We start from the raw sequence: 136,128 nt of genomic DNA, 5'->3' as shown, positions 1-136,128 counted from the left end.
GACCCAAGAGTTGCCCTCCCTCACAAACAATGAAAAGCGGCTTTTACTGTACCATTGCATGTTTGGTCATGCTGGACTACGAGTGATTCGGAGACTAATCAAAGAGAAAGTGGGTTTAGGCCTACCCGAAGAGCTTCCGCCGGGTGCAATTCACTGCCCAACGTGTATGATCAACAAGTCCACTAAGCTGAACCCTCTGGGCAAAGGCAATCGAACTGCGAACAAGATGGAGATATGGGCCGCTGATCTAGTAGGACCGTTTCAAGTCCCTGCGGTAGATGGAGGGAACTATATCCTCACCATGCGGGATGTGGCTACAGGCTACAATTTCGTCAAGGTGCTTAAAGCCAAATCGGAGGCAAACAACGCTATCATCGACACCATCAAGCGGCTCGAGAATGCGACGAATCTGTCTGTAAAGATCCTCCGCAGTGACAACGGGGGCGAATTCGCCAACAAGGCATTGGAGGAATTTCTTCTCAGTAAAGGAATAAACACTGAAAGAGCGCTCCCGTACCATCACTACCAAAACGGTATGATTGAGCGTTTCAATCGAACTATACAGGCCATGGCAAGGACGGTTCTATCCGACAGCTGTCTCCCTCAGAATTTCTGGAATTACGCGTTCTTGTGGGCAAGCCATATCCTCAATCGCATTCCCAATAATGCGAGTGGCAAAATCACTCCGTTTGAAGCACTATTTGGTACCAAGCCGCATTTCGACAGGTTCAGAGCTTTTGGATCCTTTGCTTATGTCCATATCCCACCCGAAAAACGGCAGAAACTGGACGCCAGGGCCTACAAGGGTCAGGTAATAGGACACTTAGACTCGAGCAAAGGATGGCTTTTTTGGCTACCTGATGAAAAGAAATTTCTCGCGTCAGCTATGGCACGTTTTGTTGATGATGACAAGACCCATTTCTTGGATGTTCCCGTAACTGGGGAAGTGTCCTCAGAACCTGCGAAAGAAGCGGCAAAGAAGATATCTTTAGACTACGTCATGAACTTGATTGAGTTGGGTGATTTCTCCAGGGAAATTTAATTCCACGACCAGGAGCTTATTGTGGACAAGATAATAGAGTTATGCCAATTTTACTCTATCTCCGTACCAGGGACTTTCAAGCAAGCTATGAAATCGCCAGAAAAGGACGCCTGGTCTAAAGCCATTGCTGTGGAACTCAGCAACCTAGAACAGATGAAGGTCTGGAGTCTGGGTTTGCGGCCGAGTGACAAAAAAGTGTTAAATGGCCGGTGGGTTTTTGCAGTAAAACCTGATGTAGATGGGTCAGGGGTGCGTTTCAAAGCGCGTTTTGTAGCGAAGGGTTTCACTCAAGTTGCTGGGACTGATTTCCTGGAAACCTTCGCACCTACGGCCACTTTTGTAGCGCTGCGTTTGTTACTGACGGTAGCAGCAGCCTACAACTGGCCGGTGCACAGTTTCGATTTTGTTGCAGCGTATTTGAACTCTCCCATCGACAAGGAAGTTTGGATTGAGCCGCCGGAAGGGATGGTGGTCCCCCCTGGGCATGCCCTTTTGCTTAAAAAGGCGCTCTATGGTACGCGCCAAGCCGCGCGTTGCTGGTGGCTTCACCTGAAACAGACCCTGGACAACCTCGGATATGTGCCTTCTCAATATGATAATTCTTTATATATCTTGCGGCATCCAACTCTACATGGAGTGATCTGGCTTCATGTAGATGATGGTGTAGTAACTGCCTCTAGTGTGGAGCTTCTAAAGAAGCTAGAACAGGATCTGAGCGCAATTCTTAAGATAAAATGGAGTGATAAACTCAATTCAATCGTTGGTCTCAATGTCAAGCGAGACGGTCGAGGTTTCACGCTCTGTCAGAAGAACCTGGTGAAAGGTCTTCTAGACTCGGAATGGGATGGTGTATCAATCTTCAAGACACCTCTTCCGCCGGGTTACAACGGTGTGACTGACCCCGACGGCGATCCGTCTCAATCTGGAAAATATCTTTCCGTTATTGGGACGCTCAGCTATCTCGCCGTTGGGACGAGACCGGACATTTGTTTTGCTGTTAATTACCTGGCGCGTTTTGCGGCCAAACCTGGCACGGCTCACTGGAAAGGTTTGAAACATCTTATAGGGTACGTCGCCGGGACAGCGGAAAAGGAGCTGTGTCTATTCCCGACGACCGACGATCGACCCCTCAAGACCTTTTGCGACGCATCCTGGGGGGGAGAATTTGGACGCTCGGCCTATGGTGTGTATATTTCCTTTTTGAATTGTCCGGTTCTGTGGGTCGCCAGAAGACAGGCAGCCGTTGCCTCGTCAACCTGCCATGCGGAATACATGGCTCTTGGCGTGGCTACGCGGCAGACACTTTGGGTAAGACATTTATTACGCGATGTCCTTCGCGTAGATTTTCTTGGACATCTACATTGTGACAACCAGTCTGCGATAAAGGTGTCTACTGATGATGCTTCTAACAAAAGGACAAGACATTCTGAAAGAGATTTTTACATAACTAACGAAGCTCTATTTCAAAAGAAAACAGTTTTGCACTGGGTAAGTACAAAAGATCAAATAGCAGATATATACACAAAAAGCTTAGGTCCGGAACTTTTCACAAAATTGCGCGGCCTAGTTCTATGCAATGAATGATGTTTGGTGTTCAGCTTTTGTTATTCTTTCTTCCTTCCTTTCTCTAGATCTTTTGTCTTCTCCAATTTTTTTTTTCTTTCCTTTCTTCTTTCTCGTAGGCTTGTACGTATGTTAGCGTCTGCGGCGAGAGGGGGGGTGTTGTGACATAGATGTCACAGGCATCTCCGTGACTCGCCGCAGCACAAACCATACTCCTCTTCCCGGGACAATCCCGGGCGTAGGAGAGTTCTCTACGGAATCTACAGAGTTTGTGTCTCATCGTCTCAATAGTATAGACTATATACAAGATTGCTAGTGTTATGTTTGAAGCATACTGTATAATGAATATAAGCATAATTCAACAGAAGGGAGCGACGCTGGTGCGGAGCCTACTACCAGTGGAGCAAAAGCGTGGGACGCAACCAATTTGGTTTCCGTGGCTTCAAGGGGACTGTTGAGTTGGGCCATGGTCAATGCCGCTTGCTGAAGCCTCCTTTGTTTGGCTCGTGCCCGCCGTAGGATATCCTTGGGATTGGTCAAGGGGAGGAGTTGATCGGACAAAATCATTTGTCTAGTGGACATGAGCTGTCCACCGTTGAGTGAGGGGAAGTTGTATCTCAGCGACTTTTGACTGGGGCCGAGAGGGAGGGTTAGGAGAAGTCGATGAGTCCAGGAGTTTGTGAGTTTGGGAAAAAAAATGCGGGCAGCTCGGTAGTTTGTGTAGTTCGTGTAGTCCACACAACGGAGTAGTGAAGATCCCGTTGTCAGTCAAGCAGGTCCGTTGTGATCAAGTTTGGAGAGATGTCGCAACAAGAAAAGAGTTCCTTCGTCGGGATCAGAAAAGAAAAGTGTAAGAGCGGGACGCTCTTCACTGGGCTAGGGGCCGGAACACCTGAGGAGACAATGGTCTCGAGATTCTGATACCAATGCAGGGTCTTTTATTGCACTAGCTCAGGAGAGATGAGTAGTCAGTTGGGATCTCTGCTCTATATACAACTAAAGGGAAGGGAAGATGGAAGAATGAAATGGGAGGCTCACCTAGCTCAGGAGAGATGAGTAGTCAGTTGGGATCTCTGCTGAGCTAGGATGAGACCGGGGAACAGGCTATATCGGGTCGAAGTGGAGTCTTGTGAAAGACTTGTGAAATCCGCGGCGCCTCCGGCGCGGGGGTTTTACATAGGGTGACAAATCATATTCCATCAGGGAAGTTACAGATAAATCTTCCTTAATTTTACCCTCATTTACTTGTCACAAATTCCCCTCTGGGATAAAAGTGCCTGATTTGTCACCCTATTGTACGCATGTACAATAGGGTGACAAATCACACAGTTTTCAGAGCAGATGTTATTTTTTCCCAAGTAAACAAGGGTGTCACAGTTTGGAAATAATTCAGCTGGAAATTACCCTCTGGTCTGGAAAGTTTGAAACTTGTGTGTGATTTGTCCCTCAATTGTACTAGGGTGAAAAATCACACACTTTTCAGATCAGAGGGACATGTCCAGCTGAATATTTTCCAAACTGTGTCACCTTAATTTACTTGGCAGAAATTCCCCTCTGGTCTGAAAAGTATGTGATTTGTCACCCTATTGTACGCGCGTACAATGGGGTGACAAATCACACACTTTTCATACCAGAGGGGAATTTCTGCCAAGTAAATGAGGGTAAAATTTAAGAAATATTTAGCTGTAACTGCCCTGAATGGACTATGATTTGTCACCCTATTGTACGTGCGTACAATAGGGTGACAAATCAGACACAAATCACACATTCTTCAGACCAGAGGAGCATTTGCGTCTGAGTGATTTATGAACTGTGTCACCCTCATGTACCCAGACGGCATAAATTTCATTTGCACTTGTGCAAATACTAAACATTTTTGCACTTCTGATATTTTCTTTATCCAAATCTAGGCAATTGTGTTTCAGGCATGATATATATTTGATGAAGGCAGTTTGCCCCAATGTAAAAAAAATTCAGATGCAAGAGCTACCTGATTTTCAAATGTAGAACTTAAGTTGTGATTGACATGAACTTTACTTCAAGATGAATTAAACATATTTGAATGGTAGTTCATGTTGAATAATTACATATCACTCCAAATTAGATTGGTCTATATTTCTTACCCAGTAATTAAACAATTTAACATCACATTGTAAGCAATTCCACCCCAGTTCAGACAAACACTAACATCAAATTAAGCCAAGTGGAGCCTCATTTGGTCTTTTGAAAAGGTCAACAGATTGTGATAGAAAAAATCTTAGTAGACCAAATTGTAGAGAAATAAAAGTAGCTTAGGTTACAGATAGGGCATATTGGTGGAGAGGCGGGGGCAGGAGCTATAAAAATTTTAAAAACCTCTCAGCCAAATGAACTTTCTGCTCCCGCGTAAAATTTGGGATAATGCGCAAGTCCCTCCCTGCGGGAGGGGCGGCTTTGCCGCCAGCCACAGCAAGCCTCCCACCAGGGGGGACTTGTGTTAAGTTAGAGATTGACCCATGTGATAAATGGGCAAATTTATCATGCGTGACCAAAAGTTTGCCCCCCGTCTCCACCAAAATTTTGGAACCCCCGGGCGTATAACGCGGCGTCGAAACGGGGCCTGAGTGTAAATGTACATGGTGACTACAAAAAGACAGCAACGTACAGGGACCTTAGCACAAAAAGGCAAGGATTTTGGGCATTGTACATTGCTAGAGCCCACATGAAAGCTGACCCCTATCTAAGAACTGACAAGCTAGGGTCACACTTAAGTGAATCCTTTACCCTTTATAGCTATCCGATACTAGTATGTATGGAAAGACAACAAGAGGGGAAGTGTTATCTCACTTGGACAAAAGCTCAATGAATGATACATATCGGATAATTTTTTATTATCCATGTACTGAAAAACTGGGTATTTCATTCTTTGTTTGTTTGTTTTCTTTTTGGAAAGGGTTTATTATTTTTAGATTTGCAGGTTTTCTTCAAGTTCATGGAGGGGGGATGGATGAGTTTTCAGCTTTAATAATCCAACAAACAAGTTTCTCTGTGGTCCAAAGAAACTCTTCTGTGAAGAAGATTAGGAGAAACGGAAGACGCTTCAAGATTCGAAAGTCAAGCTAGCGCCGACCTTGTGAGCGTTAAGTCCGCCAGATTTTTCGTCGTTGATGGCTGCGCCGCTGACTTGCTGGGTGTCGAGGGCTAGACCAAAGCTAACTTTGACGCCGGGTCGGAGTGCTTGGGTGTATCCTAAGCCCAAGATACCGGTGTTGTTGATCTTGGCCTTGATGAAGGAGGCGTTGTCAAGGTAGGCACGTGTGCCGACCTCGAGGGAGATGTTCTTGCTGCTCGATTTTGAATCGTAAATCCTACAGGTGTCACCATGTCAATATCGGCTCTCTCTGAGACACATGACCCTGCGTGAAACTCACGCCTTGGCACCAGCTTCAACGTCTCGGTTTACTTTGTGGTAGTAAGAGGCGTGGAAGGTGGACAGGTTGGAAAGACCATGTAAGGTGATGGCGTATTCGGGAGCAGAGTATCCAACGATGGCATTGTATTTCTGAGAGGAAGACATGAAGATCAGCGTCTTGAACAAGGAGAAGCAAGGTGATCCTAGGGCAAGCTCACGCTGATCGCAGCCTTTTGCACATCGTAGGTAGCGTCTCCTCCGACTAAGAATCCATCTCGGCCGATGACAGCATCAAGAGTGAATGACGGACCCTAATGTAGAAAATTCAGAGGAGAGTGAGCACATATACTGCACATTAAAGGAAGTGGCGAAATGTGGCTCACCCGGAACAAGTCAACCAATGTCCGGGTATGTAGACCGGGTTGCTTGTAAGTAGCTGTCAAGGCAGCATTCTTCGCATTTGACACAGGGTTCATGCTGGTGGCCAAGTCCAATTTGAGACCTAAAAAACAGATTCCGATCATGGGGAGAAAAGTGAGAGAAAGAAAAGCGATCGACCGAAAACATGTGCGTCAGCCGGTCTGATACTGTGGGGGAATTTGGTAGCTTTTTATCGAAAGATTGAGTGAAGGACATACCTTTTGCGATCTTGTTTTCGAGTTCGAATTGGGCTTTGACCAGGTTGGAGGTACTCCAGGTAGGAGTAAACGTAAGTCCATACTTAGGCAACAGATACTTCGCCTCAAGATCACCAGCAATGACACCGGATTTGCCATCTCGTAGACCGGCAACCTATGGAAGCAAAACGAACAGAAGATTCATAGCAAGATAAAAAAATCGTAACACATCGGGACGAAGGATGATAGACGTTTGAATGTTTGCGTATGATATAAGTTTTTTTTTTTTTTTTTTTGAAAAAAAGAAAATCATCGTGGATATTGGTCCGATGATTCATATTTGTGGTTGAACGATTGAAACCAACAGTAGGTGGTGAATGCGACAGGCTAGACCTGATAGTGAAGTGACTCGATGGACGGAAAAGAATAGAGGCAGAAGATCGGCAGAGATCCATTTTCTTGACACGCACTTTGAAAACCACGTTGTTGGGTGCTTTGGTCTTGACCTCGAGGTTGGTACCGGAGATTGGGTAGTCCTTTCCGAGGAGGTCATTGGCTGCCTTGCCAAGGTCCTTGAAGCTGGGTGGGACGGGTTGAGTGGACATTGTGCTGGAGAGAGGGACTAGGTCAGGGAACAACGCATGGTGAATATCGAGAAGCCGAGCTACATCGTTGCATGAATCAGGAGAGGGCCGGCTTACTTTGTGGTGGGTTTTCCTTTGAAAAAAGTGGAGGATACTTGGAGCGAGCTAGTGGTTGGTGGTCTGACCTCAAACCTGCCGCTTTGCCCGAGCCATGACGACTGGGGCCTCGGAGGAGGGCAGCTGTCTGCTGCGCACGGCGGAGCAAGCGGCAGAGCCCGCCGCAGTCACTGGCTAAGTCTCGATCGTTTTATCCCAACTTGCCAATAGTCGCAGGTAGTGTAAAGGATATTTACAATGATGCTCTTTTATTTTAGATGTTCCGATGTCAACCATGTACTACCTGCCTCACAAGGCTTCCCTGAGTAAATGCACCACAGAACCCAACTTCTCTTAGCCCGTTCCTGTGGGCGCGAAGCGTCACGACAGACCAGAGAAGACCTCATGTCTCAGAACACTTGTCGGAAAACCTGCCAACAATTTGACCAAGTGATGTCACAAGATAAGTGGAGGCCTGTTGAGATGGGTGAAGATACCCCACGTGTTGATGACGAGGCTTTTAACGCCCACTGATTTTACGCACGAGTGCCAAAAAGATGCCCCGCTCTCTCGATCAGGGCAAGGACACACAGACTGAAGGATTAATATATATTGTGGTATGTTGAGTAGAGTGAATTTAGATGGCTCCTTTAGTTCTGTAATGGTTTCTAACAACCTTGGGTGAATAAGATAATTCACACCCCTTCAACATCGTCATCGGCGCCGTCATCATCTTCAGCTGAAAAGGAGTTCTCCTCATCGCCGATCACTTCCGCATGCTCCTCCTTTTGCAAGACTTCGCTATCATATCTAACTAGGTTTCCAAACGCTTCGATTTGCTTCTGGAGCCGTTCAGGTTCGTTCAGCCGTTCATCCAATCCTGGTACTGTCCTTTCCAGTTCCATCGCAAATCGTTCCGCAAGTTCCTTCACGCTTATTGATCGACTGATCAACTTTTCTCTTGATGCCTTGCTCCCAATACCTTTCTCTACGCCCGCTGCAAACTTGTTCAGTTTTCTATAGATAACTGATATTAGTCCCAAATGCTGACAGTATGGATGAATCAAGTGTAAGACTTACTGGTCACTGACACCATAAGCCTCTTTCAAAAGATCCCGCAAGACGAATGCGATTCCCAAGACTATTGAGCTATTGAAGCCGAATCGAATCGAGCGAGACTTGGAGCCATCGTCTTCACAGTCCTTTTGCCGACTAGTCGAACTCAACAAAGCTTTCAACGGATCATCGTCAAGGAGCTGCAGAGTTTGATAGGCCGCTTGCCCAACACTACAATTCAAACTTTCAATAAGCACCATGGCTTCTTCCTCGGTTTTCAACTCCAAAGTCAACAGGGCTTCGGCGAGATACTGCTGAAAAGCGATAGCTCTCTGATCGAACTTGTCAGACTGAGGATCAATCGAAAATGACTTGATAAGCGCCTTGAGGAAGGCCAGTCTCCAAACCCGTTTCTCGCTCAAAAGGGTGTACCAGGATGCTAGCACCGATCGGGTCGGACTGCTCACATACCCTGACCACCAAAATGGAGATTCGACAAGAGCTGATGTCAGCTCAAGAGGTTCTGGGCGTGATGTTGAGCAGGTTACGTACCGTTTGTAAACGGACTGGTTTCAGATGTCCTGGTGTGGCAGTCGAATACCTTGTTGACCGTCTCAAGAAAGCGACAATGTACCAGGTTCCCACGCTGCACGTGGAGTAGCGTGTGCAAGGCGAAGACCTGTGAAGCAATGGCCATGTCCTTCGAGCTTTCCAGCGCAACCAGCACAGGCACGCATTCCAAGGGATGTGTTAATCCTTGCTTGATGGTAAAAGAGACAATCTCAACTGCCGTTTTTTGAACGTGCGGGTTGGTCGATTGGGCGAGAGTTGTGATTTGTGGAAGATACCGCTGCACGATTGCTGAGATAACACTAAGATGAATCGAGAGGTGGGTCATGTTCATAGCCTATGCCCCTTCTACTACCACAAGACCAAGTTCAACTAACCCTGAATCGGGAAAGGCGTCGACATTACCAATCAACTGATTTACGTCCACTTCCTTCGCATCGACTATCACGCAAAAATGGTGTCCGCATTTTAGCATTTAGTACATGTTCACAGTTGGTTTTGGTCCATCTTACCGGGTTCAGCCTCGCCCTGTCCTTGCTCGATCTGATTTGAGATGGATTCTACTATTAGTTTCAGCAGTCGCTGCTGCAAATCGCTGTCGTCATAGTTGTTAAACACATGATCCATCAGAGTTATTGATTCGCGGCGCGTCATCAGAGACGGAAAAGCTCGGTACAAAAGACCTGTGATCCAATGTATACGTCCACAATCAGCGTGCGACGTGGGTCAGAAAGCGACAATGATACGTACCCAAACAGGATAAAGTCATGGTTTTAATTTTCTGCGCTGGTTTAGCATCATAGACACGAAGTAGAAGATTGTAGGCGTGTAAGTGGATTGCGGAATCCTGTGTTTCGTGTAAAACCGCGCTTTCAGCATTTGTGGTAATATCACCAGCTGGTCAATAACTTAAGTAAAATTGACCTGGGAGATAGTCTTCAAGGCTTCTCGGATGTCTATCGATAGCAATTCAGGAGGGGTAAATGATCAGCAGTGCAATAGTTTGCGCGGAATTCCCCGGTTTGTGGATGGCATCAAAATCAGTCTCATTGGTACACTCACGCTCTTGTCCCGCGGGGAGCTGGTCTAATTTCCCATATGCCACTAACGTACTGACTAAATACATTAACACTGGTAGCGATTTTGTATTGGAAATCGCCGAGCTATCATCTAGTTGCTCTATTTCATTCCTGAGCCGATGTTCGCAAGCCTTGAACACATTTAGTAACTGGTCATAGTCCCGTGTTTGATGGATCACCACCGCGCAAAAGCAGGCAATTAGTTCTTGTAAGACCTGGTACAAATCATTACAATTACTCTGTTAGTTTCCTTTCGAGAATATCAAGTTTATGAAGGATCACTAACGGCTCCTCCGCCGCTGAGGTTGGGTTTATTGACCAGGACCAACAAAGCCCGCTGCAATTGTTCTCCAAAGGTGCTTGACGATCTGGGAATCAATGTCACACAGACCCGGAAGATTTGAAGCAAGTACTGAACTATCAGAATTTCACTAGGCTGGTTATCGGAATAAAAATGTCTTCAGTTTGGATTCCACAACAACCGTCTACGGTATGACTTACTGTAGTCGCACCCTTCAGATAGGGCAGCAGCATGAGCGCTTTGTTCGGCTCTAGCAGTTTCGGAGAAGCAAATGTTAAGATGCAAATCGTTTGGATGCACCCTACTTCGCTCTGGAAATGACAAACTGAGTAAGATGAGAGCGGGGGAAGCGGGAATAAAGCCAGACTGTTTGGCGTACAAACGCTTGATCGCGAGCGGGCGCAACGTCCATTAATTGATCGATCAAGTGTTCCACAATTTGTTTACATCGTTGATCGAATTGCTGACGAGATGTTTTACTTTGTTTCAAGTATTGTTTGATGATCTAACAGGAAGGGTTTCGTGCGGTAAGTCGCATCGCACTGGTGCAGACATTCAAAACACTGATACTCAACAAATTTCATGACACACTCGACAGGGGATGGCAGTTCTTTGTAGGCGGCCGTGACTTTCATGAGAATTGAACTGGTGAAGCTGACATTGAAATCATCACCATTTGTTTCGTTGAACCACAGCTCATTAAGGGCATTCATTGCCAAGAGCTAGGACTCGTAGAGTGTCAGCAGGATAAATAAACGACCTTTTTGAAGTCATTTAAAACTTACTTTTATGGAAGTTTCTTCATCGTAGATTCTTGATATCAGACGATGCGAAATATCAACCTTCAAATCGACCCACTCCTCCTGATTAAGGATGAGATAAATCGCCTTCAAAAGCTTGACTACCCTCTTGCGCACCGAAACGCCCTTGTCCGCAATTCGCGCCGATATCTGTGGCAGGAATGCTACTGCCAGATCGGGACGATCAACCACGTATTTTCCTACCAACTCAACAGTGGCATCCCTCACTGCTGGGGAGCTATCGTGCATTCGGTTTTCTATGGCCCTTCGAACCGATTCCTGTAATTTAAGACAGAAATACAGGGGTGAGCAACTTGAACTTCAACTGCCGTCATGGAGAAACACACCTGAAAAAACACTGTTTCATCCTTCGCGACAACCAGAGCAAGAGCCTTGATGGCCTTACTCCGAAACGTGACAGAAGGGGAGGCAGAGGTAGCCATGATACGTTCCAGAAAGAAATCAGCCAGGCCCTTCAGGCCTTGGACCTTGGAGATCGCTTCATTCAGTGGCCCAGTTCCTATTTCTGCGCTAGATTCATCACTGACGCAACTCCGGGAGTACACTGTTAGTTTGCATCAAGTCATCCGAGTATTCTGAAACATCATATACCTGCAATGTCGACTGACTGTAGATGCGGTGCGAGCAAGCTGCATGGTTCCCAATTCGCGAATGTATGAATTCATATGCTGAAGAAACGCATGTCGCTTGGCGTTATCTTGTTTCTCCTCCTCGTCAATTTCTTGTCCTTTCTCCGAATCTGCTTGGAGTTGATCTTCTAGGCTTTGCAAGCTCTTCGAGGCATTGATCATTTCGCAGGTCCACTGGGCGTGTGCGAAATCGGCGGCGGTCTGAAGATAGATAGTCGACCATTTGTCAGAACATAAACCAACTCCAAAACAAGGCATACACACGTTGCTGAAGTCACTCGATGTGTTCTTCACATCCAGGCTAGTTAAAACAGTTGTCTGAAGACGGGATAGGTGAGAAAATGCCTTCTGGTCCAAGTTCTTAATGATGGCCTGAAACATGAGCCCTTGAGATCAGTAATCAATCAATGTGAGTTCTGAAGATAATTACCTTAAATGACAGTGATGGAATCATTTGATTTGATGATTGCTCAAGCCGCTGCGCGATGGGCTCCATCAGCTTAGCAGTGATTGGACCAAGGTAATCAAGACACATGCTCTTGACAGCGTTCGAATCGGCGGAGACCTTAGTCGACTCGAGCAAACCAATCTAAAACAATTACAAGAATGGCGGAGAGAATTAGTCAAAAAGAGAAAAGGTTTATGAGGTGGCAAGGACGAAAAGGAATCTGTTATTGTTTTGATTTCGGTGCATGGCTACCATGGAACCCTTAGCGCTTACCATCGTCTTACAGAACAGCCCCAATATGAATTCAGCGACGGGCCAATCCGGCAAGAAAAGAACACTGAGCAAGTCTTCGACTAATTTATCGAACAAGATTCTGTAATGCGCTTCATGACTGGATTTTGTACTCTTCCCGGTTCTAGTCACGAAAGTCAGCCAAAAAAGGACGTCAGGGAAAACATTACAATGTCTGAAACAAGGCATGCGACTGACTTCTGCAGCAAAAAGGACATGATTTTTTTAGAAAGCTTGGTCGCTGCCGATATTTCAGGTTCGATGAATTCTTTGACGGCACCAAAAGCTGACGCGCTATCTGATGGTTGGGGTCCAGTTGACGGCGAAGGAGCTTTATCTTCGATTTCCGTAGTAGATGGATCCAGAGAGCCTGGGGCTGATGAGCTAAGTATTGCACCAACGCGTGACCTTGCCCCAGAAAGACAACATTGCACGATATGTAGCAAAAGGGCTGAAAACGTCTGGATTGATTTGCCGTTTGTTAAGCTGGAGAGTGTACAAAGGAAATTGTCGTAAATTATGAACTGTTCGTAGATTCTTTTCGAGGTTGGATGGGAGGTGAATATGATTCCGACGCGACGAAGCGCAAAAACCTACTGGTAAACTGCCTTGCTACCCCGGGCAGATTGTTCTGGAAGATTGATGATAGAGTTCAAAATTTCTTCGATGATCCAGCTTCTCTGATCGGGGTATTTCGATGAAACCTGTGATGACCAATGAAGCAATTAGCCAGGCTGGATTCCAGAGGGTCTAGTAAATGGATTTTACATTACGAAGGAGTTTCAAACATTCTAAGCGCATAGCTTTCATCGAGCCATTGTCTTGCAAAGTCTTTCTCGATTTTGTGCTTGAGCTCGGCAGAATGAAGGTTGGTCCGCAATCGACGAAGAATGGCGCAATTGTTATGTAGGAGACACTCGCAATAATTGATTCTGAAAGATCGATTCGCCTCACAAGAACATCCACCTTGGGCAAGATGGATGTCGAGAAAAATGAGAAGTTTTGTGAAAGATAACTAGAAATGACCTTCGATGCACACATGACTCGACGAAGCTTCTGTGAGTAGGCTTCGAGCAAGTTAAACCACGGCACTTGAGCTCAGAGTCAAATGAAGCTGATTAGAATCGACAAGTAGAAATAACCAACCGTCTAGAGTTCCTTTCTGATTATTTGCTTCGACAAAAGGAAAGATTACAGTATTGAGCTGGTCTTTTGCACCTTTTACGAGGGATCTGATCAATTCTTCAGAATAAAACTGTTTTGGCAGATGTTTATCGTAAGCCAGAATAGCCAGGGTCGCATCAGTTGAATTCAGTGCGATGAGAAGATCCTTTAGGCCCTGCTCGATCGTATTTATGTGCGCTCCCTCGTTTTCAGACTCGGTATTCAAGTTTTCATGTGGTACTTGTCCGCCCATCGAGTCTTCAACTAATGCCTTGAGCCGTCTCTTGGATGAGGGCTTGGGTACACGACTACCGGACGGAGATGATTTCTTAGACGACATCTGTTTGGAAGACGGAGGGCGATCGGGAAACGAACCAGAGTTCGAAAATTTCGTCTGCTTTTGCTTCATCTCAGCTGGTATGATGTTCAAGTCTTCCACAATCTTCACTCCTCGCTCCAAAATTTTGATTAACCGAGTTAGATCCGTGATTGGCACTCTTTCAATTGCCTCTCCATTGGTCTGTTCCAAAAAGGCCTTAATGTTTGACAAACATGCCGGCGAAAGGATGGATTGCGATTCGAGTTGGCAGAAATACTGGGCAGGCACTGCCATATCATCTGCCTCTAAAACATCTTCAACTAAACTTACAAATTTCTGCGAAGGATCTAAGGTCATCATCAAGAGTGATAGGAAATTCACGTCAATTTATCAGGGAATCGCTAGTCTTGTTGGAGTAAAGGTGAGGACGAGACACAAACCTTGATTCGGAACGGGGGTACTTGAGGCCTCTGATCGATGATGGGGCTTGGTTGTGCTGGGTGGTTGGGAGGAGGGGACGTGAGTGGATGATGGCTTGATTAGAGATGAACTGGAGACGGTAGTAGGTGGTTTGTTCGTTGCTGGCGGGAGTGACCTTGGGGCCTCGGCTGGTAGGTGAGCAGTACGTTTGGCTTCCTTGTTAGTGCGCCTCTTTTTCAGAAGGTGCGGGGACGGCGTAGAATTTTCTTCCAAGGGGTGGGGTTTTGGGCGAGAGCGCTGCGCAGAACGAGTGGCCAGATTCATGGCTAGTGGATCCGGTGATTCGGCTCGTTGACAGTCTTGGGATGGTTGCCTTGATGGAACGGTATTGAAGGAAAATGATGAATGAGGTAAGGGAGTAGAGTGAGGCTTTGCTTGAGAAGTATGCTGCTGGACTTGCTGTCGCTGACCATGTAGCTGCTGTAGCTGTGGTTGATGATGCTGCTGTTGCTGTTGCTGCTGTTGGTGATGGCTGGCTTGATCGAGTTGTTGCTGAAGGGTTTGAGTGACAAATCGTCTGTAGAACGACTTGATTTCGTCTGGGTCGGTAGTTTCTTTGAGAGGGTTGTCGGCGGCTGGCAATGAATCTGATAGAGGCGACGGTGCTGATACTTTGATTGTACTGGCATGAGCGCCGGCCGGTCCGGGTAGGTTTGGGATGGCCGATGGCGGGTCTAGGCCGAGGGAAGGAAGGGGAGTGTAGGGAAGGTCCTTGAAGAGCCTGGAGGGGGTCGATGAGCCATTCCGGATTGGATGGTCAGGAGGGATGCGCGGGCCAGTTGGGCTTCTTAAATAGTCCGGCTACTCACAAGGCTTGGCTGGCATGCTGCTCAATCAGCCGGTTGACTGGCCCGAGCTGCCGGTGCACCCAGTCGAGCTGGGCGGGCGAAAGCGGCGGGGAGGCCATCGAGGATGCCGGGCTGGGCGCATTCATCGACTGGACTAAGCCACGATCGACCAGCGAGAGGGCTTCGCGGAACGGCGCGAGTGGATCGGATCCAACGGTCGGATGAGGATCGCCGATCGAGAGATTGCCAATCAACTGGCTGACTGTAAGCCATCAATCGAAACTCAGTCCCGCGCCTTACCAAAGCCAAGCACAGGACTATCAACTCACAGTCTGGCCGCAGGAGACTCGTCCCAATCGGATACCGACTCAGCATCTCTCGGGCTGCTCGTGCAATATCAGCTTGCACCCCACCTGCACTAGGCTCCGTTACGATTGGAGAGCTGCTCTGCGGGTTCGGATCAGATCGTCTGCCAACTGGGCCCGGATAATCAGCAGGCGGTCGGTTCTCCTCGTCGTTCGACCAAGCGGCTCGATCCATCTTCGTAAGTATTTATGTATATTGAGCAGAGTGATTCGTGAAATTCAGGTCTTGAGTGGTCGAGGTGGATGGTGGATGTTCATTTTATTCGGAGACCGTCTGCATCGTTTGGCCGCTTCAATCCAGAGTTCAGCCAATTTCGTCGACTTCAAAAAAGGGTGCTTGCTGGGAAAGTGGCCTTCAAAGCATGATCATCAAAGTTAATCTATAATTGAATGTGCATATACATATGTATTTACAAATTACATACAAGACGCGTCTTCTGTGAGAATCGGAAATTACGTGTTATAACTAAGGGAAGATTAGTAAGGTTGACTAAGAAGGATACGCGTATTTACGCATAAAACTAACTTAATTAGTCTGTTAAAGTTTTCAGGTTACCGTTGGATTTCCGACACCCGATACGGCTAACCTCGAGAATAGGAAATACGAGTTTCCTCTTATCAGTTGACTGTAGGACTAAGATCCGAAAACAAGCGCGCATTTACTTTTGTAAAGGGATATAAAAGAAGCCTCTTTGTGATTGTACATTTCCCCATCGTAATATTTTTGTTCTTTTCGTATCATTAGCATCAGCGCAAATACAAACATTATCATATCAAACCATCTTTTAAGAGAAGTTTCAACGAAATCTTTCCTTTATCTGTCTGAAGTGTGCCTGTCGTTGTCATTAGCTCGTCTGTAGACATTCGTGAAAGAAATCCTTTCTGGCCTGTCCGACCCTTCATCGTAGTAACCTAGTCATTACATCTTCTCCACGGACGGGCTACATATTGTGTTTTGTAGAATGCTTGGACAGATGGTCCTGTTGCTGTGCACAAATCATGGCATTCCATAATTCCATTTTTTTTGTTTTTGCCTTGCATCGTGAAATAAAGATCATCATGATCATTTTCACTTCGGTACAGGCGGGCTCCGTATGGCAGAATGATGGAGATTAAACTGGGGCTGTGCCAGACAACCCCATAACTATAGCACTCAACTTCACTCTTGAAGTCCAACCATTAAGCAAAACACAATATTTATACCAAAAGAAACCCTTCAGCTCATGAAATTGTGGAAGCTGAATTGAAGAAGCAAAAACCTAAACCAGTCAAGAGGTGATTGGCCAAAGAAACAGGACAACCAGAAAGAAAATTGAAGCAAATCCACAAAATGAACAAAAAACAAACATTGGATGAAAAATCAGACAGCAAAGAATATGAAAAGGAAGACCCAATTTTGATCTTGATCAATCTAACAATGATAGAAATGGCTCATCATGTGGTGAAGATCTAGACATTGGGGCGCTTTTAGCTCTGTTGCGTGAGAGGATTAAAACAGTTAGTAGTTCCCTGTTCAACTTGTAAACAGTTCACATACTCATTTTTTGTTTTAGTCTGGAGTGAACCAACATGCACTCCAATCAATCCCTCTTGAGAAAATTTAGTTCTTGGAATTATTTTAGAGTGCACACTAGTGGAGCACTCCAAACTTTCTCTCAACTTGGCTTTCTTGGTTTTCATCAATGAGCACTCCAAAAAGCTTGGAGTGCATAACAATGCACACCAAAGATGGTGTCCATTTGGTGTGCACATTGAATGAAAGATTTCAAAGGACTAAGATGTGTATTTCTCTTTATCAGTCTTTGTACTTCAGCTATCTACAGCTAGTTTGATAAAGCCAAAACATGATTTTACCTAAGAGCAGGCAAGAGATCACCTTCTACTGAGAAAGAATAAGATGAAAAGATAGGATGAAGTATAACCTATTTTGGTCCTAAATCAATGATTTGATTGGTCCTGTATCAGGTTAAATGACATTAGTATTCCTGACTTGCTACAGTTCTCAGACTGTTGAAGGTCCTTACTTGGATAGAGTACTGTGCCTCTTTTTATCCTATATCTATTTTGCTTTGGCAAAATGGCTTAGAATTGTTGCTACACTATCTGGACAGTATAACACGACACCCTGTCGACCTCTGTTTCTCTTGCCTTGCTGCTTGTTCTCACTCACTAAACATTTCTCCAACTCTTTGAGCGGATTTGGCGGTGCTGGTTCTAACTCCTTTTACGTTGCATAGAGAGGAAGGATACACCAGGGGAGATATTTTCCCACTCCCCAGGGAGTGCCCTACCGTAACTTTTTTCCATAACTGTGCTGGAGGCCTTTGGTAAATGAAAATTGGATAGGTATGAAAAAGAATGGAAGTCAGCTGTGGAAATCAGTTGTAAATCAGCCTGAAATAAACCATAAATTGCCAAGAAATAATCCAGAACTCCTTTAGAATTCATCCAGAACTCATCCAGAATATAGGCCTTTCTTGGCTCCATGACCAGTGTGTCCTTTTCATGGAGATGTGAAAGGCCCAGCCTGTGATATTGTCCCCCTCATGTACTCGCGTACATCAGGGGGACAATTGGTGTCTCAACACAAAGGTTTTACTTTTCATGTGGCCGTGAAAGGCCCATCCTGTGATATTTCCACATCAATGTACGCGCGTACAGCAGGGTGACTATTAACAAAGTGCAAAAAAGTTCACTTGCAGGTGCACATGTGAATTTTGAAAAGCAGAATTCACCAGATCATTTTTGTGAGGAGGCAAGGATATCTGGCTAAACTGGAGTGGCACCGCAGTCCAACCTTGACTTAACTCAGAGTTTCACCCTATTAAGAAGGTTTTTCATCATTTTTTTTTAGCCAAATTCAAATTAATTCCCGCATTTCCAAGAAAATGGGTTTCACTAATTTAACTGCAACATTACCACATTCCTAAATTCTAAACCCAATAGTGCCAAGTTGAATTTTGCTTTAATTATGTACATGAGGGCATATAATGTGAATTACAAGAAACCCATTTTTTCAGAGGAATTACATTTGAGAATGTCAATTTTGCTTTGCTATCCTTCAACATCAGTAAACAGGAGCAATTGATGAGTTGGATTTGGGTGAAATATCATTTCATCATATTTTTTCCTACAGTTGTACCTAGAAAACAAGAGAATTCTACACAACATTGTGTTGAGTCCCAAATCAATTATGACTGACTTTTGAATTGCTTCTCCATCCACTTTACAATTCATTTAGGGGTGATTTACTAATCCACATCAGGCCCACATCCGACCAAAACTCACATAAAATTCAGCTCTGGCACTCCCTGGGGAGTGGGAATATTCCTCCCCTGGTGATAGGGCTTTGGTTGGCTTACCTTTGGCGCTTGTGGTGATTCTCTTAGAGACTCGCAGTTGGGATTTTCCGCAACCTTGTTTTTTCTGCTTGCAAATTTTGGGCCTGTATGCACCACAAAGGATGTTATCATTTTTCACAACTTCTGCCGCGCTGTGCTTTGGACTGGGGAAAAGGTTCCCTTTTGCTTAGCATTTACCGCAGCATCCTTCTCAATTTATGAGAAGAGTGCTGGTCACCTGAGCTGATAATATCACAATAGAGGCTGTCCCAAGTAAATACTCAGCTATACTGAGCATGCTCAACAAAAACAGGCTTACTTGACCTGAGAATCTAGCAAACAATTTTGAATTCTCTAAGTGGATTGTACCAGATCCAATGTGAGAAGAAAACTTGAAATTTTTCTTAAAAAAGAGAACATATAAGGTGTAACAAAACAAAAAAAATATGAAAAAAGATGAAACAGAATAGTTTCATAAAATAAAGAGGAATAACAATGATTGGGTGTGGTGAAACCAGGTATGTACTTATAGATATCCTAATTAGGATGAGTTCAAGGGAGTTCATGATAATTGGGTAGTTTTTTGTTCAATGCAACTTCTCCACACCAAACTTCGAATAGTGTGAATGCAATATCATATCCATTATTCCTTGACAAAACTCCTGATTCATTCAATTTTATTGATAAATACTTTTGTAGATTGCTAAACATATTTTCTACAGGATAGGGAGGTGGAAAGGGAATCTTCACCCAGCCAAAAAGGGGTAATCTACTTGGTGTTTGATTGAAAAAAAGATCCAGAAACCAATGATATAATTCATCTGCAGTTTTTTCCATTGAATTTCCTTGATTTTTTTCTGTCATGTTGTGCAGGATATACAGTGAATTGGTTACCTGAAGGATTCTATTTTCAAGGCAAACAATTTTGGCGAACTTCCTCATTGTTGCTTCTTCAATCCCTCTCAATCCAACTAAGAACTCCTGATGGCTAGATTTATTTTGACCGTGAAAGACTGGAACAATGAAAATAGGTAGACCATTAAGACTGATTGTCTCTTCATGAGATAAATCAAATCTGCTTCTGGACAAGAAATCAGAAACTTTGTTCCGGATATGTGTTTTGATTTCAGGTGAGATGACAGATCCCCTATTTTGAAAAGTTGTTTTCATAGAATATAAGATTTGATCTCTGTATTGATCATCTGAATTTGGCCCTGAAAAAGAAATAAATTCACTTGGATGTTTGAACATAGTATTACTTTTGACCTGATTCCCATTGGAATGCTTTTTAACTTGACTTATTTCAGCCATTGCATTCCAGTAAATTTCAGGGTGATTGCTGAGGTCTGTTGGACCTATTTTACTTTTTGAATTGATTCTATACCAGTAAAACAATAATGAAAGTGACAATTCAGCTATGTCATGAGATGTAGTTAATCTCCAGTTCCAGTCATTCAAAACAATTGCCATTGCTTTCTTGAGGCTTCCAAATTTCTCCCAAGGACTTTTGACTGCTTCCCACGTACCCTGAAACAAACCAAAAAGTGGAAGGCCTTCTTTATTTTCTTCAATCAAGATACTCCAAAACCACTTCACCACATTTTTCAAATTGTTTCCGGGATGATCACCCAAGATCTTCTTTCCCACTCCATATGAAAGGGAAAGTCCATGAAAAAATACCAAAGCTTCCAGAACATCTGAAATTTTAACTTTGGCTCTTTGTAGCCCTCTTTGAAAGTGTCTGTTATTTCCTCTAATGTTTTTTGGTTGTATCAGAAATTCACAGCCTCCTGCTGGATGTGGATCAGGATTACCAGTCAGAATAAACTTGATTGGTGGGTTGGTGAATTCAATTTTCTTAAAAGGCCTTAAAAATTTTAAATTTTGATTCATTTTCTCTAATTCTTTGTCAAATCTTGACAAAAAATCACTCATGAGTGCTGACTGCCCAGTTTTTCCAAGTGATGCCTTTGAAAAATCAAACAGTCCAACCCATTTTTCATCCAATTTTACAATTTCAAATTCCTCAGGTTTGTAGATTGGCAACTGGAACTCATCTATAGGCTGGATGGCCTCCTTGTTTTGATTTTCAGCTGTATGGAGTTGATCTCCAATCAACTCTTCATCATTTTCAAGCTTGATTTTTTTCCCCTTAGATTTGCCCTTGGATTTTTTTTCAAGGTTAATTTTGAGATTGTCAGTCTTAGCTTCCCTCAAGTGCTTCTTCACCATTTCAGAGTCTTTTCTCTGCAACAAATGAGTTTGAAAATTTTCATTAACCACTGAAATTTCAGATTTAAAATGCTCCAGTGTTTCATTTCCTGTTGCACTCAGCCAAACCATCTTATATGTCAGTGAATGAGACATGAAGCTCAGTTGGATGGAGTGTTATGATCTATAATGATTCACCTTCAATTTCCTGCTTCACATGGCCAGGTAAGAGTTTACTGATTTTTTTTCCCAGGTGGAGTTTGGGGTCTTCAATCTCATGGGCTTCTCTCAAGCGCTTCATGGAAACTGGGTAATTTTCAACCTTTGAAGCCTCATCAATTTGGACACCATTGAACACCACTAATGGCTCAGATTTAATGTGATGACAATTTCCCTTTCCTGTTGATCCTAACCAAACATATAAATCAGAAATTTTCTTGGGAAGTGCATTCATGTAAGGTGGGTATAGGATAACTTATGATGACTCACCTTCATGCTTCAGTTGAATGGGTTCAATGGGGCTAAATTCTTTTTCCAGGTGATTTTTGAGTTTTTCAGTCTGGATTCTATTCAAGGGCTCCTTTGAATCCAGGGAATCTTTGATCTGACATAATTGAGTTTGGCCATCCTCAGCAACTGGCAGTCCAAACTCAACATGATCCAACTTTTCATTGACTGTTAACCACAAAGAAATCACCTATTTCAGTACAGGGCACAGGAAATTAAAATTGGGTGCTATAAACTCATATGAACATTCACCTTCTTGCTTGACTTGGCTGTGTATGGTTGACTTGAGTGAATCATGTTTGGTCCTATCACTTGAAAGTTGCCCAATTGCTTCCAACAGGCCATCATGAACCAGCCCATGGTCTGTGTTTCAAGATGCAGAAACATCAGCCACATAATCATTGCAACACTATGATTTCTGTTTACTATGTATGTGGATACAAACCTTTTTGATTTTTATAGTCTACCAAGTTACAAGGGATGGTGGGTGCAATCCCCTTACCTGGACTTGAAAGCTGGAAGTTTTTTGTTTCAAGATACTCATATTCATGAAGGCTGACATTGGATCCCTGATCACCAAGGGCAGTGTTACCCAATGGCAATGGTGCTATATGGTGAATTGGTTTGGGTGGGGTGCTGATTGTCACACTTGAGAAGAAGATTAGAATGATGTTTGTTCCAAGCAACCAGGGATGATGAGTTTTGGACATATTGATTGTGCAACTTAACTTGATGGGTTGATGCTGCAAACTGAAGGGTTTTTTTTTCAATTTGTAAAAGTGAGTTGGCTTCTTCTTATCCACTGTTTTAGAAAACATATACCTGTACAACATTTTTAGTACAACATTTTTTTTTCTAAACATCTCAAACATGTTCCTTCCCATGTATCATTGACATTCCAAGTCATGTTTGTTGTGATTGTTGCATGGCTTGCTGTTTTCAAAAGCTTATTTTGCAAAATATGACCCTATCGGGGCCAGGTGGTTATTACAGCTTTCCACCACTGGAAAGAGTTTTAACTATATAAGACCATGGCTAACGTCCCCAATAGGAAATTGGGGGGGGGGGGGTCAAACTGTTTTATTTCTCATTTTCTAATCATGTTGGCCCTTTCCTTCCTTTGAAGTTTGTTCTGCAGACACCCAGCTCTGGAATTTTGACAAATATTGGTGCACCAAAATTCTTCAAACATTTTTGAAAACTGACAGGCAATGTTAGCTATCTTACCCCCTGGCTAGACTTGGCGTCATGTGGCCCGGGCAAATCGGGTCAGTTGTAGTACTGATAATGTGGTTCAGTCAAAGTGGCCTTTCACTGTGGTTGTCTTGCGTAAATGCAAGGTTATTAGCAATTCAATTTCAATGTTTCCTTCAATCAGAACGTTGAGTGGTCATTGTGGCACCGTTGGTGTCGATTGCCAGCCATGACTTTAACTAAGCTTAAGTGAACCCTTAATTCTCACAAAAGATCCCTAATTACAGAGTTGAGTTGGCTAATATCCCCCCCCAAAAAGGTGGACAGCTCATAAGATGAAAAGATATCGGAGCCCTCTGATGTGTTGTGGTCTGTATGGCTCGTTCGAGCTCCCCTGTTGAATAGCGGGGCTGGTGCCTTCGCTGGTGCAATCGATCGGATAAGGCAGGATCAAGCCAAGGGGGGGCAGCATTCGGACTATAGGGGTTTGGGCTGTGGGCCCGGATCGGCAAATTGCCGGTTATATCGATCAACAGGGTTTTAACCTCTTCCTGGGCATAATTCCATCGATCGGCATTACCAGCTCCAGCCAGCAGCCCCCACTCCCAGCACCCGCCCAGCCTGCTGCAGGCCGAGTCTTGGCGACAGTCTGCCCCCACTTCCCGCCCCCCTCGCCTCGCCTCGCCCTCGCCCGCCCACAGCCTGCCCGCAACCAGCCTCGCCCAGCCGAACCCAGCGGATGCGTCTCGTCAGCCAGCAGTAAGATCATCGATGTAAGTCAGCCGATCACCCGCCAGGCCCTGCTCAGCCGATCCGCTGACAGTCCATCTTCCCCTGCCCCAGCCTCACCTGGCTCATCGTCCTCTGCCCGGCCCACCCAGCTCTCATCCCTGCCCCAGATCAGCCGTCGACCCGACCCGGAACCGGAACCGGAACCGGAACGACACACACGCACTCCATGTCCGCCTCAATCTCCGCCAGTCCGAAGAGGAATTCCACCACAACGAACACCACTCCCCCCTCGACCCCTACCCCTACCTCGGGTAACCCGGGGTACCAGTCCCAACTCAACCAGCAGCAGCAATACCACCACCACCACCACCACCACCACCCACACCCACACCCACACCCACACCATCCTCAGTCTGAACACCAACAACTATTCCATCAGCAACAGCAACAGCAGCAGCAGCAACAGATCAAGCAGGAACAACTCTCCCTACATCTCAACCCTAACCAGCCCAACAACAGCAACAGCAACAGCAACAGCAGCAACAGCAGCAGCAGCACTGCCCAACTCATCAACCTCAACCTGAACAGCACTAACAACTCCTTCGCCATCCAATCATCCTCTCAATCCATCCAGAACCACTCCCCAGCAACTCAGCCCCTCGCTTCATCCCACCAGCCACCACCGCCATCAGCCCCGTCGAACCCAGCCTCCAGCTCAGTCACAAACGGATCAGCAGCAGCCAACACCTCCGCAGCAGCCAACCCCAACCCACCTGCGCCCTCGACCTCAGCCGAGCGCGGCAGTAATCCTGCGAACTGCAGCAACGTCTGCCAGGTCAAGCGAAAGTTCAATGCGACGCTCGAACAAAAGATCTTCATCCTCGACTGGCACCATGCCAACGGTAAGAAGCAGACCAAGACGGCCGCCTACTTCACCGCGCTGAAGGGCTGGCCGACGATCACCCAACCCCTGATCTCCAACTGGCTCAAGGACGAGGAAAAGATCAGGGCCAACCTCAAACTGGCCACCCCAGACACCAAACGGCTCAGGATCGTCAGGCATCCCGAGGTCGAAAAGGCACTCTCAGTCTGGTGCAACCAATCGATCGCCGAAAACTTCCAGCTGGGGTGCGACCTCATCAAAATCAAAGCGCTCGAATTCGCTATCGGATTCGGCTTGGATCAAGCCGAATTCTCAAAATCATCGACCTGTTGGATCGATCGGTTCCTTGATCGGTAAGTGTTTGGTATTTATTTATATCGAGTCGACACTTCTCCCTAATCAGATGCCTTCCTCTCAGCCAAGGAGCTCGGACGATCAAAAGTCACAAGGCCGAGACCTTTACCCAGGCTGGTATCGAAGTAGAAAGACAACGAATCAAAGGCGCCATAGCGTATTATGCACCCCAGGACGTTTGGACACTCGATGAAACCAGTCTATACTATACCATGCCTCCCGATCGGAGCGTCCCCTCAGACAGATGGAGATCTGATCAACGTCTCTTGACCTTCGGACTCTGTGTCAATTCTAATGGCTCCCAACGACGGCCCCCGTGGATTATCGGGAAGAACTTTAACCACAAGTCATTCAAACTTAAATCCACCGATTCCTTAGGCTTCGACTACAGCGCCAATCCCAAGGCTTCTCTGACCGCAGAAGTGTTTATTAAGTGGATGACCACTTGGCAGAAGGAACTCAACAAACAAAATCGCAAAATCCTTTTGATCATCGATAACAATCCTGGTCATATCGTCGAAGCAGATCTCTATCCCAACATACGCGTCGAGTTTTTCTCTTCCAACATTTCCACCCTGCTCCAGCCACTCGATCAAGGCATTGTACGCGTCTGGAAAGCTCATTATCGACGGCTGTCAGTCTGGTTCCTTCGTCATACTTCACTATTCCGATTCATCCATGTATCATGAAAAGAAAAGAAAAAACTTTCCGTAACTAACTCGTCCTTCGTCTTACTCCTACCATGTCTAATTGACCCGCAGTTTTCTCGAAAGGGCCATCAGCCTATATGAGGCAAAGAGTCCAAATATTTATCAAATCGATCTAATTCAAGCCATGCAACTGGCTACCACGGCTTGGACAAGTTTCGTCCCATCCGAGAGTATCGCCAACTGCTGGCGTCATCCCCTCCTCACGCAGGATTCACCGTCCGGGTTTAATAGTTTTGTAGCAGCTCATCATCGAGACAAAGGTGTTGCACAAGCTGAATCGGATCTATCGAAAGTAATCGATACCCTCGTCGAACTAGGTTTGCTGAATACAAACAATAGGATTGCGATTGAAGAGTATACCGACCCCCCATTCGAAAGAGTGACCACCATGCAAAAATATACCGATCCGGAGATCATTTCCTTTGTACGCAATGAAGATTCTAGCCGAGATGAAGACGAAATGCCAGAAGAAGCGAAAGATGAAAAGCCTAGTATCCCGGTGCCCGCGAACCTCGCCCCGATCAATGGCCACAACCGTTCTCAAGCTGCTCAGAATCGAGCTCCTCAACAGATCAATCATCCGAATCCAAACTTGATCGACGGTCCTCACCATCCAATGTTCAATCATCACCTACAGCATTATCCGCATCCTTCCCACCCCAACCTTATGCTTCACCACAATCATACCATGCATCCTCACAATCCTGCTCACATGAACGCCGGAGCTATGCCCTATATACCCAACAGCCAAGCCGGCTTACAAAAGACGAATGACGACCCGATAGCGCGAAACGGGGAGGTGTGGAGTATCCCCCAAGTCTTGGAGGCTTTGGAGGAGATCGGAAGGTTTAGTATGCACAGACGAGAGCCTGAATGGAAAGAGGTCCCTCACATGCTGGCGAGAATGGCACGAGCACTGAAGAATGAAGTCGGCAATCCTACTAGCGGCCCAAGCGGGAGCCCATTCAACGGCTACCCCCACCTTCAGAGTCCCCTCCTTTCTCGGGCCCACCCACAAGCCATCGGCCATTCGACAGCGTCGCAAGCCCATCCGATGACCAATTCGCATTCGTTATCGAATCCGCATTCTTCTTCGCAGAGCCCCCTCTCTCATCATCCCCCCACATCTGGATCGCCTCATCCACATCAGCATCCTCATTCCCATCCTCACCCGCACCCCCACTCTTCCAACCCTCGACCTCAATCCCAACCTCTCACCCACTCCCAGTCACACCCTCCCTCCCACTCCCAACAATCCTCGCAGTCTCAGCTCCATCCATCCCACCCTTCCAACCAAAGCCAAGCCCAGGCTCAAGCACAAGCACAAGCGCAAGCCCAGCATCTGTCCCAGCTCCATCAGCAAGCCATAACGCCCCGCCCGAAGCCGAACCAAGGACTCAATACGTCCCGGCCTCAATCAGCCCACTCGTCCTGTGCAACCGGCCAGTCTACCAATGGCCCCTCCAACTTGAACGCTCATTCTACGCCCTCGCGTCCGGATCATCTCTCTTCACACTCGCTTGCCTCCTCCCTCACCCCCTCTCAATCCAATAACAACACCCCTCATACTCACTCCCAGTTATCTATTGACGCTATCACCCATCCTGTCGACGTCAACTCGAATTGAATTCATCTCTTATCACACCATCATTACCCCCCCCCCCCCCCCTCCCCCCCCAAAAAAAAGCGCACAAACATCCCAAAAAAATCCAAATCAAACATTGCGATCAATCAAATCAAACAATGAAATCTGCTCGAGTCTTCTTTGAGCTATTCCACTTCTTTTCCCATCTCTTATATTCTTGTTCTTTTCTTTGATCTAAGTGGGACTATATATATGTACATACATTCATCATTTGTCTGGCTCCCCTCGACCCTCGCCCCACCACCCACCCTCGTCCAGCCCCTCCGCTTTTTTTCTTTGAATATCTTTATACATGCATGTGTGGGTGTGTACGTGTGTGTGTATGGTAGTGCATGTGTAGAGAAAGAGAGAAAGAGAGAGAGAGAGAGAGAGAGAGAGGGAGGGAAGACTGCACGGATCTACATATACATGACCACTGCAAAAACCAAATCATAAAAAATTTCTCTTGTTTGTTATCTTTTCTTGTTTCTGCAGTTGTTATTCTCTATGCAACTGTATCCACTATAAATGGGCGTGTATTGGAGTTTTCCGCGGTGCATTTATTTACTGTGTGTGTGTGTGGACTTCTTATGTTGTGGAACAGGTCAATCAAAATATATTTACATACATAGATTACAAACATAGAGACTTGGTTTTCTTTCCATTTGCTGTGCACCATTGAGGTCTCTTTGTTTGGACTTGAAAAGGAAGGCCTGTGTGTGTTTTGGCAGATGGTTGAGTCTGAGAGATGTAGTCCGGGCCTGCCGATGAGAATAGCTCTTCGGGAGCCGACAGACAGGACAGTGCCGGTTTGCCGGCCGGGAGCAGCCGTGTGCCTCTGGCAAGGGTCAGCGGCCTCCCAAAGCTGACGGTGCGCCAAGACATCCCGGCAAGGCCAGGCAAGGCCTCAGGGGTTCTCACCGGCCGGCGGCCTGCCAGTTCCAATGGGATCGATCACCCCTTGCGGATCAGGCTCACCGAAGTCTCGTCGAAAACCCAGGATGGCCGATCTTACATGTTTCTCCTGTTTTATACAATTTACATCATGCCGAAACCCGAGTATGACTCTGAGCTGATCCTGGCTGGTTCCTGCGGATCCCGGCTGTGTACAGCTTTGGGAGAGTTGCTGCAGCTTGATATGCAGTCTGAGTGGGTCCGGAGAGACCGCGGAGATGCAGGGAGCCCAATAAGAAGGAGCACACCATCCAGCGGGAGCATGCGCGCCCGGCAAGGAAACAGATCGGCGATGTCTTCCAAGCGGATAGTCTGCCTCGCAGCCGTCGCCAGCCTCATCATCCAGGGCCAGCCGAGCAGCCAGCAACCGGGCGCATTCCCGCCGAGCGACCAGCTGGGCTATCTGGGCAACACCCAATGTAAGTATCATGTACGCTGTTTCGCTTTCGAAATAATATAACAGAAAAGTAAACATGTACTCCATCCAGTTGGCGACCAGCCAGACCTCATCAACTCCCCTCGCCAGCCGACCCTCCAAAACCATTTCCCAGTCCTCGAACCCAATCGGACTGCCGCACACCCATCCGATGAGCCCGACTTCATCGTCTCTCGCCACTGGGGCAACCTCTCTCCGATGTTCTCACTCCCCACAGACACCTTTGGCATCCAATCTGGCCCCGAGATCCCCGCAGGCTGCCAGATCAATCAGGTACATCATAAGCCCATTTCGCCACATCGGCACTCAAACTTACCCAGCCCCTCTCTATCCCAAACAGCTCCACCTGGTACACCGTCACGGCGCTAGATATCCTACTTCGGGCACCCTCCTGCCCCAATTTGGCCAAATGATTCGTGCGGCCCAGGTCAGTCGAAATTGAATCCCTCCTTGAGTGGTCATCTCACTCCACGTCTTGGTATATGACTCACAAAAATGAAGCCCTTTTAGGATAATGGAACGTTTCAAGCCACAGGAGATTTGGCTTTCTTGAACCAGTGGAAGTTCAAAGTAAGCATCACGTTTTCTCCCGATCATCTCACCAAACGAGCAATAGTTCTTTATTTGCCTCTGTCCCCGTTCGCTTACAATCTTCCTATATAGTTAGGCAGCGAAGTCCTCACACCATTCGGGCGTTCGCAAATGTTTCAACTGGGGGTTTCATACCGACAAAAGTATGGATTCCTACTACCATCCGATCCGGACAAACCGCACCAGCAAGATAAAGCCCAAGCCTTGCCCGTCTTCCGGACCACCTCCCAGCATCGGATGTACCACTCAGCGCTGAACTTTGCCGCCGGTTTCTTCGGCCTACCCCTCGAAGGAAAATACCACCAATCGATCATCATCGAGAACAAAGGCTTCAATAACTCATTGGCGCCCTACCTCAGCTGCCCCAATTCACAGTTACCCGAACGAGCTGATGCTGGCACTCGTGCCGCCCAGGTCTGGAAAGAGGTATCGTTGAAAGAAACCCAGCAGCGACTCAACCAACTGGTCTCCGGTATTCAATTCTCAATTTCAGACATGTTAGCCATTCCGTGTCCTTCGTCGCCGCATCATCATCTCGGCGCTGATCTTTTCTTTTTTTTTTTTTCTGGATTTGAACTTGAACCTAGTAACACCATGCAAGCACTATGCGCCTACGAATCTGTGGCGCTTGGCACCAGTGAATTTTGCAACCTGTTTACCCCTGGGGAATGGAAAGATTTCACATACGCAAACGATCTCGGTAAGTGGTATACACCGCGGCTTGAATTCTCTCTTTTATATCAATTCACTCAAACCTCCTCCCCCTAGAATTTTGGTACTCGGCGAGCTTTGGGAACCCTGACTCGGCTGCACTCGGCGCTGGCTGGACCGAAGAACTAGTTGAGTCGAACTCAGTCCATAAATCTATAGAGCTGATGATCATGTGAGATGCTCATGACTACGCTTCTGATTATGCACGCCTTGGCCAATCTCAGCTGGCTCGCTTGACCCAGATCTCGCCGACCGCGGGCACGTCCTCGATCAATGTGACCCTTGACGCGGACCCAGTGACCTTCCCTCTGGACCAATCCATCTACGTCGATGCCACCCACGACACCGTCCTGACCGCCATCGTCGTTGCCCTCAACCTCACCAGCCTGGCCCAATCTGGTCCACTACCCACCGACAGACGACTTGAGCCCAGATCATTCACCAGCACTCACATCTCTCCGTAAGCCATATCAGCTCGGCGTGTAAGAGAAGATGGATATTCTAACCATGTGATGATACGCTTGTCCTTTCTTCAAGCTTTGGCGCTCAACTGGCTGCACAAGTCTTGACCTGTCCAACCGCACCAGGCTCCAGCTCGACTAGCAAATTGATCAGGTGAGTGGATGGCTTATGATGTTTTTATATATCCAAAACAAAAGTGCTAAACAGACAATGCTCCGGGTGGAATCTCTCTCCCCCCCCTAAAAAAAGGTTTATCCTTAACGACGCTGTCGTCCCCTTAGATGGCTTGCAGGGATGTGCACCCAACAACAGCACTGGGCTCTGTGACTTGGACAACTTCATCACTGGCCTCGAGAGTCGACTGTCGGAGATTGACTACCAGAAGACTTGTTTTGGTCCATGATTGACTTCACATGCATAGTCCTCTCGCTTTCTTGTACTTTTCCTTCTTCCCTCTCGTCTCCCTTTAACTCCCATCTTGGGGAACAATATTTACTCTGCTCATTATAATACGCTCTAAAGATTATTGGCAATATCCAGCTTTTTTTCTTCTTGCAGAAAAAGAGGGAATAAAAGGTTTAATTCTTGTATAGCTTGACTACTTATATGGCATCTCATTATTCTTTATTTAGACGCTAATAATGCCAAAAAAAACAAGATAATGGTGCTTTCAATGGCTTCAATTACTATTGAAGAGCTTTTGGACCAGAACAGCTGGGGATGAGGGGCTGATCACATTTAGAGAGAATTTGGTAGAACTATTACTAACCGTGATCTGGGTACTCAAAACTATCATTTTTTGTGGCAGGCTAACTACGTAGTTACATGTATGTACAGTGGGTAGACAATTGTGTCCGCCACACTGTTTTGGACTCTAGAATCTCCCCCCACCAACTTCAAGTCATTCCTTTTGGTGAGATTGTTCCAAATAGGCTTTCAAAGATGAATATGAAAAAAACCAAGTAGTGATTCTTCAATTTTTTTTTTTGGAAAAAAGCAAGTTTTTCTTGCAAGCTTAATTCTTTTTTCAGAGAAAGGTGAATAGACAGAAAGCAAGGATGGAACATAGGGTTGTCAACACCACCTTTTCAAAAGGTGCGCGCCTAGGGACGCCAGCTGAGCGCCCAAAGGATGGCGCCTTTCGCTGGCAGCGCCCCGGCGAGCTCAGCGCCACCTAGTTTTAACTTTTTTTGAGTCACATCACATATTGGAGGACTTCCTGTCAATCTGCAGCCCCCTGCAGAGTCAGATCTGCAGCCAGAAAACCTTAATTTTTGTGGGGAAATGCTGTCCCAGGGGCTGCAGATCTGGCTCTGCAGGGTCTGTAGATCTCAACGGGAAGTCCTCCATTTAATTTTCATGTATGTTAAATTTCATTACATTTGGCAGCTCAAGAAGGAAAAAAAAATGAGAGACTGAATTGAGATTCAAACCAAAAGATTGTTTGCATCCCAGTTGAACTTGGAACCACCCGGGTTTTCTTGGATGCTTTTGAGGTTTATCACTTCTTCAGATGGTTGAGGTACGTTTTACCACACGTCAAAATCAAAGATGGTGTCCACAAAAGCATCATCTTGTGCAGCAAATACCTGCATTTGCTCTTCAGTAAATACCACGGATTCAAATTCATCTAATTCTGCCGGAGTGAGAAATGCATCATAGGCCTTCATGTTTTCAAATTCAGAAACTCTTGTACCGTTCTTTTGATTCTTTTTTTTTCTAGGTGCTAGTGATTGATTGCTATTCATGAGCAGTTGAAGCTTAAGTTGTGCCATCATCTTCAAGGTGATGGGTGACATCCAATTTCAAGATTTAGGCCCTGTTTGGCACCAATATAATCAGTGAAATAATCTGTGACATGCTGATTATTACACCCAAAATAAAAATTAAATTAATATATTGCTAGTGTTTGTCAGTACATGCGGAATAATTATTATGTACACTTCACCCCGGTCCAACGCAGATTGTACACCTTTGGGATGACCATTCCAAAAAGTCATCCCTGCCAGGAACTTTTCCCTCTCAATGACCGCTCAACCGGTCGTCAAAAAAAAAAAAACAGGAAACTTGACCTCTTCAAACTGGTCTCTGGTGGATTTCACCCTTTCAATGACCGGTCAACCGGTCATCAAAACGTTGAAGTCCTCTTGATCGATCTCGATGACCGGTCAACAAGATCAACCGGTCGATCTCTGTGACCGGTCAAACAAGCCATCAAGAGGCTTTGGGATGGCCTGTTCAAACGGTCATCCAGAGGAACCCAACCTCTTGATGACCGGTTGACTGGTCATCAAGAAGGAATATAAAACACCTGGATGACTTGTGTGACCCGTCATCTATTAGAAGGTGTATGTATCCTCCTTCTCAATGACCGGTCGACTGGTCATCAAGATCATCACTAGAGGTGGTGTACACATTGAGCATCGGTCAATCCTCTCCATGACCGGTGGAGAGGGTGTATGATATGTATGTGTGTGCCGGGTCTGAGCTGCTGATATATTGAGGGGTAGTAATGTAATTACAGGAAATTGGATATATCGCTCCACCAAACACCATTGGTATTTCACCAATATAATTTGTGAAATATATTGCTGATTATATCGGTGCCAAACAGGGCCTTAGTTTTAATTTCACTCATGAATATAATTTCCCCAAGTTTTCACATTCCCACGGCATGCCTGTTGCAAAATTCTCTCAAAAAGTAGGGTAAAGTCAGGTGCGCGCCGACCCCCATTTTTGAGATTTCCGGGGCCCCAGGTGCGCGCCTCACCCCATGGCGCTGACAACCCTAATTAATGGAACATGAAAAGAATGATAACAAATGAAAAAAATGTGAACCAAAAAAGTTTGAACTTGGGTGGGTGGACAATCTGCAGTCAAAATGGGTGCATTACAGTGCCAGAATGTCAGGTATGCGGGTGAATGACTCACTCCACACATCTTTTAAACCACATGGAATCCATTTTTTTCTAAATTTTTACGTATCATTATTCATTTCTATCATTCCTCAACCTCCAGGTGCGTACACAGAAAAGGGGGTACAAAAAAACCAGGTATGTTTATTGAGATTACCCGGTACATTTATTAACACCCTTAATTTTGGTAAATTACATAATTTTTGTTTCTATGTTTGTTTTTTCATATTTGTGCTTTGAAGACTGTTTTGAACCATCTCAACAAAACTAGTGACTTGAAGCTGATTGGTTGAGTTTCTATGGCCCAAATTGGTGTGGTGTATACCATTGTCTGCTCTCTGGTGCGGGAGGGGGCGCTGCTTCACGGCCAGCCACAGTGAGCCTCCCACCAGGGGGAATTGTGTTAAGTTATGGTCTGCCCAAGCAAACCACAATCTTTGGTGCTCACTGGTTCAGTAAGATCCAAACCAAAGATCCTAGGCAGTCACTCCACCCCACCTCACCCTTGAATGCCCAGCCGTGCAATAGATTCCACGGATAACGGTTGGGTTGCCTCCAAAGAGTCAAGATACAGGCTACAGCTAGGAGCTTGGGGGCTAGGATACTGCCCTGGGGAATGATCCCAAAGTCATGCCCCGAACCCTGCTTTTGGGGCACAACCTTAGATTGTACAGCTAGGCGTTCCAAGCTTAACTAAGCCTCTCTGAGGAGGCGCAAAGCATCTCCAAAGGAGAGGCTTAGGACTAAAGTCACATTCTTTGCCTGAGGCTGACAGGCTTTTATGTAGAAAATCACAACTTTTGTATTCACATCCATATTGCATCTATCTCTCAAATTTAAATTTAAAGCCCCATGTAGCAGGTTTTTGAAAAGTTTCAGACGACTAAGATAATTTTATTTCTTATTAAGAGTTTGTAAAGCTTATTACAACTTAGTCTTGATAAGAGAATGAAATGGAGATGAGGATTTACCTAAGAGCAGGCAATAGGCCGCTCTCTTAGGGTGAAGTTGGTAAGAAGGGGATGTGTAGATGGATGGCGGTCCTAGTGTTTAACCTGTGTCGGTCTAGGCAACAAGCGCCGTTAGCTCATCTGTTCTCCTTTGTCAGCTGGCTACTATGTCAGAGCCACTGTGACATAATATCAAAAGCAAACATGAAATATCATTACATAAGAAAGAGACATTATTACTAACATTACTTATACTTCCACATATAAAACCTGGAATATTATTTCATATTCTTAATCTAAGCCTAATTTAACCTAGAGTACCTCACTTCAAGGTACCCTTAATTGTTATTCCTTCCTTGTGTAAATTGACTTCAAAGTTTAACAGGTGCACCACGTCCCGTGTGAATGCACCTGTATGCTTATATACATATGTACATATGCTTATAACACTTCAATAACCATGAAACTGAAGTGTTATGTTTAGTTTAGAAGATAGCCCAACTTAGGTTGAGTTAAAACTAAACCCGCGTGCTGCGCACTTGGCCCAAAGACGGCACAGAGCTCCAAAAATGAATGAAACCCCAAAAGGGCTACCTGTACATTACAGCACGCCCACCAGGGAAGTAATGACATCAAGTCTGCCCTTCCACCACCACGTGAAACACTACACACATTACATAATCTGTACATATGTAATGATGTCACATGGATGTAAACAGAATATTCCTGACACAGCAGAAGGACTTGCACAGTACACTAGATTGGGAAATACTGTGGCCCATTCTGGAACAAATGGCCACACGTCTCAGCCCCTTCTGTACCACACATGTAGCAAGGTTGAACTGGGTATCAAAATACTGATTTAGTCTCCCTTGGCACACTCTCAAAGGGTTTCAAGCCTCTATGGCGCCATCAACACGGCAAAAAACCTGTTTGCAGGCGCCCACAAGTTGGCCAGTGCCCCTGAGGCTCCCCTGGGCGCCTCAGAGGGCTGCAAAAGGTATTTAAAGAGCCCTCTGTCCTCCCAAAAAGCCCTTTCCTCATGCTATTACACCCACTTTGATTATTACCCGCTTCCAACATGTGCTCAACACTTGTTCTCTGCCTGGTAAGATCCATAGTTGCTGATTTTAGCCACATTCCTTCGTCTGAATCTGCTCAGATTCACCCCAGAAGAACCTCAAGACTTTAAGGGCTTAATTCTAGTAAGTTTTGTAAGATTTGATAAAACTGAAGATATATTTCTTATTGTAAGTAAAATAATCCAAGTTTATTAAAGACACAGTTTTATCTGAATTGTAAAAAACAAGATCAAGGGTTCCCCCTATAAAATAACAAAAGAGCAAAAAAAAAATCAAGGGTTTCCCCTTATGTAAAAATTCCAAAAAATGACCGCAATAATCTCCATACAACAATCATTCAAAAAATAAAATCTCGACCTAGCCCCCCAACAACAGCAGAGCTGTGTACTCAGGCTCACCCCCCAGCCCGCGTCTAGCGCGCGGGTCAAAAGGGATGGACATGAAGGCCCCCGGCCAGCAGCTAAGGCTACGGACCAGTGGGGGGCCCACTCTTTGCCCCTCAGACTGCGCATGTGCAACAGCGGAGGGGTTGAGGGCAATGGATAGCTGGAAGTGCAGCATTTCCAATTGCCCTGGGGAATCAATAATCTCAAACGCTGCCTCTCTTTTAAGCAGTTTGTCCTTTGCTGCGTTGCTGGACTCGCCGCCGCCGTTCTCTCAGCTCGCGCTGAATCAAATTCACCGTTACCCTCGCCACGACGTTGTACATATCCACCGTTGCTATCTGCAACCTACCGCCACACCACCCTATCATTGCTGTGCACTAACAAACCACCGTGGCGCAACCTGACTCTAGGGGTGAGGGTAATTTGTGCGAGCTGTTATCGCTGCTATCAATGCCCATCTAGCATAACATACGTGTCGCCTTATTACCATCCTCAAAGAAAACATCGCCCATCTTTGCACCAGAAATAAATCCAGGACGTGGGGAAAAGACGGCTGGAAGAAAGTGGTGGTCTGCATCGTTGCGGATGGGCAGAAGGTCATTCATCCACGAGTTCTCGACTGGTAAGCTCTCCTGGTCACCGTACATACATAGTCCTGTCAGCGCTAATACAGGGTTTCTTGGGGGGTAGTCTTTCCGCATTAGGTGTTTATCAAGCTGGTGTAGGATCCAACATGTTTCAAGACCAACCCGTGACAGCACACATTTACGAGTTCACCACCCAACTTTTGGTAGACAGTGACCTGAAGTTCAAGGGATTAGAGAAGGGAATTGTGCCCACACAGATCATCTTCTGCATGAAAGAGCGCAACCAGAAGAAGATCAACTCTCACTGGTGGATGTTCAATGCCTTCTGTCCACTTCTTCAGCCCAACGTCTGCGTGCTTCTCGAGGTGGGCACCAAACCGGGCCCGCGTAGCTTGTACCATCTCTGGAAATGAATGGATCTCAACTCAAACGTCGGTGGCGCGTGTGGTGAGATTTGTGCAATGAAAGGCAAAGGCTGGCTCGGACTACTCAACCCCATAGTGGCCGCTCAAAACTTCGAATATAAAATGTCAAGTGAGCACGTTATTAGGCACTCACACCTGCGCTATGCCTTGTGAGATACTGATGATGAGAATGTTGGTTGGTCTTCTAGACATCTTGGATAAACGAACGGAATCCGTATTCGGCTATATATCTGTTCTACCCGGCGCATTCTCAGCCTATTGATACATTGCACTCAAGAACGATGAGATCGGGCGAGGACCGCTAGCGTCGTACTTCAAGGGCGAAACGCTTGCCGGTCGGGATGCGGATGTGTTTACGTCGAACATGTATCTGGCCGAGGACCGGATCCTGTGCTGGGAGCTGGTGGCCAAACGCGGGCACAACTGGGTGCTCAAGTACGTCAAGAGCGCCTGGGGCGAGACCGATGTGCCCAACGAGGTCCCAGAATTCATCAGTCAGCGCCGTCGTTGGCTCAACGGAAGCTTCTTCGCCGCTATTTATTCCTTGGCACATATAGGCCAGATGTCTCGCACCGAACACTCCCGAAAGCAGGCTCTTGCACTCTACTTCGAAGGACTCTACAACTTTTTGAATCTTTTATTTGCTTGGTATGGATTGGCAAACTACGTGAGCATGATCCCTCCCCCCCCCTCTCGGCTTTTCTCAGTTATTCCAGCGTGAGCTAACATGCTGCTGTCCTACATCAGTACATTTTTTTTGTACTACTATCATCCTCACTCGAAGACCCATCTCTGAAAATGCCCAAGGCAATCACAATCATCAATACTTCATTACACGTAAGATTACTTGCTCGCTTTAGTCGCATACGAGAGTAAGATGATTAACATGTGTAGAATGCTATTGCTTAGTATCTCTATACTGGAACTTTGATAGGGTGCTTTTTGCTATCCATGGGAAACCGGCCACAAGGGTCAGTGAGGTGACTTTCAGTTACTAGCCTGAAAACAAATAGTTGACTTTCATTCTATCCTTCCCAGGGCCAAGTGGAAATATATTTCTGCTATGATAATTTTTGGATGCCTTGCACTCTACATGTTGGTCGCGTGTGTGTTGATTTTAGTCAAAGCTGTCAAGGGTGGAGCCAATGCCACCCTGTATGCGCAAATCGTCATTTCATTGATTGCTACTTTGGGTAAGATCGAGCAATCTGGCTCTTATCCGATTATCCTTGACCCGCTCGCTGACTGATCTGGCATTTTGCTCGACTCGGGTTCTTGGATCACGTCAAGTGTCCTGGCGCTAGATCCGTGGCATTTGCTAACCTGCATGTTGCAGTATTTGTGAGTAACCACTCAGCCAATCTATCAGAATTTGAACCAAACATCACTCATCATTGAGTGTTTATTCCTCTCAGGTTATTGGCCCCAGCATATATCAACGTACTCAACGTCTATACATTCGCAAACCTTGTAAGCCAGCAATTTGGTGCCACACAACTGTGTGATTCTTTGACGATTCTCAGACTGAATTTCGTGTGCGTACCCTTTTGACACGGCGTAGCATGAGTTTTCTTGGGGAACGAAGTACCAGAACATCATATAAACCGACCTGGGAGTGGCAGTCTTTGCTGGCGATTCGAAAGTAGAGATCACATGCCCGCTGGAGCAGAAAGCTCTTGACCAGACTTATGACGAAGCGCTGATGAACCTGAAAACTCGGCCGAAATTGGTCGAAAAGAACCGGTCGGACAAGGAGAAAGAAGCTCTAAAGCAAGACTATTACAAAAGCGTCCGAACAAACGTTGTCCTGCTCTGGACGCTCGCCAACGTAAGTCTCCTCCCGATCCGCCTTGATCGATTCTTATAGGTACACTCGCTGAGCGCTGGGTTATCTAGGGTATCGTGGTCGCTTGCATATTGGATGGCGATGTGAGAAGCTCCTTTGCTTTGGGAAAAGCCAGCTTGAAGGTCCGGCTATACATGATCATCATTCTTGGCTTTGTAGCCTTCAGTAAGTCTCCGCCCTGGTGTCAATCATCAGACCGTCCTTCTGACCAATCCTCCAACTTCTCCCCTCCCTTTTTGTTCCACAGTGGCGCTGATCCGTCTCGGCGGATCAACAATCTACCTCGGCATCCGGCTGTTTGCCGGCTGATTTCATACTGTCAACTGTTTGGCTGTTTAAAACATTTTGACTGTGGCATCCATTATGTGTAGCAACAACCAGTTCCACACGTGTTTATTTATATTGCGCACCAATGTTGTACTTGCATGTAATTTTTGGCTTTCTTTGAGGGGCTTGACTATTTGACTCCCAAAACTTACATTCTGACTCCCAAAACATAATTTTTGGGAGTTGGAATGTAATTTCCCCGCATAGATTGGGAGTCGGAAATGTAATTTTATAAGAAATTACAGAAAAAATACCTTCTCACTGGGGTACCCAAAGCCCATCAAAATTTTACAGCGGGCAGAAGCCCTCTCAAGAGCACATGCTGCGTGCACTGTGGGTCTAATTTGGTGGATTTGCTAATCTTCAAGTATGTATGTACAGTGGGTCATCTAATGTTTTTGGAACTGCATTTTTCATTGCAGAAGCTCAAGCAACAGACCCAAAGTCATGGGATTGGCTGCAGGGGTGTAAAATAAGTTCCCAAGAATGATTATGACAGAAAAAAAATGAAAGTGAAAATTTTCCAATTTTGCGCAAATTTCTCAGAATCCAAGTTTATTAAAGACACAGTTTTGTAAAAAGTTGAAAAAAAATCAAGGGGTTCCCCTTACATTTTGTCAAAATAGGGAAAAAAACATCAAGGGTTTCCCCTTATTATAAAACACAAAAAAAAAAAACAAGGTTTCATACACATACAACAGAACTGAAAAAAAAGAAATCTCAAATGCCCCCAAACAACACCAAAGGTGTTGTGAACAGCAATGGCTGTTGCGTCTGGGCCAACCTCCAGCCTGCGTCAAGCGCAAAGGTCAAAAAGGAAGGGTGTTGAAGGCCCCCATCCCGCAGCAAAGGCTGCAGAACCCGGGGGCCAACTCTTTAGCCCCTCAAACTGTGCAAGTGCAACAGCGGAGGGGGTTGAGCACAAACCGCACGCTGGAAGTACAGCGGCAGAGGACGCCCTGGGGGAAACAAACAAACAAGTCAAAGCCTGTTTTATAGAAGATCCAGCACTACGGCTCTCAAGATCCACCCACTCAAGTGCCACATTAATCAAGCCCTAACAGCTACGCCACCGCCATGCCCCTCCTGTTGGTGTTTTGACCGGCTAGGTGTTGAAAGTGTGACAATGACGACGACCATGGTACCTGGTACTTCCTTCATTATGACGAAGTTGTCACTAATTCACTCTCAGTTGCTCAGCAGACCATCCGGAGCCAAAATGGATCCTAATGATATCTGAAAACTGCGCAATCTGCGAGCAACTCAAGCCCCATCACCAGCCCCCAATATTTGCACTCAAATCTACGCCACTGCGGCGGCCGTCCCATCAACTCACAACACCTTCTGCTTGTGGCTCTTGGGCATGGCAAAATCCATCTCATCTGCGACTGCCCGTTCAACCTCCGCCCTACCAGAAGCACCGTCAACTCCCCTTATGAGAGATTTCTTCTGGCGTTCAGAGGCCCCATCCACACCTTTGACAAACACTCTCAACCACAACGCCAGCCGTTGACCATTAGCAACCTCACCCTCAACTCAACTCAATGTCAATCCTGGCAATGTAAGTGTCCTCCTCACTCCTTGGCCCAACCATCCACCCCTCCCTAAGACAAATAAACCTACCTGTACCTTCTGTGGACCTAATTATCAGACTTCATCTAGCTTGATGGATCCACCTGGTTGCTCTACATATTCCAAGAAGGAGCAGAACCACCAGGAAGCAATATACGATCTGATCTGGACGGAGGTGGTCTTTGTTGAGATCTACTAGATCTTCTCGTAGGTGTTTTACGGGGAGCTTGAGCTGCTGATTGGCGTGCGGGGGGTGCCAATCATCTTTGCAAACGTTGGGGAGATTGTGCTGTTCCGGAAGCCGTTTGTGAGCGCGCTGGAGGGCCGCCAGGCCCAGACGCCCGGCGCCCAGGCACTCCCTCGCCAACTTGAGACTCCAAAACTCCGTCTTTGACCCGCTCAATGGTCTCAAATTTAAGGGCCTCAAATTCAAGCATTAATTTCTCCAGCCTATGTAGAGGAGAATTGCACACTACCCGCTGCTGATTGACCGGGTAAGCAATGCCTTACTCTTCCATCCGCCTCCTCACCATCTAATACTCAGAGGAATCCCTTTCTCCTTGTGTCCATCCAGGTCACAAAATGGATGGATGAAGGATTGTCAGAATAAAATTGTCTGGATCTGACTCTTCCCCGCTGCCGTTCCTCAATCGGTCCTCCATCAGACTCATCACATAGCCCCCCCTTCCTCCCTCCAAAAAACAACACCATCTTGTGCCAAATGCTATACACAGCCAGTGTTTTCTGTGATCTCTGCATCCCTACCCTCATATGTATTTTTATGTGGTTTTTTTCTCTGTTACTTTGCTGGTTGTATGTCCCTTTGGTGGATCATGGCGCCTGCACAAAGGTAGATTCCTCTTGTTTTATCTCTGAGCAGAAGTAACGAACACATTTTAGGCTGCCACAAGCCCTCCATTCCCAAAAATTCATTATGGATCTAACCATATTGACGCGGCTACTGATCAAATTTTGAATGCTTCACTGCAGCACAAGACTGAGTACCCAAAAAAAGCCTTGTATCTGCACAAGACTGTGAATGAATATGATTAATAAAATGGTGTTGGAAGCAATCTGTTGAATGTGATAAATCCATGCAGTTAGTTGAAGAAACTATTTGACAGGTTAAGTCTACCTTAAATTCAGGGTTCTTCAAAGTTTTGACATACCAGCACATTTCAAAAAAAAAAAAATCTTCTTTTCAGCAACTGTAAACTATCTGCTTATTTAATCTGTTTACTTTCCTGAAGAGAAAGTGATTACATTAGGATTATGCCACAATGTGAGAAGTTTATATGTTTTCAACTTTGAGAATCCAAAGTGACAACACCAACACATTCAGATTAATTCATTTTCCATGTATTTTTTGTTTGACAGATCAGGAGTAGAAATTGAGTTGTTTCAAACAACAACATACAATAATTTATCTAGCTAAAATAAAAATCAAACTGTGAAAGCATGCTCTGGGGGGTTGCAGCGGCGCAGCCGCCTTGGACTCTAGTAATAAATACAATAGAGCATATAATTGAGTTCTAGATCTAAAGCTATTTTACCTGAAGGCAGTAGTTTAATCTGCACACGAATATCAATCCAATGCACTGTCTTTTAGACTTTTATAGATAAATTATATCTGTTCTGGAAAAGAGAAGATCAATCGATCGATTCAATTAGTTCATGTTTAACAGCCTTTTAAAGATGTTATTAAGAAAGAAGAACAAAATTACTTGAGAGTAATTGTTCCTAGTTTTGTTTCTTAAAGATTATCTTTGTCGGTGATCGACGAGCTGATACGGTTGATAAGACTCGTAGGGCTGTTTGTTAGAAAGAGAACGAAGTCAGTTCTCTGTTCTGCTTGTATTGGTTCAATCAAAGTGTCACGCTACTCACGATAAGATAGTGAGCAGTTGACTTCTTTGATGGTTTGGTTTGGGTTGAACTTCAACAAGTTCCGATCTGTAGAGGGAAGGAAAGCGGTTAGCTTTCCAACCAACTAAGTTTGTGAAGTGAGGATTAAACTCACAACAAGCTTGACGATTGATGATCGTCGGAGTTTTGTGCAAGATGGTTGCTTGCGTAACTGCTTGTCACAAGAGTGCGTGACTTCTTGTGAGTGGAGTCATCTGATTGACCTGTTACAGGTTTAGAACATAATGAATAAGCTTATTCATTATGAGCCTTTTGTGGTGAGTGTACAAAAGTACTACTCACCGGGGGTACTCCTCTTATGAGGGTTGTCTGTATTCCAACAAGTTTAACCCCTTCTCTTGAGATTCTCCACCATTCCTTACTGGGATTTAAACCACCCCTGTTCACAGGCCCCAGTGTGTACTTTTGAGGGATTAAACACCCCTGATTTTATCAGGCCCCTCTTTATTTAATTATATTAATTTTATTAATATAATTACACCATTTTTCTCATATATTTTTTTCGCCATAATTACCAACATATCATTGGAATTATCCCTAGGACTTTTGTTCCAGAGTGTGGTACTCTTTTATACTAGTTTTGCACCACGTGTAGCTAGAAGGAGTATTCCTTGGCATCACGGAGGCTGACATCCTTTGCTATACTTCAAGACTCAAGCGTCCTTACCCAATTTGGGTTTCTGGCCCTTGGGGTCCACTTGGTTGTACTAGGCAAAACGGCTGAGTAACAACGCTGCCCTGTCTGAGTGGAGCGTTTCTCATTAGCCTTTTTGTTTCTGTTGTGCCAGTCTGGAAATCGTCCACTCACCGTGTCTCTCTACTTCTCTTTGATAATAGACGGTGCTGTTGGTCTTGTCCTCCTCAACAATGTCTAAAGGATTTAGGAGTTTTATGGAAGAGGCATTAGATTTCCATTTTGCTTTCAAAGTTTTGAGTTGTCAGTCGCTCACCTTTGGTGTTGACTCATATTCTAGCTCTTAGTTGCTGGGAGCCGGGATTATCCACGAGCCTGATTTGCTCGCTGGTGTTGGGCCTGCATACATCAAATTTGATGTGTCAGTTTTACAACGCCTTGCGGCTGGTTTGGACTGCAGAAGATGTGTCAGCTGGCTACTATGTCAGAGCCACCATGACATAATATCAAAAGCAAACATGAAATATTATTACGTAAGAAAGATACACTAGTACTTCTATTACTTATAATTAGACATATAAAACCTGGAATATTATTCCATATTCTGAATCTAAGCCTAATTTAACCTAGGGTACCTCACTTCAAGGTACCCTTAATTGTTATTCCTTCCTTGTGTAAATTGACTTCAAAAAATTTAACAGGTGCACCACGTCCCGTGTGAATGCACCTGTATGCTTATAAACATAACCATATATGCTTTTACCCCAGTTTCAGTGACGAAACTGAGGTGTTATGTTTAGTTTAGAAGATAGCCCAACTTAGGTTGAGTTAAATCTAAACCCGCGTGCTGCGCACTACGCCCAAAGACGGCACAGAGCTCCAAACATGAATGAAACCCCAAAAGGGCTACCTGTACATTACAGCACGACCACCAGGGAAGTAATGACATCAAGTCTGCCCCTCCACGTGAAACAATACATACATTACATAAGCTGTACATATGTAATGATGTCACATGGATGTAAACAGAATATTCCTGACACAGCAGAAGGACTAGTACATGCTCATTACACTAGATTGGGAAATACTGTGGCCTATTCTGGAACAAATGGCCACATGTCTCAGCCCCTTCTGTACCACACATGTAGCAAGGTTGAACTGTGGTATCAAAATACTGATTTAGTCTCCCTTGGCACACCCCCAAAGGGTTTCAAGCCTCTATGGCGCCATCAACACGGCAAAAAACCTGTTTGCAGGCGCCCACAAGTTGGCCAGTGCCCCTGAGGCTCCCCTGGGCGCCTCAGAGGGCTGCAAAAGGTATTTAAAGAGCCCTCTGTCCGCCCAAATAGCCCTTTCCTCACGCTTTTACATACCTACTTGAATTTACCCGCCTTCAACACGTGCTCAATAGCCTGTTTCTAGCCTGGTAAGTCCCTTAGTAGTTGTTTTTAGCCTCATTTTGTCGCCAGAAACTGCCCAGTGTCCACCAAGCCTTCAGAATCAACCTCTTCAAGCGCTTTCAACTGCCCAGTTTCTACCCTGAAGAACCTCAAGACTTTAAGGGCTTTTTACTAGTAAGTTCAAACCCCTTTCTCTTGAGATTCTTCGCCATTCCTTGCTGGGATTTAAACCACACCTGTTTACAGGCCCCAGTGTTTGCTTTTGAGGGATTAAACACCCCTGATTTTATCAGGCCCCTCTTTATTTAATTATATTAATTTTATTAATATAATTACGCCATTTTTTCATATATTTTACGCCATAATTACCAATATATCATTGGAATTATCCCTTGGATTTTTTGTCCCAGAGTTTTATACTCTTTTATACTAGTTTTGCACCACGTGTAGCTAGAAGGAGTAGTCCTTGGCATCACGGAGGCTGACAAGATGGTTTGCTTTGCTTACCAAGTTCCGCAGCTGATTCAGCTCCGGACCGCTCTCTCAATTTATGAGCGCTAAGCCTTTTGCCTTGGTGAGAAATCTCACAGTTTTAGCCCTCAATCTGAGCTATCTTGTACATATTTTTGTAAGTAAATCCCTCAAAAACTGGCCGCTCAGCTGTCATTCTTGTGAGGGCTATTCCTGGGCAATACAAAGAAGCCATCGGATCATCCAAAGGACAAGGTCAGACACACTCTCACGTTTTTTTTTCAGTATTAACTTGAGAATGGCAGGTCTCTTGAGTGCATAGGCTGGAGTCCCACAGGGTTTTGACATATGACATCTTACCTTATTTTCATGTGTTTAGGCCGGACTGGCTATCCGGCTTACATCAGGCCGGATAGGCTCTCAGGTGGAATTTTTACATCAATTTATTTTTCAGCGGATGGTGGTAGGTGTTGGTTTGAATAGATGAGAATATGTAGAAATGAAAGAAGATTCTAATGGTACCAGTGTGGTGTGCTGTGCCTGTTGCAATGCCAAAAGGACATATGAAAAGGTATTATGATAGTACAGTTACATACAGGTGGAACCCATTACAAGAGGAGGAGATAATCTGACACAACAGTTACAACATTTTACATACATACACCCTTTGGTGGCCATGGCTGATTGGACGGAAGAATACACGATGTGGATACAAGGACAAGGGAGGAGGACCAGAGAGAGGCTTTGACCCCCAAATCCTGGAAAGGGGGAGTATTCTAGTTGGGTGCAGAGTGCATGGAAGGTGGCTTGGTTACATAGCAACACATTCTGAAGGATATGGAAGGTGGCTTGGGTACATAGCAAAAACAACATCAGGCAGTGCAATATATGCAGGCATATAAGGTGTACAAAGAGTGTCACTGCAGCATAATTCCCTCATTGCTTGTGTGGCTGTGCAGTACAGGTGTACATCTGTGCAACTGAGATCCCCTGCAGCTAAATTTTCTCACACACACTAAAAAAAACTGTGTCAACTGTGAGCAGTTGACATGTAGTAACTCTGAGGAAGCTTGTGGTGTTACACCAGCCTTACTCAAGGTTTGACTCAACCCAAGCTTTAATTCACAGTCACTTTGCACCTTGCACAGTGACTGTGCCAACAAAGACACTTGTGCATTCAGGTGGAGTTACAATGGCAGCTTGGCTTGAGTATCCTGCATGTCAACTGAAAGCAGTTGACCAAGTTTTTTTTGCAGTGAAAGGTTTCCCTGGAGCTAGAATCCCTCACTCTTCAATATAAAAGGAGCTCTTCTCCCCCCCATAATTTCTCTTTTTTGACCATCAGCCTACAGAGGTTTGGTCACAGTAGTAGCTAGTAGTAGTAGTTAGCAGTAGTAGTATTGAGTAGCATAGAGTCAGTCAGTCATAGTGCAGTAGTAGAACCAACAATCAACAACCAACCAACCAACAATCAACAATCAACCAACCAACAACCCATTCTCCTTATTAGCATATTAGTAGTAGTAGTAGTAGTAGTAGTAGTAGTAGAAGTAGTAGTACAAATTATAACAGCAACAACAGTAGAGGAACTTCACCATAACAAACCACGTTATCCTTAGTTATAACCGGTATAAAAAGACATTGAATTAGATATTTAGGTCTGATAGAGATTACTATATGAAAGTAAGAGCTATCTTGGAATCTGCCACATTTGAATATTGATTACAAGACTCTTGGTTATTTGCATAGTACTATTAGAGTAGCAGGTCTTTCAAACCACCCATAGATTGTAATAGCCTTTCAACCTATCATACAATTTATTTCCCCCTCAGAGGAACTTCAATTACCCATCCATCCCTGGAGACTGGAGTCCTACACCGGAGGCTGTGAAGGAATCAGAGGGGTATGCGGTGATATGTGGGTTAGAAGGCATTTTTCAACATTTGGCTGGGCAGCCTTAAGCCAAATGTTGGACATTAGGCACAAGTCCTCCTGCAAGCAGGAGGGTGCTTGCGCACCAGGGAGGATGAATACAGGGAAGTTTGAAGTGGGGGAAAATAAGCTAAGAAGCTGGTGATTAATGGTGCCAAAAGCAAGGAGAGAATTGGAAGTCTAAAGGGTGATATTGAGGAAGATGGGGGAGTGTGGCATCCTCCCTGCCATTTGTCTTGATCCTTTAGGGCCAGAAATGCAACTTTAGAGGCAAGTCCCTCCTTTGCCTCCTTCGGAGGTTGCTCAAAATTGACAAAGTCCCTTGAGACTTTGGGGGCGAACTCGCAAAGCAAGCCTCCGTCAGGAGGGACTTACCCCTTAGCTCCCCGAACTCGCGCACCAAGAATGAATTTTCAAGGTATTTTGTTTATTTTTTCTACAGCTCACCCACCACATCCACTCCTTGTTTATTAGATCAATTTCATTGGAACATGCTGGAGAAAAGAGTACCGATGTGTACATCTCCCATGATCCCCTCTACATTCTTGTGGAGAGCAAACTGTGGAAAGTGTGTTGGTGAGCACAGACCCTTTCCGTGCAAAACCCTCATTTTGTGTATATTTCAAGATTGTTTTTGGACCAGAAGTAATGTCGAAAAGTTACCCAAATTCTATAGGTTGGACAGGCACAAGCTAATCTTTCACCTAAGCAACTTTATAGGGTCTTGGAAAAACAACTTCCATACGTCCGCACAACTATTTTTTGACCAGCGCTTGATGTCAACCTAGACCCTTTTTTTGGGTACGGCTTTTTTGGGAGTCGTTGACCCAAAATAATTTTATTTTGGGGGTTGTCCCCACTAATTTGTAATAATATTTTTATGGGTTTACTTTGTGCATGGAGGGAAACTTGTTGCGCACAGGAACTTCCGTTGACTCAATGTCACGTGATATTGGGCTCCCCTCTGTGCTCGCCACCAGCTCCCCTCAAAAAAACATCCGCACACAGGGGTGCTGTGCGGTGACAGGTGGCCGGGTTGAGACACTCCGGCCATCTGGAGGAAACAAAACCCTTGATGACCGGCACAGACCGGTCATCAAGAGACTACATCCCTCTCAATGACTGGAATAGACCGGTCATTGGGAGTTTACATCTCTCCCGATGACCGGCACAGACCGGTCATTGAGAGGCTACATCCCTCTCGATGACCGGAATAGACCGGTCATTGAGAGGGTATATCACATCTCTCTCAATGACCGGCATCCCCGTCATCAAGAGGACACTTCCCCCTCAATGACCGGTACAGACCGGTCATTGGGAGGCTACATCCCTCTTGATGACCGTACAGACCGGTCATTGGGAGGCTAAAATCCTCTCAATGACCGGAATAGACCGGTCACCGGTCATTGGGAGGCTACATCCCTCTTGATGACCGGCATAGACCGGTCATTGGGAGGCTAGATCCCTCTTGATGACTGGAATAGACCAGTCATCGGGAGGCTACATCCCTCTCAATGACCGGAATAGACCGGTCATCAGGAGGTTACATCCCTCCCGATGACCTGAGTAGACCGGTCACCAAGAGGATACATCTCTCTCAATGACCGGTGTGGTGTTCAAACCAGTACAGGCCCTCCAGATCATCAAAATCATCAAGTCAGCAAGATCAGCAATCTCACCAGCAAGACCCTGCAGCCTCAAGATTCATCCTCAAGATGATCCCTTCCCTCACTTTCTCACTTCCTCAAGATTTTCAATCCCTCCCAGATTCTTTCTTTTCCTTTCTTGGTCCTAACACATGAGTAATGTGGGTTTTGTTCTGTCTTGTTTTGTTTTCTGTTTAGATTCTTTATCATTTGATTGTTGTGGTGTTTTCTTGTGTTTCTTCTTTTGTTCCTCTTTTCCTGTTTGATGTTTGTAGTTAGGGATGTGATGACATGTCCTGTGACATGTCACTCCCCAGAGTCCAAGTTTGAGTTCGAACTTGGAGGATGGGATGGCAGGGGACTTGCTCTGATCCAAGAGAAATTCCATCACCCTTTTCTGATCTGCTGGCAGTATCCCCAGCTCTATTCCTGATCCTTATCCCCCTTATCACCATCACCTGATCCTCCTCAAACCAACCACTGCCAACGGTATTCCATCCCCGTCGTCTCTCAAAAATCCCCCCCCCCCCCCCCCCCCAACGCTATCACTCTTTTTGATCCTCATCTCATTTCTTGGACCACCCACGAGGGCAGCTCACACAGCACCCATCCCCTCAAATCTCTGCCTACCGCCTGGCACGGTAGGAGTTCCACACCGGCATTCCGGTCATCAAGAGAACACATCTCTTTCAATGACCGGCATTCTGGTCATCGAGAGAACACATCTCTCTCAATGACCAGCATTCTGGTCATCAAGAGAACACATCTCTCTCAATTACCGGAATTCCGGTCATCCATTGGGAGGGATGTAACCTCCCAATGACCAGTCTATTCTGGTCATTGAGAGGGATGTAGCCTCTTGATGACCGGTCTATGCTGGTCATCAAGAGGGATGTAGCCTCCCAATGACTGATCTATTCCAGTCATTGAGAGGGATGTAGCCTCTCAATGACCGGTCTATGCCTGTCATCGAGAGGGATGTAGCCGCCAGATGACAGGTCTGTGCTGGTCAGCAAGAGGATTGTTTCCTCTGGATGGCCGGAGTGCTTCACCCCGGCCACCTGTCACCGCACGGCACCCCCGTGTGCGGATAGTTTTTTGAGGGGAGCTGATGGCGCGCACGGAGGGGGGCCCAATGTCACGTGACGTCGAGTCAACGGAAATTCCTGTGCGCAACAAGTTTCCCTCCGTGCGCGAAGTAAACCTGTATTTTTATTATTCATGAACAACCATAACTTCTTTCTCCCATCTACCACATGCTTAAAAATTTGAGAGCACAGAGAAATATACATAAAAAGACAAGACTGAAAGTTTTAGCAGTATTGTCCCATTGGAAAATGAGATATAAGGGATGTGCGCCAAAATTAGTAGGAAAATAACTGCTGAATGTGTAACTTTTGCGTTACACACCCAAAATGTCCACAGATTCCAGGGATATCTTAAGACTGCATAAACTCTGTGATATAAATTTTTTGGCATTATTGTTCCATCAGAACATGACACATAAGGGGCGTGCTGAATGCTTAGTAGGAAATGACTGCTAACTGTGTAACCTTTGTGTTACACACCCAAACAGTCTAAAATTTCCAGGGATATTTCAAGACTGTAAATACTCTGCGCTATAAGGTTTGTGGCATTAGTGTGCCATCAGAACATGAGATATGAGGGGTGCAGCTCCACAATAGACATGCTCCCTACCAGCACACAATTTGTGCCTCATGTTTGATGTCACAAACTCTCAGAGCTGCCAGATATAATAAGGACAAGAAAATAAAAACAGTATTTATTCAAAAAATACTAGAGAGAAATAAACACAATATTTATTCAAAAAAGACTAGGACAACCACCAATACATGAAAATTACAAATGGGAATACTAGTAATATTTACCATTCTTATCAGGAAAGAGGAGCTTTCTTCCACCTATTTGAGCAAAACAATCAGAGTATCTTGCCTCCCAATTGACCTAGTGCCTCTGGGTTGGCATTTAGCTTCCAGCTCTTTTGTAGGGAAGGGGCATGGAAGACGTCAGGGGAGGATAGTTCTAGGGCCACAAACTGATCAATCCGCCGGATAAAAGCCAAGAAGATTGGGGGGTTTCTGTTAGGAGGGCAGAAGGAGAGAAGGAAAGTTTGAGACCACTCTTCAGTGAAATAAAAAACTGGCCGTTGGAAAGTGTTGGCCAGTGCTTCGCCGGAAGAGGGAATCACCATCCAATGAGCCATGCTGCAACCTTTGGTACTGGAAATGTTTATTCTGGCCAGAGTCGACTTGACGTTGTGGAAATGTCCCAATTTCACGTACCACTTGCTTTGTTTGCTGATTTCGTTGGCTAGAGCTTCTCGGACTGCACCCCAAGCGCCCTGACCATTCCCCAAGCACCATGCCACCGCGCGAAATCCACAATGGCCATCTGACTCAACATCAAGGATACGCTTGACCAAGGTTCTGATGATGACTGGGAGTTGATTGAGCCAATTTGGTTGGTTGACTGGTTCTTCGGATGGTTGGGGGGGACTGGAGCTGTTGGTGATGGAGAGACTGGAGCTGTTGGCGGTGGAGGGACTCGCATGGCTTGCGGAGGAGGTACCTGGCTCAATTTCCGCGGAGGGGCGGGGGCAGACGAGGTTGATTGAGCAGGAGGGGAAGGGGAAGGTGGAGCTGGCTTCTTAGCGGTGGCGCGGGTCAAAAGTTGCAGCAGAGGTGCAGGGGCAGACGAGGTTGATTGCACAGGAGGGGAAGGGGAAGGTGGAGCTTGAAACTTCCCAGCGACACGGGACGGACGTTGCTGCAGAGGGGCGGCGGCAGACAAGGCTGATTTCACAGGAGGGAAAGGGGAAGGTGGATCTGGCTTCTTAGGCGCGACACGGACCGGTTTGAAGCGCTTTGTCGGGGCTTGGGCTTTTGGCGGCGGAGGAGGAGGAAGAGCAGGTGAGGAGGGTGATGGTGATGGAAACAGCAACATGAAAGGAGTTGGAGAAGGAGACAGAGCGACGTTCTTGGTGGTCTTTGACTTTTGAGCCGGGAGTTTCCTCTTCTTGGGCGCTGGTTCCTTCTTCTTCTCTTCTTGCTCTTTATTTTCCTCTTCTTTCTTCCTTTTTTGTTGCTCCTTCTCTTCTTTCTTCATTTGTTTCATTTCTTCCTTCTCCGCTTTTCTGGTTTCCGCTAGCTTCTGTTTCTTGGACTTCATCATTGCTCCTTCTTCATTCTTCCTTTTATTTTCAATGTGTTCAAAGGCGGAGGGGTCCCTTTTTGTAGATTTTGGTTTGTTTGGCGCGCCTTTTGGACGTTCACGGGTGGCCTGAGCTTGTGTTGGTTCTTGGATTGTCACAACGGTTCCAGAGCCTTCCAATAGGCTGTTTGTTAGATTATGAATCTGGCAACTCAGGCTTCGTAGCTTAGTGGTAAAGCAGGCACCTAGAGATAGCCCAACCCGGGTTCAAGTCCTGGTGGAGCCATTTCTTTTCTGACACTGTTGATAGCCTGTAACTGGGCCACCATCCGCGCGGGATTCATCTGCAGGAGCCTTTTGCGGATCCGGCTGACTTGCTCTATTTGGGTGAGATCAGCGTTGGTGTCAAGTGCATGAAGATCCTGGGGGGAATGAAAAGACTCCAGTTAGTAAGTGAACAACACAGGGGAGGTTAAAAATTGGAGGGAGGGGTGGCAGAGGGGCGGTGGCAATGACCAGACAAATGGGAGTCAACAGGAGTCGTTCTTCCAATTGAGGCTCCGCGGTTGGGTGATTTGGGAGTTGTTGGGAGTTGTTATCCTAATTCGCATTCCGCATGGACAGAAAATGGGAGTTGTTCCTGTCCCTGGGGCGCGCGGGGGTAAACAGGAGTCGTTGGAGAAAAATGGGAGTCGTCCATGGAAAAACAGGATTTGTCAAAGCAAAAACGGGAGTCGTCCACAAAAACCGGCCATCCAAGGCCCCCCCACATGACAAAAAGATAAAAGAAGCCCAGATCTTACCTTCATGTGCCACTGGACATGAAAATCCTTGGGGAGTATCTTCTCGCCATCCATTGCGCGCTGTCGGAGTGTATGCTTAAAAGGAATTCCCATCTGGTTTTTGTAACACCTGTTGCACCTGTGCCAATTCTCCAGGTCAACACTTGCTCTCAGATTATCCTGCGCCTTCCGGAGAGCAAAGTGGGTGATCCGGCTGTGACAGAGCAAGAAAATCTTCCCTATTGATTGAAGGCTTCTAATCTTCTCCTTGTGATGCACCACAGAGATTTTGTGGGATTGAGCTTCAAGCGCATTTGTGATTAACTTGATGACGGCGGCAAAAGAATTGTTGGGGCCCAGGGCATAAGATTTAATGAAAGCATGCAATGATTCAATTTGAGACGTTGGCCGATGCTTGAAAAGAGGTATGGTGTATCAAGCCTGTCTGGGCACTTGGCCCAGTCCCGCTGGGCACTCGGCCACGCGAGCTTGGGAGTGTGCACAGCGGGCTGGATCGGGCGGGTTCCGCGGGGCCCAATTCTTGGCACAGAGCCAAGCCCCGGGTGAGCCTACACAACCGCTGGGCCAATCCAATCCATCGGCTTCGAGCTCCTCCGGCCACCCTCTAACCTCACGAACACAAAACGACCACCAGCACAACTAGCAGGCCGCTCGAGTCAGGTGAGCAGACGTGTTGCATCCATCTATACACACTTTTTTTACAACTTTTTTCTACATTTTTTTCTTCTGTTGACCGTCATTTTTCTTCTTTTTAATTTGTTGTTCCAGAGTCCGTTCAGCAATCCCACCAAGTCGCCACTGAAGATTCAGGCAGACGTGGGGAGGACTCTGCATTTCAGAGTGATACACCCCTGAACTTTGGGGTGCATCACTCATCGTACAAGCCCACAGTGATACATCGCTCGGCGTGCGTGGCACACTTTCTTGGGTATTGGCCCAGCGGGACTTGTCTCTGGACCCCCCAAACTTGGCTATGTGCCAAGTGGGAATTGTGTCTTGGCCACGCGCGCTTGGGGCTTGGCCCAGCGGGCTTTGGCCTGGGCACGCGAACTTGTTGATTTACATCCGGAACTTGGGCAAGTGCCCAGACGGGCTTGATGCACCATATATCCTTATTCCAAGCGTTAGCATACTTTTCACACATCAGAAGCCATGTCTCAATCATATAATCTCCAAAACCTTTGCCCTATTTCGCGCAAAACCAACTGAGGCTTGAATGAAAATCGCCTGGACTAGTCATCTTGATTAAGTTGCTCCAGTGTTGCAGCATTTTGAACTCCTTTGCCTTGTTCTTGATGTGTTTCGCGCCATTGGAGACCAAGTTCTTCTGTATGTGCCAAGTGCAAAGCATGTGGGTCAAATCCGGAAAATTGGACTGGAGAGAGGAGATGAGAGCTTCTGAGAGCTTCTTCTTGGTCGGTCAGAACAACAGCAGGAAGGGGAATCTTGTTGGAGGTGAAAACTGTCAGGAGGGATTTGAGGGCCCAGTTGTAATAATCTTGTGTCTCTTTGGCAAGGAAGCAGAATGCCAAACTGGAAGACTTGTTGGCTCCAGTGAACCAGTGATGTGGAGGAGAGGCATCCAATACTTATTTGTCTTGTACATACAGTCAAGGAAAAGGATCACATGGTACTGATGGAGAAGCTTAACAGAGAGGGAATGACAGAAAAAAAGGCCTTTGAGCTTGCCAGATTTGTCAACCTTTGTCATTGTCGTGAAATTGGTTCCAGCCAGAATTTCATTCAGGTGAATGATGGGACTGATTCCTTGCAACATCTCTTGCGCAGCCCGCTTTTGTGCCAAGTAAATTGTATCAATTGTGGCCAGGATTGTATCTTCAGGGTGCATCTTCTTGAGGAATTCAAGTATTTGTGCCGGTCACAATCCGGCCTTGCCGAGTCTTTTCATTTCTTCTTAGAGATTGTCGCTGAGCTTACGGTGAACAGTGTGGGCAATGGCGGCGGTGGGGCGGTGATTATGATTCAAGTTGGAGACTGTGAATTTCCAGTGGCCCTTCTTCTTCTGGTTGTATACGGCCACGGCAAACGGACAGCCAATCAATTGAGATGATATATTTTCACAAGTATCACCTTTACGTTTGTTTTTTGCAGGATCACCTCCTCTGTATCATTTCAATGTGGATTTAATGTCAGTATGGGGAATTCAAATAGTAGCAGAAGAATGAAAAAGAAGTGGGAAATAACAGACCTGACACATTTAAAATGGACACTCTTTCCAGGAACAGAGTGTTTGACCAATATCCCAAAGCCATGCGCACAAGCAAATTCTTGGATGGCCTCCTTAACCAATTCCACGTCGTCGTAAACTCCAGCTGGCGGCGCAGGAATGTTGTTGTATATTGTCTTTACTCCTTCTTCATTTACTGAGTCATCATCATCCGGTTGATTCTTGTTCTCAAGTTCCATTTCTTTGAGCTACTTCTCAGTTCTCTCTTCAGCAATTTTCTCAAGTATTTTTTTAATTTCTTCTGGGTTTTTTTCAGTTGGAACAGTTTCAGAGTTTGGATCATTGTTAGTATCATCTCCATCTAATTCTAAACTACTATACAATCTTCAATGGTTTTCTCTTCTCTAGCTAGCTCTACATATTCCTCAAGCGTCTTCTTGTCTGGATTATCTAAGCTATAATCTTCAAGTTCCTCCTCATTTTCTTCATGGATTTGGTTTTCTAGTTTTTTTTTGGAAATTTATTGAGTAATTTGCAGGAGGAGGGGGTCTAGGGTGACGTCTTGAAGGGCTTCAGTGGTCTGAATGCAGGCTTCGACAGCGGCAATGGCCTGGGAGTCAGCGGCTGAATGGGAGTTGGCGTCTGCTGTTTGGGAGTCGGCAGCTGCGGGAGGTTGGGAGTCGGCGGCTGCAGGAGTATGGGAGTCAATGGGGTCACGGGAGTTGGCAGCATAGGCAGGGGCTAGACATTGAGCACCGCTGGCTAGGACGGCTCCTTGGGGGTCTAGAATGGCTGGTCCTGGGGAGTCGGTGGCTGCGTGGGACCCAATGCCTGCAAAGGATTCTGGGGCTACCTCCTGGGCCGCGATCGCAAGGGAGTCGGCGTCAATTCCAGACCCGTTCGCGGGGCCTTTGGCAGCTGGATCAAGGGCAGCAACAAGGGTGTTGGGGGCTCGGTGCCTCCATTTTGGATGGGAGGGAGTCGGCAGGGGAGGGGGCTTACCTGGCCCTGCGGCTGGGGTTTCCTTGGCGTGCTCGCCAGCCACTGGGGGCTTGGTGTGCTCGCCAGCCACTGGGGGATCGGTGTGCTCGCCAGCCACTGGGGGCTCGGTGTGCTCGCCAGGCACTGGGGCCTTGGCGTACTTGATGGCGGCGACAGGGGGCTCGGCGTGCTTGACGTGCTCGATGGCGGCGACAGGGGCCAGGAAGTCCTGGTCCTGGACGGCGGCGGGGGCGGCTGGGTTGATCATTTTGTTTGATTGATCGGGCGGTTGGGGTGGACGGGTGGACGGTGATCGGGCGGTTGTGGTGTTTCATTGATTGATCGGGCGGTTGGGGTGGACGGGTGGACGGTGATCGGGCGGTTGTGGTGTGTGATGGGTGGGGGGTTTGAAGGGGAGCCGTCACGACTCCCTGGGGGTTTCCGTGGCCCCGCGGCCAGCTCCCAAATTAACGCAGGGGGCACTTGTTTTGGGTGAACGACTCCCAAACCCTCCGAGAAAAAAATATTAAAAATAGGGGGTTAATAAACGTACCCGGGTATTTCCGCGTTTGTACCCGGTTTTTGCGTACCCTCTTTTCCGCGTATGTACCCGTTTTATTTTGATTCATTTCTACGCGACGCAAATAGGCTTAAAATTCATCTGAAATCCCAAAAAGAATTATGATGCATTCAAAATTTCAAAAAAGCAACTTTAAATGATTTAATTAATTTTTTGCATACCCCCTTTTCCCAAGTGTGTACTAAGGGAATATCTTTTTTGTTACATGTACCAGGGTTCCAAAAACTTGAGGGAACATTTAAACATGCATTTGAAGCTTCCTTTGAAATTTTTGAGAGAAAAAAATAGGTACATGGCGGGTACGTGGTGTGCTTAGTAGAAAAATGATTGTTACATGTATAACTTTTTTGTTACACATTTAAAGAGTCTAAAAATTTTAGAAATGTTTCTATGGTATATAATCTGTCTGCCATTGAATTTATAGCAATGGGGTAAACACCAAACATGAGATATAGGAGGGCCGGGCAGCCTTGATAGGAACAATCTGCACCAGGGGGGAAAGTGTGGCACTCTCTGGAGAGTGCCAGGCCGTAATTCTGTCAGTAAAATGGTCTGATGTGAGTTAGATGTGAGTTGCAACTCTTTGTTCAACTTTCTTCCCAACAGATGTGAAACTGTAGGTGAAGTGGTTGCAGGATGATCTGTAACTCAATTCCAACACATGGAAATATCTTAGTTGAAATTTTCTGTTTGGTTCATATCAAACAAAATCCTGGATGTGAGCTTCAATTCACAAGATATTTTGCCAAGAATTTAAATATCCTGATGCTCAAAGATATCCTTGACCAAGTGACAAGGAATATTTTTCTGGGCTGAGTTTTTTTAATCAAAACCCACATAAAATCACATAATTAAAGATAGCTGTAAAATATAGCAACCACAAAGGCTCAGCTAACTGGTAAATCAATCCTTGTGGGATATTTCCGCCATGCCTGTTCCCTTCATCTATTGGGAGGAAAGTTATGTAAAATTAAATTTCTCTTTTTTGAGTATCACACAGTGTCAAAGCTGGGAAAACCTCTCTAACCTGAATTCCCTCCCTCTAATATGAAATGTGAACAATCAAAGAGGCCTTTTCACCAGCCATTTTTACCAAGTGATGGTCCAATTCTGCAGGCTAAAGTTTGCCATGCTGTAACCCCCCCTCCTTGGGGGTGTCACAAGAAGGTTCACAGGTTCCCAAATAATCCTGTACTTAGTCCAGCCACTCCCCCGCCCCTCCTAGCTCAGCAGAGATTGGTATGCCATCTCTCCTGAGCTAGGTGAGTCTTTTCCCATTTTCCCTTTTCCCCATCCTCCTCTCTCACTATTGTAAATACTGATAGAGATTGGTATGCCATCTCTCCTGAGCTAGCACCCCTGACCCTTTGCAATATCAGAATCAGAGGTTCTAGAAAGCTGTCCCCCTGTCCCGCATCTCCCAGTTCCCGCCTCCGACCCTGACCTAGTGAAGCGCTCCTTAGCGACTGCTTACACATGCCTTCAGCTGTTCATTTGGGACCATGCACCTTTTGTATGTGAATACATGTTGCACAATTTTCTCTCACTTGACCTCCATCTGATTGAAAAATGCAGCGGCTAGAGGTTAAAGTTATTAAGCTTCACAGCGGGAAGGGGGAAGATTGGGGGATATCAACAGGTGCATCAATATTTTGATGATCCTGGAACCAGTAGGAGAAAGATTTCAATAGCTGGTCTGAGAACTCTGAGGTGAAAAGTCAATTCTGAAATGTCCACACACATCTCAGCATGGGTCATACCATTTTTCTTGTAGATCAATCATCTTCACACCTTTTCCCTGACTGTTTTGGGCAATTTTTTCTTCCAGGTAGCATGCCTTCATCACACCTCCCACTATTTCCATGTCCATTGTGCAAAAAAATGGGGTTGATTGCTCTTATCACATGTTAATTATTAGCACCAGGTGTAAGATATGAATGGTGCTCTTTTGACCTGCTGTATCCAGAACAATGAAAATTATCATCATTTAGGAGTGGCAAAAATGGTGTTCATATGTGTTGCAAATCACCAAAACAACTTGTTTTCCGGGAGTTTCAAGCGGGGCACAAGTCAACTGCGGTGGCAGCGGGGCAACAGGGATCAGCTCTGTATCCCCGGGGGTCCCCGGGGAGGGTGTTTTTTTGTTGTTGCTATGTCCACCATCATGTTCGGCCCAACATCAGGGTGGACATTGGCGAGTTGCTTGTTTACACGGGCTCGATGACCCTTGTTTGCTGGTCATTGAGCTCGGAAAGCCCCAACTCAATGAACAGTGCACTAAATACTGTTCATTCAGCTTGGCTTTTCCGAGCTTGGTGGACAGTATAGACCGCCCACCAAGCTCAGAGAGGCCCAGATCAATGACCAATAGGTGCTGGTCATCGGACTAGGGCTTCTCCGACTGGATGGCCAACGCAAACTGGCCATCGAGTTGGGAGAGGCCGCGCTTGACAGGTATCATGCCCTGGTCATTGATCCGCAGCCTCTCCGAGCTCAAATCCGATGACCAGTACATACTTGTCATCCAGCGAGAAGCCCTAGCCCGATGACCAGCACATGCTGGTCATCTAGTCAGCCTTTCCGAGCGTGGTAGGCAGTCTACACTGGACACTCAGCTTGGAAAAGTGCAGCAGGATGGACAGTACATACTGTCCATCAAGCCGGGACTTTCCTTGCGCTATGTACAGTACATATGGTCCTTAAAGCTGGGAGAGGCCCGGCTCAATGACCAACATGCAGTACTGGTCACTGATCTGGGATTTTACCAGTCAGCTAGTGACCTGTGATCAAGTGGAGGGTGTCTCCACTCAATGGCTGGTAGAACCAGTCACTGAGTAAGGAACCCCTCCACTCAACAGCTAGTACACACACCAGTCATCAATTGGAGAATCCCTCCACTCAATGACATTAAAAACCAGTCATTGAGTGGAGGATTTCTCCACTTGGTGGCTGGTAATTTAGATATGGTCATTGAGTGGACAAAACCTTGAATCAATGGTTGTCCAACAGTCATCAAGTGGAGGGAATCTTTGCTCAATGACTTTACACCCCACTCATTGAGTGGAGGGGGTCTCAACTTGATTCCTGAAACACACCACAAAGTGTAGAATACCAGGTTGTACCAGGCGTCAAGTGGGGGACCCTCAACTCAATTACCAACATGTTTGCCATGGAGTGGATCAAAGATCAGCCTGAGTTGAACATAAGGTCAATATATTTGAATCCTGAATGCCACATGCTCACACATTTGACATCAGACAGTCTTCCCAAAGGAACATACGGTCTGGCACTCTCCAGGGAGTGCCACACTTTCCCCCCTGGTGCTGGCTAATTATTGAATATTGTTTTTGATGAATTTCCCAGAAGTCTAAGGACTGCGGGGGTTATATAATGATGCATATTCTCTGCCCTCTGAAAATTTTGGCAATATTGCTACCTCAGAACATGAAATATAAGGGGTGTGTGGTAAATGAATTGAAAAAAACCGGGTACGTACGCGGAAAAGAGGGTACGCAAAAACCGGGTACAAATGCGGAAATACCTGGGTACGTTTATTAACCCCCTATTTTTAATATTTTTTTCTTGGAACACACCCCTTATATTTCATGTTCTGAGGTAGCAATATTGCCAAAAGTTTCAGAGCGCAGAGATTATGCATCATTATATAACCCCTTAAGTCCTTAGACTTCTGGGAAATTTATCAAAAAAAATATTCAATTAGCCAGATTGTTCCTATTAAGGCTGCCCGGCCCCCCTATATCTCATGTTTGTGTTTACCCCATTGCTATAAATTCAATGGCGCACAGAGTATATACCATAGAAACATTTCTGAAATTTTTAGACTCTTTAAATGTGTAACAAAAAAGTTATACATGTAGCAGTCATTCTTCTACTAAGCACACCACGTACCTGCCACGTACCTATTTTTTTCTCTGAAAAATTTCAAAGGAAGCTTCAAATGAATGTTTAAATTTTCCCTCAAGTTTTTGGAACCCTGGTACATGTAACAAAAAAGATATTCCCTTAGTACACACTTGGGAAAAGGGGGTATGCAAAAAATTAATCAAATCATTTAAAGTTGCTTTTTTGAACTTTTGAATGCACCATAATTATTTTTGGGACGTTAGATGAATTTTAAGCCTATTTGCGTCGCGTAGAAATGAGTAGAAAAAAACCGGGTATGTACGCGGAAAAGGGGGTACACAAAAACCGGGTACAGACGCAGAAAAACCAGGTACGTTTATTAACCCCCTAAAAATATTCAGAAAAATTGGTAGGGACAACTCCCAAAATGAAATTATTTTGGGTTGACGACTCCCAAAAAAGCTGTACCCAAAAAAAGGATCCAGGTCGACGTCAAGCGCTGGTCAAAAAATAGTTGCGCGGACGTATGGGAGTTGTTTTCCCAAAAGTTGGGAGTTATTTTTCCAAGACCCCAACTTTATTCCAAATAAAGACATGGAAGCAAGGAATTATAGAAGTTTGAAAACTCCTGCCACCTAAATTTAGAATCTTGCCCCCGCAAAAAGGGGCGATAAGGCGCAAGTCCCTCCTGCCAAGGGCTGTCGGAGGCTTGCTTCGCAAGACACACGCCCGCAGCAGAGGGACTTTGTTAAGTTCAGAGGTCGCTACGCTCCCCCGAGGAGGGTACGCTTGTGTTAAGTTCGCGCGAGCACAGGGAGGGACTTGTGACAAGTTCGCGAGCTTAACTAAGCCTCTCCAAGGAGGCGCGAAGCGTCTCCGAAGGAGAGGCTTAGGACTAATGTCCCATATTTGGCCTGAGGCTGACAGGTTTTTTCAATGAAAATGTGTGATTTTGTGTTTACAACTCTCCTACAACTTGGTATCACCTCATAATCCAAATCCCAGTTGGCCATGTCTAGCCCTTGATCTCAGCTGTCTTGTACATGTTTTTTCAAGTAAATTCATCAAGAACTGGCCGCTCAGCAGCCATTCTTGTAAGGGCATTTTCTGAGCAATGTGACAGACCCGCCGGGCCATTTGCAGGTCAAGTACAGACACTTTCTCACGGTTTCAGCCTTGCAAGGCCTCGCAAGCCATGCCCTTACAACAATTTTTTTTTCAAGGGATGGGGGTAGGTGTTGTGTTAAACACGCCAGAATATGTAGAAAGAAAATCTGATTCTAATGATGCCAGAGGCTGTGAAGAAATCCAATGGGTATACGGTGATATGGGGGATATAAGGAATTTTCAGATGTTTGGCTGGGCAGCCTCAGGCCAAATATCGGACATTAGGCACAAGTCCCTCCCGCAAGCGGGAGGGTGCTCGCGCCCCGCGAGCACAGGGAGGGACTTGTGTTAAGTTCGACAAGTTCGTAGGCGTCGGGGGTAGGATACCACAGCTCACCGCCCCGGTCCCCCAGCCCCCGAAACTGATCGTCGCCTCTTCGATGACGTCACTCGTGGACCGTTTTTTCGGCCGGAAACTCTGAAAATAGGAGAACTGGCCAAGGAATAAGCAGTGTACGAAGCATTGAACAGGGTGTATATTTATCAACAACCGTCCCTCCATCAACACACAGCAACTCCCATCAAGAATCCTCGAAAACGCTCGAAAGCCGGTCGACAGAGATGTCATCGGTTCCGACTACAAAGGTTGAAGTCTTTCTTGATATTTGCTCGGTTGACAAGGATTTGTCTCTTCGAACCAGCAGACAATTTTTCCTTTTCGTTGATGCTCTTTTTAGAATTGATTGATTGGTTTTAGATCCTGTGGGTCACTTTTGGTCTCATGACCATCTCCACCGCCGTCCAATGGGTCCTCACCACACGTCAACAACCCAACACAAAATTGCTTCACCACATCAGCTTGACGCTCAGTACGTTAACCCTGGTAACCTAGTCAGTTTACCTAAACGGCGTTCGCTTATGCCTGTTTTCATGCGAAGTGGACATACCCTAAACTGATCAAATCATTTCGAAACAAATATCCAGTTATTTTATCTTGACCGATATCAACGTCACGGGAAGCTCGATATGGATAAGAGATCTGCATTGGATCTTGACGTTTCCGCTCGTACTCGTAGAACTGGGGCTGATTTCAGGAGTTTCAATACAAGATCTGGTGATCATGGTCAGTCCTGGAGCCTCTGATTACCATAACTTGAAGTTCGTTGGTATCGAGTTGAGTTCGAATGTGATTTCCTGCTGACCGATACCATCGTTCAATCACAACGCCGATCTTTGAAACTGGTCCGGATCTAGGCTTTAAATGCTATTGGAATGTGTGTGACAGGCTTCCTGGGTACTATACAACGGTCTAATAGATTGAGATGGCCATTGGTTCTAATGGCTTGGATATTTTGGTACGCGAGCGCAGAAAATGTTTTAAAAGAAATCACCCACCAGTCAACTGGCTAACCGGTCTGCCTCGTATTTACGCCGAGCTCTTAGGCTAAGTATTGTACGCGAAATTCTGACAAGTGGAAGGAGGTCTTCCGCTCACAACTCAGCTCGAGTCGCCGCATTCTTCAACTATTTGGCTGTTTATATCGTGGTACTGGGCTCCTTCTATCCCATTATATGGAGTGTGCCCGTGAGTTTACCTAATAATTTTTGGGCCGCTGGGGTCCAGAAAGTCTTTAACATGCTAATAAAATTGGCGTTTGGTTTTTGTAAAAACTCAGGTGGATCCATTCCTGGAGATCGCTTTGGTAAGTTGATTTCTGCGTATTCCTCAGAACTTTGAAAAAACTGATCATTACCACTTTGACTACATTCCTCATTTTGGTGTTTGATTGAGGCAATACAGTTTTCGATTTTAGATATGTTGACCAGACCAATTTTTGCAACGTGGGTCCTGATCGGAGTGAGCATCATACCCGAATCGAATGTGGTTGGAGCTAATCGCTATATCGAGGCAAGGATATGGAACAGCATTGGTGGGAATATCGAGGAACAAGCACAACCGCATCCACCAGAATCATGAAGCTGTACTAGGGGGTATGACTGATTGGTTACAATCATCCTCCATTCAAAACTCCTCTGTAATTCATCACTATGTACCTGCGGAGAAGAGGTTCTCAATATATTAGCTCATAATTGCCCATTTAATGAAATCCAAATGATTATTATTAATGCATTTGTAATAGTTAGTCAATAGGTGGTGTTGGTAGTATCAGACTCAAATCCCGCAATTAGTTGCTGTAGCTCATATCATTACCATACACATCTTACAAGGTCATATTTTATCAGTTCTAGTGGGCATTTTGTGTGATTAAAAATTATGTAAAGAACAAATTTGAGTCATAGGCTGCTTTATTATTGCCCTTAGAGCATCCTTACCAGTGGCTAGTTTGTCTTGAAGCTTAGTTTAGCCACAAATCTCAACCACGCCGGGCTGAGCTAAACACAAGCTAAATTAGTTGCATAAAATACACCTAACCCTTGATGCTACATCTAGCAATGGTTAGCTCACAAGCTAAAGGGTGAGGTAGAGCCATAATAGTTACATTCAGCTATCTATGCACCTTGGGAGAACCCCGGAGAGCCCCTACCAAGCCACCCCATGTAAAACGTATCCGGGGGACATTTTTTTGCAAAATGCTCCACATGTAAATCACTGGATACATATCTAAATTGGTTTGTTTTTCCAAGACGTTCCTAATGTAATTGGTATATTTTGGGCTTGCCTGGGAAAAAAAACCAATTATTTAGGTCTTTGGTTCAATTCCCAGCCAAAAAAAAAGGCTTTTTTTGTCTAATTTTGCCCCGGTGGGCCTTTCTCCCAAAAAATCCTCCTCATGTACTACATATCCAAACCAGGTCCAAGTGGGAAAACCTAATTTTCCCACGTATCCAAAACCCGGAATTAGCAAAATTTACATGAGGCGGCTTGGTCGGGGCTTTCCGGGGTCCTACCTTGGGTTCCTATTGCCACACCATCTCATGCATCAATACACCCCATCCCATCAATACTGCCACACCATCCTATCAATACCACCACTCCATTGTTATGAGCTGTAGCACAGGCTCTTATATGTACATAACTTACATCTAAATGTCGCAGACTGCACTCTCAAAATTCAAGAGGCTGGAGATCCAGACTGCAGTCGCTGTACGCCTAGGTCTTTAAATGCTTCTGCAGATCTGTACTCAAAGAGGGAAGGCCCTGGTTGTGTGGACAGATAATACAACAACTGAAAACAGAGTGAACAACAAGAAGACCAGAGATGTTTCCACAAGCAGTGAATGGATAAAAATACCCAAAATGATAATCAAAGAAGGAATCAACCTTCTGGCTAAGAGAGTTTTTTCAAAGGAAAATAAGGCAGACACCCTGTCACGCGGTATCAGGTCCTTTCAGGATATTGTAAAGCACCAGTTCATTGTACAGTTACCAAGGGATCTATAGACACTGTTGTTCTAGGTTGTTTTCACAATTTGAAACCTTTTTCTTTCTTTGTACATATGGAGCTTGTTTGTTTTTCCCTGCCATACACAAAACTGTTTTCCTCTTTTAATTTTTATTTGTACCCTCTCTCAGTTGCTGTTATCATGACACATTGAGAAATGTTAGCTTTTGAGTCAGCAGGGAAGAACCTCTGGACACTATTTCAAATTGACAGCCAACCTCTAAATGGCTGGATGCCAAGAACTCTTAAGGGTTACAATTCAGCAGTACAAAAATTCCTTACATGCAAGCAAGGGTGGGCAGTTACATTAAGGTATGTTACAGAGGGCTGATTGGATACCATAATTTTTTTCTAGTTATCCAATTTAGCCATTTGGGTGACATAACATTTTTTTTGAGTAACATAATGTTTAGTAACTTTTTTATTTTTGAGGTTTGGAGGTTTTGGATAACATAACCTTTTTGGGGTGAAAATGTTGGTTGAATAATCTTCAGACAACTCTTCAATACAGATTTACTTTGCGCACAGAGGGAAAATTGTTGCACATGGGAATCTCTGTTGAATTGACCTTGTCTGGTGTCAGGCCCCCCTCCGTGCGCGCCACAAGCTGCCCCCCAATAACACGCTAAACACAGGGTCCCCTGTTATCAGACACTGAGACACTAAGTCCATGTGTATAATTACCTGTCTTGTGACCCACACCACCCGCAAACAGGTGTGGTTTTCTCCGCAGCCACACCCAGTGGTTTTCCCGCGGAACTCGCGCGGCCCCCCGAAAACTTGTGCGGCCCCTGGACCCCCTAGCTGTATATCATTTGGGGTCCTTATGGGGCCAACCGGTCATTAGCATAAATCTCAATGACCGGAGAGCTGGCTGGTCATTTAGGTTGTATAAAGGTACCTCAATGACCATCTGAACGGTCATTGAGGTATACATAAACCTTGATTACCGGCCAGCTGGCTGGTCATTGGGGTACATAGTACCTCGATGACCGGAGCCAACCGCATCAAGGCAAAAAACTCGATGACCAGAGCCGGCCGGTCATCTGTATACTTTGATGACCATCTCAATTGAACGGTCATTGATGTGTATGCCTTGATGACCAGTGTAAGACTCAAAAGTGGTTGTGAAACCCTTTTGCTGAATGGAGAAGGGGATGATGGAGGTGCAAACTCTGCCCTTCTATACTATCATCTGATAGTATAGAAGGGCAGAGTCCAAGCTAAGTTTGGCAAGTTTTAATCAAGTGATAGGTCTGGTCTAGTTCCAGATGAAGTTGTTTGATGACAGGTATGTGAGAGTTGAGAGGGTTGGTGATGATGGAAAGGGTGCAAGTTGACTTGATGTTTCCGGTGGGGGTTGAACACAGGTCCTCAAGGGGGTGATATAAAGAGTTGAGAAGAATGTCTAGACTGAGAAGGGTATATGTCTCAGTTGGGAGTTGAACCAAGAACCAGGTAACTCGTACAGGTGCGTGATATGCAACCAGTGATATGAGAGTGAGCTCAGTGGTTATTGCAGATGAGAGGGTTGATATGGTATGTTATGAAAAAGTGTAAGGGTGATGATATTGGCTAATGGGTGATATCTGTATAACTGGTGGGTACTGAACTGAGGGAAAACCAACTGGGGGGGGAGAGAGCTTCTTATATAGACAAATGTGAGGTATTTTAGCTACAAGGGGAACCCTGGATGAGGGATTTTAGCTGGTGGGTGATGCAAGGACCGCATAAACGAAGCAGGGAAATTTCAAATACAGGGTTACCTCATGCAAGGGGTGCATGAGTGGTGTCAGACTAATGCAAGGAGTGCAGAAATGGGGTCAGAAGACTGCATGCAGCTGCAAGGGGTGCATAAATGAGGCGGGGACATGTCAAATACAGAGGAAATGGGGTTGGTTCCCTGCATATGCAGTGGATTTAAGAGGGATAGAAAAGAGTATGTGTTGGGCTGTTGCTGAGTATGTGTATAACTGGGAAAGGTGACTTGAGGGGTGTGACAGGTTGATGACTGGGGCTGGCCGTGTCCATGAGGGTCCAAGAGGGTGTAACTTTCAATCCAGCGGGGTTCCAGTGACGCTTCCAGTGGTGACTGGGGGTAAAATTGGCCGTGGAATCCATTTCTGAGGTCCCTTTGGTGGTATCTTGAGGCCTAGGGTGAGTAAATATATGTAAGTGAAAAAACTTTTGATTTTTCACTTTTCCGTCTACCAAACCGGTCATCTCCGGTCATCAAGGACCTCGATGACCGGAGCCGGCCAGTCATCTGAATACCACATCTCAATGACCGTCTCAATTGAACGGTCATTGAGGTGTATGCCTTGATGACCAGTCGGCTCCGGTCATCAAGGACCTCAATGACCGGAGCCAGCCAGTGTAAGACTCAAAAGTGGTAATGAAACCCTTTTGCTGAATGGTGAAGGATATGATGGAGTTGCAAGCTCTGCCCTTCTGTTATCAGTCAACAAGACCCACCAAGCTCAGCTTGCAAGTTTTATTAAGTGATAGGTCTGGTCTGTTCCAGATGAAATCTGTTTGACCGGCAACGTGTAAGTGTTTTAATTACTTTTTTATAAGGGTTGAATTATTGTTATAAGGGTTGAGTTATTGTTATAAGGGTTTTTAGGATTTGATTGTGGATGAGTGTTGGGTGACTTGTGAGTTCTGGGTGAGGAACTGGGGAGCAGACCACTGGGGGTGGAGAGAGCTCCTTTTATAGACAAAAGAGGAGCCCCAGAGGGGGCTTGTGGGTTAGTGTTTCAGCTAATCTAGACAACAGGGTGAGGGATTTTAGCTGGTGGGAGTAGATACAAATGATGTCATAACCCCTCAGGGGCACATGAATGGTGTCAGAATATACAACAGAACCTTCTAACGCATGCATGAGGTGACAGTAGACTGCATGAGCTGTCATACAGGGGGAATTAGTGTATACACAAAGTCTGAGGCTGCAGAAACAGTGTAAATGATGTCATACTATGTATATAAAGGAGTGTATGCAGTTAATATGTAATGAGGGTAGCCTGACAGGGAGATGTATGTTTGTATCCTGTGATGTGTATCAGTGTATTACTGTGAAACTTGGGTTGGGGCAGGTGACAGCTGGGTTACTGGGGCTGGCCGTGTGATAGGTGTCCATGAGGTGTAACTACCACACTAGAGGGGGTCCAGGGGTGCTTCCAGTGGTGACTTGGGGTGAATTTGGCCTTAGAATCCATTTCTGGGGTCCATTTGGTGGTATCTTGAGGCCTAGTATGAGTACTTATGTGGTATAGAAAAAACTTTTTATTTTTCCACTTTTCCGTCTACCACACCGGACATCTGGATACCACACCTTGATGACTGCTCAGCTTTGGTCATCGAGGTGTATGCCTTGATGAACTGTCAGCTCCGTTCATCAAGGTATACATACACCGCGATGACCGGCCAGCTGGCTGGCCCTTGAGGTACATAGGTACCTTGATGACTGGAGCCGACCAGTCTTCAATGCATACACCTTGATGACTGTTCAATTGAGACGGTCACCAAGGTGTGGTATCCAGATGACCAGCCGGCTCCGGTCATTGAGGTCCTTGATGACCAGAGCCAACCGGTCATCAAGGCATACACCTTGATGACAGTTCAATTGAGACGGTCATCAAGGTGTGTTATCCAGATGACCGGCCGGCTCCGGTCATCGAGGTCCTTGATGACCGGAGTCGACCGGTGTGGAACTTCCAAGCAGGGCGTGATCTGAGCTTGGAAGGGAATATAGCAAAAACCAGGAAAGTTTAGGCTAAAGGTGCTTGAAGGGCTGCCTTCCTAAATAAGCCCTGGAAGAATTTTAGTGTGGTGCAATCTACTGAATTATTCTATTATCTAGCTTTTTCAGAACCTAAGAGCCAGGTTTTTTGCGCATAAAGAGATGTTATAAATGACATGATTGGGTTTGTAATCAAGGGCAAGTTATAATTATCAATTTCTAAATTTATGATCTAACTCCTAACTATAATAAAGTGATGAATGTGGAAGTAATATCTTAATATTACTATTTAGTGCAAGCATGGGGAAAAAGGAAACAGGAAGGGGCAAGGAAGGCCTCCTTTTATAGATGAAAACTCGTCTGAGAGTGGTTTTTGTGATGTGCAATAATGTAGGTAGTGTGAAATAAGAAATCAGTGTGTGAAAAAGAAATTAATATAGTGTGAAAAGGAATTAATATAGTGTGAAAAGAAATTAATATAGTGTGAAATAAAATGGCTACTTTGGGAAAGATGATCACGTCTAAGATTAGATTTACCAAAATGTGGATTCAAATCATTGAGGGGAAACATGTGTGAAAACAAAACAGGCTGAAGTGGCTGTGCGCCTAGTATGAGTATGAATCTTAGTGTGAAACTGATGATTTACTGTGCTAATTTGTGGCGTGATTGATTCCTGCTGAGTGGACTATCACAGGTTTTCTGGGTGATAAAAAGACGTGAAATCTGAGTGAAAAGATTTAATGTAAAGGATTTGTCCTAAAGATATTTAATATGTAATTTGTAATGTACTTTATTATATAAAAATATACTAATTTGGCGCTTTTGATGGTTGATTGATCTCACCACACCAGTCATCAAAGCATACACCTCAATCACCATTTGATTGAGATGGTCATCGCGGTGTATGCCTTGATGACCGGTCGGCCCCACAAGCACCCCGAATGATATGCAGCTAGGGGGTCCGCGGGCCGCGCGAGTTCCGCGGGAAAACCACTGGGTGTGGCTGCGGAGAAAACCACACCCGTTTGCGGGTGGTGCCAATGGTTAAAGACTCCATTAGTAATTGACTCATGTACATGAATTCATGTGTTCAATTCCCTGTCATTACATTAATACTGTACCTTTTAATTCAATGTACTATTATTATGGATTAAACCATAATCTTTCACACTCTTTTGAGTATGTAATTAACTGCATTTCACATTTATTAAATACAGTACATACAAAGAGAGATAATCTTATCTCTCTATGTATTTATCCTGACTAAGAACAATCCAAGTTTATTGAATCCACACAAACATGGAAACCTAGATCTAAGTTTTGGCTTATTTTTAATTAAAAAATTACACAACAGAAGAGCACACAATTTGGACAATACACACAGCAGTTGAAATCATCTCCAAAGACTCAAAGGCCCTATGGATGACCCTCCAGCTGTGCCAGAGCAACAAGCAAAAAAGGGCTGGTTGTGAAAGACTCTGTGAAAGAGCAGTCAAGGAGGGGCCTAATCAAGCAACTAGGGGGCGGACAAAACCGGAACCCCTGGGGGACATTCTTGCTGGACATGCTGGCCCCCCTAAATACCCACTCAACAGTGAATCAACCTGTAGCCACTGGGTATGTATCCAGCGGGCTGGTTGCCACAGCTATGCTGTTGCCAGCTCAAATCAACACCATCAACAAAACCACCCCTCACAACACACCGTCTCTGCCGCCTTGGCCATTTACCAATTGACTTGCGGCAACTATGACAGTAGTTGGCTTCCTGACCACAGCTGTGTAACCATCCAGTAAGCCACATCTCCAGGCGAATGAGGGCACTGGGGAATCATAATGATGCAAGAAGTGATACATACAAGCTCAGGTAAGTGGTTGCAACTAGAAATCCCATTCTATCATTCAGCTGATAGTCCAACATTCGCAACTTCCTAAGACTTCCTTTCCTTGTGTTGATATTATTCTTGGTCTGCATACTTCATAGGGCATGAATTGGATATCAATGCCGTATGGTAAGCCCCCCACTTTTTTTACCCGGTATAACTGCCTCAATCCCAAAACTCATTACATACATGTATCTGCCTGTCCACCACAAACCAGCTTCTTTCCCAAGGGTCTCAGACGACGCATTTTGGCGGCTGTTTGACCGGCTGCAAGCTGAATCAGGCTGAATCAGTACACACACAACAACATGCTCTGCAGGATCACCTTGGTTGCCTTCTCCGCCTCGGGTTGGATCCTCTTTGCGGGCCACAACAATTTCAACTGCAACGTCTGGGACACCCTGAAGGGCAAAAGATTAGGTGTTCTGGCCGGCCATGAGAACCGCGTCAGCTGTATTGGCTTCTTTTCTGACCAAATGCCACTTTGTGCAGGCCGCTGGGATAGCATGCTCAAGGTGAGCACTTCTTCACATTCTCTTCCAGGCTTGTCTTGCTCACCTTGCTCCTTATTGTTGTGCTCGCTTCTGTCTAGGTCTGGGCATGAACAAACACATCCACATTTAAACCCCATCGCTTACAACCAGTCTTGTCCCTGATACAAGCTCGTCACTTGCAACTAGGTTGACGTACCAACCACTTCTACCTCTTTTTTTTGCTCTCGTAACTCAACCTTACCCGCCGCCGCTGGCCTTGCCCATTGCATCTTCCACTCAACCAGGGAAGGTCCGTTCAAATCTCCTGCCACCAATTCCAGGTGGCCCTCAGCGCAACCCTCCACCCAACTTTTCCTACAAGCGCACCCGGGTAAGCGGCAAAGCCGCCGTAGCCTCTAGTTATACAAAGATTAAGAATTCCTGAAACTTTTAGATTGTTTGGAGATGTAACAAAAAAGCTATACAGTCAGTAGGAATTTTCCTACTAAGCCCACCGCGCACCCCCTACATATCCCAAAAAACTCAGGAAAAGCAGAAAAATCACATGTGTAAGTGCCCTCAAATTTTGTGGGGCTGGGATGTGTAACAAAAAAGTTATTCCCTTAGTATATACCCCATAAAAGGGGGTATGCAAAAAATCCAAGTTTATTAAAACCACAGTTTCACAGAAACTGACTTCATGGGTTCATGCTGCATTTCATTGAAATTGCAGGCAAAAGAAATTAAAAGTTTCAAATTTGTGTTTTTTGAGTTTAAAAAGTTCAATTTTGTTTTTTTGCTTGAGTTTAGAGTTTAAGGGTGTTCAAAGTTGAAATCATGAAACTTTCAATGCATAAAATCATAAAATCATAAAACTTTCAAGTGATGATTTCATATGTACCATTCTAGAAATGTTGCTCTAATTTGAGTGCTTGGGTGCAACATATTTTTTCAGCTTAGAATTTTATGATTTTATGGTGTTACTAGAGGCCAAGGCGGCTTCGCCACTGCAAATTCAATGGCCCTCCCGCTGTGGTGCTCCATTCCAAACCATAAGTAGTATTTTATTGCTTCCTTTTACATACATTCATCATTACATTGCCCATCTCCCCTTCACCCTTCACAAATACCTCGTTATTATTACATATTCAGGTTCTACATCAAATTTCACATATAGTCACTCATACATAGTACCCCCTTATCTTCAATGGTTCAGTAGTTATAGAGGATATAAGACTTACAGAAAACCTACAGTCTTCATTAGTTCCAATACTCATTTCATTAGTAACTTACTTGAATCATTACATTACATTCCTTTTACATATATATTCTCACATACTAAACCCTTTACATACATTACTCATTATGTACTATACCTATTGTAGATATTACATCATTGGATCTGTGCTTACCCCTTTCAGTAGTGCTCATCATTACAAGTTGTTACTATGTTCACATCACTTTCCCCATTTGTACAATCTTTTATTCCCATAGCCAGCACCTTTCCCCATTTGTACAACCCTCATTCCCATAGCCAGAATTCCTCATTGTCTGTGCTCATCCTTCCTTCTTATAAGAACTGTCCTTCCCCCCCTCACTTGTACCCCAGCAAATGGAAGATTTATGCAGAGATTATATACAGAAATTATAGTAGAAATCACTCATCACCTATTGCTCATTGAAACCATTGCAGTTGCTCCTGAACCCATTGCTATTGAACCATTGCCATTGCTTTCCTCTCTTCCATCACTGCTCCAACCCTCTCGCCCTCAGTAGTCAGTAGTCAGCTCATAGTACTAGCTCCTAAGATCAAGTAGAAATCAGCCACACCTTTTCTTTCTTTTTCTTAGTGTTACTCTCATCCCCTCAGCATTAGTCAGGAAGGCAGCCTCATCAGCACCCTTGCATAGCTTACATTAGTACTAGTGTTGCTATCCATTTCCCTTCCAAGCTCTATTCTCCCCTTTGAGTAGTTCCACACCGCCACTTTCAATCACCCCTTCCCTTAACAGGCTAGCCATATTAGATAGGCAAAAATGATTTTAAATCTGGCTAAGTGGGCTGTTGTGAAGTATCCCCCATCCCCTGCTAAGGAACACACACTCCATTGCATCCCATGCATGCAAAAAATCCAAATTTCTCATTCAAATCAATTTCATGCAAAAAAAATGGATTGCGCAAGTCTTAATCTGAATAAGTCAAGCCACAATGTTTTTGTGAGACTGATTAATTTATAGCAAAAATGATTAAAAAATCCAAGGACAATTTAATTATGATTCATCTAATCACTTCATACTCTTCCATATCCAAGCAATCTATCTCCATGATCCCCGCTGTCTGGTTGTGTGACCCAGTCCATCTGGAGTTTGATCAACGTTGCTGGGAGGAGGGCCCCAGGGAGAAGCATCTGGAGTGGGTGCGGCAGGGATTGCCATTGACACTTTCCAGTTGCTCTGTGCAGGGGCAAGGGTGTTTGGTCAGAGGGGGCTGGACTTAACTCAGTCCTTCCTGGGCGCAAAGTGCCCGCCTCCAAATGAGGGAATTGCAAAAATATATTTTTTTGGCATGTCAGGTTTGCTCAATGTACATGAACAGGCAAGAAGCCTGCACATCTATCAGTATTTGTTTTGTTATAAATCACCCCACCTTAATGGTCAAGAAATCAGCTAGCAAGAAGGCCTCATAATGGGTAATATGTGTAAGGGTCGGGAGACCCTTCACTGGTTGGAGACTGGTGGCACGGGGGAACAAGGCCTAAAGCCTGGGGACGTTCTAGTTCCAACGTCCTTGGGGGGCTGTATTGCAGGCTAGCACGGCAGAGAGAGTAGTCAATGGGGTCCGGGGTCTCTCAGTATCAGTCTATGTACATATGTCTTGAGGTTGGAGAAGAATGAGAACAGAATGAAAGACAAACTTACCTAGCACGGCAGAGAGAGTAGTCGATGGGGTCCGGGGTCTCTGCCGAGCTAGGAAGGGGAGGGAGCGGGTGAGACTATATCCTGGCTGTTGAATCAAGTGATAGGTGTTGTGACACCTGGTGAACCCTGCAAGGCGTGCGGGGCTTCACAAGATGTGGGTCCCTAGGGGCATTGTCTCACAGATTGCAATCATCATCAAAAAAAGCAAAGTTGCCTTTGATTTTCATCCTCTGTACATACACCTGTCAGAGCTACGCAAAATCACTTTTTGCCTCAAAGGAACTGTATTCACTTCACTGTTTCAGGGTACCTGTGGGATGTCTGTCAGTTTGGGAGGGGGCCTTCAACCTAGCTTAGCTAATTCCCTCCTCCTTGGAGCAAAGCAACCTCTGAAGGAGGGACTTATGCACTATTTGGACCCCGCAGCCTGAGAGAATTATGACTTTTGGTGGGGACTTTTTTAGAATCAATCTCACTCATGAGCCTCTGCACCATTTTTGATATTGTTTACATTTCTGGGGGGGGCCCAAGCTGTTGCTATCTTTCTACTGTTTTGTCCCATCCTCAACACCTCTTGTTGAGCTGCAATCAGAGTTGTAACTTCATGGATTTCAGATTCTGTACAGTGCAACATGTGTGATACGGGATATAGCCAACTGATGAAGTTGCAAAAAAAGACATTTCACTGTCATTACATATCCCTAAAAATAGCATAATAGGTGGGAAGATTCTCCTAGATGTTGTGCATCTTTTGTTCCCCTACAACTCAATCACATAATGTGATGTGATGAAGCTACACAGGCTCGAAAAAGGCCGAGTTGCCAAGCCGCGGGGTCCACTTAGTGTACAAGTCCTTCCTTTGGAGGGTCCCTGCAGGACGGCGTCCCCCCCCAATAGAGGGACTTAGTTAAGTTAGGCCTTTGACTCGCAAGCGGTACGGCAGGGGAAAGGACCATGCGACCTGAAGTGATGGGTGGGAGAGTCACATTCTCACATCTCCTCTTGATGACCGTTCTGACTGGTCATCGAGAGGAGATGTGAGTCCCCTCAATGACCGGCAAAGACCGGTCATCAACAGCTTTTAGTCCCCACAATGACCGTCACAAACCGGTCATCAAGAGCTGTGAGTCATCTCAATGACCAGGCTGTGCCGGTCATCAAGAGGTGGTGAGTCCCCTCGATGACCGGTCTAACTGGCCATCGAGAGGTGGTGAGTCCTTGATGAACGGTCTAACCGGTCATCAGGAGGTGAGTCCCCTCAATGACCGGTCAGAGCGGTGTAAAGCTCAAAAGTGTTCCTGAGAAACTTTTGCTGAGTGGGGAAAGGGATGAATGAGGTTACCTCTGCCTTTCCTGGGTCACTAGACACTAAGACAAGCCCCCCCAATCTACGATTGGAAGGTTTAATGTAGTGATAGTGGAGGTGTATCAAAAGATAGCCTACTTTGAGCAGGTAGCTTAAGGGGTATGGTGATGTAGCTGATGTGTAAGTGTTGTAATGAGGTTGTAATTTATGTGTAAGGGTGTAAAACCACAATATAGAGTGGGGCTAATACTGTAGAGTGAGCAAGTATTGTACTGTTATGGGGTAAGCTGAGTGCAAGTAGTTTGCTGAGAGAAATTACAACTGGGGGGAGGAGAGCCTCCTTAAATAGAAAAGAGTGAGACATTTTGTAGAGACTGTAAAATGAAGATGTGCCTGGTGAGAGTCAAACTTACAACCTAGGCTATGCTGAGACACATACTAGAGTGCTGCCTTTACCAACTAGCACCGCCAGCAAACAGCTGACGTAACCCGGATTTCGTTGCGCTGACGAAATCCAAACTCAAATTCAAACTCGCGCCCCGGGTGTGTTGTCACCTGTTGTGGATTTCGTCACCTGCCATTCTCAGTGGCAGGTGCAAGAGAGCACGACTCCCTCGATGGCCGGTGCTAACCGGTCATCGAGGGGACACACACACCTCCCTTGATGGCCCGTCTGGACCGGCCATCAAGAGGAACACCCTACACCCTCTTGATGGCCGGTCAGTACCAGCCAGCAAGAGTAAAGCACTATTTATACTCTCGATGGCGGCTACTGACCGGCCATCAAGAGGTGATACACATACCCCTCGATGGCCTGTCAGTACACCGGCCATCAAGACAAAAACACTAAACTCTTGAAGGCCCGTACTGGCCGGTCATCAAGAGCAAAACTCTCTTGGTGATGTGTATACACATCACCCTCAATGGCCCGTCAGTACTGGCCATCAAGAGGAACATAATACACTCTCGATGGCCTGGACTGATTGGCCATCGAGAGGAAATACACACCCCACTCAATGGCCTGTCAGTACCGGCCATCAAGAGGAATATACTACACTCTTGATGGCCTGCGCTGACTGGCCATTGAGAGTGAAGCGCTTTGCTCTCAATGACCAGTTGGGTCACTGTGCGAGATGCGCATGTCCTCTTGATGGCCGATCAGTCCAGGCCATCAAGAGTGTATCATGTTCCTCTCGATGGCCGGTACTGACGGGCCATCGAGGGTGATGTGTATACACATTGAGAAAAGAGTTTTGCTCTCGATGGCCGGCCAGTACGGGCCATTGAGAGTTTAGTTTTTTCCTCTCAATTACCGGTGTACTGACAGGCCACCAAGGGGTGTGTGTATCACATTTTGATGGCCGGTCAGTAGCGGCCATCGAGAGTGAAAACAGTACTTTACTCTTGCTGGCCGGTACTGACCGGCCAACGAGATAATGTTGTGTGTTCCTCTTGATGGCCGGTCCAGACGGGCCATCAAGGGAGGTGTGTGTGTCCCCTCGATGACCGGTTAGCACCGGCCATCGAGGGAGTCGTGCTTTCGTCTTGCACCTGCCACTGAGAATGGCAGGTGACGAAATCCACAACAGGTGACAACACACCCGGGGCGCGGGTTTGAATTGGAATCTGGATTACGTCAGCGCGACAAAACCCGGATTACGTCACCTGTTTGCTGGCGGTGTAGGCTACAGACGCTTGTGGCTGCCAGCTGGATGGTTGGTTGGTAGTGCTCATGGGTCAATCCAACAGCCCTCCATACTGTGGTGATACATCATGGTAGCAGACTAACAGACAACTCAACACCCCCCCTTGCTACATGATGGGAAGTGGGGATTGACCCCAAGAGAGATTGGGAATGAGACCCAGGAAAGATGATCAGCGTAGGGATTGAACCTGTCAGCCTTAGAGATACATCAAGTATCCAAAAGACTGCAATAACTTAGTAAATAATAATAATTATTAAATTATTATTGCAGAATCAGATTCCTCATCATAAATTAAGGGGGGTCACCCACTTAAAGTACCCCCTTATTCCTATTCCTTCATGTACTAATTGTATAAATAAGAATTGGCCCCAGAAAGCGCCCAAAAATAATATTACATACATAAATTTAGTAATACAAACAATTTACATAAAATTAAACTGTTTTATATTAATGAGTAATATTACTTGTGTAAAAATACCCCGTGAAAGTATTATGTAGACTTCTACTGAAGCTCTTTCACATGACAATTGGTTATAAACATGTCATGTGACAGAGTCAGGGAAATTAGTCTATTACAATACAATTAAATTACCCACAGCCAAGCCCTTTTCACGGCTACACCCCTGGATACTCCCATAGGGAGAAAAATACTCAGTGTTTTACGCCCACTGAAGTCCCCTCTATAAATAGAGGCCTATTTGGCCCTCAGGAAAAGATCCCCCAGACCATTCACCGCCCATAAACTGTAAGTTTGCCGTGAATATTCTCCTCTGCTACATTTGTAGCCACTCTTATAAACCATCCCCAGCACGTAAAATTCACTGGATTAAACCCTTTAAATCATCAAAAATCCCTTATTAGCATATTTAAAGCTTTATCCTTATAAGTAGTTGCCGTAAGATTACCGCCTCTGTCAAGCAGCCAATCAGTTTAAGCGCTTACCACCTACTTTTACGCCAAATTAATTCCCTGTAATTAATAATTACATAATTAATTCCTCCTCTGTTACAGAGTGTTAAAACCCTTGTAGTGGCTATATTTGCCACGTAACAAGCTTGGTAATTTAAATTACCAGTGTTTACATCAGCACAGTTATAGTGCTAGGGCTCAAAAACCCTTATTTTGATGGGTGTTTGCCCTAAGCTTCATAAACAGAGCTGTCAGAACCCGTGATCTAGATGTAGGCATATAGGGGTTTGCGTGGTCTTACAAGTAAGCATTCACAAATTCATCAAGTCTCTATTGTAAGCAAGTAGCGCTCAGGTAGCTCTGGGCTCATAACCTGTAGAGACTGTAAAATGAAGATGTGTCTGGTGAGAGTTGAACTCACAACCTAGGCTATGCTGAGACACATGCTAGGATGCTGCCTTTACCAACTAGGCTACAGACGCTTGTGGCTGCCAGCTGGGTGGTTGGTTGGTAGTGCTCATGGGTCAATCCGACAGCCCTCCATACTGTGGTGATACATCATGGTAGCAGCCTAACAGACAACTCAACACATTTTAGCTCCAGGGGAACAAGAGAATGAGGGGTTTTAGCTGCCCTGAAAGCTACAATGAGGTATTTTGGCTGGTGGTTGATAGGTCACATGAGGTCATGATGTCATATGAGGGAATTTAGCTAGTGAGAAATAGGAGGTGAGATATTTTAGCTGGCCTGGCCTGTCAACTGATGTCATCTGCAAGCTGCATGAGGGGTTTTTGCTATCTTGACACCTGCATGATGTCATCTGTCAACTGTCAGACTGCATAAGCCTGCATCAAGTGTGCATAACACTGCATGACACTACATGACATGTGCATAACACAATGAAATGAGTGCAGCTGATGAGGTAAAGGATATGTGAAGGGTAAACAAACTGTCAGGGTGGTACATGTAACTGGTTACATGTCCTGGGTAAGTGTGGTTCATGTAACCAATTACATGACCTGAGTATGGTGTTTTGTGTGTATGTAATTGAATGATGGTGTCTTGAAGGGGTTGTAACTTGTGATCCAGAGGGGTTTAAGGTGTGTTGTCCATGGTGTCCTGTGTAGTTTTGGCTGTAGAATCCAGTGGTGTTGCCGTATTGGGTGATTTGTGAGTTGTCAGCCTGTAGGTAACTAACCGTGTCTGAGAGGGTTGTTACTAGCAAGATGATAGTGTAAGATGCCAAGGATGGGCCTATGGGTTCGTGGTAAGACCTGTAAAAGGTTTCACTCTATCAGTAATCTTGACTGAGAGGCTTGCTCAATTAAGGCGCATCCAGATCAACACAGGGTTTTAATAGGCATCCAAGGAATAACTCAACTTGGGTTCGTGGTTTTATGGTGTATCAAGCCTGTCTGGGCACTTGGCCCAGTCCCGCTGGGCACTCGGCCACGCGAGCTTGGGAGTGTGCACAGCGGGCTGGATCGGGCGGGTTCCGCGGGGCCCAATTCTTGGCACAGAGCCAAGCCCCGGGTGAGCCTACACAACCGCTGGGCCAATCCAATCCATCGGCTTCGAGCTCCTCCGGCCACCCTCTAACCTCACGAACACAAAACGACCACCAGCACAACTAGCAGGCCGCTCGAGTCAGGTGAGCAGACGTGTTGCATCCATCTATACACACTTTTTTTACAACTTTTTTCTACATTTTTTTCTTCTGTTGACCGTCATTTTTCTTCTTTTTAATTTGTTGTTCCAGAGTCCGTTCAGCAATCCCACCAAGTCGCCACTGAAGATTCAGGCAGACGTGGGGAGGACTCTGCATTTCAGAGTGATACACCCCTGAACTTTGGGGTGCATCACTCATCGTACAAGCCCACAGTGATACATCGCTCGGCGTGCGTGGCACACTTTCTTGGGTATTGGCCCAGCGGGACTTGTCTCTGGACCCCCCAAACTTGGCTATGTGCCAAGTGGGAATTGTGTCTTGGCCACGCGCGCTTGGGGCTTGGCCCAGCGGGCTTTGGCCTGGGCACGCGAACTTGTTGATTTACATCCGGAACTTGGGCAAGTGCCCAGACGGGCTTGATGCACCATACCTACAGAAAGGTAAGGGTAATCAAGAGTTGATGTTATTCCTGAATTGAATGATGGTTGAGAATGAAAGCACTGTTTAACTATAGTATGGGTTAAACTTTGCTGTAATAATATTCTGAGGGATAAACAGTCCTGAGGGGCGTGTTTATATAGAGGGGAAAGATCAGGAGGGAATATGAGGCGCTTGGAGGCGCTTCAGGACCAGGGGGGAACTGGAAGCGCTCAAGGGAAGCAGATCCTCATGAGGATCAACATTGGAAATGATCAGTACTGATCCTGGATCAGTAGCTGTGCACACTAGCTGATCATAACCAATCATTGATGCCATTCAGTGCTCTTTGAATTGGATTACATCATGTATTGTTTATGTATTTATATCATAACCAATATATTATGTAAATGGGGACTGAGGCTTAACAGGGGATAAATGGGTGATACCTGTCTTGGGGTATTTCACGTGTACAGTGATATTACAATGTATTGTAATCTTACTGTTGCACATAACTTAACTCTCATAACAACAGTACATTATGGTAACTGTATTTAACTATGGTTATCTGTGATGTAATGTATAACAGGAGTACATTCTTAAGCTTGTATCTAATGATATACATATGTAATAAAGGTGTAAAAATGAATGTACTATATGTAATGTGAACAATTGCAGGTACTTGGTACGTGTAAGGTACTGTGACATGTACTCTGTGGCTGACATGAGTGTACATATGAGAAAACAAGAAATTTTGAAATGGGCTAGATGGGTAACCATAAAGCATACCACAGCGGTCATCAAGAGGAGATGCAAGTCCCCTCAATGACCGGCAAAGACTGGTCATCAAGAGGAGATGTGAGTCCCCTCAATGACCGGTACAGATTGGTCATCAACAGCTGTCAGTCCTCCCAATGAGCGGTCTTTGCCGGTCATTGAGGTGAGTCCCCTCGATGACCGGTCAGACTGGTCATCAAGAAGAGATGTGAGTAGACATAGCCCCCTCTTTAGGCCCTGGAGCTGACCTGTAAGCACCCAGATGAGTGTGTACAGGCCAGCATTGTGCCTGCCCAGGCGCAGGGCCCTGGCAACCTTCAGGGTGCAAAGCATGAAGGCCCAGGTTGTGTGCAGCTGGTTGGATACTTAAAGGGTGTGGGGGAAGCTGTTTGTCCCCCCAGGGGATGTGGTTTTGTCCCACCCCCCTCCCTGGAGCCCACTAATCACTTGATTACATTTTTGACCAACCTTCTTTTGCCTGTTGCTCCGGCACGGGCTGGAGGGTCAATCCGAGGTGCCCTCTGGGGTGTTTGGGGATGAATTTCAATGGTTATGGGATTTTTGCTAATGAGCACAGGCAAAAACTTTGATCTTGCCTTCTGTGTTTCTGTGATTTTAATAAACTTGGATTTTTTGTTTGAGTGTAAATTTTTGGTTTTGTTTGAGTTTATTTTATTTTTTGTATGTTTTGATTGTGGTCATATTTTTTGTTTTGTGTGAGTTTGAAGTTTAAATTTTAAAGTTTTGTTCAAGATTCAAATTTGTGTTTTTTTCAATCAAGAAGGAGCCTACTCAAATGAAATAGGGGGCCTTCAGGGAGGGGGTGGGACAAAACCCAGATCCCCTGGGGGGACAAACAGCTTCCCCCTAGCCCTTTAAGTATTGGTCCCAGCTCGCACATGACACAATTTCCCTGGGCCCTGACATTCTTTTCACCTGCCTGAACACAACTCTGTTGCCAGGCCCCTGCACCTGGGCAGACAAAATGCTGGCCTGTACACACTTGTCCAATTGTTTACAAGTCAGCTGGAGAGGTTTACTCCTCTGGATGACCAGTCAGGGACATCCAGGGTTGTTCTGAATCCAAGGAAGTTGGCTTCAAGCAGTCAGAATGTGCCCTTGCTTGCCGGGGAGGCTTTGACCTCCTTGGCGGTCTGCACATCTCTGGATGACCAGTCAGACCGGCCATTGAGGGGGCTCATACCTCTCAATGACTGGTCTGACTGGCCATTGAGGGAACTCACACCTCTCAATGGCCAGTTGACCGGTCTGACTGGCTATCAATGGGACTCAGATCTCCTCCCAAAACCCCCTGCCCTATCCTCCAGTCCGCGCCCACCCTCTCGGTCCATCTGATTAAATCCTCAATGAGAGGAAACCACGCGCTCCCCTACTCCAAACCCGCAAGGATTCTCCCCCACCCTCACCACCACCAATTATCTCCCCAATGACCCTGCTCATTCAAAATACTGCAGTGAAGCAGTGGCAGAACTGGTCTTTCACATGATCTTTCACATGAAATTCTAAAATAGCAAGAGCTGAAACAAATTTGGAAGAAACACTTAGTTTTCCTCTGATAACAACAGCCATAAGAAATGGGCACCAGAGTTAATATATCTTTTTATGCTTGACTGATTGGGTTATACCCAACACAAAACTCATTCTTTATTGTTGAGGTCTATCCTGAGATTTGTTTGATTTATTCAGATCCTTGCACCTAAAAAAGTGATATTTCTTTCTTCCTCATGATGATTTTTCTTTGTTTGGCTGATGTTACACTCAGGAACCAAGTGTCAGCTTGCCTCATTTTTTCATGAATCTGGCAGTTTGACTCATTCATGATGCCACCACTCCCAATCATTTTTAAATACCAACCTGGAGATTAATAAGAAATAGAAATAACTGCATTGATCTTTCCATCTAGGTACAATGAAATTTTCATCAAATATTACTTGAGACTTTGGAAAAATTCAATTGAGATGATGGGATAAAAAAACTATTGAGTAGATAATATAGTGATTTTAGATGAGGGGAAGCACTGAAGCAAGGATGAAAATCTATGTGGAACACCTAATGCAACTCTCCGCTCTGGGTAACAAGCAATTGGTTTCCCTCAACCCAATAAAAAATCAGGACCCAAAACACAGGCAATGTGGAAGCATTGCCTCTGTTTTCAGCCTGGTGTATGTTATGCAGCTTCAAGAGGACAACCAAGCTGAAAAGTAGGATAACCCGGTGTAGTCTAAGTGGGTGTATAGCTAAGCATATTGAGCGAGATGATGGTAGAGCGATGAATTTCCAAATTCCCCCGGGGGTCAAATCCCCCTACAATGCCGTGCCTAAATACAAGTTTTGTTGTGTAACCCCCAACATTCCCCCCCACAACAAACAACCCAGCCCTTGAAAAGAAAGTGAGAGAGAAAAAAAGAAGAAAAAAAAGAAGGGAAAATAACCGGAAAAACAAGCCAAAAGTTGAAAGAGAAACAAACTACACCGCCAATATGAAATAAAAAAACATACATAAATATCAATGAAAAATTTAAAAAAATTCAACAATAACAACAACACTACGCCATCCAAGAGACCCATTGCCTTGATTTTTGTCGTCGCCAAATAGCCCATCTGTAGTGTTGCAGAAAGAAAGCCATGCCAAATGCTCACTGGAGTGGCTGGGTGAACCACTACTCCAGTGCAACCCCGCAGGTGCATAGTTAAGGGAATGTCACTCACTTGACCACTTCCCATTCCCGAATACAGCCCCATTAAATTTCTCCATCAGGTTTCCCCCCAGCGCTTTGGTGAAGCAATCCGCCATCTGATCTGACCCCGCCACCCATTCCAGTCCGATTTCCCCTTTTCTGAGCCGCTCGTTGGTGACATGAAATTCTCGATCAATGTTCTTCGTCCTTTTCATACTTGCGGTATTGGTCGAGATCTTCACCGCCGCCTTGTTGTCGCACAGAAGCAAAGGCCTCAAGTTGCCCACCAGCGGGGAAACAATCCCCGCCATCCAGACCGCCTCGTCACACGCCATTGACAAGGCAACGTATTCCGCCTGGCATGTCGACTTGGCCACGATTGTCTGCCGCTTCGCGTTCCACGCTAAAGGCACTGACCAAAGAGACGTGATGAAACCGTGGTGCGACCTTGCTCCCTCGCCCATCCAACTAGCGTCCACGTACGTCCTCAGTGGATTCTCCATCTCTTCAGGCTCCACCTTCAGCTCAAAATGCGCCGTCGTCCGAACATACGCCACTAGCCTCTTGAGAGCCGCCCAGTGTTTTTTGTTTGTGCCCAGTGAAAACCTTGCTAGATAATGAGTAGCAAACGAGATATCGGGCCTGGTCCCCTGCGCAATGTACAACAGAATTCCAATGTACGAAAGATAAACCGCATCCGGTGCTGTCGAAGGATTAGACTGCAGGGTGCTGTCCTGCAACGGTACCGCCGACGTGAGTGTAGAACCGTCCATCTCCAGTAGCTTCCTGATTAACGACGGTTGCTGAAGACGAAAACCTTTCTCTGTCTGCCGGATCTGAATGCCCACTAACGACGACAGAGCCTCGTCCCATTTGAGCGTAAGCGCCTCCGATAGCCCTTCCTTGAGTCGCGCCATCAGAGCATCCGAACTGGCCACCAGGAGCCCATCATCCACATGGATCCATAAGAAAGCCACGTCATTCCCCCGCTTGTAGGTGTAAGTACTTTGATCTTGCGGGTTCGCCTCGAATCCGATTTTCCCCAGCGCCGTCTTGAGGTGTAACCACCAGCACCTCCCCGCTTGCTTAGTCCCATACAAAGCTTTCTTGAGTTTCCAAACTTTCCCGGGAGTAACAGGATATCCCGGCGGAGGGACTACCCACACATCTTCATCAATTTCACTGTGAAGGAATGCGGTCTTCATGTCAAACGAAGCAACTGGCCACTTGAGCTTTGCTGCCACCGTCAGCGCCGTCCTCATCAAAGCAAAAGTCGGTGTTGGCGCGAAGGTTTCGTCGTAGTTGACCTTCTTTATCTGCTTGTGACCGCCCACAATTATCCGGGCTTTCCTCCTCCTGAGCGCCCCTTGCATCGTCCTCTTGGTACCAAGCAGCCACCTAGACCTGAGTAGCTTCTTTTTATCTGCAGGCGGATCGTCCTCCATCGCGACCCCCAGCTCCTCCAGCGACCTCCTTTCCTCATCCATTGCGCCTCGCCACTCGCCAGCCTCCGGAGATTCAATCGCCTCACGATAAGTCGGGGAGTCACCGCCGTATGGGTCACGCCCCTCCAACGCCGCCAGCACCGTGTCCTGAAGATCCAGCTCGTCACCCAGCCTGAAGTCCCCAAGCCGCTCGCATTGAATAGCAGAGCAGACGACCTCCATGTCCGTTCCAGCGTCCACGACGTCCGCCATCACATGAGGTTTGTCCTCTTCAAACTGAACCGAAGCCGCCACCGACACCTTTTTTGTCTTCTCATCCCACAGAAGCCAGCCCTTCGACTCTGGCGCCACGCCGATGTGCCTGGTCTTCTCAGAGTAAGGCACCATTTGCTTCTTGTGCGTATGATCATACATATACGCCACGCACCCAAACACCCTCAACAACGCTAATGATGGCTTCGTCCCGAGGACCTTCTCGATAGGCGTCACTTCGTGCCCCCGATGCACCAACCGATTGAAGATGTATGCCGCCTGCCGGAACGCATATGACCACAGATACTTGGGCAGTCTCTTCGTGTGAAGCAGCGACCTCGCCATTTCCGCCAGCGTCCGGTTCACCCTCTCAATTGCCCCGTTTTGATGGTGTTCATGCGGTACGGCCTTCTCGTGGACAATTCCCTCAGTCGCCAGGAATTCAGCCATCTTTCCACTCCTTACAAACTCCAAGGCATTATCCGTACGTACTCTCTTCACCTTCCGCCCAGACAGATTGTTGAACTTCCTGATCCAGTTCATGACCTCTTGTGTCGCGTCGCCCTTTGTCTTGATAGGAATCGCCGAGACCATCCCAGAATCCAGGTCTTGAACCGAGAGGACATACTTGAACTTGTCTATGGACTGGTCGTATGGCCCGATGAGATCCGCCGCCACCACATCCCCAGGCTCCAGGCAGATGTTCCTCGACGGCGAGTCAACAGGCGAGTGCACTGCTTTCATGGTGGCGCACGTATCGCATCCCCTGTTCGGTGCCACCTCGAACCCCGGCACATCCAGCACCGCCCCTTTCTTCACTGACTCTCGGAGCATTCTCAGAGATAAGTGACCTATCCTCTCGTGCATCACAGACCCTTGGATCGACGTCGCAGCCGCGAAAATCTCCGACAAAGTACACCGCAAGAAACAGCGGTCATTGATTTCAAATGAGGGAAAGAGAACATTATTTTGGACAAGTGTATATTTTTCTCCATCCCACCTGACTTCGCCGTCTCTCTTCCTGAACTTGCCCAAAGAGATGATCGTCCCGCTGATGTTCGGGCAATACAGCACGTTCGTTACTTTCAATTTTCCAAACGGCGTCGGCAGCTCGATGTCCCCGAATTGCTTCACGGGAAATCGGTCTGTAGAGGCAACTATAAGGGACATGGAGATTGGCCTGAGAGATGTAAAGAGACGAACATCGTTGCTAACGCTGTCCGTCGCGCCTGAGTCCAAGAGCGCCGCGTCGCCACTCCCCGGCTGTTTCTCAATCGACGCCACTGCCGCTTTGGAGCGCTGCATGAGAGCAGGATGACACACCGACGACTTCTTCAAGTGGGCATTCGGGTTCAAGAGTCGAGGATCCCCCACCGGCGGCTTTTGGTTCTTCTTGAGAGGACAGTCATTCATCCAATGACCCCATTCGTAGCAATACCGGCAGGGATTCTTCTCCGTCAAGACCCGTTTCGCCCACGCGTCGCTCTTCTCGACCATTGACTGAGATTGGTCCCCTCCTTTCTTGACCGCTCCATCGCCAGCTCCGCCTCTCGCCGACTTATACGCGAACACCGACGACTGGGCTGGGACGACACTCGAGTTCATACGACCCGCTATCTCCAAGATGGTTTTGGAAGAGATCATACTCTTGGGATTGACTGCAATTCGGGCATCCAGGGCATTGGCAATCCCTTGAAAGTGCGGATGACACCTCTGATGGAGTAATAGGGCCAGGACCAAGTCTTTGCTAATCGCCCCCGTCCGCTTCTCGATCTCATCTAGACAGGTCTGCATCTCCGAGTAGGCCGTGTTCAAGTCAGCCGATACGTCCGTCGGGTCGCTCGCCTTGGTCCACCTGGACATGATGTAGGTCCATGACACGTTTGCAAATCGAGACTGAAGAGTTGTGAAAGCTACTCGCCCAGCTTTTCCCCGGACCGAAGCAACAAGTGACGGATGGACGCTGTTTTCCACTAGGACGCCCGTGAGTGCCGCCCTATCTGCATCGACGTCCTTCGCAGTCGACCCAAAGTATTCCTCGGCTTCAAAGACTCTTGTGACCGTCGCCCTCAAGGACAGCTCCCAGTCCGGAAAGTTGACTCCGTCCTCGGACAATTGCGGTTCAATTGCTTTCCCTAGTTTCTGATACTTTGAAAGCGCATCCGCCAAGGCCACCGCACGTTCAGTTCCAGTCTTTGATTCAACCTTCTGCTCGACCGGTCGATTAATGTTCTGGAGTAACAATGCAAGCTGATCAAGCGTGACAAATTGGGGCCCCGCATTCGAACTTCCAGCAGGACTCTTCCCTTTGTCCACCGGCTGGCCCTCCTGAGTGCTCATTTCGTCACGACTCGCCGACGTGGAATTCGGTAGTGGAGTGTGTATGGCTGCGTACGGCGGAAAATTCAGCAAACACCTATGAGGAGATGAGTGCTCCGGTGGTAGAGGTGCAATCGGCCTAGTTGCTTGTGATTCAGATCTGATTGGGGTCGGCTTGTCGAATCGCTTCCCCGATCGAGTTCCACGAGGCAGATCCGGAATCTGAAAGTAAGACACCTTGCCTGATGCTCACAAACGTGGCGCGTAGTTCACCACAACCACTTTGGGAGATGCACACGTAGGTCGACTCACTTTAGCAGTCTGTTTGCCTAACCCTTTACGGAAAAAATTGAACTAGAACGCCTTAGTCCTCAGTTCCAACGCCCAAGACGGAATCGGGCTCGTTTTTCTTTTGCCCCTTGAGACAGAATCAAGAGTGTAGTTGAATAATCGTTTGCCCGAGTCGGAATCAGGTCCAGTGATAATGAAATGTCAAGTTCTTCAGGGAATTTTATTCGCGCAGGCTCATAACCTATTGAGCAAGATGATGGTAGAGCGATGAATTTCCAAATTCCCCCGGGGGTCAAATCCCCCTACAATGCCGTGCCTAAATACAAGTTTTGTTGTGTAACCCCCAACAAAGCATGCTGTTACGCTTATTGCAATCAAGCATTTTAAATGAAGTCATATTTTCCAAAACTTTATAAAAGGCCTATTTATTCATTTTTTTGCCCCCAGACCATCTGGACAAGTTCCAAAACGGTGCACAGTACCTTGGGCCTTTTTGCCTTGCAGCAGCGGAGCCGCCTTGGCCTCTAGTACCATTATATCACTTCATATTGGTCAAAAGTGATATAATGGTATTATGGTGCTGAAGATGGCTGAATCAGTTGAATCTGATTTCAAAGTGGAAGAGACCAGTACTGTAGGTATGGTTGTTGGCGCCAATTTTGAAAAAGTGCGCACCAGACAGCGCCTGAAAAATGCCAGCAGCTGGCGCCTTTGGCTGGGGGCGCCGGGGCGCCGAGCGTTTTTTTGTAAAATCATAAAATCTATAAAATTTTGAAGTAAATATGTAAATACATAAGACAAGGAGACACATTTTCAAGTAGATCAGCACATGAGATATTTTGGGTTCCAGTTTGAATCCTCATTGGGGTTGGTATTAATCACATCAACATCAACAAAATCTTTATTCCATTTTAGCAGAGGAAAGTGTTCCAACAAATCAAAGTCAAACAGTGTAAGGCCTCTTCCTGTGAGAGGAGCACCTCATTCTGAGCTTGATCTTGGTCAAAAAATGCCTTCTTGAAATGCTTCCAGCTTGGCTGGAGCTTAAGGAAGGAGTTGTATAGGTTCATGTTTTCATACTTGGAGTTTTCTTTTCCAGTTTTTTTGCTTGCTCTTCTGTTTTTGAAAAAGTGTTGTTTGAACGGCTCAAAACTGGACTAAATGTCTGTATCACACATTTTGGAGATTGGACATCAGGAAGCCAGCCCATTTTGGCCCATGGGAAACAGAGTCACAGACAGCTTTGACCAATTGGGTTCAGCAGGAAAGGTTCTAGTTGGCGGATTAAAGCAGATTTGGCTTGTTGAAAGAATAAACAAGCAGAAGGTTGAAGACCACCTACAAAGAGACGAGTAAGGATGAAAGCCTCATCAAGCCTTGGCAAGTCTCAGTTAGCCCTCACTCTTTACTTTCCACTTGAGTTGAATACTCTGAAATTTGATTCACAGGGCTATCAGGGATTCAAATTCCATTATTGATGGTTCTGGGACTTGTTTTAAACTCTTTCCCAGCTCCTGACAAAATTAGTCTCTCTGGGTGCGCGCCGACCCACATTTTCAGAAAAAAGTGCGCGGGTGCTGAGCGGGCGCACTTAGGCGCGCCATGAGGGGTGGCGCCGACAACCAGAACTGTAGGTTGCCTACAAAAAGAATTTGGAGGCTTTATGTTGAATTTTCTATTTATATTGAATTAATCAGCAATTATATCATCTATAATTATATCAGTGCCAAACAGGGCCTAATTCTCTGTGCTATCAGATTTTTGTGCATGTGGTGCATGGGAAGAAAAAGTTATGAATGTGCCGGATAATAAGTACCTTAGCAGGAGATATGAGCAAAAGCTGCCACACCCTCAAAACTAAGTTCTGTTTGTGGGGTACTGCCCAGAAGCTAAAATATTTTAGGGAGGTTATTTAAATCAGTTCTGTGAAATTTTGGGGCACTTTGGGGCACCATAGCTAAGGTTTTGGTAATTTTCCTTCATTATAAGAAATCTGCCAAATTACAGCCACAGTAGCACATGGCTTTCCTGCTGTGAGAAAATGCCGCGCAGCTCACCATGTGCCCTCTGGAGGGTATTCTGCACGCTGTAACACTTCGGGGCGGTTTGGGCTCTGCCGTGCGGAGATATAAATTTTTCTTTATTTTTGCCATTTTTTGTGAAATTAAATGTTTGACTCCCATTCTGGATAGTGGAATTAATTTTCCGACTTCCAAAATTTCCCCGGACCAATTTTGGGTCCTGGCGACCCAGTGCGGACGTCGAAATATGGTCTTCCGGACGTCTGCAACATTTGGGAGTCGAAAAATTATTTTTTGGGAGTCAATTTTTCAACCCCCTTTTTTTAAATTCTGTCCAAGCTTCTTGGAAAAGACAATAAGCTTCATAAACAGAGCTGTCAACCTGCTATCAAATTCTCCCCTCCTCTTCACTCCATCTGCACAACTCATGCAAGACCCAACCCTGCCTTTGTGTTGAGAAACTTCAGAGTCATGGATGAACAAAAATGACCAAGGCGTTGTACATACATAGAGATAGATGCGCCACTATCGATAGATACTTCAGGATACTTCACGCTTCAAGTTACAGCAACTTAAAGCTTACACAAATAGCTCCATCAACGCGTTCCGTATATATACATATTCCCGTTGGCCAGCTGAACTTGCCCTTCGTCAACCCTGGCGTGTCGGGCGCACATTACGAGCAGCAGCTGGCAGCCCAGCCTTTAGCTGTGAAGCGATGTTAAAAGGCATGTAGGAATCCAGGATATAGCCGAGATGCACAATCTCGCCAAGTCTGGGAATCGTCAATCGTCGCTATGTAACCCAAAGTGCGCGAACCTAATATCCTTGCTGTGCCACTGCATTTACGCCAGCATTTACAACACATCGCATTTATTGGGCTCCTGGAGAACGGCGACCAACTGACACGGAAATCCGGCTGTCTCTGCTCGTATCATCCGGCTTGTGGCATGGGAGAAGAGATATGTTACGGTGGTGCGCCTTCGGAATATTTAAAGGCAAGAAGAGACTGCCTGTCTGGCCAGTTTCCCAATTTCTCCTCGTTTTGTTTCCCGATCATACCAGCAATTATTATATCTTCTTGCGTCTTACAACCTGCGCATCCCGCCCAAAGTCCAAGGTTACTATACCACTTGTGTACATCACATTTCTGAATAACTGGAATTGTCCCCAGAAATGCCGATGTTTGCCAAAGAATTATACCAATTTTTCCTCTCGAAAGAAGCATCAAAAGCTGAGTGTCAAAGCCCCGAAAGTAGAAGCCGTTCGTCATGGAAATTTCCATTTTTTATTCCTTCTTTTAGAGGTCTTTTATCTTTACATCCAAATCGTGCTAAATGTGGCGACTTCCTGATTTGACTACAGCTGTTTCGCCTGCTATGCCGCCAAGCAAAACGCCCCCGACCCGATCGAACACAGATATGCCTGGGATCAAAAAAAATGATGTTCAAGGGAGCAGGGCCGGAAGCAACGTCCGCTCCTCAACGCTGCCCACGAACCTGTATGCTTCTGGCTACGTCGAGGCCGAAATGCTTTCTCCGAAAATTACACAGGGTGCACCTCGCTTGCATAAGCGTATAATCATATGTTGTGATGGTCGGTCCATTCCTCGATTCTTCACGTCTTTCTTACACTACATAGGTCCGTCGGACTAATTCTCGCTCTGTGCAGGGACTTGGAAGAACGGACTGAATTCAGCCCCTAGTTCAGCAACAAATGTGCTGAAACTATGTGAGGAACCGGCCTCTTTCTGACAAGGACTTTTACTGTTAGAACTCTTCTTCATCCTATATACTGACTAATTTATCTTGTAGCACGCTGTATTTTTCCTGAGGATCGTCGCACTTTTCCTCCTATACCTCAAGTCGTGTTCTACCAAGCTGGCCTTGGTTAGTTTTCCACTATCAGCCACAAATTTAGGTTAATTTAATTGTCAAACATGGGTTTGTTAACTCCTGGTGCTTGTTTTGAACTCAGGAACAACGGACGATCTAGCAGTAAGCAACAAGATTTAAAAGTGTACAGCCGAATTTATGGATTCAACTGACTTAATTTTATTGAAAAGCTCGATCTAACACAAGGAGCTACTGGATCTGGTATTTTATCAAAAATCAGAGAAGCCTATGCGTTCATTGCTCAAAACTATATCCCAGGGGACGAAGTCTTGTAGGTTAAAAATACTACAGGGATTGTTTTTTCCATAAGTTTCTTTGACCTGAGAATATCCATTTGATTATAGCCTATTCGGTTTCTCTCGGGGTGCTTTTACCGCGAGGACGATCGCCAGTTTGATAGCTGATATTGGGATCTTGACAACTGCGGGTATGGCCGACTTTCATCAAGTACTTGCAGCCTACCAGGTTCGGTTGGAGGGGACCGAGCGTTCAGACACCGCCGAAAAATTCCTTGATAACTATCGCCATGGAGGACAAAAACACATGTGTCGCTTGGCTGAGGGCACTCTGAAATGCGTGGGTGTCTGGGATACCGTTGGAGCGTTAGGTCTGCGTGAGTAGGGCGTACAAGGATCACGCTTCTATCTCGAACTACGGTACTGTGCTGATCGAAGAAATTTGTTTATAATGTGCTAAAAAAAAGCTGGATTCTTTGGTGAAAGTTTTAACCTCCTTGGCTTTAGGGACACCAAGTTGAGCCACCAAATCAAGTATGCATTTCATGCCATGGGTAAGTCAACAAAAACAATAAAATTCGAGATGTCCATGTTGAGTACTTACTGGGGCGTTTCACCAAGCAGCTGTTCATGAGACACGGAAAGACTTTACTCCCACCAAATGGGTGAGGACGCCCTCGACAAGTGGTTTTAAACAATACCCGCAAGTGCTCAAGCAAGTCTGGTTCCCGGGGTCTCACAGCGATGTTGGCGGTGGATATGCAGACCACGACCTATCCGACATCACCCTCATCTGGATGGTAGTAAGTGTTTTCTGTTCAATTGGAATTGCTTATGCGATCATCTTTTCATGACAGACTGCTTGTTTTAGGCCAACTTGATGAGGTACAACTTGCTTGCAATCGATGAGCAATATCTCATGTCCTTGCCGGTACCCCAGGCTGACTGGGGAAAGCAGGCGCCCCACGAGTTAGTCTTTTTCTCATGTAATATGTACTAGGCTTAGTGTTGAATCTCCCCTTTTTGAGCGCTTTTCTTTTGCTCTACTCAGTCCTAGGCAAGGCGTGATGAGTAGAACTTTGAAAACAGTAAGGAAGTTCCCAACGGCTTGGGATGAAACTTCGATGGAAACGATCCATCCCTCGGTAGCCTGCCAAGAAACATTGGCCCCGGAGCTAGCTATGATCTTCGAAGAGAACACACCCAAGCTTTTGGAGAAGCTACTTCCATTCGAGGAGAAGATGCGTTTCCGTTGGAACTCTATGCGGAAGGAAAACGGTACCGACCCCAAACAGTTGCAGGAGTCCAACGCGCAAGGGAACATGTTATTTTCTGATTTCTTAAAAACATTCCATGGACTAGTCGACATCGGGCGCTTGAGTGTTGAAATAGTTCGAGGCCAAAGCACTGATGAGGACGCGGCCGAAAAGGTGCTGCTTGAGGAATAAGCAACCAGGCTTCCCCTGTTTCTTGTTGTTGCGTTGCTTATGTTTCTTATTGATTAAGATAGTATATGTCCGTATACCTCCAATTGTATATCCTCTGCAGAGTTCTTCCTTCTTTGTGTTTTGAAGTGGACCAATGAAATCCATGGTGATATTGACACTAAATTTATTAATTTGAAATAACTGAGAGAAACCAACAAGGCTAAGCCTATACTGAGTGAGAGCTGGTCTGGTTGGATTGGATTTTTTTCCATCAAAAAATTGTTCATCTGGATTCTGGGAGGAAGGCCTCTAGAGAGTCTACGTATAACAAAAGATCAGAGAAGGAGCCATAAAACTGTGTTCTCGGGCGGTTGCTCCTCCTCCCCGGGTGTCCTTTTGACCACCTGGAGTATTTCTATATTGCCAGTTTGTAGTGTTTTCTTGCTCCGTCAAAGACGAGAACCACACCATGGCCAATTCACAAACCAAAACATCATTCGCACATTGGTCACTCCACACCTCATCGAACCACTTTACCAACCAACTGATGAACATTTTCTATTGAACAGCACCATTTCTTGGCCCCAGAGGCTTGAGAATCCAACAATAAAATACAACCTATTGGGAAAATACACTAGAGAAGACCAAGGGTGAAAGCGCTGCGCTGCAAAAAGCGCAGCGATTTTGGGGGCTGCTTTTCTACGCTGAAAGCAGCGGCCCCGCCCGCTGCGTTACCGCTTTTTGGTTTGGGAAAAATGTGGCAACCCGCTGCTTTCAGCGGTAGCGCAGCAATTGTCCCGCTGAGCTATCTCCTGTTGGGCTGGCCGCGTAGCGGTCCCCCGCTGCGCTGCATTAAATAAACTGCGCAGAAAAACATCTAACACCAGAAAAACTGGAAAAGAGAGAAGAAATACAGGATAAATTGCAATTTAATCTTCTACCGTTTCTCAAAGGCAAGCTCTGCTTAATGTTAGTGAGAGAAATTCAGCTTGCAAGGAAATGAGAAGTACTATGGAGGGGACTTACTTCCATACTCCTGTTCCCCGCTGGTAACACAAAAACAAACAGAAAAAATAAAAGAAAAATATTTGTGACCGTCAGAAGAAGTCTGGCGGAGAATGTTGGAACAGTGAATTCTGAATAGAGGAAAGCAGAACCTCCAGTTGCCTCAAAATCCGGAGACGGGACTGTAAATCTTGAGGTCGCTGGTTTAAGGATGCCACCTGGGTCCAGTGTGGTGTGCTGTGCCTGTTGCAATGCCAAAAGCACATATGCAAAGGTATTGTGATAGTACAGTTACATACATGTGAAACCATACACAAGGATGATCCAGCTTACAAAACAGTCATTTACATACATACACCCTTTTGGTCACCACAGTGGATTTGACGGTGTGGTGGTAAATCTGGGTCGGGGAACCAAATTTACCACACGGGTTTGCAGAGGTTGCGGACTGCGGATTCCGCAGGGCTGGCCCTGAGGGTGTCTTTGAGGTGGAGCGCGGAGTTATTCTACACGGCGCGGGGGCGGCGGAGCTCAACAGCGGAACTGGACTTGACTTAAGCAGGCCGGCGCGGACTGGCTAGTAGCGGCGGTGACCGGGGGAAGCTGTGGCAGCCAAAGCGGGCGGAGCCGGGGCGGAGGCAGCATGTGGGATCCCGGAATTGTAGGCTAGACAGGGGCAAGGAAGCTAAGGCAAGAGGCATCCAACAGTGGGCAATGACGTGCAGCAAAGGTGACAGGAGATCCACATGAGAGCAGAATGGACAGAAAAAATGTGTGGTTGTGGGAGTGTGGCTTGGAGGATTGCGTGTGTGGGAGGCGGGCGGAGGAGGATAGTTTTCTTTCTCTCATGTTGTTTTTCCTTTTCTAGGGAGGAGGGGGGGAATTCTTCCCCTCTCCCATTATCTGAGGATCATGATTTTTTCAGACTTTGGGTTCATTCTGATTATTTATTCTTGTACGGATTCCTTACGTGTGGAGATTTACTTTTTACTTGTGGCAGAGCTACTTTGAATTTTACTTTACGGAGGATTTTATTGTATTTGCAGCGGCTTTCTATGTACTTGCGGCTATTTACATGTTACTTTGCTTGCTTGATTATGCTTATTGCACCCCATTACTACTTTACAGAGCGGAGCAGAGCTCTCCAGACCACTCAACTTTATCCTGGAACTATCTTGTAGCGGCAGAGTCCTGTAAATTCTATGCAGGAAGCACTTTTGTACACCACAACGGAAGAATACACAATGGAGACACAAGGATGTTGTAAGACAAAAAAGTGGTTGCAACACCCTTTTGATAAATCAGAATGGAGAAGGTGATGGGGGATTTGCAAGCTCTGCCCAACTACCAGATAACAAGACCCACCAGGGTAAGCTTTGCAAGTTGTAATCACGTGATAGGATTGGTTGGTTCAGGATGAAGTTGTTCAATCAATATGTGTGATGTATAGAGTATTAATGAGCATTGGTGATGAAGATTTGAAGAGGGGGAATTGAACTGAGGTTGGGTGAGAGATTGTCATCAATGTCAAGAGTGGGGATGGAACCTGGGGTGGCTCAGGTGAGGTGTGAAGGTGTAGGAGCACTATGCTTCAACCAGGATTGGAACCAAGGACAGGGTACTGGCACCAGGTACTTGTTATATTGATGATGAGAAAAATGTGTTAGACTTTTTATTGCACTTCATGTAAGGGTAATAATATGAAATTGTAGGTAGTATATAATTTGGTGTGATGTGGGGGGAATTGCCAGCATGAGGAACAAATGGCTGGAGAGAGGCCTCATTTTATACCCGTGGGTGAGGGATTTTAGCTCCAGGGGAACAGGCTTGGTGGGCTAAATAGCTAATGGGGTACATCCCTACATAGGGTTGTCGGCGCCACCTTTTCAAAAGGGGTGCGCCTTGGGGCGCCTGCTGAGCGCCCGAAGGATGGCGCCTTTGGCTGGCGGCGCCCCGGCAAGCTTGGTGCCACCTATTTTCAACTATTAAGTTGAATTACATATTAAACGACAATGTACATGAAATTTCATTACATTTTGTGCCGCAAAAATGAGAAAAACAGGTGCAAGAAGTATTTGTTGCACCATTGCTACAGGCATGAATATTTCTTCCCTAAGCTGGTACATCTTGTCACATTCCTGTGGCAGGCGCCGCCGTTGCAACATTCTCTCAAAGTGGGTTCCTGGGTGACTCACCCTATTTTCACGGGTAAGAGGTGCGCGCCGACCCCAGTTCTTGAGATTCTCGGGGCCCCGGGTGCACACCCCGGGGGGGCGCACCTCGGCGCGCCTCACCCCATGGCGCCGACAACCCTATCCCTACAACATATAGTTTGGCAGGAGCACAGCCTCATAGGGACCTACCTTAAAGAAATAGGGTGCTAACTAAAGATGGCAATCAGTACCCGGGTACTCTCTGCGTGTCCGGGTACCGCCCGCGTTTTTTGCTCAAATCAGACACCCGTACCCGTACTTGGTACCCACGGCGGCGGTACCCGGGTCTTTTTGGCAGGTACCGGTGGTACTTTTCCTTATTTATTGCAGCTTTTGTATATTTCATGCCTTGATACAATGAAAAAAAAATTGAAGAGGGAGATTACAATATTTCTATCACTTCCTCCTTGCCTTTCCCCTTTTGCGACATTATTTTCCTCCTCTTTTTGACTTCGATGCCTTTGTTCCACTTGTTGAGCAAACCTGTTTTTATTTTGTTATTCTTAGAGTAGAAAGAGACCGCCATTCCCCTGCTCACCAACTTTGCACTAAGCCGGTGCCTCTTGCTTGTGACATAATCTCGCCCAAAGCAAAATGCCCGCACAGCGGTACCCGCCTGAAAATCTCACAAAAACAGACACCTGTACCCGTACTTGGCACCCGCGGCGGCGGTAATGGCCAACCTGATGAGTACCCGCCGGCGGGTGCTGGGTACCTGTTTGCCATCTTTAGTCTAGGATGAGTGGTGTGCACCTGACCCTTGTGTCCGACACACGTCCACTGCTAAGACAACAACAACCAACGGAAAACCACCAGAAAAACCAACACAACAAATGTGGAACATTCTGCAACCAAACCACAACCAGAGAACCAAACACCCAAAGCAGAGGTATTCCGCAGAACAGAGGAACAATAGAAACAACAAGCAGAGTAATAGAAACAAGAGAAACATATCCTGGGAAAAGAACCAAAATGAAAGAGCCAAAAGAATGTAATGAGACCAAACCTGAATTGGCGGAGGTGGAGTCTAAACCTTGAATATCCTGGCAAGGGCAGAGGCAGGGTTTGAGATCCCAATCCTGAAATGTCTTGAGTGTGGGTCCGCCAGCCCTACACCAAATCCTTCATTCTGCCGTGTGTATCAGTTTGACTACCACAATGCCAACATTTCTTGAGCAATTGGCATCTCCGGCGTCATACACCTGCAGACTTGGCGTATGGGAGTTCTCACGCCATGCTTTTTGGTGTTGTCAAGTTGCACGCCATTCAGATATGGAGTGCCCGCCTTGAGCATTTTTGGTGTGCTCCAAGTAAATTTTTGGTGTGCCTTTAGGCTGACCCTAAGTTTAAGAAATATGTCAAAAACTATGAGGCCCTCCAAGACCCTCCCAATCCAACAAAAGCAGGATCCAGATTTATCAAAGCTGCAAGTGCCCTTGCAAAAAAAGCTGCTGTGCAGGCTATTTATGGCCAAATTTCACCAAATAAATACCAGAAGATTCCCAACATGGGCGGCTACAACCCTGCCAGCTGGCTTTTTAAAAGGAGTTGTGGTGTACTAGTCATTCCGTGTTGAGTTTATTTTGCCTGGCTTTCAGGCCAAAATTCTGACACTGCTAGCATATTTGGCTGGGATGAAGTCATCCCAGTTTAACTGGGATGCACTCAACCAATTTAAAATGGGCTGATCTTGACCAATGAAATACAAATCCAAGGACCTTGGATTTATATTTCATCAGTTGAGATCAACCAAGTTTAAATTGGTTGAGTTCATCCCAGTTTAACTGGGATAACCTTAACCCAGCTAATTATGCTGGCAGTGTGATGTCCTCACGCCACAAGCAACGCTGGGCCGCTACACTACGCTACAGGGCCACTTAGCGTTAGCGTAGCGGCGCTAAGAGGAGCCCTATTTTCCTGTAGTGTTAGCGGGTTCTTACGCCACTAACACCAAGCTGTAGTACAGCTTTTTTTTCCTGCGCTAACGCTAAAAAAAGTGTTAGCGCAGAAAAAAATCCGCTACGCTAACAGTTAGCGTAGCGGGATAGGCGCTACCGGATTTTTGCTCCCCCAGTAGCGTAGCGTCATAAATTCCCTCTGTGCTAGGGCGGCAGAAACTGGGCAGAAACAACATGCCAGTTTTTTCCTGTATTTGCGTGACTGCAGGAAAAAAATAGAGTTTTGTTTCTTCCCAGTTTCATCTATGCAGTTGCGTGGGGACAAAATTGGGCTGTTTCTGCCCAGTTTTTTCCTCAGGCGGCGCTGGTGTACACAAAATCTACGCTAAAAGCAACACTGGGTCAGCTACGCTAACAATAGCTGTAGCGCAGCGTAGTGTTAGCTTTTTCAGCTACGCTACACCAAAGTTACTGTTAGCGCTCAAAATTGGCAGCTAACGCTTTTTTTTTCAAAAAAAAAAAAAAAAAACGTTAGCGTAGTGTTAGCTGACAAGAGGAGAAGGAAGTTAACGCTTAAAAAAATTGTTGTTTTCTGAATGTTAGCGGTGTTAGCGACTCAGAAAGTTACGCTATGTATCAGCTACGCTATATATCAGCTACGCTGAGTATTAGCATAGTGATTATATCAGCTATGCTGAGTATTAGCCTAGCAATTATATCAGCTACGCTAAGTATTAGCGTAACTTTTGCTAAATCTGAGCGTAACTTGCGCTAAATCTTAGTGTAACTTGCACTAACTCTCAGTGAAACTTAGATAGGCAAATCTACCCAATCAATATTTTCAGGATACCAAACATGAAACCGGCACAATCAATTACTTGAAAAAAAATATTCAAAAAAAAACAAGTAATTGGGTGTGCAGGGGAGTAAATATGAACATAGAAAGGGAATTTTTTTGTGGGTGGGGGATATGGAAAAAGATGAAATAAGACTAATCGCAACATCAATTGATTTTTGTTTTAATATTTTACATAATTTTTTTAACTTTTTATGTGATCGTTTTTGGTAGGTAAGAAAAACTTGATTCAGAGGTGCAAAGCAGCAAGAAAAAATATTTGAAAAAGATTACTTTTGTTTTTCACAAAATTCGGTATAAGCAGAAACGATACTTTGGGCTTTGGAAAACTTTCCTGTAACTTGTATGCCTTCTTTGAGCCACAGATGACTACTAACGCATCGCTCAATAGTACAGGGTATTAAGCTACCTCACCCACTTGAGCAGACATCGGCAGCGGAAGAAAATATACGCTCAGCCGCACATGAAGATGCTGAGCAAGCTAGGTAGTCCTTCGCCAAGGATGCAAGAACAGGATAAGTTGATGAATGATCCTGTAGGTTATGAAACATGAGTGTCATTTCCAAATTGAAATGAGTTTATTACAAAAAACACACCTTCCACCATACCAACAGCGCTTTTGGATCTTTTGCCCTCGGTCCCGGTAGCCAATCCATGTTTTTGATGTAAACTTCAAGCTCTTTACTTTCTTCGACAGCTGAAGCGCTGAACAACTCAAAGATATCATCTTGATCAACAGTTGGATTCATTTTCTTTGAGTTGTTTTCATCTTCAGCTTTCTGTTTTTGTAGCATACTGTCTCGCTTGAAAAAGTGTCGCTCCAATAATTTCTTTGCCTCGTCAGCTTTTTCAGGCCAGCAATGCGTAAAAAGATTCAAGCGAAATGTTGGATGGAGAATCGTTGCCATGACAAGAGTTTCACATTCAAGCGCCTCGTCCTGGTAGGTCTTGAGCTTTTCAATCATTTTAATATACATCGGATGTAACGCATCTCCTCGGTCGGATCCTTCCTCTTTCTTTTTCAAATCGCTAATTGTTTGATAATAATTTGGCAACACAAATGCACCTGTAGGCCCATCACCCTCCATCAATTTGGTGAGACGGTTGAAAGGCTGATAAAAAAAATAAGCTTCTTGAACAAAGTCATATATACGTCTTTTGAAATTTTTTTTCTCACTTCTAACTCCTCGTTTAATTCTTTAATCATCAACCATTCTTTATTTGAGAACTGAATTTCCTTAAAGTGACCAAACTTCTTGCGATTTTCTTTACGACTGGATTTGGAAATTTGATCTTGGTATTTAACATACTCATCGTGGAGCATTGAATTGATAACCTACAGTCAAAGCTATCAGTGATAAATTTTAATTGTAAAGCTAATTGAAGCGCAAATACTTACTTCTCTTGCCTCATAGGCACGCTGTCGGCTTTGATATTTTATGTTCCAGCGAATTCTGTAGCCTGCAATCAGACCCTTCAGGTTTTTTCCTGCTGCACGACGGTCAAATTCCTGTCTCCATACACACGAGCCAGTTATCTTTTTGACTACAAAGTCCAACTATTTTCTTATAGTTCAGTCAGTACGCAAAAAATAAAAGAAAAATACAAGATAGAAGATCGTAAACCTACTGCTTTAGTCAAATCATGCAACTCACTAGACTCATTCCTGTTTGTAGCAGATTTACTCTTATTTCCAGCATTCCTACTTCTTCTCGCCTTATCTTCTCTCTCAACCGGTTCAGAATATTCATCGTCCTCTACCACATCATCGTCCTCTACCACGTCATCCTCATCCTCGTTATAAATATCGCTATCCGTATTGTCACCAGCATCGCTTTCCTCTACCAATCCATCTGCAGCATCTTCATCCTCCTCTTCCAAGATTTGCTCCAGATTATCTGAGTAGGGGAAAGCGCCAAGAAAAGATTTCTTGATCTTTGGTGGTGGTGGGGCTTCAATACCTAATTCGTTCAAACCAGCATTAACAACCAATGCCATCTTGTGGCAAAAGCACTTAATGTGCATCGTATTGTAGTCCCATTCGATTTCGTCGGTTCCTTCAAGGAGACGCAATTGGGAGTGCATTGTTGAAGCCATTGTACCGTTGTTTGAGCCCGAATCTGTAGTCTGGCATAGCATGTATTTACAAGAAAAAGAAAACCAATTAGATTTTGGATATCTACCGTATAAGCAAGAAAACTTATCTTTCCCTGAAGTTGATGCTTCTTCAAAACGTTGATTACTGGCTCAGCCAACAAGCTCCCTCTGTGGTGACAAGCAACAAGTTTTAGACTCAGATGGAGTACGTTGTAGTTCCAATCGTTATCAACAAAAGAAACTGAAGCGCCGATAAATCCAAAACGGTTCCCTTTGGTTGTCCAAACATCATGTATAAGATTGAACTTGCTGTTGGTATCCTGATGATTGATAAATCATTTCAACAAGATAAGTCAGTAATTCTCCCAAAAAAATCAAATTAAATTACACACTTTTACACGTTTGATCATTGCAGCTTGTAAGTCCAAGTACACTGTTCTAGCCGAATCGGCCGCCCATCTTTGCTTAAACAAGTTGGCACCGGCTTGACAGTAGTGAAATGCTGCTCGCAGATAAGCGTCCTCAACTCGAGTCCAAGGGATTGCTTGACGTAACAACCACAGAGATAAGATCTGATTGAGTACAACATTATTGAACTTTTCAACTGGGGCGAAATGGTGAGTGATTGTTCCAGGTTTTCCACCAGCCTTTTTCAGTCTGTCTTCTTCAAGCGTGGTCGGAGGCAGCTTGGCACCAGCAGCAATAGCATCACGACGTTTTGGGCATCCTTCCGAAATCCTTCCACCCTGACAAGACCCATCACGATGCGCACAAAGATTTGAAAAGCTGCTTTGAGAAACTCGCACTTCTTTTTTACACCATTTACAGCTGTATGTCTGTGGTGGTTTATCAGAAGGCTTCAAATAAAAAAGAAAGATGATGAGTTATAGCATCATTCATAAAAAAAATTTCTTAGGACTTACATCATCCTTGCGACGGAATGGATCAGAAAAAAAATCCTTGGCATCATCAAACTCAGGGTTGCGCCTTTTCCGTTTTGGTTGTGCCTTTGAATTTTCTTCATCGGAGTCTTGGATATAATCAGTAGCCTGGGAAGATTGAGCTTTGGAGTTGGCAGGATTTCTTTGAGAGCAACTTGAATTGTTTGGTTTCTTTCCGTTTTGTTTGGTGGCAATAGGTGTGTCTTGGGAGATCGAATCTGAATCAAACTCTGAGGGTGCCTTTCGTTTTCTGGGTTGAGTTGTACTTGATTCTGTGGCAGTTCTATTGGACAAAAGGGGCTGGGTGATTGAACGACGTGAATCTGGTGAAGGGTTGATCATTCCAGATCTCCTGATAGGGGTGGTGACTCTTGAGGATCGACGAACTTGACCCTCGGAAGCATCGCTTGTGTATCCAGCTTGTTTGGTAGATTGAGCTGGCATGAATTTTCAGAACGGAGTGATGGTTTTAAGAAAAAGTAGGACTTGGAGGAGCTGAATTTGTTTGTGGTGAATGGTATGTATTGGACAGCAAACAACTTGCGAGTTTGGGAAAAAAATGTATGCAAGAGAACTCTGCATAGCTTGGACTGACCGGTGACCCGTAGTTTTTTGCGGGCGCTCAAATTAATATCTGTGACCCACACCAGAAAATATAGTCTGATCTGAAGGCTCAATTTCACCTCACAGCCATGTATCTGTTTGCATGGCTCAAACCAATGCTTTATTTAATTCCAAATGTGCACTCTTCTCATTAATCTTTTGCTGGTCCATTGATATGAATTCTTGATTATAATTCTTCTATAAATTATGTGGTTATTGTAACTGGCCTTCCTAGCTTAGTCTAATCTATCATGATTCTATTGCAAAGATATTTTGAAAGTAAATTTTCTTTGAAACTTTTAGAATTTTAAGATTCAATTTCTGTGCACACACATTCAACAAATCAAACCTCTGGCAGTTAAAACTTGATTTCTTGGCTAATTCATATGCTACTATTTATTGAATGAAAATGGTCTTTTGAATTCATGTTCTGATTGATATGAATAAAATCCACTATGTATGAATATTCATTCTAATATTTCTGAGTTTCACTATGCTCTATCCAGTCAATTCAGATCAATTCAAGTCCTGAATCTAGTTGTTTGATTGTATATCCTTTGTAATCATGATAATTACTAGTTTTTAAGAGTTAATTGCTTAGATGGCTATTTGTATGCTAATAGAGGTCATGGCTGCTTTTACGCCACATTCTCATTTGTGTACTATTTCATTGAATCAATTCCAACTCAGAAAACATGCAAAATCAAGGCTCTCTCTCATAACTCAAGTCACCCTTTTCCTGAATTGTTGATACATATATATTTTCTTGAGGCTCAAATTGTGTTGAAAGAGGATTTTGTAATTAAATCAGAACATGGTTGGGGATAACAAGTGTAAAATCTTAGAAAGAGAAGAAAAGCGTAAAGTAAAACAAAATTGTGACTGAAGTAGCTATTAAAGTACTTCTACCCATACTACAAAACATAAAAAAAAAATGATTGCCAAAATAATGGGCTATGCTAGTGTAAAAACCCTTCATATATTTATCACAAGTATGTGCTAAAGCAGAGTTTATTTGTATGGACATTCCAAGACGAGTAAATTGAGAGCTCTTAGAGTGAGGCATAGTGCAGTGAGTATATTTATTCGCTTGCCATATCATCTTGACAATCCCATGCTGATGATCAAAATCAATACCAATACGGTGATCAGGGAAAATAAAAGGCCCCGATTTGATGTCATACTTGGAAGAGTCTACTAAAGTGTAATCAGAAGTGCGAGTTGGAAGAAACAAGACAAAAGCAAATTGAGATATATCCTCGGTGTCTTTGTGCAGAGGATTAAAAAAACCATTGGTAGTAAACGTAATATGAGGAGTGCAGGTAGACTCTTGTGGAAGTTCACCGTAAGCAAGGTCTGGAAAGGAGGGGATATTATACTTCTTCATGAGGTCTTGATTGTCTTGGAATGGAGTGTGAGCAAGATCCTTGAAGAGATTTCCGATTATTTGACCAACTTTAGAAGACTTGACGTAATGTTCATCAAAGGCCTGCATTTCAGTTTCGTTGAATGCCTTGATGTATCGGCCTACAATCTGGTCCTCATCATATGACTTCCTCCAGCCAATGGCCCACATGAGACCACCCCAAACTCGAGAACAAGAGTGAACACCATTGATAAAACGTTTAGACTTATGAAGAAAATTGGAAACGTAGTTGAGATCTTCGATTTGAGAACTAGTGAGCTCTTCGACGGGTGTGAATTCGACAATGGCTATCACAGACTTTTTGTCAAGAGGATCCTTGATCACGTTGAGTCCGGAGGTGAGAAATCGGTATGATCTGACTTGTTTGTGTGCGGATGCGATTTTGGCGGCAGTTGGAATACGGGTTGGTTTGTCATTGACCCAAGGGATGTTTGGATAGAGGTTGTGAGGTTCGTATTTGACCCAATGCCAAATCACGGACCCGTCCTTCCACTCAAGTTGTTCCTGCATCAAAGCGTTGTTTTCCCTTGATCGCTTTGCCTTATTTCTTTGGCAAGATGCTTTACTGCTCTTATTTTTATGACTAGAAGAATAATTTCAAGTCCCCGGGAGAATGTCCGCCCGAGATCAATCATTTCATCAACATAGTCATTATAATAATTTGCAAGACAGTCAACCAACAAAGAAAAAGGCAAAAGTGACAAGAGAAATATCGATCAGTATCAATGTCCCTCTGAATAGATGTGAGTCCATACCTTTTCTTTTTTCCCATGATGACACACTCCAATGATCTCGCTGTTTGATACTGTTACCAAGTGAAATTGGAGTGGTAAGCACCACGCTCTTGTGAAGAAATTTATTGAATTTGTGAACAGCCCAAAGGCTTGACTTACGTCTGGAAGTTGATTAATTGGCTGCTTAGTCGTTGCAGAGCGTCTGAAAGGATTGGCGGGGTTTCTGAATGGGTTGGGGGCGTCTTAACGGGTGGGCGAGCGTCTGAGCGGGTCGGCGACCGTCTGAGCGGGTCGGTGAGCGTCTGAGCCGGTCGGCGAGCGTCTGAGCGGATCGGCGCGCGTCTGAATGGGTCGGGGGCGTCTGAACGGGTCGGCGAGCGTTTAAACGGGTCGGCGAGCGTCTGAATGGGCCGGTGTGAGTCTGAACGTATTGGTGGAGCATTTAAAAAGGTGTGGTGTCAACAACAAGGAACACGATCGCAGAGCTGCAAAGAGGAAAAATAGCAGCGAGGAGGGTTGGCATACCTCTTGAAGTCAATTGGGGTTAGCGGGCGTCTGAACGGGTTGGAGGACGTCTAAACAGGTCGGAGGGCGTCTGAACGGGTCGGCAGGCGTCTGAAAGGGTGGGTGGGGCTTCTGAAAGGGTCGGTGGAGTGTCTAAAAGGTTGGCGGGGTGTCAGCAAGCAGAAACAGGCAACCCTAGAGCTGCAATGGGCAAATGAGCAGCGCGGATGGTCGGCTTACCTCTTGATCAAGTAAGCTGGACGGTTGCTCGGCGCTTGCGCAGATTTTGTAAGCCTATCGGCAGGGTGTCACCAAGGGGCATGCAAGCGATTCAACTTCCAAGAGAGAACGTACCTTTGTAAATCAATTGGTCGGTTTCTGCGTGCTTCCCAGGCGTCTAAACAAATCGGAAGCGCACACCATCAGCATTAAGAGAAAGGTGCAATTTCCAATGCAGTTCACAGGGTTGACTTACCTCTGTGAGTCAATCGGTTAGGCGCTGGGCACGTAAAGAGTGTCAGTACCAATGATCAGGTTGTCAGAAAGCAGAAAAAGGCCCCTTGGCAGCTCTGCAAGTTGCAAAGGGGCACAAGGGCAGTTCGGAGGTTGGCTTACTTTTTTAATTTAATTGCTCGGCTGCTGGGCACTCAAAAAGCGTCTGAACAGTTGCGAGGTCGTGAAGTGATAGTAGAGCAGTGAGCATTTGAGGGGAAAAGATGCTATAGGGGCTTGGGATTGGTGAATAAATACTAATTTGTGGATTGCGCTGAGCAGTGAGCGCATATGTAAGAGTTGATTGAAAGGGGCAATGCGAAAAGAGCCAAGAGGTGTATTTGGATACCAACTCTGAAACGGGTCTGGGAACATGCCACGGCAGCCCAAGCATCCACGGGGTTGCATACAATAATACCAGATGAGAGCGTATGGATAACCCATTCTCACGGCCGCTGTAAACTCAGGCCTAGCGCAGTGGTAAACACGTGCAATATCCCGGTCCTGTATCAGGCACTCGTGTGGGTTCGATCCCCAAAAGGGACTGAGCTGCCCTAGTTTGGCGTGCTTTTATTTCATTCTGCACGGATCCCATCTCCTGTCACACAGCGTAGCGCAGCGGGAAAAGCTGCACGTTACGCTAACTGTTAGCGTAAACCCAGCTACGCTGTTTAGCAATTAAAAGGTTGTTAGCAATGATTAAACTACGCTGTGTAGGGATCACAAACGTGTTAGCGGTGAGAAAACTACGCTGACAGCTATTTTAGCGATGATTAGTCCAAGCTAGCGCAAGAAAAAATTGAGAGGCAAAATGATTCCGCTACGCTGCTGTTAGTTTAACTGAAATTAACTGTAACTAACACTATGGAGATCTTGGGTGACAATCTTGTCGCTACGCTGAGGATTATCAGGCAAATAGCGTAGCTTAGCGTAGCGACCCAGTGTTGCTAAAAGTTAGTTTAGCTTTCTTCTAAGCTAACGCCGCTACGTTAACGCTATCCAGACAAAATTGTAGTGGTAGCGCTCTTAAAAAAACAACTGCTAAGGCTACGCTAGCGCTACACAAGCCTACACAAGTGCTTTTTTCTATCTTAGTAGTGTTAGCGGGAAAATCCGGCCGCAAACACTACGCTACGCTAGCGCTAATGTTTAGCATGGCTGGCCCACTATTGCCACAAGTTCGACTTTACACATAGCCCCTCCGTTGGTAAGCGTCCCTTCGGGACGCGGGGTCGGCCCCCCCCTCCGACCCTCCAATCAAGAGTTAAGCTAGAGATCACACTAACTTATCAAAGTCCCTCCCTATGCGGGAGGTCGGAGTTCGGAGTTTGGGTGGTGGTACGGGGGGTATCTCATTTGGGTGGAGCTTAAGTTTGGCTGGTGGCGAAGCCACCCCTCCCGCAGGGAGGGACTTCGGCCTCGAACTTAGCTAAGTCCCTCGATCGGAGGCGCGCGAGTGCTGTCGCAAAGCGACCCTCCGAAGGAGGGACTTATGCCCTACCTCGCAAATGAGTAGGCAGCAGATTTCTGTTTTCAGCCTTTTTTGCTTGTCCCTCCGTTGAGGCTACGCAAGGACAGCTAGGGCCAAGTCAGCTGCTTCAAGAAATAGCCAAGAAGCATGGCTCTCTGCTGGTATCTTTCTTTTACCTGTAACACATGAGCTTGATTTTTAAACAAAATAAATAAGAGCTGCTAGGTTTTGACAGGTGTCAAAAGTATGGCTTTGACCAAGGCCTGTTTGAACAATGCCCTCCCAAAACCCATGAACTCCTTTTTGTTTCATTTGGGATTCAAGAGTGTTTTTGGCGGGATCCAACCTCAGGAAGGTGGAAAGTGAAAGGGCAGATGTAGGCGGACAAATTTGTCTGCTCAGATTTTCAATGGCTTTTACTTGAGTCGAGATATCAAGAGTTGAAGATTTTGAAAATTTTCCCCGTCCAAATGGGATTTCTGCTGCCTACTGTTTTGCGAGGTAGGGCGTAAGTCCCTCCTTTGGAGGGTTGCTCCGCAACAGCGCTTGCGCGCCTCCAATTGAGGGACTTAGCTAAGTTCGCTTAGGCCTAATGTGGGGGTCGTGGCGCGTAGGCCACCCACCAAAAAGTGACGGATATGTAGTCTTTGTATTTTGCAGCCTGTAGTTTCAATGCTGGCCATTCCAGCTACCGGAACTTAGAAGCTCCTCCATGGCGCCGATTTTTAGAGCTCTCCCCCCCATCAATCATCCCACCGGACTATTTTTGGTGGATTTTTGAAATGAGTCAAGGCAAGCCAGAACAACCCTCATCTGGCGCGGTGCTTGAGTCCGGGGGTCCGAGCACATCCAGTTTTTGTTTGGCTTCTTCATCATTTCTTTTTTGTTTGACAAGTTGCATCAGAATTCTGTGCAGACGGAACGATAGCCAAGATTCCAGGGTATCTATTGATGCCCAAGACCTCATATGTAGCTCACAAACCAAGTGAGCTACAGCCTGTGTAAGTTGAACCACCCATTCCCGCAATGGCCTACGTGCCACAACCCCCACTTTAGTCCTAAGTCCCTTCCTGCGGTCGGTGGCACTTTTTTCACCACTCAGCCCCGCATAGGGGGGACTTTGTTAAGTTAGGAGATCACACGTGCGAGTTTGGTGTAGTATCACCACCCCCTACAAACTTGGATATGTTATGGCCTGGTGTATAACTCTCCGGGGGAGAGTTGATGCCCGCTACGATTGTGTAGTCGGGTGGTACCTTTTCTTGCTTCCCCGGGGTTTTTACAGGTTATGAGCCCAGCGTTGCCTCTGTTGCGTGTTCAATTCCCATTGCCTGCATCTCACACATGTCACATCTCCCCAGCTTGTAACCATCACATAACATGACATAACTGTGTTAGCTACTTCTAGTCTTACATATGAGCATATTATTGATTATTGGTTTAGGAGTGTGGTTGCCTTATAGTAGTTCCACGGTTCATGGGTACCAAAAGTCCCATTTTAGGATAAATCACAGTATAGTCTTTAAAAAAATAGCATTAGTATAGTAGCCAGTATGCGTGAAAGTTGACAGTTAACAAGTCTGTTGGGGAGTAACACTTAGATTTGTATGGTGTTGCAAGCGCGTCTGGGCACTTACCCAACTCCCGCTTGGCCGAGTGCCTCCGGGGGTTGGGTATGTGCCCAGCGGGCTTGATTGGGCAGGTTGCGCGGGGGGCAGAGCTTGGCACACAGCCAAGTCCCGCTTGGCCGAGATCAAGCTCTGGGCCGATGGGATCTGTGACTTGGCATGCAACATGCCGGTCATCAGACGCTGGCCCTCGTCTCTGCCTCGAAAGGCAAGAACGATGTGCCCTTGAGGAGGGGAAACGTTCTCCCTTCTCGACATCACACATCAGACATCAACAAGGGAGCTTTTCCTTCTTGATGGCCGGTCTGTAGGCTGGTCATTGGGGAGGAAAGACTCCCTTCGAGGTGTTCAATACTTGTATTGATGATCAGGAAGGGAGTCTTCCCTTCTTGATGACCAGTTTGTAGACCAACCATTGAGGAGGGAAACTTCTCTCCTTGATGGCCGGCACAGCGTTTGGCGTGTGTGGCACCCTTGCTTGAACTCGGCCCAGCGGGGCTTTGTCCCGAACCACCCCGACTTTGGACTGTGCCAAGCAGGGGTTGGATGTGTGCCACCCACGCTTTGGGATTGGCCAAGCTGGCTTTAGGGTTGGCCACGCGCGCTTGGCCTTTTTTTGGCCGAACTTTGGTGAGTGCCCAGACGCACTTGCAACACCATATGTAGTTTCACACCAGCCCATTTGGTGTCCAATCCAATATCACCTCTGTTATCAGTGATATTGGCTTGCGGGGGAGTGTTATGGCCTGGTGTATACCTCTCCGGGGGAGAGTTGATGCCCGCTACAATTAGGTACCTCTTCTTCCTTCCCCGGGGTTTTTACCGAGCTTAACTAAGCCTCTCAATCAGAGGGTCGGGGGGGCCCGACCCCGCGTCCCGAAGGGACGCTCTCCAAAGGAGAGGCTTACTTGTAAAGTCGGACCCGCGGCCTGAGGACAGTCAAATTTTGGCAGAGAAATGATAAAAAATAAACTCAGCACAAAGTCAAAAATAAATAAATGAACTCTCTTCAATGCCTTTTGGCACAGTTGTAGCTGCCCATCTTGAGCATCTGCTGGATTTTTTTGGGGGAAATTCGGCCATAAATGGCCTGCTCAGCAGCTATTTTTGCAAGGGCACTGACACAATTGGGAAGTTAGATTTTGATGACCCGCCGGATTCCACTCTTGTCGGATCAGGGAGAGTCCCACGGCTCTTGAAGTATTAAATTGTATTTTTAATGAAATATGTACATATTTGCAATTGGTGGCGCTTATGGCTTATAATGTATGCATTTTGCTATTTATGCCATAAGGAGCGGATCAATCCAAGAGTTTATCTGGGCCTGCATTGGGCGGATCACTCCAATGCCCAATACTTATCCATCCCCACAGTTTCCTAATGCTATGGAAATGTGGAGCTTTGAGGGCCATACATATACCAAAAAATCACAAGCTTTTCAATGATCTGGGAGGCGTGACCAGAATCAGAGCGCTTGTGGGTGATTTGGGGGTTGTAATGCCCTCCCCAGCCAAATGGCTGGTTGCGCTCGCGCAAGATTTGGGACATTATATTCAAGTCCCTCCTTCGGAGGCGCTTCGCGCCTCCTCGGAAGGAGGGGACTTGTGTTAAGTTAGGGTTTTTACAGGATACAGTGCGAGTGTCTGTCCCCTGTATTTCTGTGGCAAACTAAACTGTTGAGCTTCACATTGTGGATATGGACTATATTCTGGCTTCACACATGTTGAGCTTGGGGAGCAGCGAGCAAGTTAAGAAATCTTTTCAATTCTGGGACCAGAAGCTAAGGAGAATCTGATGGTTGTACCGCTGGTGACACGTTTATTGAACTTGAGCTCTTTTCCAGCCAGCAAGCTTCTGATGACCCTCGATAGCCTGGTAGAGTTTTGCGATGGAGGGGTACTTGTCGACGATGTCCGGGGACAAGCCTTGGAGCGCTCCTGATTTGAAAAGAGCCAGCGCCGAATAAATCCTCAAGTCGGCCACGGTCAAATTGTCCCCAGCACTGAAAGTGCTGGCTTTGTTGGCCAGATATTTGTTGAGATAGCTAAGCGATTTCGGGATTTGCTGCTCCGCCATCATCTTCGTCACAACCTCCTTTCCTGGATGCTCGGGTGCAAAAAATGCTAGCACGCTAGAGTACAAGTCTATGTAAAAGGAACCCCAACGAACAAAAATGTGTGAGCTGACATCTGGTGACACTAAAAGCCTAGCCCCGGACGAGTTCAACATACCATCAACAAAAGACAACGGGATATCAACGCTGACAGCCTCTTCTCGATCATCCGGGTAGAGGCCCACCAACCGACCAATGTAACGCAGGATTGCAACTTCTTGAGAAATCACCTTCTTCCCGTCAACTGTCAGGATAGGAACCTGCCCGAACGGGAGAGTCTCCTTGATTTTACCGAATTCCTCTGACGTCAATCGTTCATCGGTGAAGGGGATCCCACCGTAATGGAAAGCCATGCGGATGCTGTCGCCTCTGGCTCCCTGGAAAAATAAGACAAAAGAACAGGATTGCTATTCGTTAAAATCTCGACCGATTCAAGAAATGGAACGCAGTGAGAGAAGCCATGAAGAAACCGAGAAAAAATATCTGAAGAAGTCGAAATTCCGCACCTTGATGTTAAAGTAGGTGAGTTTATAGGAGGACATGCTTGGTTGACTTGGGTGTATTACTATTCCGGAGTAGGCTGATGACAATTTGATTGGGGATGCCGAACTACATGTGTCGCTTTTCGAGGCTGATTATAAGTAGCAAGTCACAATCCTTTGCCTTTGTCAACCATGTAGACCCAGGATGACGCAGGGATTGGAGCACGTGGAGGGATCACTGGTATGTAGTGTCCCTTGCTTCCTTTTGCAGTAATACTTCACTTTTTCAACCCGCCATTCTTTATGCTTGGACGGATCCCTAGCCCATAAACTCACAAATCAACCCTAATCAACCCCTTCCAGAAGACCATGTTATTTCGCCGAATCAATTAATCTAAATATCTTGTAGACAATAGACCACATTATTCACAACATGACACGTCCCATACTTCTTCTCCCCCATGATGACTAGGGGAGGGGCAGGAAAAAGGACACGAATTTACTTTCTTGAGCATTTTTGACAGATAAAATCAAGGAGCAGTCTTTCTTGGTAGGGTCGATCTGTTGAGATTATGGATTTTTCCAGCTAGCAAGCTTTTCGTCAGACTCGATGGCCTGGCGGAGCTGAGCGATGTGAGGGTACTTGTCGACGAGGTCGGTGGGGCATTCTTCGAACTTGCCAGATTTGTAAAAGATGATCGCCGAGTAGATCCTAAGGTCGGCGATGGTCAAACTGTTCCCAGCGCTGAAATTAGTAGTTCCAACGGTGGCCAGATAGCGATCAAGGTAGCTCAGCATCTTCGGGATACGCTCCTCGACCCACATCTTTGTCACCATCTCTCTTCCGGGATGCTCGGGTGTCCGACAGCCAACCACAGCCGCGTACAAGTCTTACACGGAAGTGATAACTCCGCGTTCCTCCCATAAACAAGTTCAGGATGATGATCTAGATGTATGCCTGGGCGCTTGTTGAGGAGTCAGCTTACCATCAACATGGCAGATCAAGATGTCGACCTTGGCGGCTTCTTCTGGATCATCTGGGTAGAGGCCTGTTAACCGGCCGAGATATTTTAAGATGGCAACCTCTTGTGGGATCACCTGATTTGCCTCGTCGATGGTGAGGACTGGCAGCTGTCCAAATGGGAGAGTTTCCTTGATTTTGCCGAATTCCTCCTTGGTCAATCGTTCGTCGGTCAATGGAAGGCCATTCGGACGCTGGTGGCCCTACCTGCCTGGAAAATACAATCAAGGCCAAGTGCAGGGCATCGTCCAGCGTATGTACCATCACAGCGGAATTGAGAAGGGGTGGCCATGAATGCCACGAACCGTGTCAAAATAAGTGAGTTTGTAGGATGGCATGGGTTGATGGTTGAGCGAGTCGCCTGTGAAGGTCAAGACGGCCAGAAGGGGTTCTCCGGCTTGAGCCCCACAGTTCAGCTCCAGCCGGGCAGGAATTCCGGATCGCTTCTTCTTTCGAATCTCCGCGCATGGAGCGAACTCCACCGAGCTTTGCAGTGCTGCCCGTCGGATCCACCGCCGTGCATTACGCTCCCCCAAGGAGGCCAGGGCCGCACGCTTGTTCGGACCAGTCGATCAGGGAGATGGGAAGCCTGCCGCTGCCATTTTGTTTGTGAAGCGGGCACAAATCACCGGGGAAAGCTTGATCATGTGACCAGGGCGCTTTGAAGCTCGGTCTCAAGCCCAACTGTCCATTCTTCTGAAGCACGGCCGAGCACGCTGGACCCCGCCATGCCCTTTAATGTTGACAAAAGCCTCTCTGTGGAGCGGGCTGGGTGTTCCCCCGGATACACGAGCGGAGTTTTGGGCGGACGGAGATTTTATTTGTGCCCAGCCACCTGCCAAGGTGGGATTTCACCACAACAGACCGCCGAGCACCACTGCGCAGTCATCGTTACGTGGAGCCATCCCAAGACCGGCGACTATCCCACATCATCATCTCCTCAGCGCCCAGCAATCCGGTCTTGCTCAGGCAGTTGGTCAAGATATCTAGCTGGTCGACCTCATGACGACTCGCTCCGGAAACCGGTTTGCTGTTCTGGAAAGCCATCGCGGCGAAGACGACGAGCCCGAATCGCCCAAGATCAAGAAGAAGAAGAGCAAGAGCGTCCTGCCGGGATCGCCCAAGAAACCCATCAACGAACAAGGTCGATCGAGTTCGGTCTCGAGGAACAAGCAAACCGAACAGTCTAAGAACAAGATGGCCACCCGGCCGCTCGAAGTTTCAGATCAGATGGGCGTCGGTCTGCGTGGCCGAAACACTGCCCCGACCCACTCTGATTACGATTTACTCGAGAAAGGCGCCGGGAAGGCCAGCACCCCTGCTCCTACCTCAGAAAAAAATCACGCCCGAGTCGCTAAGAAAAAGTCGAAAAATGTCATCAAACTCTCCAAAAGGGATGGCAAACTGTCCGAATCCCATCCCCCCGCCCCATCCATGGCCGCCCTTTCGTCGAAGGATAAACGGGCAATGGCCCTTCTGGTCGTCTTGTGTAAGTCATTTCCCCAATGCTTTCACGTTCTTCGCCACTTTCCCTTCCATTTTTTTCTTTTTTTTTTTCTTTTCTTTTTCTTTTTTTGCTTTTCTTCATATGTAGACATAATCTGATCGCTTCCCTTATTTCAGATATGCTTCAGGGTATCCCCGTCGGTCTGGCGTTTGGATCAGTCCCATTCTTACTGCGAGCACGATTGTCTTACACACAAATCGGGCTGTTCTCGCTGGCCTCTTATCCGTACTCATTGAAGCTTCTGTGGTCGCCGATCATCGACTCGTGTTACTTCCCTAGCATCGGCCGACGAAAATCGTGGATCATCCCCGTCCAGGCCCTTGTTGGTGTCACCCTATGGTGGCTAGGTGACCACGTCAGCATCCTAATGGATGCTGAGATCCCCGACGTCAAAACTTTAACCGTCCTGTTCTTCACTCTCGTCATGTTTGCGGCTACCCAAGACATTGCTGTCGATGGCTGGGCTTTAGAATTACTCTCTCAGGACAATCTATCCTATGCATCAACCGCACAGACCGTAGGATTGAACATAGGATGTCAGTGGATTTTCTTTTTTTAACACTCAATCTACAAGTAGTCGACTGACTCTTTTTTCGGTAGACTTCCTCTCGTTCACCGTCTTTCTGGCTTTCAATAGTCTTGAATTTAGTAACAATCGATGGAGGAGCTTGTTCGGCTTCCCCATCCAAGATTATCCGTTGATGACGCTATCGGGTTACTTGAAGTTCGGGGGCGTCTGCTTCATACTAGTGACCCTATACCTAAGTTTCTTTCAAACCGAGGATCCGGTTGATAAAGACTCGCCAGAATCTAACATGGATGTCAAGAAGGTTTACCAGATCATGTATGAGATTTGCAAGTTAAAACACGTCCAAAGCTTCATCCTTCTACACTGTATCGCCAAGTTGGGCGTCAGTGTTAATGACGCTGCGACCAGTCTGAAACTTCTCGAGAAAGGCTTGAGTAAAGAGGATATGGCACTCAGCGTCCTCATCGATTTTCCATTCCAAATCTTCTTGGGCTACTTTGCTGCGAAATGGAGCAGCGGAGATAAACCCCTACAGCCGGTCAGTGGCTTTGTGACCTTCCCAAGCAGTGCATTATCTCACTTATACCTCCTGCTTACATCCTCCTTCGTTATTTTTAACCAGTGGATTTGGGCCATGTGGTTCAGATTGGCCTTCAGCGCATGGAATGTCGGACTGGTCTACTTCTTTCCCGAGGCTAAACCACTCTCAAACTCATATTTCATACTGGTGATTGCCTCGACGGTCGTGTCAAGTTTTGCTAGGTATGTGATTGTTATCCTGAATCCACACTTGGTGATTCTTCCTAACCCGTCTCTTTCATATCACTTTTCAAGCACCGTCCAATTTGTTGGGATATCCGCCTTCCACACTCAAATTGCAGACCCCCTGATCGGAGGCACTTATATGACCGTAAGCTGGCTCCCCAAGCACAACACCTGCCACGAGATCGCGTGTCCTCATTCATTTTATCTTCCCGCTCTTCTCTCTGCTTCTCAGTTACTCAATACCGTCTCGAACCTCGGAGGGACTTGGCCCAAGTACTTTGTCCTGAAGGGCGTCGACTTCTTTACCGAGGCAAATTGTTTGATTCCCAATGCTAATAGTACTCAACGGGAGATCGACGGTAAGTGGCGAAAACTGATGCAAAAAGAAGATGGAGAGAGTATTTTGCCGGGTATCATGTCCTTTTCTGGATAAGGCTGAAATATTATTGTTTTTCGTGTGAAACAGGTAAAGAATGTGTCTCGGATTTGGGCAAAGCCAAATGTACAGATTTTCATGGAAACTGTCATACGATCAAGGACGGCTACTACATCATGCAGGCTATTTGTATCACACTTGGCGCGGTCCTCTTACTGATTGTGATCGGTCCGGCCTCAAGAAAACTGGATGGTTTGTCATAGTTCTCTCTTGTCTCCTTCATTTCATTACTGATCAAATTCAAGTCTTACTGTTTTCTTCTGTTCTATCCCCGATATTCGAAATTGATTTAGCACTTCCTGCACGCGCGTGGCACGTCCGGAAAGCGTTGTAACTGGAATGTTAGTGTCAGAAAAAAGCTTCCTTTGCATACGTAGAATACATAGAGAGATACAAAGCATTTCTCTGTCTTCTATTCAAGTGATGTGTTTTGATCAATGACAACTGGAGGACTTCCCTTTGGTTTGGAATACCAGCTAAATGCTTTTTTCTATTTCTATTTTCCATTTTCAAAGGGGAGCAAAAGTGGTTTCTATGCTAAGAAATAGAAATTACAAATAGAAAATAGAAAATGGGCTGCTTGGCGGGAAGTGCTCCACTGTGTAGTTCCTGTTTTTCTCTCTTTTCTGCTTGTTTGTGCTTCTGAACCTCTAAGAATTGAAAGAACTTGCTAGATCATCCCCATACTTCTGGTTGGCTCTCAGGAGTGACCTATGGGCAACATGCTTTTTGTCTTCATGAGGAATGTTAAGACCTGGCATCTTCTCTTCATAAGCTCCCAAAATTGTGTGTGCAGTATTTTTGATGTAGCACAAAGTAATCCAAATATATTTGTGGTCTTCAAAGTTGAAATCATAAATGCATAAACATCAAAGCATATGTGAACTTGGCTGGGACATGCTTACATAAGCCCAGCCAAAGTCACTTATGATTTTATGTTTAGAGTCTTGGGAAAAAGACTCCCATTTCCAGACTTGTGGTGTTGCAAGCCAGTTTGGGCACATGCCAAAGTTTGGCCAAAAAAAGGCCAAGCGCATGTGGCCAATCCCAAAGCCCACTTGGCCAATCCTCAAGCCCACCTGGCACACTCTCAACCCCTGTTATGGTCTGTTCTGGGAGAGGAAGATGGAGTCTGGAGTCTGGGGTTCTGGGGGTTCTGGATCCAAGATGGTAGATTGCAGGATGAGGAAGAGGCTTGGATCTCCAGCCTCTCAAACCTTGAGCATGGTCCGTGACATGTACATGTAGTCTATGTACATGTGAGTCTGCACTGCAGAGCCCACACTACGGCTCATAACAATATCCCCCCTTTAATGCCCAAGCCGCCCCCTTTTCTGGTTAATCAATGAGAAATAAACAAATTCTTCCTCTTTTGGCTCTGCATTCTGTCCCTGGGCAGCATTAAAAAACCCAGTTGGAAAAAGCTTGCCATCTCACTTTCTTCTCCACGTCCTCCAATGCCTGGCCGCCACCTCTGGAAATTTTGAGTTGAACTCTGCCAATAGGTCTCCGCTGTTCTTCAGGTTTCCCTCTGCTTCCCACAAATTCTCCGCTGGTCCAAATCCGCGCCAGCTGATAAGGTATTGATTCATCCGCCCTCTCCGCCCGCTGTCCAGTATGCCGTTGACCTTCCACTCATCTCCGCCGTTGACTGTTACCGGTTCTGGGATCCGCCACTGTTGGTGGGCAATTTTGCCAGGCTTGTGTTTTGTGGAGTAATGACACGTGGAAAACTGGGTGGACTCCCTGCATGGAGAGCAGAAGGGTCAGTTTGTAAGTGGATTTTGAAATTCTGCTAGCCACTAGGAATGGTCCAAGCCAGTGGTGTTCCAATTTGGGGCTGGGGCGGGTTGTTGAAATATTGTGTCCGTCCAGCCAAACCTTGTCTCCACTGTTCCACTCCGGTGTGTCCCGCACTCTTCTGTCAAACTGGCTTTTCATGGCCTCTCGCGCCGCTTCCAGACAGTGCTTAAGCTCGTCCTGTACCTCGGCAAGCTGGTGGAGTTGCTCCGCCACTGCTGGTACGCACTTCTCCGCCAACGTAATTCCCATGTACAATGGGTTGAATCCGTAATTTTCCTTGACTGGGGACACCCCTTTTGAGGTGTGGTTGTTGTTGTTGTACGCAAACTCTGCCGTCGCCAGGAGCGGAGCCCAATTTTCCTGTCAGTAGCTCACAAACTGGCGGAGGTATTGTTCCACCACTTTGTTTGCAATTTCCGACTGTCCGTCTGTCCTTGGGTGGTATGCCGTTGATGGGTGGAGGCGGATGCTGAGTCGGTTGTCCAATTTGCGGGTGATTTGGGATACAAAAATGCTCCCTCAGTCGGAGTTAATAGTCTTTGGAGTGCCGTGGAGCTTCCAAACGTGCTTCACCATCAGGTCCGCTAAATGCTCCGCATTTATGGACTTCCTGCAGGGGATAAAGTGTACCATCTTTGTCAGGCGGTCAACAAAAGTCAGTATGCTGTTGTAGGAGTGGGATTCAGGAAGGTCTGTGATGAGATTCAGGGTGTAAATGGGTCGGGTTGACCCGTCAGGTTTCAGGGCGGGTTCGGGCACGTTTTGAGTAAAAATTGGCCAATGTATAACTCAAAAGTGGTAATGAAACCCTTTTGCTGAATGGTGAAGGGTATGATGGAGTTGCAAGCTCTGCTCTTCTGTTATCAGTCAACAAGACCCACCAAGCTCAGCTTGGCAAGTTTTATTAAGTGATAGGTCTGGTCTGTTCCAGATGAAATCTGTTTGACTGGCAACGTGTAAGTGTTTTAATTACTTTGCTATAAGGATTGAGTTATTGTTATAAGGGTTGAGTTATTGTTATAAGGGTTGAGTTATTGTTATAAGGGTTTTAGGATTTGAGTGTGGATGAGTGTTGGGTGACTTGTGAGTTCTGGGTGAGGAACTGGGGAGCAGATCACTGGGGGTGGAGAGAGCTCCTTTTATAGACAAAAGTGGAGCCCCAAAGGGGCTTGTGGGTTAGGGTTTCAGCTAATCTAGACAACAGGGTGAGGGATTTTAGCTGGTGGGAGTAGATACAAATGATGTCATAACCCCTCAGGGGCGCATGAATGGTGTCAGAATATACCACAGAACATTCTAAACATGCCAGGGGTGCATACATGATGTCAGAATATAAAAAAGAACATTCTAACGCATGCATGAGGTGACGGTAGACTGCATGAGCTGTCATACAGGGGGAATTAGTGTATACACAAAGTCTGAGGCTGCAGAAACAGTGTAAATGATGTCATACTATGTATATAAAGGAGTGTATGTAGTTAATATGTAATGAGTGTAGCCTGACAGGGAGATGTATGTTTGTATCCTGTGATGTGTATAAGTGTACTACTGTGAAACTTGGGTTGAGGCCGGTGACAGCTGGGTTACTGGGGCTGGCCGTGTGATAGGTGTCCATGAGGGGTAACTTCCACACTAGAGGGGGTCCAGGGGTACTTCCAGTGGTGACTAGGGGTGAAATTGGCCGTAGAATCCATTTCTGGGGTCCATTTGATGGTATCTTGAGGCTTGGTGTGAGTAATTATGTGGCATAGAAAAACTTTTTATTTTTCCACTTTTCCGTCTACCACACCAACCCTCCTCAGAAAATCCTTGGGTTGGGTTTGGGCAGACAATTATCTTATTGGGTTGGCCCGGTAGACCCGACTATGACCCGGACTTGTAGACTTTTTCTGGTTACCCTAGCTCCCACCGGCTTCCACATCACCACCAAGACCCATGGAAAGATTCACCCAATTGACTAAGCGAATACAATCAGCAGATATGGATCCGCCGCCTCTTTCTGAGGCTCAAACACAGCCATCAGTCACTGAAAATTAAGATTCAACGTCAACGGTGTGGTGATTTATATAGGCGAGCGTGGTAGAATGTCCACTCGGGGATAACACGGGCGGGAATGCACAGAGCGGCTCAGGCAGAGTGCATTCTGGTGACATAAGCACTGAGGATGATGTCAGAAAAAGCACGCTAGGAAAGCTTACGGAAAGTCACGCGCAGACCGGAATGCATGGATTGCGGATTGGGTATTTGGATCGCAGCAGAAAAGACAGGGCTGGACTGCGGCGGACTACACACGTGGACTGGTAGCAGCGGCGCGTCAGCGGGTGAGCCACGACAGCCAAAGCAGGTTCCACCAGCAGGTGGAACCGGGGTGGAGGCGGTGGTGAGAGAGTGACTGGCGGGGGCTAGACAGAGGATGGTGGGAGGTCAAGCGTCGGAGATGAGCAGAGTCTGGGAGAGTGACGTGTGGAAGAGTGGGCAGAGCTGGAGGACTAGTGCGGGAAAGTGTCAGACGTGCTGGATTGGGTGGGAACGGCGATGCGCATGGAGGGAAGGACGGGAAAAGGGGGCTCATGGACTTTTCTCTTCTCTTTCCTTATCCTATTATCCTATCATCTTACGGATTACTCATTATTGTACTTACAACTTACAGACATACTAGAGTTATTAGGAGATATATTTGTGACCTTATCTTTACTTTCAGAGCTACTTGCGGATTCTGTGCTTACGGAGTGCGGAGCTTTATTCACTTGCGGATTATTACGCTATAGATCAGGCTCAGAGAGGAGCGCTGAATGCTAGCGGATAGTAGCAGTGCGGAGCCGAGTAACCAACAATCACACAGCCCAGACACTAATAATCTTGAAGAAGGCAGTCAGCGGACATTTTCCACCAACTAACCAGCTTTTATTCTCACAATGGTCACTGCAACCCCTGTTGCTTCACAGAAGAACCCAACCACCAACAAGAATGGATCCGCCAAGCTCCCTCAAGAAAAAGAAACCACCGAATCAGCTCCAGACAGGAAGAAACAAAAGTCTACGAGTGATGTTTGGCTTCATTATGATAAGGAAATCACCGGTGAGTGACTCAATAGTTGTATACATAAGTTTGATGATCGATCAAAATGAGACTAACAAAAAAAAAACATTAAGGTGACAAAATCAAGGCAGTATGCAAGGCCTGCAAATGCAAGATGGAAGGTGTGAGTAAGAATGGGAAAAATTACCTCTGGCGCCACCTTGAGCAATGTACCTCCCATCTCACCAGGAGCAAGCAAACACTCCTCAGATTAGGTGAAGCAACGTCGGCACCAACTTGGGTTTTTTGTCAACAAACCTCCCGCAACTTGCTGATCAAGATGATTATTGCGCATGAACATCCTTTTAAATTGGTTGATCATCTGATGTTCCAAGCTTTTCTCGCTTTGCTTCAGCCACGGTTCAAAATCTTCACCTGCGGTACCGTGAAGACATGTGATGCAGATGTTCAAATCGATGAAGGAGAAGCTCATGACTGAATTCCAAAAAACCAAACAAGTGGCCTTAACAACAGACCTTTGGACCTATTCAAACCAGTCCTCTTTCATGGTAGTATCATGTCATTTCATCTCAGAGGACTGGAATCTTAACAAGCGCTTGATCTCCTTCAAGGAAACCCCATCGCCCCACACTGGCTTAGCAATTTCCAAACAGCTTATCTCAACCATTCTGGAATGGAATTTTTTTGACAAGGTGGCATTTATCACGGTTGACAATGCCGCCTCAAACAACAGTGCAGTTGATCGACTCTTATCCGTGCTTCAAGATCGCAGCTGTTCTACCCCGGCCTTGGATGGCAAATTTTTCCATGTTTGATGCTGCGCTCACGTGATCAATCTTGTTGTGAAGGACGGCCTCCAGAACCTCTCAAGGGCGATTTCTAAGATACGCAAAATTTTTTGTTACACAAAGAGCACACCATCACGGAAGCAGTTGTTCCAGGAATTGATCAATCTAGTTAACATGAAGAAACAAGTGCTCCCATTGGTCGATGTTCCTACTTGTTGGAATTCCACATATGACATGCTCAAATCTGTGCTGCCATATCAAAAAGCACTTGACAGCTTATCAATGCAAGATGCCAATTTCTCCTCTTGCCCTAGTAAAGACAAGTGGGAAGAAATCTCTTTGATGTGTGAATTTCTTTCATTATTCAAGACACGTATGTATTTTTTTCAATTCAAAGAATGTCTTCTTCAAGTTGCTGATTACATCTGTCTACCCTCAGCAACTTTAAAGCTTGGGATGACCGATCATCCAACTGCACACCTGGTATTCAAATACATGAAAAAGATTGACCAACATCTTCAAGGGTGAAAGCGCTGCGCTTCAAAAAGCGCAGCGCAGCGGTTTTGGTGGCCGCTGCGCTGCGCTGAAAGTAGCGGCCCCGCCCGCTGCGCTACCGCTTTTTGGGTCTGGCAAGAAGCAGGGACCCGCTACTTTCAGCGGTAGCGCAGCGGAACCATTGCTGCACTACACCCGGGGAGTCCATCCACGGGGAAATCACGCGGATTCCACGTGGTAGCCGCGCGCGAGGTCAGACCAGCGGCTGGAGGTCCAGGGAATCACGGGGTCACCACCGGGAGGATCACCCGTGGATTCCACGGCAGCTTTTGGCTCTGCGTGGAATCCCCGTGGATTCCCTGTGATCCCAACGTGAAGGTCGAGCCCACGGGTGGATCACGGCTCCTTCAACCGTGGACTCCCCAAGGAATCGCCGTGATACCCACGGGCGGGTTGGGCCCACAAGAGGCCACTCAGCTTTCCCCCGTGGTTTGAATAGCTAGCCCGGGGCGGAGCGGATCATATCCGCGGGTAGTAAGTAATGTAGCAGAATGTGGTACCGCCAGGGTACCACGCGCTGCATTGCAATCCAAATGGCCGTTGTGAAAACATAAAAAAAAGAGATACATAGATGAAAAAAGAGATAGATGAAAAAAATGACAAAGATAAAAAAACACAAATGAAATCAGGGAAATGTGAGAGAAATGATAGGGATGTTGGATTGGACAAAACAACCTCTCTCGATCTTTGCGGCGAAGATCGGGGATAATGGGTGAGCTCAGCACAACGGGCCTCAGGGCTTGGTTGTCGGCAGCCTTGCGTCTCTTGAACTCGCGCTTGATGAGCTCGAGGTGGACTGGATGTTTGACGGCGAGGAATATCAGCTGGCTGAGCTTGAAGGGGTCGACAAGCAGAGCACGGTGTTCATGTTGTTATTGACTTGCCAACATTGACGACGGGCCCGGCAGACTAGCTGATCCAATTCTGCTGGTGTCCTCCTCCTCCTCAAACACACAAAAAAACCGCACCCAATCAGCACTACATGCGACACAAGCATGTTGAAGTGTCAATCTAGCACTGCTTAACACATCGTTGCTTACACATCCAATAACCATTGGGGCAACACCACACATCATCATAAGCATACATCTACTGTATTCAACTGCAACATAGCAATGTGTACTTAGCTCAATGGTTAGAGCATCACTCATGAATGCTGAGTATGTGAGTTTGACTCTCACAGTACACGAGGTTGTGGGTTCAACACCCACTTCACTCGGACCTTTCTTTTCACCTGTTCAATAAAGCATGCCCAATAAAAAACGCACCTTTCCCATAGCTCCGAGGCCAACCGCGACGAGCTTATTGAGATGGTCAGCAACGACAGAGGGCCTGGGAGCCGCGAGCATGCCGAGCACGATCGCCGCGCCACGGCGCTGGCGTTGGGCAATCTTTTTGGAGGTTGCATTGGGAGGCTCGTCGACGGCGGCGTTCTCAACAACCCAGACAAGATGGAATATCCTCTTCATGCCGGGCTCGGCCCCTTGAAGCTTGAAGTCCAGGTGGTCTTGAAGAGTGGATGGCCTCAAGCACCTTGGATCTTTGTGGATAGGCTGGTCATGATCGGCCGCAGTTTTGACGATGAAGGCGGAGAAAATCCAAAGTACCAACCAAGCCAAGGAGTGTGATGGACTGCTTGGTTGTTCCTGGATTTTTTCTTGGTAGGAGGCTTCGTCAGACAAGTCCCTTGTTGCCCTGGGTCATCCAGAGTAATCAAGCCAGACCGGAAGTTTGAGCCGCGGCGGTTGTCATCAAATTAGCCCTCATCTCCCGATGAGTCGGTTCCACCGGCAATGCAGGGGCAGCCGTGGGTTCCTTGTTGTTCAGAACAACGGGGAATCCATGGCTGCCCCTGTGCTGGTGGTCTCCACGGCAATCCCGCAGGTGGCCGTGGAATCCTCGTCATTCTTGATGTGGAAATCCCAGGCGGGTGGAGACAACGGGAAAGCCCGTTGTCTCCACGCATTTTCCACGGGAGGGTGGAGACAACGGGGGGAGCAGTGAAATCCACGTGGATTTCACAGAGCCGGTGATCCCGCCGTCTCCACAAACACGCGGGCCAAGAAGCACCCCCGCCGTGTACCGCTTTTTGAGCTGGCCGCGTAGCGCTCCCCCGCTGCCAGCCAAAAAAGCGCAGCGCAGCTGTTTTGGTGGCCGCTGCGCAGCGCTGAAAGGAGTGGCCCCGCCCGCTGCGCTACCGCTTTTTGGGTCGGGAAAAAAGCGGGGCCCGGCTATTTTCAGCGGTAGCGCAGCGGGACTGGCGCTGCGCTTCCGCTTTTTGGGCTGACCGCTGTGGTGGCCAAACTGGTAGTCAAGATCAGATCAGTCCTTTTTCTTAGTCTCAGCTTCACCGGCACAATCCTCAAGATCTCATCCTCAAGACTGCAAGATCCTCAAGAACCTTCCCCTTCCCCATCTCTTTATCATCCTCACTTCCAATTCCTTTCCTTCTTTTTTCATCTTTTCCCTTTCTTAGTCCTAACACAGTATGTACTGTGGGTTTGTTTGAGATTTGTGGTTCTTCTTTTTTCCTTCTTCTTTTTCTTTCCTTCTTTGTTATGTTTCTTCTTCCTCATTTCTTAGATTGTTGGTCTCTTTGGCTCTTGATTCATTTCTTTGTTTTATTTCTGTTTTCTCTTCTTGTGTTGTTTCCTCTCTTCTTTTCTCTTTTGTCTGTGTTGTGTGCGCGCACGGCGCGCGAGGAGATGATGACATGCTTGTGACAGGCCTCCAGGAATCCAAGTTCCCGGCGAACTTGGAGGATAGGAGGCCATAGCACCTGTTCTGATCCAAGTCAGGGGTTATCAATTCATCGATCTTTTCCTGAATCCAAGTCCAAAGAATCCCCAGAGTCCTTTCCCAGAATCCTTTTTGCAAACCAACACAACCGCCGCCGAGGATCAAAACCCCGGCGAAACAACTTCAAAACCACTTCCACTACGCTATCCATTCGAATCTCTACGGCTTTTCTACTGGACCATCCGTGAGGGCAGCCACCAGGCACTTTTTCCCCTCCCAGCGCTGCCGCCGGCCTAGCACCGGACGGAGCTCCATATTTGGTCCCCCGAGCTGGGATCGAACCAGCGACCTCAAGATTTACAGTCTCGCACTGTGGTTTTGAGGCGTTTGGCGGTTATAAATTTCCTTTTTTTTCCTTCTCCTTTTTGATTCCCATCCGTTCGAATCACAGAATCCTAGCTGAACCAGCTTTGATTCTTTTCCAAATCACTTCTTGAGCATTCGTGACACGAGGCACGGATTCCTTTGAGGCGCTGACGGTGCCTCAGAGCCATCCCATCAATCCTCAGCGAACGATCTCGACCAATTGGCCTCTCCCCTTTTTGAGTGGATTCCTTTGAGGCACCGACAGTGCCTCAGAGCCATCTCTCATTCCTCGCCGCCCCACTTCGTCGCAGGAGCCGCTCTAGTCCTCGTTTTAAAGGATCAAGACGTTTCAGGCTCCCATTTCTTTATTTCTTTCTTTTTTTTCTTTAGGTGTTCAGTCGCGGGGCACAGGAGTAGCAGAAGTAAGTCCCCTCTAATTAGTAGCACCTCCGAAGCACTACTTTTTTGTCAAAGCATTATCGCCACCGCTGTGAGCCGCCCCTCGATTTCTGCTTGTTTCTCTCATCAGATTCACTCTCAAGATGGACGGCGTCACTGGGAATCCTCCTCGCGCGAGGATGGTCAAAATCAAACCTCAAAACAAGGCATTGAAGTTTTCGGGCTCGGAAGTCGAGCTGTTTCTTGATGACTACGAGCTAGCTGCAGAATTGGACGGCGCGTCTGATTTCGACAAGGCTCGTCAGATCGGCTCGTTTGTTGAGGATGGGGAAACTCGGACTATCCGAGCGACGCTCGATGGCTATAAGCCGCCCGATTGGTCGAAGCTCAAAGCCGCTATGCTGAGCTACTGGGTTGACGTCGACAAGGCTCTGTTCACTGAGAGAGACATCACCAGCCTGGTCGATACGTGGGCGAAGAAAGGAGGTGTTTCGTCGGTATCGGACTATCACTCGTTCCGCAAGGCTTGGGACCCAATTCAAGCCTACTTGGTCTCGAAGAGTCATGTCGAATCGTCCGAGGAGCTTAAGAAGCCTTTCTATCAGGCGTTTTCGGATGGTTTCCAGGGTCGTATTCGGGATCAACTCATAAAAGAAAATACCCTGATTGTGACACCCGATAATCGGGCTCGGCTGCCTTCTTTTAAGATTTTGCGAAGCGCAGTCGACACTGTCATGAAAGGACAGATATCTCTCACCATCGAGGACACGAGAACGTCAGCCCCGGTAGCTTCTCCTTTCCAAGCCGCGAACGATGCGATGAAGAAGATGGGCGAGGATCAGCGCCCGAAGACAACTGATGCCGCGCCCAAACCCGAGCCGTCTATGGAAGAACTCACCAGGCTTTTCAAAGCCTTCGAGCAGTACATGAAGGGAGAAGGCGGCAAGGTCTCGACGTCGACGGAGCGCCCGCCTCTAGTTTGCTATTATTGTCATCGCGAGCGTCACGGGACGGCTCGATGTCCGGAGCATCAAAAGGACAAGGAGGCGGGCCTTGTTGAGCAACGCGGCACAAACTTCTTCCTGCCAAATGGGGCCCTCATCCCCTTCGACCGCAGTCGCCCGATTCGGCATGTGGTCGCCTCCTATCAGCCCTCCTCTTCCTCTGGTCCACCCAGACCATCGACACCTACTCGCCAGTCATCCAACACAGCTACAACTGAGTACAAGACTAGCTGCGGATCGCTGCAGCCCTGGTATCCACCGGCTATTTCTTCTCAAGCTTTTGCAGGGACTTACGAGGCCGATCCGGCTGGCAAGAAGCGCCATGAGGAGTCTCGACCTTACAAGGCTCCCCTTGTGCCGTCTAGTCATCCCAAGAGGCCGATACGGAAGGTGGCGGGCGCACCTACAAAAACCGAAAAAGACAACGCGGAGGAAGAGCCAGAACTCTTCGAGTGAATCATGAATGACCCAGATCTACAAGATTCCTCCCCCAAGGATGTTCCGGTACGAGCGGCTACGCCACCGAAGGCTGCCGCGCCTCCCAAGGTCAGATTTGAGCGGGAGGTCTCCGGGGATCATCCGGACGCGGTGGATGGCGTACTCAGGAAAATCTCGGATTTGTCGGTTTCAATGACGGTCGCCGAGATCTGTTCAATCTCGCCGGCGGTAGCAGACGGCATGAAGAAATGGGTGGCTCGACGCCGTGTCGAGGTGGGCCCAGATGATTTGAAGGTTAATTCCGGGACTCTGGCCGAAGGGACCGAATTTGCAGAGTTAACCCCCGATCCAAATCTCTATTCCTGTCCACTGGGTTACCTCGCGTGTTTGGTTGGAGCTGGGGAGCATCCGGCTTCTCCTCTGATTGACTCGGGTTCTCAGTTGAACATTATTTCGGATGCGATGGCGAAGCGCTTCAATCTCACGCCCCGAGTCAACTTTTCCTCCGCCGTTTATGGCATCAACAATCAAGCTTGCGAGCTGATTGGAGTGGCGGAGGACGTTCCAATTCGGGTAGGGAAGAGCATCGTGGGCTCGTGTCACTTCTGGATCACGCGTCAAGACAGCCCATTTATTTTAGGGCGGCCGTTCTTGATCGATTTCGAAGCCACTTTATTGTTCTCTCCCTCTGGAGGGGAGAGGATTATCCTGCCGGACCCGGAAGGCCGCAACATCGAATTCCTCCTCTGCCCAACTGAGAAGGGTCGATGGGAGCGCGAATTCCCGTCGCACGGGAGGAAGGCGGTCTTGTCGCATTGTGGGAGGATCGTGGAGCTGCCCAAGGGATCACCCGATCCATCTTTTTTATGAAGGGAGTTGACCCGTTCGTCGGCAGTCTAGCGTCTCGAATTCTGTTCGATGGATCAACTCCCTCTCTAGAGACTCAAATTTCCAAGTCTATGCCGCTTCATTCCAATTCTTCTTCATACGCTTCAGTTCTGTTTCCAGAAAACGCCAAAACCCAAAAACACCAGAAAACCCGAAAATCAATCAAAAACATCCAACTTTTCGATTCCCACCCTCCGTTTCGCTTACTCACAGAATCCTTCTCATTGGGTCCTTCAAAGAGGGCTCGACACGCCCGCAACTCTAGCGCGATGGGGCTCGGTCAGCAGGGTTGTTCCGTGGGGGCACAAATTCTAGAAGTAAGTCCCCTTCCCTGTATGCACCCCCGGGTAGATACTACCGCACCTTCAAAAACATTACCATGTGCCACACTCGTGAGCGACTCTTTGGAACGCCGCTCTTTCTCCACGTTAGAAATTCCGTCCGCAAATCACCATTGTCTCCGCGAAGAGAATAAACTACTCTTGTTTCATCTCAAGAAGGCCTCAGCCCCACCTCGGGAACCCTTCGCAACTACTGACTTGGCTCAGGCGACTTCGTCTCAAGAGAAGCCTCAAGTTCTTACCTTCTGTTGTCTCCGCGAAGAGAATAAACTAATTCCCCTCCGCGAAGAGGCTAAACTATTGACGTCTTGTGACGGCCTCCGCAACAAGGGTAATCTAGTTTCGTCCGCGAGGACTCTCCGCAATGAGGCTAAACTTCCGAGCCTCCGCGATGAGGATAAACTAACGACCCTCCAAGATGAGGTGAAACTATTTCCTTCAACGACAGAGGCCTGGGTAGAGGAGTCGGAAGAAGATTATTGGCGGAGGGATCGGAGACTAAAAGTAAGTTCTCTCCGATTATGCACCTCCGGGCGTGATGCTCCAAATGTTGTCAAAGCTCTACCTCGTGCCACTATTGTGAGCCGTTCCCTGCCGTCCGGGTTTTCATATGCAGATAAGGCCCCTTTCAAAGATTTATCTGAAATGCGGACGTGGAGCTTGCTTCGGGACGGCCTTGGCACTCAATCTCAGGCTGCGCTTTTGAGCGCTTGGAAAGCCGGCGAATACGGGGTGTTTGCAGCCAAATACAAACCAGTCTCCTGGAAAGTCAAGCCAATCAACCAGCCAATGCCGCAAGGTCTTAATCCGCCTCTGCAGAGACCGCCACTATCCCGGGACCCCTACCAACCTCTTCCCCGCTCGCTGGCGGGTCCTTTTCTTCCCAAGGGGCGCGTCACTGAAGAGCGTCTTCAGGTAGTAAATCTCGGACCGGATGGCTGGCTCTGGCCAGACGAGCTGAATGTCATCAAGAACGTGCTGGCCGAGCGCAACCAATTGATTGCATTTGATGAATTGGAGCGTGGGCTTCTTAAGGAGTCGTATGGCCTTCCCTACATCATCCCGGTCGTCGAACATGAGCCCTGGCAGAAAAAACGAATCCCTATACCTGCCGCAAAACTGGGCGAGTACACCAGAATTCTCAGAGAACAAGTCTGCAACGGGTTGTATGAGCAATCTACCTCGTTGTATACTAGCCCGGTGTTCTGTGTCCTCAAGTCTAACGGGAAGCTTTGAATTGTTCACGATTTGCAACCTTTGAACAAAGTCACTGTGAAGGACGCCGGGATGCCTCCTGCTACCAAAGATTTTGTGGAGTCTTTCTTGGGTCGAGTTTGCTATGGGCTTGGGGACATCATGGGCGGCTATGATGAGCGCGCCCTTGATCCGATTTCTCGCCCATTGACAACATTCGATACGCCCCTCGGCAGGTTCCAGCTGACACGCCTCCCGCAGGGCGCCACAAATTCTGTCGCTGTTTACCAGGCGCAGATGATGTGGGTCCTGCAGGAGGAAATACCGGAACACGCGGGGGTTTTCATTGATGATGGGGGAATTAAGGGTCCGATTTCTGATTACGGCAACGAAGTTCTGCCTTGGAACCCCGGCGTGCGGCGGTTTGTTTGGGAGTACGCTGCGACCCTAGAGAGAGTGCTTTTCCGGATCAAAGAGGCCGGCTTGACGGTGTCCGCTGCGAAGTTGGCAGCTTGTGTTCCTGCTTTGGAGATTGTCGGCCATGTCGTGTGCAAAGAAGGTTGGCGGATGGCGAAGAACAAAATCAATAAGATCTTGAGTTGGCCGACACTGTTGGACGCGACCAAAGTCCGTGGGTTCCTGGGAGTGGTTGTGTACGTACGGATATTCATTCCGTCCCTGTCACAGATCTGCGTTCCCCTCCGGCGGCTGACGCGCAAGGACGCGGAATTTCTCTGGACCGAGGATTGCAAGAAAGCTTTTGAACAGCTGAAGTCGCTTGTGGGCCGCGACATTGTTTTGACCAAGGTGGATTACGGCCCAGATGCTGGACTCCTCAAGCTTGCGGTCGACTCGAGCTTTCACGCCGCCGGCGCCGTCCTCACTCAAGCTGATGCCAACGGGATCAACAGGCCTGCGCTATATGAATCCCTGTTATTTTACAATGTCAAGTCCCGGTACTCACAGCCAAAGCTCGAGCTATGCGGCGTCGCAAGAGTTCTCAAGAAGCTGCAAACGGTCTCATGGGGACAGCACTTCGAGCTTCTCGTCGACGCGCAATCTCTAGTTCAAATGATTAATGCCCCAAGCCTCCCTAACGCACCAATGACGCGTTGGGTGGCCTTCATACAGCTATTTTCGTTTGATATCACTCACCAGTCGGGCAAATCCTTCACGATGCCGGACGGTCTTTCGCGGCAACCTCAAGGAGACGAAGAATCCGATCCGCCAGTATCTGAATTTGACAAGGAGGCTCCTTGTATTAGACCACTGTCGGTTTTTTCGACGTACACGGATCCGGAGTACACCGGCTATCAGGAAGGTTTCTGGAGGGATCTGGAATCTTATCTCACAACGCTCGCGCGGCCCAGTGGAATGGACTCGGCGGCTTTTCAGGCTCTGAGAAGGAAGGCTGCGGATTTCTTTGTTCAAGCAGGCCGTCTCATGAGGCGGGGTAGCCCTCTCCCAAGAATCGTCGTCACCATCCCCAGTAAGCAGAACAAGATTCTCCAGCGCCTACACGAAGACCTGGGTCACCGTGGTACGGCGGAGACTTGTTGACGTGTGGCCAAACGTTTCTGGTGGCCGTCTTTGAAAAAAGCGGTTCAGTCCTGGTGCCGAAGCTGCGAAGCCTGCCAGAAGAGAGACTTGCGACGGCCGATGGAAATGCGCTACCCAACGGGCAAGGACACATTGTTCGGTCGAGTCTCTATGGAAGTTGTACACATCAAAGCGAGTGGCGCAAAGTACCTTATTGTCGCACGCGACGATTTTTTGGGCTGGGTGGAGGCTAAATTCCTTAACAACGTCACCTCTGAGGCTGTCGCCACGTTCCTTCAAGAGCACTGGACCATGCGGTACGGTCTAGCGCGCTCATATTCAACTGACGGTGGGTCAGAATTCGGCGGGGCTCTGGCGGAGATGCTGCGGTCTTTGCCGGGCCAGCATCGGGTCTCAACACCGTATTATCCCGAAGCGCAAGGCATGGTTGAGCGCGGGCACGCGCCTCTCAAGGCGGCTCTAGTCAAACTAGCGGGCAAGTCCGGCAAGAATTGTTGAAAGTTTTGCCGTTGGTCCTGTTTGCGGACCGCATCTCAGCCAAGCGTACAACGGGTTACTCACCGTACGAGCTGGTTTTTGGACAGCGCGCCGCCCTTCCCGTTGATCTGGACATCGAGTCTTTCCTTGGAGTGGATTGGGAGGAGGTGCGCAGTACCTCCGACCTACTAGTGGCACGATCGAGACAACTCGAGCGCAGTGAAGAATCTCGGCGAGTTGCTTATGACCGGATGATGAAGTCTCGGGCCGATGCTATCAGATACTGGCAAGATCAAAACTTGGGTCGGCTGCGTGGTCCCCTTATTCCCGGAACTCTAGTCCTCGCTTACAATCGGTTGTTGGAGGTCCAATGGGGCCAGCTCTTCGCCCATAAGTGGAACGGGCCTTATCGGATCGTCAAGCAGGTCGACGGCGGCTCTTATGTTCTTTCGGAGCTTGATGGAACGGAACTCAAGCGCCGGTTCGTGGCGGATCAGGTCAAGCGGTACTTTCCGCGCGGGGGCATTACTGACCAAAAGTAAGTCCCCCTCCTTAGTATGCACCTCGGGTTCTACTACTTCATTTGTTGTAAGCATTACTCTAGCCACTGCCGTGAGCCGCTCGTGGGACCCCCGTTTCTGCTTCCTTTTTCTTTAGCGCGGTTTTTCTTTGGATTCACGGCGACAAGCGTGCAGTCTAGGTACAGACTGTAAATGGTGGGGTAATGTGGTGGCCAAACTGGTAGTCAAGATCAGATCAGTTCTTTTTTTTTAGTCTCAGCTTCACCGGCACAATCCTCAAGATCTCATCCTCAAGACTGCAAGATCCTCAAGAACCTTCCCCTTCCCCATCTCTTTATCATCCTCACTTCCAATTCCTTTCCTTCTTTTTTCATCTTTTCCCTTTCTTAGTCCTAACACAGTATGTACTGTGGGTTTGTTTGAGATTTGTGGTTCTTCTTTTTTCCTTCTTCTTTTTCTTTCCTTCTTTGTTATGTTTCTTCTTCCTCATTTCTTAGATTGTTGGTCTCTTTGGCTCTTGATTCATTTCTTTGTTTTATTTCTGTTTTCTCTTCTTGTGTTGTTTCCTCTCTTCTTTTCTCTTTTGTCTGTGTTGTGTGCGCGCACGGCGCGCGAGGAGATGATGACATGCTTGTGACAGGCCTCCAGGAATCCAAGTTCCCGGCGAACTTGGAGGATAGGAGGCCATAGCACCTGTTCTGATCCAAGTCAGGGGTTATCAATTCATCGATCTTTTCCTGAATCCAAGTCCAAAGAATCCCCAGAGTCCTTTCCCAGAATCCTTTTTGCAAACCAACACAACCGCCGCCGAGGATCAAAACCCCGGCGAAACAACTTCAAAACCACTTCCACTACGCTATCCATTCGAATCTCTACGGCTTTTCTACTGGACCATCCGTGAGGGCAGCCACCAGGCACTTTTTCCCCTCCCAGCGCTGCCGCCGGCCTAGCACCGGACGGAGCTCCATACCGCGCAGCGGTTCCCTGCTGCGCTGCGCTAAAAGACCTCTTTTTTGTAGCGCAGCGCAGTGTTTCAGCCTTGACATCTCAATGAAGCTGCCGAAAAAGGACTGGCTCATATCGGGAAGCTGATCAAGCCAATGCAAACAAAATACAGGAAGTATTGGCCCAAACTCGAGGAGTTGTCGGCTTTCAGCATAGTTTTCGACCCACACTGCAAGTTAGAGCTTATTGAATTTCTTCTCTCAGACAAACTTGGTCCAATTGAAGCGAGCAAAGCTGTAGCTGGAATAAAATCTCAGGTTTATTCTTGATTCAATGAAGTTGTTGAAGCCCAAAAGAAAAATGAACCATCCACTGCTACTCTCCAACCCGATCCACCAAAAACTAGCGAGTCAAGTAAGGCTGAAGACGAGGAACGCGAGTGCTACAAGAGGTATTTTTGCCGGGAAGAAAACCATTGATACTACCTCCTCCATGGCTGAGCTCAACCTCTACCTTCAGGAACCTCCTGTTGGAATCGATTCCCCAAGGTTTGCAATTCTCTCGTGGTGGAGTGACAACGCGACTAGATTTCCTGTTCTGTCAGCCCTTGCCAAACAAATTCTGATGGCTCCAATGACTTCTATTGCATCCGAGTTGGCGTTCTCAACCGGTGGCCAAGTACTCAGCAACTATTGGAGCAAGATGAACCCAGATAGACTTGAAGCCCTCGTCTGTGGGCAAGACTGGATCAAAAGCAACAAGGGCCTCTATAATTTTGATGTTGCAACTGATTCTGAGCATGATGAAAAGGTACAAGTATTAGTTGTTGAATAGAACATTTTCCCTTATCAATACTCCATAAAGTTTCACTCAAAGACAACAACACTATATTATTTTGATTGTAGAATACAAGTAGAAGATGAAATACTCCATAGATTTTCACTCAAATACAACAATACTATATTATTTTGATGGTAGAATACAAGTAGAAGATGAGAAATCCCACTAAAATTCCATGATTGGCCTGAAAAGCTCGAGTTCGCCCGGACCCGACCCAACCCGACCCAGACCCGACACACTTTTAGTCGGGTTGGGGTTTGGGCAGTATATTTTCAATTCTGCCCCGACCCGACCCTACATGACCTAAACATTGGGGCGGGTTTGGGCACTGTTTTCCGACCCAAACCCAACCCGTTTACACCCTGAGATGAGATCATAGCTGATGTCTGTCCACGGCCCCATTGGAATTGGTAGCTGCTCCAGATTACCAAATGGCTGATGCATCAAGGCTTTGACCCGTTGGCAAGAATCACATCCATCCACATATTGATTGCCGACCTTCTTCTGGCAGTTCCACACAAAACTCCGCCGGACAAGGGCAAGGGTGCAGGATTGGCCTGGGTGGCCCGCTGCTTTGCTGTTGTGTTGGCTCTTCAATATCTCCTTCTGCAGTGCCGGGTCCACCAGTACAACTATCCGTCCCTTGTTGTACAAAATGCCATCTGCCTCCGCATGTCTTTCCCGGTGTAAGACTCAAAAGTGGTAATGAAACCCTTTTGCTGAATGGTGAAGGGTATGATGGAGTTGCAAGCTCTGCCCTTCTGTTATCAGTCAACAAGACCCACCAAGCTCAGCTTGGCAAGTTTTATTAAGTGATAGGTCTGGTCTGTTCCAGATGAAATCTGTTTGACTGGCAACGTGTAAGTGTTTTAATTACTTTGTTATAAGGGTTGAATTGCTGTTATAAGGGTTGATTTATTGTTATAAGGGTTTGAGGGTTTGAGTGTGGATGAGTGTTGGGTGAGTTGTGAGTTCTGGGTGAGGAACTGGGGAGCAGACCACTGGGGGTGGAGAGAGCTCCTTTTATAGACAAAAGTGGAGCCCCAAAGGGGCTTGTGGGTTAGGGTTTCAGCTAATCTATACAACAGGGTGAGGGATTTTAGCTGGTGGGAGTAGATAAAAATGATGTCATAACCCCTCAGGGGCGCATGAATGGTGTCAGAATATACAACAAAACATTCTAAACATGCCAGGGGTGCATACATGATGTCAGAATATACAACAGAACATTCTAACGCATGCATGAGGTGACAGTAGACTTCATGAGCTGTCATACAGGGGTAATTAGTGTATACAAAGGCTCTGAGGCTGCAGAAACAGTGTAGATGATGTTATACTATGTATATAAAGGAGTGTATGTAGTTAATATGTAATGAGTGTAGCCTGACAGGGAGATGCATTTTTGTATCCTATGATTTGTATATGTGTACTATTGTGAAACTTGGGTTGAGGCAGGTGACAGCTGGGTTACTGGGGCTGGCCGTGTGATAGGTGTTTGGTGGGGTCCACAGAGGTGTAACTTCTTATCCAGCGGGGTTGTGATGACCGTTCCAGTTGGGACTAGGGGTGAAATTGGCTGTAGAATCCATTTCTGGGGTCCATTTGATGGTATCTTGAGGCCTAGTATGAGTAATTATGTGGCATAGAAAAAACTTTTTATTTTTCCACTTTTCCGTTTACCACACCGGTTTCCCGCGGAGGTTCTGAAGGATTCCATCCATCTGGTCAGTTGTGCGTTAAGTGGAGTCAATTCCCTGATTCTGGAGACAAAATCTGCATCCAACATGGCCAGTCCGTCCTCCGCCTTGCACTCCGCATCCACTCTTAGTACATCAACCTCAAACCAATGCTCTGCCTCCACTAAGTCAATGGATTTGTTTGCAAACCAGGATTCAAACTCCAATATCTCTGCAAAGATCCGCTGCGTGATTTTGTTGGGCTTCAACAGCTGTCCAAAGGTCAGTTTCTCGCCAGGGGGGGGCAAGGTCCGGTCTTCTGGAAAGGTCATTAGGTTTGGTGGCTTGGCGTCCCGGGCGGAAGATGATTTTGAAATCAAAGCAACCCATGGTCTCCGCCCACCACGCCTGTCTCCTAGTGAGCTCCTTGGTGGTCATGAAGCTTTCCAGTCTCTGGTGGTCCGTTTAAACTATGGTGGTCAGGCAGTGCGGGTTTCCTTCAAGGTACTACCACCACTCTTTGAAAGCGGCAACAATGGCCAACAGTTCCTTGTTGAAAATCTTGTAGTTCCTCTCCACCTGAACCAATGATTGGGACAAGTAAGCGACGGGGTGGAGCTCTTTGTCTTTGTTGCAGAGTTGAGACAGAAATTCTTCAAGCACAAAGTCGGAGCAGTCGCAGTCCAAGATAAACAGCTTGTACGGGTCCGCAATCTTGAGTATTGGAGCAGAGGTGAAGGCGTTCTTCAGGAATTCAAACGCGGAGTTACATTTGTTGTCCCAAACAAAGGGGGTTTTTGATTTGGCCAGATCATGTAAGGGTTTGGTCTTCCCCAAGAAGTGGTCAATGAACTGGCGGTAAAAGTTGGAGAATCCAATGAACGGCTGGAGTTCTGTAACGTTCCGCGGTGCAGGCCACTCCGTCACTGCCCTCACTTTT

General features: G+C 46.5%; 14 protein-coding genes across 14 annotated transcripts; 7 read left to right on the top strand and 7 right to left on the bottom strand.

Moving 5' to 3' along the window:
* Positions 1-5,684: 5,684 nt before the first annotated feature.
* PtA15_6A27 (uncharacterized protein) lies at positions 5,685-7,218 on the bottom strand (the record flags this gene model as incomplete). The annotated part of the gene is made up of 6 exons (XM_053169968.1): positions 5,685-5,952; positions 6,016-6,146; positions 6,215-6,307; positions 6,380-6,498; positions 6,635-6,788; positions 7,084-7,218. The coding sequence occupies 6 exons, from the start codon at positions 7,216-7,218 to the stop codon at positions 5,685-5,687; spliced, it is 900 nt and encodes a 299-aa protein (XP_053020954.1).
* Positions 7,219-7,294: 76 nt separating this feature from the next.
* On the bottom strand, positions 7,295-7,700 carry PtA15_6A26 (uncharacterized protein; the record flags this gene model as incomplete). Its single annotated transcript, XM_053169957.1, has 2 exons — positions 7,295-7,488; positions 7,643-7,700. The coding sequence occupies 2 exons, from the start codon at positions 7,698-7,700 to the stop codon at positions 7,295-7,297; spliced, it is 252 nt and encodes an 83-aa protein (XP_053020953.1).
* A 288-nt stretch (positions 7,701-7,988) lies between these two features.
* PtA15_6A25 (uncharacterized protein) lies at positions 7,989-15,779 on the bottom strand (the record flags this gene model as incomplete). Its single annotated transcript, XM_053169946.1, has 25 exons — positions 7,989-8,310; positions 8,374-8,821; positions 8,902-9,221; positions 9,297-9,360; positions 9,432-9,602; positions 9,670-9,766; positions 9,844-9,875; positions 9,982-10,213; positions 10,285-10,434; positions 10,500-10,610; positions 10,679-10,804; positions 10,875-11,021; positions 11,085-11,378; positions 11,447-11,642; positions 11,712-11,950; positions 12,014-12,121; positions 12,180-12,338; positions 12,471-12,612; positions 12,687-12,974; positions 13,086-13,192; positions 13,257-13,555; positions 13,635-14,318; positions 14,412-15,172; positions 15,261-15,501; positions 15,569-15,779. The coding sequence occupies 25 exons, from the start codon at positions 15,777-15,779 to the stop codon at positions 7,989-7,991; spliced, it is 5,949 nt and encodes a 1,982-aa protein (XP_053020952.1).
* An 8,036-nt stretch (positions 15,780-23,815) lies between these two features.
* Positions 23,816-27,163, top strand: PtA15_6A24 (uncharacterized protein; the record flags this gene model as incomplete). Its single annotated transcript, XM_053169935.1, has 5 exons — positions 23,816-23,916; positions 24,178-24,825; positions 24,891-25,460; positions 25,588-26,419; positions 26,888-27,163. 5 exons carry the CDS (start codon positions 23,816-23,818, stop codon positions 27,161-27,163), a joined length of 2,427 nt encoding a protein of 808 aa, XP_053020951.1.
* Positions 27,164-28,376: 1,213 nt separating this feature from the next.
* Positions 28,377-30,717, top strand: PtA15_6A23 (uncharacterized protein; the record flags this gene model as incomplete). Its single annotated transcript, XM_053169924.1, has 10 exons — positions 28,377-28,533; positions 28,603-28,823; positions 28,891-28,977; positions 29,061-29,120; positions 29,214-29,638; positions 29,729-29,841; positions 29,910-29,980; positions 30,077-30,312; positions 30,390-30,467; positions 30,564-30,717. 10 exons carry the CDS (start codon positions 28,377-28,379, stop codon positions 30,715-30,717), a joined length of 1,602 nt encoding a protein of 533 aa, XP_053020950.1.
* A 5,663-nt stretch (positions 30,718-36,380) lies between these two features.
* Positions 36,381-38,262, top strand: PtA15_6A22 (uncharacterized protein; the record flags this gene model as incomplete). Its single annotated transcript, XM_053169913.1, has 10 exons — positions 36,381-36,621; positions 36,703-36,768; positions 36,848-36,873; positions 36,937-37,326; positions 37,407-37,496; positions 37,569-37,630; positions 37,698-37,852; positions 37,964-38,000; positions 38,075-38,129; positions 38,221-38,262. 10 exons carry the CDS (start codon positions 36,381-36,383, stop codon positions 38,260-38,262), a joined length of 1,164 nt encoding a protein of 387 aa, XP_053020949.1.
* Positions 38,263-38,361: 99 nt separating this feature from the next.
* On the top strand, positions 38,362-63,085 carry PtA15_6A21 (uncharacterized protein; the record flags this gene model as incomplete). The annotated part of the gene is made up of 10 exons (XM_053169902.1): positions 38,362-38,487; positions 38,556-38,670; positions 38,753-38,801; positions 61,596-61,752; positions 61,865-61,998; positions 62,092-62,230; positions 62,362-62,462; positions 62,551-62,692; positions 62,784-62,810; positions 62,909-63,085. The coding sequence occupies 10 exons, from the start codon at positions 38,362-38,364 to the stop codon at positions 63,083-63,085; spliced, it is 1,167 nt and encodes a 388-aa protein (XP_053020948.1).
* A 7,357-nt stretch (positions 63,086-70,442) lies between these two features.
* PtA15_6A20 (uncharacterized protein) lies at positions 70,443-70,738 on the top strand (the record flags this gene model as incomplete). The annotated part of the gene is made up of 2 exons (XM_053169891.1): positions 70,443-70,649; positions 70,727-70,738. 2 exons carry the CDS (start codon positions 70,443-70,445, stop codon positions 70,736-70,738), a joined length of 219 nt encoding a protein of 72 aa, XP_053020947.1.
* A 19,774-nt stretch (positions 70,739-90,512) lies between these two features.
* Positions 90,513-92,915, top strand: PtA15_6A19 (uncharacterized protein; the record flags this gene model as incomplete). The annotated part of the gene is made up of 11 exons (XM_053169879.1): positions 90,513-90,600; positions 90,702-90,932; positions 91,008-91,067; positions 91,151-91,225; positions 91,314-91,333; positions 91,402-91,502; positions 91,576-91,844; positions 91,935-92,021; positions 92,092-92,270; positions 92,339-92,436; positions 92,519-92,915. The coding sequence occupies 11 exons, from the start codon at positions 90,513-90,515 to the stop codon at positions 92,913-92,915; spliced, it is 1,605 nt and encodes a 534-aa protein (XP_053020946.1).
* Positions 92,916-100,526: 7,611 nt separating this feature from the next.
* Positions 100,527-102,348, bottom strand: PtA15_6A18 (uncharacterized protein; the record flags this gene model as incomplete). The annotated part of the gene is made up of 4 exons (XM_053169868.1): positions 100,527-100,532; positions 100,601-100,764; positions 101,790-101,820; positions 101,887-102,348. 4 exons carry the CDS (start codon positions 102,346-102,348, stop codon positions 100,527-100,529), a joined length of 663 nt encoding a protein of 220 aa, XP_053020945.1.
* Positions 102,349-103,348: 1,000 nt separating this feature from the next.
* PtA15_6A17 (uncharacterized protein) lies at positions 103,349-105,874 on the bottom strand (the record flags this gene model as incomplete). Its single annotated transcript, XM_053169857.1, has 4 exons — positions 103,349-104,480; positions 104,827-105,088; positions 105,526-105,568; positions 105,836-105,874. The coding sequence occupies 4 exons, from the start codon at positions 105,872-105,874 to the stop codon at positions 103,349-103,351; spliced, it is 1,476 nt and encodes a 491-aa protein (XP_053020944.1).
* Positions 105,875-110,580: 4,706 nt separating this feature from the next.
* Positions 110,581-111,417, bottom strand: PtA15_6A16 (uncharacterized protein; the record flags this gene model as incomplete). Its single annotated transcript, XM_053169846.1, has 3 exons — positions 110,581-110,906; positions 110,994-111,252; positions 111,382-111,417. 3 exons carry the CDS (start codon positions 111,415-111,417, stop codon positions 110,581-110,583), a joined length of 621 nt encoding a protein of 206 aa, XP_053020943.1.
* A 510-nt stretch (positions 111,418-111,927) lies between these two features.
* PtA15_6A15 (uncharacterized protein) lies at positions 111,928-112,716 on the bottom strand (the record flags this gene model as incomplete). Its single annotated transcript, XM_053169835.1, has 3 exons — positions 111,928-112,247; positions 112,344-112,581; positions 112,684-112,716. The coding sequence occupies 3 exons, from the start codon at positions 112,714-112,716 to the stop codon at positions 111,928-111,930; spliced, it is 591 nt and encodes a 196-aa protein (XP_053020942.1).
* A 664-nt stretch (positions 112,717-113,380) lies between these two features.
* Positions 113,381-115,949, top strand: PtA15_6A14 (uncharacterized protein; the record flags this gene model as incomplete). The annotated part of the gene is made up of 8 exons (XM_053169824.1): positions 113,381-113,867; positions 114,002-114,421; positions 114,486-114,952; positions 115,037-115,176; positions 115,249-115,324; positions 115,412-115,538; positions 115,646-115,807; positions 115,909-115,949. The coding sequence occupies 8 exons, from the start codon at positions 113,381-113,383 to the stop codon at positions 115,947-115,949; spliced, it is 1,920 nt and encodes a 639-aa protein (XP_053020941.1).
* Positions 115,950-136,128: the final 20,179 nt, after the last annotated feature.

The sequence above is a fragment of the Puccinia triticina genome, chromosome 6A (genome assembly GCF_026914185.1).
Source record: "Puccinia triticina chromosome 6A, complete sequence".
In the NCBI taxonomy this organism is placed as follows: Eukaryota; Fungi; Basidiomycota; class Pucciniomycetes; order Pucciniales; family Pucciniaceae; genus Puccinia; species Puccinia triticina.
Note: the sequence above shows the minus strand (reverse complement) of the source record. Positions and strands in the feature narration are given on the sequence as shown.